The 133982-nt window shown below is 52.0% G+C and overlaps 11 protein-coding genes across 20 annotated transcripts; 6 read left to right on the top strand and 5 right to left on the bottom strand.

Annotated features, from left to right (window-relative positions):
* The first annotated feature begins 26039 nt into the window (after positions 1-26039).
* Positions 26040-31723, top strand: hsf2 (heat shock transcription factor 2). Of its 3 annotated transcripts, none has more exons than XM_086143195.1 (12): positions 26040-26239; positions 26592-26700; positions 27122-27249; positions 27418-27542; positions 27799-27874; positions 27950-28011; positions 28170-28233; positions 28325-28488; positions 28796-29059; positions 29691-29793; positions 29893-29956; positions 30069-31723. In XM_086143195.1, exons 1-12 carry the CDS (start codon positions 26147-26149, stop codon positions 30386-30388), a joined length of 1572 nt encoding a protein of 523 aa, XP_085999321.1. In that variant the 5' UTR covers positions 26040-26146; the 3' UTR covers positions 30389-31723. The 3 variants fall into 3 exon arrangements, with proteins under 3 accessions (XP_085999321.1, XP_085999320.1, XP_085999322.1); XM_086143194.1 differs by having other exon boundaries at positions 28170-28248; XM_086143196.1 differs by lacking the exon at positions 28796-29059 and having other exon boundaries at positions 28170-28248.
* Positions 31724-32628: 905 nt separating this feature from the next.
* On the bottom strand, positions 32629-37883 carry serinc1 (serine incorporator 1). The gene is made up of 10 exons (XM_086143197.1): positions 37677-37883; positions 36934-37095; positions 36295-36488; positions 35932-36011; positions 35706-35843; positions 35415-35584; positions 35245-35335; positions 34402-34543; positions 34100-34324; positions 32629-33769 (listed from the first exon to the last, which is right to left on the bottom strand). The coding sequence occupies exons 1-10, from the start codon at positions 37713-37715 to the stop codon at positions 33631-33633; spliced, it is 1380 nt and encodes a 459-aa protein (XP_085999323.1). The 5' UTR covers positions 37716-37883; the 3' UTR covers positions 32629-33630.
* A 307-nt stretch (positions 37884-38190) lies between these two features.
* On the bottom strand, positions 38191-44655 carry slc35f1 (solute carrier family 35 member F1). The gene is made up of 8 exons (XM_086143199.1): positions 44313-44655; positions 42019-42194; positions 41807-41934; positions 40536-40695; positions 40265-40421; positions 40044-40096; positions 39796-39950; positions 38191-39013 (listed from the first exon to the last, which is right to left on the bottom strand). Exons 1-8 carry the CDS (start codon positions 44408-44410, stop codon positions 38774-38776), a joined length of 1167 nt encoding a protein of 388 aa, XP_085999325.1. The 5' UTR covers positions 44411-44655; the 3' UTR covers positions 38191-38773.
* A 610-nt stretch (positions 44656-45265) lies between these two features.
* On the bottom strand, positions 45266-53672 carry nus1 (NUS1 dehydrodolichyl diphosphate synthase subunit). The gene is made up of 5 exons (XM_086143215.1): positions 53094-53672; positions 49617-49748; positions 48483-48635; positions 47451-47550; positions 45266-46927 (listed from the first exon to the last, which is right to left on the bottom strand). The coding sequence occupies exons 1-5, from the start codon at positions 53503-53505 to the stop codon at positions 46837-46839; spliced, it is 888 nt and encodes a 295-aa protein (XP_085999341.1). The 5' UTR covers positions 53506-53672; the 3' UTR covers positions 45266-46836.
* Positions 53673-57157: 3485 nt separating this feature from the next.
* Positions 57158-93038, top strand: rad51b (RAD51 paralog B). 2 transcript variants are annotated; one of them, XM_086143207.1, is made up of 11 exons: positions 57158-57318; positions 57919-58032; positions 58300-58404; positions 58476-58612; positions 58899-59018; positions 59083-59266; positions 59785-59827; positions 63123-63241; positions 65967-66045; positions 79755-79883; positions 91385-93038. In XM_086143207.1, the coding sequence occupies exons 1-10, from the start codon at positions 57235-57237 to the stop codon at positions 79859-79861; spliced, it is 1092 nt and encodes a 363-aa protein (XP_085999333.1). In that variant the 5' UTR covers positions 57158-57234; the 3' UTR covers positions 79862-79883; positions 91385-93038. The 2 variants fall into 2 exon arrangements, with proteins under 2 accessions (XP_085999333.1, XP_085999332.1); XM_086143206.1 differs by lacking the exon at positions 91385-93038 and having other exon boundaries at positions 79755-80202.
* Positions 83775-89578, bottom strand: zfp36l1b (ZFP36 like 1 zinc finger CCCH-type b). 3 transcript variants are annotated; one of them, XM_086143208.1, is made up of 2 exons: positions 89397-89578; positions 83775-87394 (listed from the first exon to the last, which is right to left on the bottom strand). In XM_086143208.1, the coding sequence occupies exons 1-2, from the start codon at positions 89448-89450 to the stop codon at positions 86408-86410; spliced, it is 1041 nt and encodes a 346-aa protein (XP_085999334.1). In that variant the 5' UTR covers positions 89451-89578; the 3' UTR covers positions 83775-86407. The 3 variants fall into 3 exon arrangements, with proteins under 3 accessions (XP_085999334.1, XP_085999335.1, XP_085999336.1); XM_086143209.1 differs by having other exon boundaries at positions 83775-87391; XM_086143210.1 differs by having other exon boundaries at positions 83775-87410; positions 89397-89504.
* A 2557-nt stretch (positions 93039-95595) lies between the features above and the next one.
* Positions 95596-100742, top strand: ptger2b (prostaglandin E receptor 2b (subtype EP2)). 4 transcript variants are annotated; one of them, XM_086143203.1, is made up of 3 exons: positions 95596-97116; positions 97560-97821; positions 99822-100742. In XM_086143203.1, exons 1-2 carry the CDS (start codon positions 96235-96237, stop codon positions 97815-97817), a joined length of 1140 nt encoding a protein of 379 aa, XP_085999329.1. In that variant the 5' UTR covers positions 95596-96234; the 3' UTR covers positions 97818-97821; positions 99822-100742. The 4 variants fall into 4 exon arrangements, with proteins under 4 accessions (XP_085999329.1, XP_085999328.1, XP_085999326.1 ...); XM_086143202.1 differs by having other exon boundaries at positions 97968-100742; XM_086143200.1 differs by having other exon boundaries at positions 97560-100742.
* Positions 100743-100845: 103 nt separating this feature from the next.
* psmc6 (proteasome 26S subunit, ATPase 6) lies at positions 100846-106760 on the top strand. The gene is made up of 14 exons (XM_086143198.1): positions 100846-100958; positions 101406-101485; positions 102076-102115; positions 102207-102259; positions 102783-102850; positions 103321-103435; positions 103527-103614; positions 103713-103774; positions 103856-103979; positions 104732-104793; positions 105540-105660; positions 105744-105824; positions 106176-106247; positions 106348-106760. Exons 1-14 carry the CDS (start codon positions 100874-100876, stop codon positions 106464-106466), a joined length of 1170 nt encoding a protein of 389 aa, XP_085999324.1. The 5' UTR covers positions 100846-100873; the 3' UTR covers positions 106467-106760.
* A 90-nt stretch (positions 106761-106850) lies between these two features.
* On the bottom strand, positions 106851-109997 carry cgrrf1 (cell growth regulator with ring finger domain 1). 2 transcript variants are annotated; one of them, XM_086143212.1, is made up of 6 exons: positions 109806-109997; positions 108725-108861; positions 108469-108652; positions 108028-108175; positions 107841-107948; positions 106851-107635 (listed from the first exon to the last, which is right to left on the bottom strand). In XM_086143212.1, the coding sequence occupies exons 1-6, from the start codon at positions 109829-109831 to the stop codon at positions 107324-107326; spliced, it is 915 nt and encodes a 304-aa protein (XP_085999338.1). In that variant the 5' UTR covers positions 109832-109997; the 3' UTR covers positions 106851-107323. The 2 variants fall into 2 exon arrangements, with proteins under 2 accessions (XP_085999338.1, XP_085999337.1); XM_086143211.1 differs by having other exon boundaries at positions 109728-109959.
* A 95-nt stretch (positions 109998-110092) lies between these two features.
* ddhd1b (DDHD domain containing 1b) lies at positions 110093-118194 on the top strand. The gene is made up of 13 exons (XM_086143193.1): positions 110093-111645; positions 111962-112141; positions 112252-112380; positions 112626-112773; positions 112866-112975; positions 113760-113866; positions 114312-114568; positions 114654-114729; positions 114906-115055; positions 115312-115376; positions 115459-115637; positions 116073-116309; positions 116510-118194. The coding sequence occupies exons 1-13, from the start codon at positions 110952-110954 to the stop codon at positions 116692-116694; spliced, it is 2517 nt and encodes an 838-aa protein (XP_085999319.1). The 5' UTR covers positions 110093-110951; the 3' UTR covers positions 116695-118194.
* A 1190-nt stretch (positions 118195-119384) lies between these two features.
* On the top strand, positions 119385-123641 carry stxbp6l (syntaxin binding protein 6 (amisyn), like). The gene is made up of 7 exons (XM_086143205.1): positions 119385-119584; positions 120183-120351; positions 121347-121477; positions 121555-121834; positions 121915-122013; positions 122913-123064; positions 123176-123641. Exons 2-7 carry the CDS (start codon positions 120198-120200, stop codon positions 123197-123199), a joined length of 840 nt encoding a protein of 279 aa, XP_085999331.1. The 5' UTR covers positions 119385-119584; positions 120183-120197; the 3' UTR covers positions 123200-123641.
* The last annotated feature ends 10341 nt before the right edge of the window (positions 123642-133982 follow it).

The following is a 133982-nucleotide window of genomic DNA, read 5'->3' as shown; positions in this document are numbered from 1 at the left end:
GACGTGGCGGACGTTAGCGCGACCCCGTCCAGACGTTTGTCCCGTCCGGCTTCTTCCGGACGCAGTTTTTGTCTCCTTGCAAAAATGCGGTGATGTAAATAATCAGAATCGGACCGAACCAACCGGAGCGGCGGCGGGGAGGGGAGGGGGGATTAATTTAGCGGACAACATTAGCGGTCATTTCGTGCGTCGCCTTGTGTTTTGATGCGTCGCAGCTGTTTCCTCTTTGGACGCCGCCGCCGACCAGGAACGAAAACAAAGCGATTCTCAGCTGGAACCCATCTGCCCGTTTCCAGATTTGTTTTAGCGACATTTGGAGAAGCTGGAAAAGGTTCCTCCGTCGGCAGAGGAGAAGAATAAAAGCTTGTGTTTGCTGTCACAAAGAATCGGCACGTATTCCGGGAGAAGTTCGCCGCCGCCAACGGCGGCTCACCGCATGTGCCGCGCCGAGTTAGCGGACGCCGAACATTTAGCTTGCAGCTAACGGAGGCGGCTTCCATGAAAGACGACCGGAGAGACGAAATTGCCGTGGGAACGAGGTCTGCGTTTGGATCTGGATCAAAAATTTCTCCGTCAGATCGGGTTCCACGGTTCCCGATCGCCTTCTCCTTCGTCCGGAACCTGAAGTCCAGAAGGTTCCGGCCTGAAGACGAAGGCGACCACCGTCGGTCCTGGAACCCTGCGGAGAACCAACACCTTTACCTGCCCGGAAACTAAGAATTCACCCTGGTGGCCACGTCGTAAGAACAACTTTTCAAATCCCCGTTTCTAGATCTTCTAGATCCAGGCCGGTCGCCACGGCGCCATGTTTGTCTCCACGCATTTGTTTGGATCTGCGTCGTGATTGGACGAGAGCGGGCGGCTAAGAAAGAAGGCATACAAGTGGAGAGCGGGGAGGGGTGAGGGTGCAGAGTGTGAACCTAAATGGTGACAAGCCCTTTCTTTGTGTGTGTGAAGTGTGTGTGTGTGTGTGTGTGTGTGTGTGTGTGTGATGTTAACCTCAGCCCTTAAGAGCCTTCATTAGCAAGAGAACAACAGGTGGATAAACTTAAAGGAAGTTAAAGTCATTGACTCCACCTTTTCAACTGACACACACACACACACACACACACACACACACACACACACACACACACACACACACACACACACACACACACACACACACACACACATCCTTTGTGTGTGTCTGGGGGGTGGGGATCTCTCTAATCCATATTCTAAAAAAAACCTTAAAAAACCATGAGATCCTGCTTACCCTTACCCCCTCCACACACACACACACACACACACACACACACACACACACATCTCACACACACACACACACACACACACACACACACACACACACACACACCCCTCAAAGAACCCATGTGATCACAAGAATGAAAAAAAAAGAAGGGAGTCATTGCATTAGCGTTAAAGGGCGTCTCTGGGTGGCAGCTTGTTTCCAATTTCCTCCATAATTGGGCTGCTGTGGCGCCCAATTATGCATGAACACACACACACACACACACACACACTGATGTGTGCTGAATATAGATCTTTATAACCACAGATATGCTCGGTTTTCCTTCCATTGATTCTTTTGTCTTTGTGCGAGAGCCAATCACAGCCAGCGCTGCTGCGATGGGGGCGGGGTTTAACCCGGCGACCTTTGACCTGTCAGAGCAGTTGACAGGTGCGACCGTTCACCCTCTCATCACACCTTCGGGTTCAAGTTCAAGCTCTGAAAGTGATGAAGACGCGTTCTTTACAGGTACTCATTTTGGGACGTACCATTTTTTTTTGGGGGGGGGGGGGGGGTCTTTGGAACCGCGGTTCTCCTCGACCCGTCCACCCCCCCGCCATCTTGGTTCCAACATGGACGGATGCACCGTCCAGTTCTCAGACGGGTTATGAAAAACTCATAAATCAGTGTAAATTCTCAGCCAGAACTTCTTTCCTAACCTGGCACCTGTACTGGCACACACACACACACACACACACACACACACACACACACACACACAATAAAAACATCACAAGAACCCCGAATTAACTGAGACCCGATGCTGATTCTAATGAATAATGGTTTGGTCCATTTTCACTTCCGAATGCCAGACGAGCAACGGATAAATCTTAAATCACTTGTTTTCCCAATGGAGTTCAGCCAAGAGGCTCAGAAACAAATAAAAAAAAATAGCGACTCGTCATTAAAAAAATTGATTGGAAATTAATTTGCGTACGCGAGCGGAGCGCCGCCGTCGGCACCCGCTCAGGGAAAACCACGGGACGCGACACCAAGGAAGAAGTCCTACTTTCCAAATTAGATTAGATTTCCCCAGAAGTGACAATTTCTGCTGAAAGACAAACGTCCTCGCAGAAGAATTAAGGATCTGGCGAAGAAACAAAGACCGGCCTCGGCGAGCGGAGGGGCGCTAACGCTAGCATTAGCACGCTAAGCACATGCAATGCTAATCGTCAGGTTGGTCGGACGCGGTGGGAAATGACCCCATTCCTGTGTCCCAGACCACCGGGATTAAGGACACACACACACACACACACACACCTCCTCTTAGTACCAGTGGTCTACATGACATTCCTGAGGTTTCCCAGGAAAGAGAAAAAAATCCAGACATGACCTCTAACCCCCCCTACACACACACACACACACACACACACACAGCAAACATCAACATGTATTCCACCATCTTCATCCAAAGTGGATTTAGTTCAGAGGTTCTCAGTTTCTAATGTTCTCCTGGTCCATGAAGCTCCACTGGTGTTGGACATGGAAACCATCCAAACTCTTCACCTGCAGGGTGACGGCAGCCAATCACAGCGGACGGTGGTGTGGGAGGCGGGGCTTAACCTGGACCGGTCAACTGTCAATCAAATCCAACCCTCTTATTCACACCCATGGACAGGCTGGACTGTGGGAGAACCAGGCAGGAGAACATGGGGAGAACTTTGGGAGGAGAACATGGAGAACATGGAGCTTCTCCTGCCTCCCTCCGGCCTCCTGGTGGGCTGAGAAGTTCTGTAAAGTTCTACAAGCATCGAGTTCCCGCCCGTTGCTTTTGAGGAGCACGCCGGCGGACGTTCCTCTCGAAGCGGAGAGGTTCTGGGAGCTCCTCTTTATGGTCTGCTAAAAAGCCGGGGTCCAACTTGGGCCGGCCCGCCGAGCCGGTTCCAGCCGGGGTTTAGTCATCGGCTCGGCCCGCGAGCATCTGCCGCCCAGAAGGATCCCATTATCGTGGACCGGCCCCCGCGAGCGGCTTCTCCAGCCATCTCCAGAACGCCGGCGAGAGCTTTCATCGCGAATACCAGGAGGACGGCGCCGTAAAAACCGCCGGGTGCAATAAAATCGATCCGGGGATTAATTACAGAGCGCCGCTCGGGCCGGGCCTGGAATACCTGCGCCTTTTTCTTTTTATTGGACCTCCAGAAGAAGAAATGCCGGTTCTGGTGGACACGCGTTCTCCACACGAGGCCCGGAGATCCAGCTGCAGCAGAAGCAGATAGCGGGCCGATCATGTGAGGGCTTGAAGGTGATGGAAGACGATGCGGTCCACAAAGGAGAACCCCTCCTCCCCACTAATGTAGCTCCATCTCGCTCGCATCACAGGTCATCTAGTAGCCGGCGGTGCTGACGTCACCTGTTACCTTCTCGCCCAGGAGAAGACTCTCTGGGAACTTCTTGCAGCTCCTAGAACCTTTCCAGGAACACTGGGACAGCAGAGAAACAAGCATGGACCCCAGCTCCTGGATCCATCTGAGCTTCTACTCACAGGCAGGGTCTTTTCACGCTTCCATAGGAACTCATTGGCGTTGGTAGAACTCCGAAGCCACGTCCACTAACAGGTACTTCTTGTCACCAAGGTAGGTTCAGAAGCAGCAAGAAATGGAGCGATCAAGAGGTCCAAGCTCTTCTGGCCTGCTAGGCCTTAGAGGGTTTCCAGGGCTCGCAGAGGCACGTCTACATTTTGGCCCAAAAAAGTGTGGAGTTAGCTAAGGGCTATGAAAACACCACAACCATCTGATAGACGTCGTTCCGGAGGCTTTGTCCTGGAACCAAACTGGAGCCCCACACTGCAGATGGTTTTCAAAGCGACCTCCGTGCACACCAGGTGGTAGAAAACACCAGGAATGCTGCAGTACACATGCCGGGCCAGTAGTTGGCGCTGTGATTTTGAGCTGACGTGAGACACTTCCTGTCTGGTTGCCATAACAACCATGGGAACTACAGCGAGAGAAAACATCAACGATGGCCCCGGAGGAGGTGGAGTTACTGCTCGGAGGCCCTGGACTACAAGGTGGGTCAGTGCCAAGAGGATGTAGTTTGGGAGTCATGCCAGTCCACATGCTCTGGAGTACCCCTCTGGAGTACCCCTCTTTAGTACCCCTCTTTAGTACCCCTCTGGAGTACCCCTCTTTAATACCCCTCTGGAGGCGCTGTGGTCTACCGACCCCGCACATGGAGACTGACTGCAACCTTAGCACGCAGGTCAGAAGGCCAGAAGGCAACTGAAGCATTGAGTTTTCACCCAAAAACAATGTTAGGTGTTCTCCTGGAGCCAGCAGTCCAGGGTTGGTCACAGGTCATGCTGGTGCAGAGGTCAAAGAGAAGGTTCCAAATGTGAATCCAAAAGGTTCCCTTCTCCTGCCCGGGTTCCCTCCAGGTTCCCCGTCTTGCTCCCTCGGTCCAAAATCGGCAGTGGGTTCATTGAAGACGTCCCTTAGGCGCAAACGAGAGGGTGAACGGTTAAGTGACAGGCAGGTGGCCGGTCCAGGTTAAACCCCGCCCCCATCGGCCCGAGGTCGCTGGGATTGGCTCCGCCCCCCTGACCTCCCCCGGCCCTGCTTCATCCCGGCTGATGGAGAACCGTTCCTGTCCACGGCGTTTGATGGAAAAGCCTCTAAAGACGCACAGGTGGGGAACTTGGAACGGCCGGGGCAATAACATTCTTCAGGGTGGGGGTGGAGCTCCAGGAGGCAAGATAAAACTTCTGTGCAACCCACGGCGCCGGCTTTGCGGTGAAAACATTTCATCAGCCCGGGAGCCGTAGGAGGATCTCATGGGTTCTCCTCCGCGGGTGGAGTCGGAGCGGCTGAATGGACCTTTGGAGCACCTGCACCGACGACTCGGGACCCTCTAAACCATCTTCCTCAAATCCTGTGCTTAAGTTTCACCCCGGAGTCCCGACAATGTGACCCCAGATCTGACCCTTGACCCCGTTCGCCCCTTCGTCGGCACATTTGGTCCATGTAGGGTCTTCAGAGAACCTCCCGCCTCTTCTTGTTCCTCAGAAACCCCGAGGAACCTCACGCAGACACAAGGAGAACATGGGAGCTCCAGACAGAAAGGCCTCCTGTGGGAAGCCAACCGGCGACCTTCTTGCTGCGCGGCTGTTTGGCGATTACGATGGTTGTTAAGGAACTTCTCCGACTCCGTGGGTTAGCACATGCTAACCTGTTTCCATGCTAATCCATCCCCTTGAATGGACCAGGAAGTGGAAAAGCCGCACGGGACGCCACGAGGTTCCGAGCCAAACCGCTCCTCATCCGTTGATATCTTCTCCTGTGGACCACCTGCCCGGTGGACGCTAGCGAAGCTAATTAGCGCCGTCGGCGTCCGTTCCCCGGATCCGATGTGTCGCTCGGGGCCGACCGAAAGTTAGCACATTAACATTTGAGTTTTTTTTTCCCCTTTTGTTTGACTTTCCACTCCCAATCAGCCTGGGCTGGGAATAAACATCTCCACACGTCCCTTCCTGCCAGTGGGAGTCGTTTTATAACGCGAGTTAAATGTTGACTCAGTCGTAAATTGTTTTTCGGGAGACGTTTCCAAGTCCAACGAAGCGCGTCGGCTCGTTCTCTCGTCACAAACAGTGTTAACTTTGGATGTTGTTCTGGATTTATCATTTTCATCCGCGGCGCTCGCGTCTGGTTTTAGTCAACAACCACCCGAGGAAAGAAGAAAAAAAAAAAAAAAAAACATTTCGGTTCTGCGGCATCGTTTGGCCTCCTGGCGAGCGCCGCTGCCGCCGCCGCCGCCGCCGCCACGGCCGGCGTGGGCCCGGCGCCAGTCGGATAGTAAGTAGTACAGTAAGAACTACAGAAGTGAAACCTGAAGTGGCGTCCAGGAGGTCCAGGACGTTCGGCCAACTGTGAGACAGTTCATTAAAGAGCTATGTTAGCATAGCACGGCGGGCGGCTACTGCAGCAGGAAGCTAAAAGGGGACCAATAAAGACCGTTAAACCACCGTTGGAGGTTTCACCATGAAAGAGCAGATGGTCTCCTCTTAGGTAGAACATTGATCATCTCCACCCAGTGGAAGCTTCCATCAGTGACACGGTCTGCTGACCTCTGACCTCTCAAGGCCAGGAAGAAGTGAACTCCACGATAGGAGAGCTCAGAGAAGGTTTCCGTCGGTCTGCTGGGTTCTCTCTATGGGTTCTCCATGTTCTCCTGAACCGTCCAAAGATAGTTTGCAGCTTCACTGAAGACCTGTCAGTAGGTGAGACCTCGCGGCCATCAGAGATGAAAAGTACCAGTGCGAGTGTCTGGAGCCCCGAGGCGGTAAGCATACATGTCAGCGCCACCTGGAAGAGCGGTACCGCAGAGATGCTAATGAAGCTAAGAGGCTAGCACACACAGGACAGCTTGAAAATGGTTCCCTTTCTATAGCGCTGTCCCGGGGGCGTGGCTAACCCCTCCAGGTGAAGCCCCGCCCCCTGCCCGAGGGTCAGCTGTGATTGGCTCCAAAGCCACGGCGATGAAGGAGTGAGCGACAAAAAGCTGCCGTGAGGAAGGATTAATTAATTCAGCTCAACTCTAATCCAACCCGTCCCCGAACTCGTTCAAAGAACGGAACATCGACAGAAACGCTTCCAGCCAATCAGGCGTCGCCCCTTAACTCAGAACACGTCCTCCGTCCGCCTTTTCTGCCGCCGGGACGCCGAACTCGGCCCGGCACGGCACTGTCGCAGGACCCGGAGCGCGAGTTCCCCCGGGAACCGAGTAATGAGAGAAAGCTGGGCGTGTTTACGCCTGGACCGGTTCTGAGGAGGCATCTTGACCGCATTTATCTTCAATCTCAAGCATGAAGTATTTACAGCGGAACATCAAACGCATCGCGGTGTTTATGAAACCATTGTTTTTTTTTGGGGTGGGGGTGCGTCGACAGGTGCGGGGGTGGCGCTGGAGACACTAAACATCTCCAATGTGCAACCAGACGGGAGGGAGCAGGAGACCGACCCGGGTCTGAACCCGCTGACACCAGTGTCCTCCTGTCAGAAGATACCAGCTTGGAGAATCAAAACAAGGAGCAGATTGTCAGCAACCTCACCCCAAGATGGGGGATGGCTAAACGCTACATGCTAACCAGCAACCTCACCCCAAGATGTCAGAGGGCTAAACGCTACATGCTAGCCTGCAATCTTACCCTATAATGTCGGAAGGCTAAACGCTACATGCTAGCCAGCAACATCACCCCAAGATGGAGGATGGCTTAAAGCAACATGCTAGCCAGCAACTTTGACCTAAAATGTCACTGGGCTAAATGCCACACGCTAGTTAGCAACCTCATCCCAAGATGTCGAAAGGCTAAATGGTACATGCTAGCCAGCAATTTCACTCGAAGAGGTGGGAAGGTTTAACCCTACATGCTAGCCAGGGACTTCACTCTAAGATATGATAAGGCTAAACGCTACATGCTAACCAGCGACTTCACTCCAAGATGTGGGACTGTGATGTCACTTGAAATTGTGGGAAGGCTAAATGCTACATGCTAGCCAGCAACCTCACCCAAAGATGTCGGAGGGCTAAAAGCTACATGCTAGCCTGCAACCTCACCCCATGATGTCGGAGGGCTAAACGCTACATGCTAGCCAGCAACTTTGATCTAAAATGTCGCTGGGCTAAATGCTTCACGCTAGTTAGCAACCTCATCCCAAGATGTCGAAAGGCTAAATGGTACATGCTAGCCAGTGACTTCACTCTGAGACGTGGGAAGGCTAAGTGCTACATGCTGACCAGTAACTTTTGGAGAATCAAAAAAAGGAACAGCTTTTCAGCAACCTCACCTGAGGGAGGGTTAAACACTACATGTCTGTCAGCGACTTCACGCTAAGATGTAGGAGGGGTAAATGCTACATGCTAACCAACAACTTTACTCGAAGAAGTGGGAAGGCTAAACGCTACATGCTAGCCAGCAATTTCACTCGAAGAGATGGGAGGGTTTAACCCTACATGCTAGCCAGGGACTTCGCGCTAAGATATGATAAGGCTAAACGCTACATGCTAGCCAGCGACTTCACTCCAAGATGTGGGACTGTGATGTCACTTGAAATTGTAGGAAGGCTAAATGCTACATGCTATCCGGCAACTTCACACCAAGATGTAAGAAGGCTAAATGCTACATGCTAACCAACAACTTCACTTGAAGAAGTGGGAAGGCTATACGATACATCATAGCCAGCAATTTCACTCTAAGAGGTGGTAAGGCTAAACGCTACATGCTAGCCAGCGAGTTCACTCTAAGATGTGGTAAGGCTAAACGCTAAACTGTGACGTCACTTGAAATCATAGGAAGGCTAAATGCTACATGCTATGCAGTAACTTCATCCCAAGAAGTGGGAAGGCTAAACACCACATGCTAGCCAGCGACTGCTGGAGAATCAAAACAAGGAGCCGCTTTCAGCAACGTCACCCCAAGATGTCGGAAGGCTAAACACCACATGCTAGCCAGCGACTTCACTCCTAGAAGCTGGAAGGCTAAACGCTAAATGTAACCGACCCGTGATGACGTGGGACCAGAAGAAGAAGGCTCTCCTCAGGTGTGATGTTTTGACAGGCCGTCCAGATGGAGGAGGTGCCGGTTGAAGTCCATCCAGGGTTCTTCAAAGCGCCGGGACGTGACGGGCGATGACAAAGTGTTCTTGGTGTAACGAGCAGCAGAACGTCGGGGGAGGAGGAGGAGGAACCCGCCTGGACGGGCCAACTGTGGCTTCATCGCTCTGCAGATCCAGAGCAGGTCCCAGACGGGCCGGCTTGCTTTTCTTTCCCTTCTTTTTGAACACTTTATTGATCCCTTGCAGGGAAACAGTTCCCGGCACTGAGCGCCTGGACAGCGGACATCCTGCGTTGCTATGGCGACACACGCCACAACGGTAGAAGGTCCGCGATGTGGAGTCTCCGTGTTCTCCTTACATCTCCGTGGGGTTCCTCAGAGTTCCTCCCGCGGTCCAAACACATGCAGGAGGTTCATTGGAGGCCCTGAATCTCCAGGCGTGTAGATGGTTGAAGGTCGATGACGGGATGAAGGTCAGGCGTAAGTTCATGCGTGGAATCGTGTGGTGGTGTGGAGCACCTGCTGGACCACGGCGTGGCTCACGCTGGAGGATGGAGGCCATCCAGCCCTTCCTTCCTTGTAGCTTCCAGGCTCATCTCCTGCACTTCAAGCTGGGTTGGAGACCAGCAACCAAGAACATGGTGAGCAGGTGTTCTGCATGATCAGTAGAGGAACCGTCAGGAACACAAAGCACCAAGCATGAAGATCAACACCTTCCGCTAGCGGCTCCGTTTTACCCCGAAGGCGGTTTTAGGGGAAACAGTGACTCCTGGTGGTTCTGCAGGTGAACGTCAGAAAACCAAATATTTAGAAAATTTTCAGCACATTTCTCGATTTTTTTTTTTTTTTTTTTTGGAGAACTTTTCCACAAATCTGTTTCTGGTTCATTTTTGAAATTGTTTCCGACTGTGGTGCGTCTATTTCTGGCAGCCCGACATATCTTCTCCTGATTTCTCCAAATATCTTCCAGGGTTTTTTTTTTTGTTTTGTTTTTCTTTTCCGAGTCACACTTTTCCAAAGCGCGCCAGGAGGACGCGGCGCTGGCGGCGCCGGCGGCGTCACCTGTCACCTGACCCAGACGCCGTCCCGTGACTCCGGGGTCGGGGTTTTATTCGGAGGCTGAGAATTCCCGTCCGTGACAGACGAGGGCAACGAGGCCGCCGTCGCCTCTCCTTTCGCAGCTGGGGATTAAGGTCGCAGGGTACCTGGCACCGCCCGGCGCCACTCCTGGTACCAGGGGACCGAGAACCGCCCAACCGGACCTCCACATTCAAGCGTCCTTCTGATTCCGTCGCTCCCACAGCTGTTCCGCGGCGCGGGCAGCAGGAAATTAGCTTTGAGCTAGTCTGCGCTAGCATGCAGATCACAAAGTAATCAAGAGGATAAAAAGGGTTACTTTACTTTTCATCCCCAAATTTCCACGGAAGCAGCAAAACTGTCTGGAAACGCTAAAGCTAATGGGTAACGCCCTAGCCCCGATAGCTAGCTGTGTGTGTGCTGGATCGTAGCGACACCATCAAAACATTAGCTTCCAAGGTTCTTTGTCTGCGTGACACAGAACCATCCTTCTCGGGAGCTGACGCCCCAGAAAAAACAATCCCTACAAGACCAGAGGGGGCGCTAATAGCGTAGTGTTAGCCAATAGCGTAGTGGTAGCCAATAGCGTAGTGGTAGCCAACAGCATGATGCAAATAGCATGCAGGTAGCAGGACAGATGGTCGGCGGTTCAATTAGCATCTCCTCCGGTCTGTGTCTTTGGACAAGACTCTTAACCCCCAGATGTTCCCGCTGATCCCGTTAGCGCCTTGCTTGGCAACACTGCTGTGATAGCATGAGTGTGAATGCTAATGGTTGAGACCATTTAGCATTATGCGGCTAGTAGAGGGTTGGTAGAAGCGCGCTGTTAGCAGGCTTTTATCACCGTGCTGCTAGTAATGTGTGACTAGAAGAATACCACTAGTTATATAGCATGTTGCAAGTAGCATGAGACAAAGAATTAGCAGCCAGTCGTGCGTGGGTTGCTAGCACAGTGTTGCTAATAAGATGTCACTAGTATACCACTAGCTATGTAGCGTGTGTCTAGTAGCACGCCACTACTGTGCTGCAATCAGGAATGAGCTACTGGTAGCAAGATGCTAGTGGTAGGCTGCAAGTAAAGCTAATAGTTATAGAAAGCTTTAAAATATGACAGATTTAAAGTTTGTTTTTTTTTTAAATTCAGGTTCCTCTGCGGCCCACAGGGGGCGCTAGAGATACGTCACCCTTCCATCTTTAATATTTGACCCCTGACCCCTGACCCCCCCGTCTGCAGGAGAGCACAGCTAACGGATGCTGTTAAAATCCCTCGCCGCTTTTCATTTCCGAGTCTGCGCCGTCACACGTGCACCCGCCGTGATTGCAGCCACCGCTGCAATCACATTACAACCGGCGCTGTAATCAGATTACAACCTCCGCTGTAATCAAATTACAACCTCCGATGTAATCAGATTACAAACACAGCTGCAATCAGATTACAACCGCTGTTGCTCCGTGGACAGCAAAGAAAAGGGTTCAAGATGTTTTCCCCGGTTCCCTCATGGTCAGTTTGTGCTGTGGAGTTTGATGGGGGGGTGTGCATGTGTGTGTGAGTGTGTGTGTGTGTGTGTGTGTGTGTGTGTGTGTGTGTGTGTGTGTGTGTCGCTATGGCTATATGTGCCCATGAATGCCCCTTTGTGCGAATGATGTAGTGTCCCATGGGTGCCAAGTATCTGCTGTGTGCTTCAGTAGCCTGGTCAGGGGGGCCTCCCAGCCTCATTCTGAGCATCAATGGCTTTATGCTCTGAATACACACACACACACACACACACACACACACACACACACACACCTCCAACCTGTCCTCAGATTGATCCTAATTGATATTCGGGGTTCGCAAAAACCCCAAACGCTGAAAAAAGCAGCTCCCCGGCGGAGGGATATCCTGGAAGCCCGGCTGCGCCGCGGCCAAGAAAGTAGTCCCGGCCCGGGGCGCCTGTGCCCGGGGGCATCGGCGGGGAGGTGGCACCCAATCAAACCGGCACAAACACCGCATTTCTTCGGCGGCGGCAGCGCCAGCTTAGCAACAGCTTTGTGCGCCCCGCTGGCCCACACACACACACACACACACACACACACACACACACACACACACAATCCATACGCTCAATGATAGGCTTCTCCTGTACGGATACCAGGAAATCAAGAAATCCAGGGGGGGTGGAGGTTACATAAGAGTGTTGTTAAAACAAATGGAAGCCCTTGAATACCTGCTGCAGGAGGAGGAGGAGCGAATGGTCTCCAGGGACGGACCTTCACAACACACACACACACACACACACACACACACACACACACACACACACACACACACATGCGCAAACAAAAAACAGAAAGCTGAGAATGTTTTCCTATCCTTGCTTCTGAGAACGTGGACCCCGTTGAGCGGCGAGGTGAGCTTCCAGCCTGCAGGTTCTCCTCTGAAGGCCTCCAGCATTCACTCATTCATGGTTTAAACCTCTCGTGGAGAAAACATCTAACCATCCAGGCTCTCCTACACAACCAGACAAGTCTGTCTGCAAGGGTTGTGGACTGTGGGGGGGGGACCTGTGGAGAACCCAGGGAGGAGATCATGGAGAGAAAGACCTCCTGGTGGAACCAAACCAGAGACCTTCTCCAACCACTGCTGGCCGTGTAGATCATGCAGCGGCATTTATCACACTCCACAATCAGTGTGTGTGTGTGTGTGTGTGTGTGTGCTCCTTCCGATTGACCTTGCATCTCCACACCTAAACCTCCCCACATCTCCACCTGGCTGATAACACACACACACACACACAGGTGTGTGTTCTGGGCCAAGGCCAGATAAGGACGGTTGTTCCCCCGCAGATGCTGCAGCTCCTCCTGGGATTTTTGGACCTGAACCTCCATCTGATCCGCCGGGCTCACGCTCGCCGCCGGCCTGGCGCGAGTAATGAATTCTGCTGCCGTGTGTGTGTGTGTGTGTGTGTGATTGTGTGTGTGTGTGTGTGTGTTTCTTCTCGGGGGGTGAAAATACTTCTTTCCGTCGAATCTTGTGGAGATTTGTCGGTTTTTGTTGTGCCCGTCGCTTTGAGGCCCCAGGAAATTAAAGAAGTTATAAAGGTATTATTTCCACGGGAGGCGGCGGCAGCGGCGGGGGGGGCGGGGGGGGGAGGGGTTGCATTCAAAGACAGGCTTTGAACCCCCCCCTCTTTTGGGGGGGTCGGAGGTCGGGGGTCTGCCGCCTTCACGGACTCAAAAAGCCGGACCTCCAAAACGTTGGATTCAAAGTGAAATATGCGGTCGCCTGCGGTGCTTTTCTTACGTAACGTTGGAGTGCCGTCGTAACCCGGAGCTGCGTTCAGGCGTCCTGCAGCCCAGCGGGAAATTACAGAACTGTGTTTGTGTGAGGAGGGAGGAGGAGGAGGAGAACATCCTCTGGCCTTCTTCTCGGAGGCTAACATGGACGGACGGGCCAATAGCAGGTCAGGCAGGTGTCTTACTGTTTGCAGATGATGCTGTGATCTATCAGGGGAGCAGGAGGAGGAACATCTGGAGAGGTGGAGGTGGGAGACGGTGATGGGTGGGTGAGAGGAACCCCAGAGGAACCCCAGAGGAACCCCAGAGGAACCCCAGAGGAACCCCAGAGGAACGTGAGGCTACCGGGGGTGAGGAAGTACCTGTCCAGAGCAATGGAGAAGGGTTGGAGGAAAGTGCCAGGGGTGGGAGATGTTCTGGAGATGAGAAGGTTTGGACCTGAACAGGAGGGATGGAGAAGGTGGAAGGACCAGAGGAGGTTTATGGGTGGAGGGAGGAGGACAGGAAGGTAGGAGGGGTCGGATGGAGACCCCTGAGGGGAGCAGCGATGGTTGTCCTTGACGCTGAGCTTCCACCTTGTGTTGCGAATCCGCCGCTCAGGTAACCATGGCGACACGGGGCGACGCCCCCTGCAGGTCATTGGTCGACATATCTGGATTATTACGGGATGCAAATGTTCTCCTGGTGCCGCTGGACGAGCGGAGAAGACGACAACAACGGGAGCTGCAGCCAGACCCGGGAGTTGGGGGGGGCAGGTTTGGGGTTCCAGCATCGGTTACCACGGCAACCATCCTGAAAGGCGCTGGCTGGAGATCCAGGGTCCGCGGACCGTCCCGGCCATGAATGCTCAGGGTTGTTCTTTTCAAACTCATCTATGTCCTAGTTTGGAGTCTTTGAAGGCTTCATTACTGACGGCCAATCGCGGCAGTCGGTTGGGGAGGAGGCGGGGCTTCACCCAGACGTGTCACGTATGGAGGCGTATAACCGCTCGCTCGTCTTCTATGGACCTGCTCTCTGATTTTTGGGTTCTCTCCATGTTCTCCGGCCTGAGCTCCTCTAGAACCCGGTTCTTCAAAAGGTCTAGAAGGATCCGCCTGGATCTGTGGATCAGGAGCCGGATCTCCTCTGCATGCTAGTAAACACTACCGAGGGGGCGAGGGCATATTTTTCTGATGGCTCTTCTTCACCGTTGAGATGTTTGCAAAGAACTAATCAAACTAGGGGGGCCGGATCACGTGCGCGGTTTCACGTGCGCGCACCAACCGTCCGGCGGCGCCAGCAGGACCCGGTGCTCCGCCGTGACCTTTGTGCTGAGCCACCGCAGAAAGATGACTGAAGAAGGCCCTCTGCTGGACACCATCTACTGCTGAATCATGGAGACCACACACACACACACACACACACACACACACACACACACACACACACACACACACACACACACACACTCTCTCATTCATCCCGATAGTTGGAGTGAAAGGATTAGCGAGCAGAGAATAAGCTTCTCCAGGACAACCCGGACTCCCCTCTGCAGAACCCAAACAGAGGCGTCCAGCAGGGGAAACAAACAGAACCCGAGGGGAACCGAGCTGCTTCTCTGATGGACCTTTGCTTCTGAAGCTCAGGAACACCAACATCTGGCCAGAAGACAAGTACTTTCAAGAACTTGCGCGGCTTTATTGGCCCGAGAAAACCGAGGAACCCTGTTGTTGAGGCAACAAGAACTTTCACTCTGGCAGCACCGCTTAGATATAGTAGCTTTTAGCACAGGGTAGCATGGCATAGCATGTAGCACATGATAACATAGAATAAAATAGTCATATTTACTAAATGGTAGCATGGCTTAGCACTTAGGGTACCTTTGAATAGATTTGATCAAATTTAGCACATGGTAGCGCTGCTTAGATCAAGTAGCCTCTAGCAAAGGCTACCATGGCATAACATTTAGCTCATGGTAGCATTGCTTATCTATGGTAGCGTTTCACAGTGGGTAGCATGGCATAGCATTTCAGACGTTATAGCATTGCTTGCATAGTAGCGTTTCATACAGTGTAGAATTGCAAAACATTTAGCACATGGTAGCATTGCTCAGACATAGTAGTATTTAGCACAGTTTAGCATGGCAGCACTGCTAAGACATAGTAGCATTAAGTACAAGGTAACATGGCATAACATTTAGCATATGGAGCATTGCTTTCATTTAGCACAGGTTAGCATGGTAGCATTGTCTGTATATAGTGGCGGTAAACACAAGGTAGCATGGCATAGCATTCAGCAAATGGTAGCCTTGCTCGCATATATATGCATTTTGCACAGGGATAGAAGTCAATAACATGTAGCACGTGGCAGCATTGCTTGGATATGGTAACATTTGGACAGGGTAGCATGGTATGGCATTTAGAGCATGATAGCATTGCTTCAATATAGTGGCATTTCATTCAAGGTAGCGATGAACAGCATTCAGCACATGGTAGCACTGCTTCAATAAGATAGCATTCAGCACTGGATAGCACAACAGAGCATTTAGCACAAGGTAGCATTGGTTAGTTACATCAGTATTTAGCACAGGTTAGCATGGCAGCACTTCTGAGATAGAGTGGCATTAAGCACAAGGTAGTATGGCAGAGCATTTACCAAATGGTAGCATTGCTTACATATGTTAGCATTTCACACAGGGATAGCAGGCAACAACATTTAGCACATAGTAGCTTTGCTTGGATATAGTAGCATGTATAATACGGTAGCATCACTTGGATACAGTTGGAACATTTTGTGAGGGGTAGAATTACTTGGATTTAGTACAGTTTAGTACATGGTAGCATAGCTTAGATATAGTTTTGTTCAAGTTAGCATGGAACAGCATTAAGCACACGGTAGCACTGCTTCAATAAAGTAGCATTCAGTACTGGGTCACATAGCATACCATATAGCACATAGTAGCATTGCTTAGTTTGAGTAGCATTCTACTCATGGTGGCTTTGCTTAAATTAGTAGCGTTTAGCATATGGTCGCCTGGCGTAGCATACAGCAGTGGTAGCACTGCTACATAGATTAACATTTAGTACATTGTAGAATTACTTATATATGTTAACATTTTGCACAGGGAAGCATGACATAGCAATTAGCGCATGGTAGCATTATTAAAACATAGTGCCATTTAAAACAGGGTAGCATGGAATTGCATTCAGCATTGCATAGCACAGTATGGCATTTAACACGTTAGCATTGCTTGGATACGGAATCATTTTGCACACGGCAGCATTGCTTGGATATAGAACAGTTTAAAACTAGGTAGCATTGTTCAGTTATAGTAGCATTTCACTCGTGATTGCATTGCTTAGATATAGTAGCCTTTAGCATATGGTAGCACCGCATAGATGTATTAGCATTTGCACAGAGTACCATCCAATAGCATTCCACACTGCGTAGCCCAGCATAGCATTTAACACATGGTAGCATTGCTTGTATACAGAATCATTGCTTGGATACAGTACAGTTTAGCATATGGTAGCATTTCTGAGTTACAGTAGGGTTTAGCGCATGGTAGCATTGCTTCGATATAGTAGCACTTAGCTCATGATAGCATTGTTTTGATGCGGTAGCGCTTAGCATGTGGTAGCGTGCCTTAGCACTCCTACGGTGTCACATGCACCAGTGTGGCGGGGTCACCAAAGATGGGAAACATTGCTAACTTTGTTTTGCAGAAAAACAACAAACTTCTTCCCGTCCCCGCTGAAGTATGGCCGAAGAGGCTGCAGCCTCTCCGAAGCACGCCGAGTGCTTCCCTCGGAGGAGACCACCGTGCAGCCGGAAACGTCAAAGTCCCCGCAACTTCCATCATTTTCTTTTTTTTTTTTTTGTCAAGGGGAGGGTAAGCACAAAAACACAAAGTGCGTGAGGTCCCCCCCCAACCACCACCTCCCCCACAACCCCATCCTCTCCTCACAGCACAAAATTACCCAGCGAATCTGGTTGTGTGAGAGGCTTAATTAACATTCCCTGAGTGTTTACAGTCAATTATTCAACACAGTGGTTTCTGTGTGGGAGCCACTCATTACTGTCCCGGGGGGGTCGCAGTCCCCAGGGAAAGGAGCTCTGCTTGGGGCCCCGGCTCCTTCACGGAGCCTCCGAGTTAAGTGCTCTCCTGCTTGATATCGGCTAATCCTGGATAACCCAGAAACAGATATACAGTGACCCCCCCCCCCCCCCACACACACACACACACACACACACACACACACACACCGCCTCCGGTTACAGCGGCGAGCTACGCCGTACGACATGTGGGACGGGATTTGAAATGTAAATATACAGGAAGCCTCGGAGACGTGATGTTTCCCACAACGACGGGAACCTTCGTCCTCCAACCTTCACCCCCATCTAGCTTGATAAGTGCAGGCTACGGGGTCATTGTGCATATCCGCTGGGCCAGATAGAAAACAAGCCAGCTGCAGCCCGAAATGTGCAACGTAGATATACCGGCCGCCAGCAAGGGCACGTGCACGCGCACCCTCCCACCATGCAAACATCTAATTACGTCCTCAAACCTTTTTTTTGTTCTCTTTTAGCACTCTTTTAGCACTCTTTTAGCGGCACGCTAACGCTCTTAACGGGGTTAACCGGTTGTAGCGAAAGGAGCTAATCAGGGTAGCGACTAAGTGTAGATACAGGTCGACACGCTGGGAGGTCCGGGACGCTTTTCCGGGCGCTCAGTCTGCGGCGGCGTCCCACACGGAGGAAATGTCCCTGCGTTCGAAGGACATGCTATCAGGGTTGTTTTTCAGTTTCTGCCATCAATCCAGCCGGCGTCGACAGCGGCAAAAAAAAAGAAAAATGGATTCCCCACCCCCGGTGTTCGTGCTGCGGTGCCCGGGTTGGAAATTGCGGGGGAGAGCTGGCGTCTTTAAGTTTGGGTTACAAACAGCGGGCCCAGAAAAGCTGTTCCCTCCCCCGAGGAGATGAACGGGTTTGGGATTCTCACGGCCACTAAAAAGGTACAAAAAGTCCAAATGATTTGTTCTGCGGCTGCTCAAAATTCCGCTTTGTGCCACTGGTGGGCAGGCGAGCCTCCGCCATGTCGCAACGCCGCCACTGACCGACATTAGGAGGAGGCGTTTACCTGTGAGGCTAGCAGAGCTAACAGAAGAGGGAAGCTAGCATCACCTCATGTACTGTGTTACCATGGTGAACGGTAGCACTTTCACGCTTTAGTGTTCCAAACCTCTTTTATACTAGATGCTACATAGCTAGTAGCATACAACTAGGGGCATATAACTAGCAGCACTATAATATCAGCTACCAACTCGCTACTAGCAGCATAATGCTAAGTGGTCTCAACTGAGGTAGCGCTTTCACACTTTCAAAGCTGGACACACTTGCCCATCGACCCCGTTAGGAGCAGAGGCGCCATGCAAGGCGCTAAGCATACACTCTGGAGCTACTTGGGGTTCAGCATCTTGCTCAAGGTCCCCTCAGCACGCTGACAGGAGGTGATCAAACCCACACCGTCTGGTCTAAAGGCTGCCTGCTCGCCTCCTCCTGACCCAGGTGCCTGGAAGTACCCGGCAGCTAGCTAGAAAGCTATCACACCTGGACCTCCGAACCTCCGCTACGTATCCAGCATGACCCCTCGGCTGTCGTTTCCCGGGCGACGCCATCAGACAGTGCCTCGTCCCTTCGCCCGAGGAAAACACAGAGGTTCGCCCGAAAGTTGAAAACATCTCACATCACGACAGAGCCAGGATCTTCTCATGGACTTGCACTTTGAGGCTTCTCTAATTACTCACTGCAGTCAAACTGTTGCTTTTGTGATTGTGTGTGTGTGTGTGCGCTCAAATTTTGAAAAAAATGTCAACATCACCACGGAGGCCCCCGAGGAGACATCTTGTTACCATTACACGTCTCCCGCTAGATTGTAAATCGTGAGAAAACAATGAAAATGACAAAGGGAGAAAAAAGAGAAAGCAAAGTGGTTTGATCCGGAGGGGGGGAGCGGGCCGGTCCATTCTGCCACAATGGCCGCGGTCAGACGGCGGTTGAGACAGGGTGTGTTTTGGTCTGAGCGTGAGGAACTCGTGAGAAGAACAGGGTGGAGGACTTGATGGATTTCTTCTTGGTGGCAACAAGGGATTTGGAGCTTTAGCACGGAGGTTACAGTCAAAGTGACCCCTGGTGCTGCTTTGGAGGGGCCGAGGGTGCTAGCTTTAGCATTTTAGCCTTTCCGCCTCACAGAGGGTCCCCTGGTTGGATTCCCATCTTTCTGTGTGGAGTCTTCATGTTCTCCCCGTGTCTGCGTGGGGTTTCTCAGGGTCCAGCATGGGTGAGAGGGCCTATACTTGTATGTCTGTACAGCACGTGAATGACAGGGTCCATACTTGTATGTCTCCACAGCAAGTGAATGAGAGGGTCCATACTTGTATGTCTCCACAGCAAGTGAATGAGAGGGTCCATACTTGTATGCCTCCGCAGCAAGTGAATGAGAGGGTCCATACTTGTATGTCTCTACAGCAAGTGAATGAGAGGGTCCATACTTGTATGCCTCCACAGTAAGTGAATGACAGGGTCCATACTTGTATGTCTCTGCAGCAAGTGAATGACAGGGTTCATACTTGTATGTCTCGGCAGCGTTGTAGATCATGAATGGATGTTACCACCACCAGTGAGGTGGTCACAACTGCTGCTACTTAGAAGGATGGTTCTAGGGTCAACGGTGGAATCTCTCCTGGCTTTTTGCACGTTCTCCTGTCCAAGTTCTCTGGGCGTTCTCTCCAGGTTCCCCATTCCCTTCCAACGGTCCGACTCCAGTCAGCAGGTTCATTGAATTGTCCTCAGGTGTGAATGACTGGCCGTTTCTCCACCCGCCCCCCCTTGATTGACAGCCGATCAGACCAGGTTAAGCCCCGCCTCCAGCGGCCCGCCCGAGGGGAGCGAGGAGCCGATGGGGGGCGGGACTCTTCCCGTCAGATTAACGCTGCGCCGCCGCAAAAAAAGAAACAAAAAACAAAAAAACAACTTCCTGCCAAAGCAGATCAGCAGAAGCGTGCGATCCGGCGGTGGAATTCGAGCTGAGCCCCGAGGAGCGGCTCTGGATGTGACATTCTTAGCGGTATTTGCAGCTCTAATTGGATTAACACCTCCGCACACATGCTGCCAATTAACAGCCGGCTAAATTGGGGGGCAATTACGTTCACTTAGGAATAGAAAAAACATTAACGCCGCGAAACAAAGCTGCCATTCCCTTTAATTGGTCCCCGTGAAGTTCTTGCTTCGTTTATGGACGCAGGTTTTAGCCACATTACACGTGTACTGCCGGTCCGGGGGCGCCGCCACTGCCAAAGCCGTAAACTCCATTTATGTGCCTCCGTCATCTAATCGCTGCTTGAGAGAATGGAACATTTGTGCGGCGGAGAGGCGGAGCGGGACGGACGCAACACGTGCACCGACGGACCCACGGACGCCAAGATGGCGCTCGCCGCTATGAACTGGGAGGGGAGGGAGGCGCCCGACCGATGGGGGGCGCAGAAACAACGCAGCATCCAAATGCCTTCTTGTGAAAATTCAACTGCAGGGTGGATGGATCGGGAGTCAGTGAACGCATCGGAAGAGTCCATGAACGCACCGGGGGGGTCGATGGTGGCTCAGAAGAGTCCATGAACGCACCAGAGGGGGGAGTGAACGCATTGGAAGAGTCCATGAACACACTGGAAGAGTCCATGAACACACTGGAAGAGTCCATGAACACACTGGAAGAGTCCATGAACACACTGGAGGGGTCAGTGAACGCATCGGAAGAGTCCATGAACGCACTGGAGGGGTCGATGATGGCTCAGAAGAGTCCATGAACGCACCAGAGGGGTCAGTGAACGCACTGGAAGTGTCCATGAACGCACCGGAGGGGTCGACGATGGATCAGAAGAGTTTGTGAACGAACCGGAGGGGTCAGTAAACGCACCGGCGGGGTGGACGATGATTTGGAGGAGTCAGTGAATGCACCAAACGGGTCAGTGAACGCCACAGAGGGGTTGATGATGACTCGGAGGCGTCCATGAACGCACCGTAGGGGTCCATGAATGCGCCAGAGAGCTCAGTGAACGCAGTGGAAGAGTCCGTGAACACACCAGAGGGCTCGGAGGAGTCATTGAATGCATAGGAGTCGTCGGTGAAAGCGCCAGGAGTCATTGAACGCACCGTAGGAGAGGTTCGATTGTCCGTCTGCACACGTGAAGAAGGAGACGGTACCAACAACATGGACGACCAGGAGTCATTGAAGGCACCGGAGGAGTCGTGACTCAACGGAGGCGAGGATTCCAGCATCCATCTGCACACAAGCCCTCTTGGCACACACACAGGATGGAGGACAACAAAGTAGCAACTGAGGCCTGAAACGACCCCCCCTCACACACACACACACACACACACACACACACAGCAGTGAACAGACCCTCTCTTATCCTCTGGCCAAACGTTAGCCCAGAGACACACTGCTTGTTTACGTCCTAAATAGCACCCTTCTGGGCCCCTGGTGCCGCCGGGGGCCCAGAAGGGTCCAGAACCCTCCGGGTCCGAGGGGAGGGTTCCATCCCCCGAGGAGGTGCTGGAGGAACGTTCCCCTCTGTTCTAAAACACTTCTCTCCATGTTCTTCTGCGAGCAGATCCCTGCTGTCACCGGCGTGAGGGGCGGGGCTTAAACTGACCGGTCGCCCGTCAATCAAATAGAAACATCCAATCGGTCGCGCCTTTGGACGGCCTTCCATGAAGGTGGCGAACACGAGATCCCCGGGTCAGAACCTTCCAGCTTCCCGACCAACAGAATCAGATCTTCTCCGTCATCTGACCTTCCAGAACCTGCAGAAGATCCTCCAGCGAGCTCCGGGTCCGATCCTGGATCCTGCACGTAAACCCGAGCAGACAGGTGAGCTCACATCTGGTGGACGCCGGATACCGAACCCGAGCCCTGATTCCAAACACCTTCTCTGAGGGAACGTCCAGGGTGACGTCAGCATCTTCTCAGAGCAAACCTGCCAGTGGAAAGCTTTTTTTTTTTTTATTTCCCTAATCTTTGATCTGCTTTGCATTTCCATTAAAACCCTTGTTTCCGCCAGCGAGGAATTTGGGGGCGCACACACACACACACACACACACACACACACACACACACACACACACACACACACAAACAATCAAAGCCACGTGCACCCACTACCATCACACCTCTGCGTCCGATGGTATCCTGTCCAGAAGGTGAGGTGTTCGTCTGGAAATGCTCCTGCATCTCCAGCACCTCCACCTCGGGACCACCTGCGTTTTTGCGTAGCGGCGAAAGAATTGGCGCCGGCGGAGCCAGCGGGGGGGCGGACGGCGGTCCAGAATCCACGCCATCCGTTAGCGCTGTTGCTAGCGGCAGAAAAGCTTTAAAACTCCTCGGTGGAGATGGAGGTTCAGGAGGAGGTTCTGGAGGAGCTCCCAGGGGGCGGGGCTTAATCTGCATGAGCTGTCAATCAAATAGATTGACACCTAGAAAATACAGGGGTACGTTTTGGAGAGGAAGCCCGTGGAGATGCTGGAAGAACATGGAGACCCCATGCATAGGAGGTCCCCGCCAATCAGGGAGCTTCTGGGTGCGAGGGGGCGGAGCTTACTAACCTCCGCAAACCCCGTGTTCCCGGCGAGTCTGAAGGACCTCCAGGATTCCACAGCACAAATGTTTGGGAGTGTGTGTGTGTGTGTGTGTGTGTGTGTGTGTGTGTACCTGAATGGCCGAATGAAGCTGCCGATGGCGGCGGCGTTTTGTTTTAGACTGGTTCAAGTAGCCGAGGAGAACAACGGCCATAAAACCAACGTCCAACTTCAACACCTAGTGGAAAAAGTCTGCTTCTTCCAAGTCTAGGTTGTGTGTGTGTGTGTGTGTGTGTGTGGAGGGGGTCATGATTGGTCAGGTCAGGAACAGTTCGACACACACCCCCGCAGCTCCTGGCATCATCTTGAACCGCCGCGGGAGATCCAGAAGGTTGGACTTATGAACGTGGAACCTGCATGAACCAGATCTCCTCCCTGAGGCGTCCACAGCCACCAGAAGACACACCTGTGGATGCAGGCGAAGGACGCCGGAGTGTCTGCGGGGGGGTGAGGTGGCAGGTGGACTCATGTTGAAGTTCTCCACCCCCTGACCTTCTCACACAGGTTTGACCCAAACCACCTGTCCAGCTGCAATGGCTTGGGAATGAGAAGGTGAATGGAAGTATCTCCACGTGGCTTGGGGACCAGAGGGTGAGGAGTTGTATGCCTAAAAATAACATGGATGAATGGGTCTTCTGGGCTCTTCATTACGTTTCTCCGTCTGAAGAACCCAATGGAAGACTACAGGAACTCTGACTTTTCAAGAGGAACCCCATGTTGGGAACCCTGCGGAGAACCTGGCAGAACCACACAAACACTAAGGGACCACGAAGCTCCTGTGGATCATCCACGCCGATCTCCCGATCTGGAAAGCGACCCTCTCGCAACTTGAGCGGTCGGTTTCGACGCCGACGACACCCCGAAGTCCAACGTTCGCTCGCAAAACGGCAAATTCCAGAATCAGACGGCGAACCCAAGCCATCGGTGGGCGACACACCGGCCGAAGACACCCGGGATCCGCAGGAGAACCTTGAGGTTCACGCCTCGGACCCCGCGGTGGACTGCGAAGGCCTCCAAGGAAGGGACGTGGCCCCTTCTTTCCAGATAACAAGCAGCTCCTTCACCGTAGAATTACTGTAAAAGGCGTTTAACTCGTGCAGCGTGACATCACCCCCCCGCCCCCTCGTGTCATGGCGGCCGGCGTAACGCGCTCTGACGCCCCCCCAGATCCATAATCTCCCAGGCGCTGAAAAAAAAGCCCTAATTATTGCCATTTTAAAGGCGCCGGTGACGCCTTTTGATGTAACGCGCCCCCCCGTCCAATTAGCTCCTGGCTTGTCAGCCTCGCTCCGCCGTGATGGCTGGCCGGCCGCGGACGCCCTGGACCGCCTGGACAGAACTATCTGCTCCCCGTCCACACACACACACACACACACACACACACACACACCATTGTACGCCCATTTCTAGGTCACTTGAGATGGTGCCGGCACGCGGGTGAGCGTCAACGCAAACGCAAAAACCGTTAGCGCTTCCGCCAGAAGGTACGCGGTTCCATCAGATATTGTGAGGAAAATCTGATGGCGGTTGAGAGAGGGTGCGCTTTGGTTTGAGGGTGAGGAACCCTGCGAGAAGAAAAGGGTGGAGGACAGGGTGGAGCTCTCCTCAGAGGAACCCGGCGCTTTAGCACGGAGGCTCCAGTCAAAGTGCCCCCTGAGGCTAAGGGTGCTAGCTTTAGCACGTTAGCCCTTCCTCCTCACAGCGAGAAGGTCCTTGGTTGGATTCCCACAGGGAGTCTTTGTGTGTGGAGTCTCCATGTTCTTCCAGTGTCTGCTAGGGTTCCTCAGGGTTCTTCCAGGGTTTTTGGAGAATCTCACGGCCTCTCCTTTAACATAATCATGAGGTTATTCTGAGCCTCCATTGGGTTCTCCGGAAGTAGGAGCCCAAAATGCGAGTGAGGTCCGACCATCTGGTCGCCGCTTCGGTATGAGCGGTCCATCAGACATGGACGTCACGCCGACAGACACATTGGAGACCTCGATGGTCCAAACGACTGCTTTTTAACAGAGGGAGAAGATGCAAAACCTCCAGAGAACCCAGCAAGAGTCCATACCTGAAGCCTCAGGAAGGTTCTCCTACGAGAACCTTCTGGCGGTAAACCAAAGACTTTCCAATGGGTTCCGTTCCGGACGGGATCACACAGAAGGACACGGACGCCTGGAACCCCCCTGAGATGTGGTCTCCATGTGACTCCCCGTGGTGAGGGATCTGCGAACGGCTCGTATGTGGGGCCTGGTCATGTGTCTGCCGGAGACAATCAAAGCTCGTCTCTGATCCGGGTTCAACTAATCCCCTGGACTTCAGCGGTTCCCCGATGGTCTGAGAAGGACCTTCCGCCGTGAGGAAAACCCTCAGATTAGCCGCCATGTGATCGGGACGGAAGCCGAGGTCAGACCTGAACCCGAGGCACCCGGGTCGGGTCGGTGCGCTTCCGCGGTGCACGGCTGACATCTAGTGGACACGTGATGGACGGACGCTTTCGGGAATGAGCGTTTCTGCATTTAAGACTGCACAAGAAACGAGAAGATCCTTCAAGAGAAGAACTCTGCATGCGAGGAGCTCACACCTGCTCCATCCTGAACCTCCTCTCGAGACCTCCAGCCATACAGCTCCAACCTCAGCATCCCCGTTCCTTCACCGTCCCTCTTCTGTTTCTCCACCCGTGGAAACACACCTTCTGCACCTCCAGCCACTGGAGCCTCACCGTTCCACTCAGGTCCTACTCAAACACACACACGTGCTTCTTAGCAGCAGCTAGCCTTCACTCCCATACTTTCCAGTGCATTTTTGTTGCTGTTGTACGACACAAACACACACACACACACACACCATTTCATAGCAATGCAGTCGTTGCTGCATTACCACTTTCCACCACTAGAGGGCGTCAGTAAACACTGAGCAACGCTGTGTTTACACTGCGACGCACACGTTGTGTTGTTGTTGTTGTGTTTCTTTATCGGTCAGTGAATCCGACTCGGTATTCTATTTAAACATTTTAAGGCGGGGTGACTTCACCTCCTTCCATCGGTGTGACGCGACCTTCTTCTTTTCCTCTTTTTTCCATGTGTTTGCATGGAAGCTCCATGTGAGCGACGTTACGTAAACTCACCTCTCGACCAATCAGCTGCCGTCCTTCGCTACCGGAAGTCGCCACAGCCAATGGTGTTTTTGCTCCGACGCTGCTGAGGCTCCGCTAGCTTCTGGTCCGAAGAGGGGGCTCCGGACGGCTAACCGCTGCGCACCGTCGACAAGTCGGAAAACCGGGTCGAGTCTCCGCGATGAAGCACAACTCGAACGTCCCGGCTTTCCTCACCAAGCTGTGGACGCTGGTGGAGGACGCGGACACCAACGAGTTCATCTGCTGGAGCCAGGTAGCGTCGACGGCGGCCGTTAGCATGGCAGTTGGCCGGGCTAGCGAATGCTAGCGGACGGCTTGTCGGATAGCTAGCTCACGACGTGACCCGGCGTGGCGTGGGGTGGGTGGGTAGCCGGGGGTTGGCTTCGCCCCACGGGGGGACGCGGGGGCTCCGCCGCCCGCTCCGCTCGAAGCGCTCCAGCGGACCGTTAGCTTATGCTAGCCGGAAGCTAATCCGGAACTCCCCCGTCCTTTCAGTGTGCATCCGCGGGTTAGCGTTGCACTCAGCGGGGGATGGAAGGGTGCGGGTTCTTCCACACGTCTTTAAGGTGTGTTTTCCATCTTCTCCCCCGCCGCCGCCTCTCCAGGAGGGTAACAGCTTCCTGGTGCTGGACGAGCAGCGCTTCGCCAAGGAGATCCTGCCAAAGTTCTTCAAGCACAACAACATGGCCAGCTTCATCCGGCAGCTCAACATGTGTAAGGAGCGCGTCCTGCAGAACTTCTGCTCGGCTGAGGAGCTCCAGCAGGTTCAGACGCCCCCAATCATCACACCTGGTGTCGGTGGTGGTTTGGTGATCGGGAGCGGTGACGGAGCTGCATCGTTCCAGAAGTGACACAAAAATCAAAATAAAGATAGGGTCAGATGTGGGCCCGTCTAGTGACTCGGAGGTTTGCCGGTTATCCCCATCCAGAAGATGTTTGTAAACATTTGAGCAAATCCGACAGAATGTTGGTTGTCATTTTTAAGCTTGAGGCAGATTGGATTCTATTTCCTCTATTGTAAGTCGCTTTGGATAAAAGCGTCTGCCAAATGCAATGTAATGTAATGGATTCATTGTCAGCGGTATGCTTAATCACCATGGCGATAGCAAGAGTAATAAAATGTGTGTGTGTCCAGATGGATTCCGCAAGGTGATGCACATCGACTCTGGCATCGTGAAGCAGGAGAGAGACGGCCCCGTGGAGTTCCAGCACGCGTACTTCAAACACGGCCAGGACGACCTGCTGGAGAACATCAAGAGGAAGGTGGGGGTCTCCTCCCTGGCGGCGCTGTTGTTGTCATGACGACTTCCGTCCGTGTCGCCGTGTCATTTCCTCCTTCAGTCCGTCTCACCACCGAGACACGCGTTCTCGGTTCCTCGTGGTTTACGAGTGCAGAAGTATCCCTGGCTCACGGCCGGGTCCGTCTTTCAGGTGTCCAACACTCGGCCCGAGGAGAGCAAGATCCGGCAGGAGGACCTGTCCAAGATCCTGGCCAGCGTGCAGAACGTCCACAGCAAGCAGGAGAACATCGACGTGCGGCTGGCCACCCTGAAGAGGTACTCACGCGCGGTCCCTGTACACACACACACACACACACACACACACACACACACACACACACACACACACACACACACACACACACACACACACACACACACACACACACACACACACACACACACACACACACACACACACACACAAACATGCACACGATGGAGCATTTGTGTGAGGACCGATGTCGGTGGCCTTTCGGGATCGACCGGGTGCCAGAGTTCAGGCTACCGAAGCTGACGCTTTGTGTTTCAGGGAGAACGAAGCCCTGTGGACGGAGATCTCCGACCTGAGGCAGAAGCACGCCCACCAGCAGCAGCTGGTCAAGAAGGTGAGGCAGTAACCATAGCGACGGCGAGTAGCACGACGGGAAAATGAACTTCTCCCTCCTTGTCCTGCCTCGCAGCTGATCCACTTCATCGTCACGCTGGTCCAGAACAACCACATCCTAAACCTCAAGCGCAAAAGGTGAGTCTGAGGTCATGGCTGGACCGGAGTTCTCCGAAGCGTCCGAGCGTCGCGGCGGCGCTCCGTCCCGGCAGCTCAGGCCCCGAAGGGCCGGGATCTGCTGGGGTTCGTCGCCGGGTTCCTTCTTCTGTCGCCGAATGTCCGTTTCTGCCCGCCAGGCCCATCCTGATGAACAGCAACGGGAAGAAGCCCAAGTACATCCACCAGATGTACGACGACAAGGTGTGTGTGGAGCAGGTGAGCGTCCCGCCGAGCTCCGCCCGCCGCTGGAGGCGGCTTGTGAAGACTTGACGGCGGGCTTCCTCTTCCTCAGTCGCCCGTGGGTAGCCTGCACGGCGTGAAGGGCTCCGAGATTTCGGAAGACGTCGTCATCTGCGACCTGACGGAGAACGAGGCGGAGGTGACGGCCGAGGTGGCCGAGGTGGCGGAAGTGACGGCGGAGGTCGGCGAGGGGTCGCCCAGGCCGTACGAGCAGGGGTGAGTCGGCCGCTCTCCTCTTCAAATACTCCCAACTGTTCCTTCGGACGACGGACGATGAGCTCCAGGAGGTCTGGATCCAACCGGGTTTTCTGCCGAACCTCCGCGTTCTCCGTCTTCCTCCCGCCGTCCAGACACGGTCGGCGGGTTCCCTGCAGACTAGATGTGCCGTGGGTGTGAATGAGAGGGTGAATGGCCGGTGCGTCCGTGCGGCCCTGTGACCGACGGCTGACTCGCCGAGTCGAGCCCCGCCTCTCGCCGAAGCGTGCGATACATCCTGTGTCTCCGTCTCCATGACTTCCCTCAGCGAGGTGGAAATTGTCGAGGTGGAACTAGACTCGTGCGGGCCGCCGCCGGAGAGCGAGCCGAGCGCCGCCTGCTCCGAGGACGACCGGCAGACGGAGGCGGCGCTTTGCACGGCGGGCGAGGCCGCGCGGGGCGGCGGCCCGGCCAGCGGCGCCCTGCGGCTCAACAAGCCCTCCGGACTGAGCGTGGAGGACCCCGTCAAGCTGATGGACTCCATCCTGAAAGAGAGCGGGGCCATATCGCAGAACATCAACCTGCTGGGCAAGTAAGTGCACCAGGTGGAGCGCGGCATCGGCCTCGTGCACACGTGCACACACACACCTCCAGAAGAGGCGACCCAAGACAGGAAGCACAGCTCAGAGAGCAGCTCTGAGCGAGCCGGCTTCCAGCCAGAGGCTTCCAGGGGGGCAGAACTTCTGCCTCCACCTCTTCCAAGATGCACCTCAGTCCTCCAGGCCGCAGGAAGCTAGCTAGCAAACATTGTTCGGTGCAGGGAGAACTAGAGGGTTGAAGAGGGGGAGGAGAATCCAGAGGCGAGGTAGCGTTGAAGGACGGGTGGATTTGATGACATCGTGCAGCGGAAAATGGTTCGGCCCATCGCGGGGGGGTCGGGGGGGCGCGACACCGATTTAGTTCTGTCTCTTGTCTTACTGCAAACATTAACCCTGAGGGGTTTCCTTGGCAACCGTTCACAACGCGCGCACACACACACACACACACACAACAGTCAGCCTGTACGATTGCTGAGCGCTTGTTTCCACGGTGACGCCCGAGCTCGCCCTTGATACGACACACAACGCGGCTGATATGTTTGTCCACGGGGGGGCGCTGCCATTGCAGGGGAAAGTATTTTCATGTGTGTGTGCTTGTGTGTGTGTGTGTGTGTGTGGGCGCAGGATGGAGCTGATGGACTACCTGGACAGCATCGACTGCAGCCTGGAGGACTTCCAGGCCATGCTCTGCGGGAAGCAGTTCAGCGCCGACTTCGGCAGCGTGGAGGTAAGGTGACCCTGCGGGACTCACGGGTGCACGTAGCGGTGAAGATGATGGTCGGTGTGAACACGGCGAGGAGATGTTTGACTCCTCCCTGTCCCGCAGGAGAACCTGTCCAAAGAGAACGCAGCGCAGCTGAGCCGAGGCAGGACGGAGGAGGCGCACACGGGTGAGAACACGGAGGAACGTCCTCGTCCTTCTGAAGGACCACATCTTCTTGTCCGGACCTCATGTATCATCCGTGTGTGTGTGTGTGTGTGTGTGTGTGTGTGTGCGCGCAGACAAGCAGCTGATCCAGTACACGTCCTGCCCGCTGCTGGCCTTCCTGGACGGCTGCGGCCCGTCTCCGGAGCTGGAGCTGGCCATGGGCGGCGTGGGCTCGTCCCACTCGCCGCCGCCGCTCCCGTCCGGCCCCTCGGTGGAGGCGGAGCCGCCGTCGGACCTCCTGGACTCGGGCCCGGAGGCCAAGCAGGCGGGCCGCAGCTCGCTCATCCGCCTGGAGCCGCTGACGGAGGCGGAGGCCAGCGAGGAGACCCTCTTCTACCTGTGCGAACTGAGCCCCGGAGCGCCGGACGCCGCCTGCGAGCTGGACCGGGTGTGAGCGGCGGGCCGAGCCGCCGGTTCTCCTCCGGGAAAACGGGACGGCCGCGCTTTGTGCCTTTCGCCGGTCGGTCCGAGGAAGAGTTTGGGTCGGGGTCGCTTCCCTCGTTTCCGTGCCCGACGGACGCAGAGCCGCAATCACGTGTCCGACGACGGGCCGCTATGAAATTTGCCGCTCGGCTCCAGAGGCGGCCGCAGAAGACGCTTCTGGAAGTCTCAAGAAGATCATGACTTCTTCACTCGAACGGTTGTTTGTAACGGGGATCCTCTTTAGAAGTGTGGCCTCGGCCGGCCCGTCCCCCCGAGCCGGCCTCGCTGCTGGATCCGACGCCGGGACGGGATCCGCCGTCCTGAAAGCCAGCAGTGTTTCCATCCAAACCGCGGTCCATCGGGTCTCGGGCCGTCCTGCCGAGAGACTCGTCTCCTCCGTCTTTTAACGCCGTTGAACGGAAAGGCACAAACTGCGGCCGACTCGCCCCGAACCCCCCAGAACGGACGGCGTCCTCAACGTCCACGCCACCGTCGTCATCAGGAAGCACCTGACCTGCGTTAACAGACTGAACGTTTTTGTTCGTTTTTCTTAAAAGTCTATTTATTCAAATGTTTTTTTTTTTTTTTTCCCCCGTTTGTCTGTTTTACTTTTGCTACGCTTGCGACCAAGCGACAGCGGCGTGTTTCTACGTGCGGATGTCGGGAGTCGGGCTGCGCGGGACGATTGACCGCCGAGCGAATGTGCAAAAAAAAGTGAGGTGAATGTAAAGAGACGGAGCTTGGTGCCGCAGCATGTTCCAGCGGAACTCACCAGGATCATGTGTTTGCATTTCCCGTCTCCGCAGAGCAGGTGGACTCGCCGCTCTCCGTATCTTCTGGCTCCAGATGTGCACGAGTGTGGATCACACGGGTGCGGCGGCTCAGTTGACGGTTTTTCTGCCAGCCTCTCACCCGCTCCCACAAATCGGTCCAATTTCGCTGACGAGACCTTTCCTCGTCCAGTTCATGGGTTATCAGAGGGAAGTCTGGGTTTGACGGCGCTCAGAATGGAAGCGGGTGTTCGGTCTGTCGGATCGCCTTCTGCAGGTCAAAGTCATGTCGTCGTTTACTGAACTGTCCTCTGCATCTCAGTGAGGTTATACTGCGTATATATTTTTTTTTGTAAAGTCACATTTCAAACATCTGCCACAAAACACGAAAGCTGACTTTGTCCGTCAGATACACTTTTGATTTGCTTCGGTTAAGCAATAATTTTGAAGTTTCTTGTGCTTTTTCATGCGTTCGGTTATTTGTCGTGTTTTCCCAAAATGGCTGTTCACAATAAATGTCTGAAACCAGGATGAAAGCAGGTGCAGGTCTTCTCTTGGAGTCAGGAGGTCCAGCACCAGGTCTGCACGGTGCTTTTATAAAGGCTCCTAACACCAAGTCTGCTGGATAAAGTTATATCAATAAAAGATCAAATAAAAGCAGATCTGGAGTGGATTCCAGCCAGGTAAGACAACGATAACCCAGACAGGGTGTGTGAGGCTAATACCAGCGCGAATGATAACGCGAAGCTAATGCTAACGCAAGTGGCTAACCCTCCGCCATGAGCACCCCGGTGTCTCCGGTGAGTTTTTTGATAAAGTAGTTTTAAAAACCAAGCGTGGACGTCCGGTTTTCACCCCGTGTGTAGTTAATCTGACCCGGGCGTCGGCGCGGGTCTCAGCGGCCATGCAGCAGCAGCCAATCGTGTTAGCCCGTGTTGAGTAGCATGCTAACTCTGCTAGCTGACCTGAATCCAAAGTTTTAATCGCACTGATATCAAACCTGTTGAAATGTTAAAATTTTAAGCCGTTTCGGTCGAATTTAACTCATCGCCAACAATTAAATCAGGCGTGTGCCGGACACTGCTGGCGCTTATACTTTAGCTTCCTCCGGCTAATGGACACTCAGGCTAATTAATTGCTATGTTAAGATTCCAATAGCAATTAATTTTGATGTTATTTTCTTTAAAAGAAAAGTTAAAAAAACAAAAGCGTTTGGCATCTCAAAATATCTCATAAACTGAACTTCTAGTTTGAATTACTTTGATGGACATACTTGATGTGACAGTGGTGCCTTCCTGGATTTTCTGATGTGACCTTTGACCCCCACAGGTGTAAACAATCTTACCTGCAGCAGAGATTAGGATTGAAAACACATCATTTGCTTGGAAGAAGTTCATGCCTCCGTCAGCCGGTCACGTCACTCATTGCAATCATCATCAAGTTTCTTTTGAGTAACCGCTGTTTATTTTTCCAAACAAAAGTCATCATAAATATAAAAACAAGCTACGACACAACATCACATTTAAACATTCGCTAAGAACATACCATTAATGGTTCGTATGTTTATATTAGGCATCAGGCCATGTCTAATATAATCCCCTCATTAAGTTCTACTTCCCTCTGTTTATGCAGTTTCAAGCCGAGTACACGCAACGTCCAAGTCTTTGGAGCAACTTTCCGACCAATCTATCATTTCGACGACTTCCTGAGAATCAACGTCCCACGCTCCTTCAGTCAAACGCGTAATGGTCTTCAAACAGCGATTAGAACCTCAGAGCAGCTGGCAATGTGCCTCATCTTGGATCCAGAGGTTCAGTGTCTCCTGAAGAAATGCGCAATTCCATTAGTCTGAATGTCTCTTACACAAATTTCTGTTCTCTCCGTTTTATTCAAACGACATACGTTTACACTGGCACATGTCAAAAGTAAAAACCCCACTCGGATCAACTCACCAGTGAGGGGAAGGAAAAAAACAAAACACAGTCACGATAGTGTTAAGTGGAAACTACATGCTAAACACCAAATGAGTTCCCCTGAACCCATCGGGGTCTCCATGATGATTCAAAACCGACGAAGCGACGAAAGCAGGAATGCCTCTGTGGTGATAACGTGCGAAGCCATGATGTCGCTAGTTAGCCTGCGATGGCGAAGTCTCCCCCGACCCCAGAGGTCGAACGCGGTCCACGTCGAGGCCGCGCCCCGTCCCGCCCTCCTAATACTGTCACTACCCCGCCGTCTCGAGGCGAGGGGCGGAAAGGCTCGGAAAAGGAAAAAAAGCATGCGGAGAAGAAAAAAAAAACACAGCGGGTATTTACAAGTGCGTGCGGCGGCCTGGACGTCACTTAGCTACTCTTGGTTTGCCGGGATGAAAACGAAACACGGGAAGCGGAGCACGAATGGAGCGGGGAGGGATGTAGAGGTGTGTGTGTGTGTGTGTGTGTTTTCAGTCAAAGTCTCTGTTGACCAGGACCAGGGGGGCCACCAGGGTCCACACGTACAGGGCGATGCAGATCCAACTGGAGCAAATCTTCACCCACACCGACGGCCACTTGCTGGTCATGGCCTCGTAGTTGGCGTCGGGGCTGCGGAGGCCAGAAGATCAGGGTAACTTCATGTGTTCATTTCATAACAGCTACACTACAATTTTTCCTTTTATCATACTATTGTGCACTCCTTACCTCACTTCTTACTAAGACACTTATAGTTTCACCACTTGTTTACTAAGACACTTTATAGTTTCACTGAGACACTTTATAGTTTATAGTTTATTTTTATTTCTAATTCTGCCTTTTCTTTTTATTATTTATTACTGTTATATTTTCTGTAACTCTGGCACAACAATTTCCTTCGGGATTAATAAAGTTGTTCTTATCTTATCCTATCTTATCTTATCATACTGCGCCAGAACCCACCTGTACCAGTTGGTGAGTGTCATCATGATGTACAGGGAGGCCAGGAAGAGCATGAAGTGGAAGAAGGAGTAGGAGTAGGTGACGCCGTCCTTCTCGTTGTCCACGGCGCGTGCCGGGCCGCCGCCCTCCTCCAGGCTCTCCGGCTGAGGCCCGTCATCGATCAGCGCCGACTCGTCCGAGGTCAGCGTCAGCTTGTTCACCTGCGCGTTGGAGGAGTTGCGGATGCTGGCGAGGAGATAGAGCGCCATCAGTATGACCAGCTGAGATAGGTGTGTGTGTGTGTGTGTGTGTGTGTGTCTCACCTGGAGTACAGGACACACATAAGGAAGAGGATCAATCCTACAATCCCCTGTGCGTCCCACCACTGGACCACATGGTCCTGGCCCGTGGGGGTGGTGCTGTTCAGCCCGATAATCCCCAGGAGGCTCGGGTTACACTTCCTGTCTGCGAGCCGAAGGCAGAGAGATATTGATGGACGGCGTTTTGAGGAAATTGACATCCAGACGCCGCCGATAGATACTTCAAATCTATTCGTCCTTTCCTAACAAGCCAGGCGCTATCCTGGACAGTCCTTCCCCCCTCCTGCACCACGAGCTCACTCTGTTGTCTATGTTTTTTACCTCCTTGGTCTCAGTCCACTTGCATCTGGCCTGTTTTTGTTTACGTATTTTATTCTTCTCATTGCTAATGTCACTCTGTTTATGTTGTTTAGTTTTGGTTGACTATTCTCATTCTTACTGTCCTTTTTCTTTCATTCTGTTCATTCTTATCCTTGCTGTTTTCTCTGCTGCCTACTTATTTGTGGATCTTTTGCTTTTTCAAATTGCCTTGTAATTATCTATTTATATTTATATTCATGTTTATTGAGACTTATAATTGTTACGCTACTATGACAAAAGACTTCCCCCTATGAGGATCAATAAAGTTTATCTTCTCCTATCTGGAGCCTCCGTCCTGCTCACAGGATCGGGGGCGGAGCTTCAACCGAAGGGTCAGCTGTCAATCACAGACCCTTCGCTTCTAATCGAAGAGTCTTACATGAACCTGCTGACGCACGGAAAACCTGCTCGCAAACAAAACATCTCTGAATCCAGATTAAACCTTGGTCTGGAATAGGGGAGCGTGACGCGGCGGCGGCGCCTCACCGGGCTCGTTGGTCATGGCGGACCAGGTGAGGTACATGGTGTAGAGGGTGACCAGCGAGGACTGCAGCAGGCCGGACCGCGGCTGGGACTCCTTCACACACAGCGCACACAGACGTAAGAAGGTGGCCTAGCGGGACGAGGACACGGCGGCGCGTTGCAGCCAACGCTACCTGGATCTGCGGCAGGACGGACATGACGGAGGCGCCGAGGCAGAGGAGCATGTTGATGCTGATGAAGGCCTTATTCTCGGTGCAGCCGTCGGCGCGGGTGTAGTAGACGTAGAAGAGGACCAGGGACACCAGGGACAGAAGGTAGTTGAGGGTGGTGACGGACAGCAGGGCTGCGGAGGGAAAACACACTTTCCGTTTCCTGTCGTATCACCGCATCGTGTGGAGGATCCCCTTCGCTTCCTGGCTTGGAGGTGCGGTTTTCAAACGCGGACCTCCTTTGGTCGGCCGTACCTGCATACCAGCAGCGGGAGTTGCCCTCCTCCATCTTCTCCACCCACGACTCGTTCCAGGAGTGGGCGAAGTCGATGAGCAGGACCAGCTGGATGAGGATGAAGCAGAAGGCGCCGGCCATGCCGATGTAGAACCACACTGTGAGGAGCAGAAGGAGGGCTGGTCAGCGCGTTCCTCACCGCCTCCGGGGAACATCTCGCACTAGAAGCCGGACCGCAGGCCTTACCTGTGGTGAAGGGCCCTTCGGATATGAAGAAGGAGCCGATGGTGATGGCAGCCGCCGCCGCAAACTTGAAAAACCAGAACCTGAAAAAAAAAGGGAATCAGACCGAGGACCCACCTCAGGATGGATGGATGGATGGGTGGATGGATGGAGCGACACATGGGTGATGGATGAAGCAATGGATGTCTGTATGGAGGTGTGGATGCATGCATGGGTGGATGCAGATGTATGGACAGATGTAGCTATGGAGGTATGTATTGGCGGAACGATGAAAGTATGGACAGATGTAGGTTCGGTCGTGCAGATGGATGGATGGATGGATGGATGGATGGATGGACGGATGGATGGAGGTGCGGAGGTCCCCACCCGTTGTGCAGGGCGGCCCGAGGGTCCTGGCTGCTGCGGACTTTGATCATGAGCAGGGAGAAGAGCAGGAAGAACATGGCCATGCCGAAGCAGACGCGGTACACCGCCTTGTAGCCCACCAGCACGTCGCAGTTCACATGGCCTTCCACGCCGGGGATGGACGACCCGGCGCCGCCCTCACAGAAGCCTGGGATCTACACACACACACACACACACACACACACACACACACACACACACACTGATCAGCTGCTGCACTTGACAGGGGGATCTTTGGAGGATCTTTAGAAATATTTGGATGGAGATCACACAGGTGGTGTTCAGAAGAGGACAGGAACTTTGGGGAGAGAAAGGATTTCAGCTCTCGTGGGGAAAGCAAAGATTACAAGATTGGAAAACAAAGTCGTCAATACACCGATCACTGGCAGGACATGCCGTTCAAGACTTCTTCTGATGGCAACCTCCACTCTATCTGCTGTCTACTTGTTTGTGGGTTTTTTTGTCTTGGTATCTTGGACCATTCTTTTCTTTCACTGTTACTATAGCAACCATACGAGAACACACACACACACACACACACACACACACACACACACACACACACACACACACACACACACACACACAGAGGAGCTGTACCTTTTTCAGCTGTCCCTCCATGCCAGGCATCAGCATGATGCAGGCGATGCCCACCCCCAGCAGCAGGAAGAAGGCGTAGATCAGCCGGGTCACCGTCGAGTTGTTCCCGCTGGGGCAGCAGCGGCACAACAGGCAGGGGGCGCTGCCGCACAGGCACGGGATCTGCGTAAACACACACACACACACACACACACACACACACACACACACACACACACACACACACAGTGACGTTAGTGTTTTCCCCGGAGGAGAGGAGGGCTTCCCGGGGAAGGAAGGGTTATTTGGGTCGCCGGATGCGATTACCGACACCTGACACTGTTTACACGCCGCGGTGTCGCCACAGCTGGACATCCGACGCTGTGTTGACATCGCGGGTAGTCGAGACTCACCACGCCGGTGGAAATAACACGGAATATTAGTAAATAAGAGGGAAAACAGTGCAATGGCGCAGGACGCCTTCCTGTTAGCTTGCTAACATGACCGCAGCGCCGGGCCGTCGTCTCGCTCCGCGCCCGGTTCTCCAGATTTGACACCTCGAACACAACATTTAAATGACTAATATTTAACAAATAAATCGCCATATTAGTCGAATAAGTGACGGCGTCTGTTTAGTTCGCGTCCCTCAACGGGCAAAGTAGCCCGGCTGTATCCGCGGATGCTAGCTGTTATTGCGCAGTCACGAAGCGGCGTCACCGCCAACGGCCGGCCGAGCGGAGCTTCTCCGCGGCCGCGGTTCTTACCCAGCTCGCCATCGAGCACAAGCCCAGCACGGCTCCCATGATGCACGCCTTCTCTCTTGTTTAGCCTGTTTTTTTGTGCGCGTCTGTTGGTTTGTTTTGTCCCGGCGGTCGGGATCAGAGATGGCTGCGTCCGACCACAACAGAAGATGGAGAACGTCTGCCTCGCTCTTCTTCTTCGCCGTTGTTTTGATGGCGCAGCGCTGAATCAGCTCACAGCGCCACCTAGTCGCGGGAGGTGTGAATTACACCCTGTTCTACTTTATGACATCAAATCTCACATTTTCACCCTTTTTTTCCCTTTATAGATCATTTTGCTGTGTAGAAACAGACAAATACAGACAACACAGAAGCAGTAATGCCATTACAAGAAAAGATTTCGTGGTTTTATGTCACAATCGTACTAATTTATGAGCCTTAATAGCTTGTTTTCCACCCATCTTCAGCAGGTGCATGAATACATCAACAGGATTGGTTGGATTCCTGTAGGAATCAAAATAAAGCCTTCTGATTGGAGGATTGTTCACTTCCTGTTTATTGATGAAGAAGAAGGCCTGGCCAGAAGTCTTTTTTTTTTTTCTTTTAGGCCCGAAACATTAAAACATATAATATTTAGTAGAAAAAACAACAACAACAACAAAGGGTTTTCTCTTTAAGAAAGATACATTCTCTGAGAAACAATAAACCACCACAAGCCTCCCGTCCTCCGGGGGGCGCTGTGGAGCACGTATCTACACACAGACGCAGGCTACCTTCGTACAGTCGCTACGGTGTGTGTGCGAGTGTGTGTTTGTGTGTGTGTGTGTATGTGTGTGTGCGGGATAACAGTCGATCAATACGAGCTGGACGCCGATCGGAGATTGATCCAGCGCTGAGCTGACCGATCTGTCGATGCGGGCGCGGGAGAGCGAGGATTACGGTGATATAAAAAGAAATGAGTACTTCATAAGTCGCAGTAGTTGTGTGTACACGAGCGAGTATTTACAGTCACTACCGGCTAGCTGAGATGTTTTTGTACATTCTGGTCCTCTGGGTGGAGGAGGGTGAAGATGTCGGCGGTCACTCGTCCTCCGAGGGGTGGTGGAGCTCGGTTTGATGCCTCACGCCGCCACCCGCAGCGGGGGCTCGTCCGGCGGCTCGGGGCCCAGGCTGGTGTAGGTGACGGCGGGCTCCGGGGCGCCGGGGCCGGGCCGGGCCGGAGGCTCCGGGGCCGGGTGGCCGGACGTGTTCCTGAACTGCTTGTAGACCCGCGGGTCCTGGACGGTGTAGGTGGAGGAGGAGGAGTACAGGACCAGACCCAGGAGGATGATGAAGAACGACAGCAGGTACAGGCTGGAGAACTGCAACACAGAGGACGGGCGGCTGTCAATCAAAGCTGAAGGACAATAACATCCAACCTGTATGCATGTTCTGTCTGGTTCTCCTCCATGTTCTGCTACTCCTACTTCTCCTGCCTGAGTTTCCCTCCACGTTCTCCTGCCTGGGTTCTCTCTAGATCTTCTCTCCATGTTCTCCTGCCTGGGTTCCCTCAAGGTTCTTCGACTTCCACCCACAGTCCAGACACACCCAGAAGGTGTGAATCAGAGGCTGAATGGCTGGAAGTCACGAAATGAGGACCTTATGACTGACAGGTAACCCCAATGATTGAGAGGCGACCCTATGATTGACAGGTGACTCTGTGATTGACAGGTGACCCTGTGATTGACAGGTGACCCTGTGATTGACAGGTGACTCTGTGATTGACAGGTGACCCTATGATTGACAGGCGGCCCTATGACTGACAGGTGACTCTGTGATTGACAGGTGACTCTGTGATTGACAGGTGACCCTGTGATTGACAGGTGACCCTGTGATTGACAGGTGACCTAAATGATTGAAAGGTAACCACAGTGGTTGACAGGTGACTCTGATTGACAAGTGACTGATTGACAGGTGACCCCAATGATTGACAGGCAACTCTATGAGTGACAGGTGACCACAATGAGTGACAGGTGACTCTGTGATTGACAGGTGACCCTGTTATTGACGGGTGCCCCGTCCAGGCTAAGCCCCGCCCCCTCGGGCAGCAGGCCACAGGTCAGGTGGACCTGCTCGAGGCCAGCAGAGGTCCGTGAGGAGCCACCTTGTAGTGGAAGAGGAAGAGTCCGCAGAAGAGGCTGTAGAGGTCGGCGGTGAGCAGGGAGAGGTTGACCGAGGTGGCGCTCGTCCTCTTCATCACCAGCGGCGTCAGGCTGTACAGGCCGAACATGAAGGCGCTGAAGCCCACGTAGAGAAGACCTACGAGGAGACCGGGGTTTACCTTCACACACACCTACAGCCCACACCTGATCCTCCGTGCGTGTGTGTGTGTGTGTGTGTGTGCGTTCTCACCGATCTGCCAGTCCCATGGAACCCTCAGCAGCTCCTTGTGCTCCACGATGGCCCTGCAACACACAGCGAACACCAGCTGAAGCTCCAAGCGTGTTCCCCATCTTGGGAGGAACTCCACGGTGAAGGTGTTTGCTGGCGTCCACAGATGGACCTCCAGACCGACGGGCTGGAGATTTAGCGGATGTGTTTGACCTCCTGGAAAGGAAGGCGAGCAGACTCACAGCTGGATGCCGCTGAAGAAGGAGCCGAAGAGGCCCATCATGCCCAGGAACTCTGCGCGGCTCAGGTTCTTCACGATGAACTCCTGGCAGACGTTGGAGATGCCGAACAGGGCGGCGCCTCCCAGAACCAGGAGATCCCCAAACAGCTTCTGGTCTCCTGGGAGGAGGAGGAGAACCAGGATCAGCATCATCCTGCTATGGTGGACACACACTGTGCTGAGGTGTGTGTGTGTGTGTGTGTGTGTGTGTGTGTGTGTGTGTGTGCGCCCACCGAGGCCCTGCTGGCGACCCAGGAGGATGTCGGCGCCCACCATGCAGCCGGTGCCCAGCAGGCACAGCCCGGCCCCGACCACGTGCACCGCCTTGTACCTCACCAGGAGGAAGAACCAGGAGAGGAGCAGGACCACGGGGATGATGAAGCAGTCCAGAAGCTGGAGAGGCAGAGGGGGAGGAGATGATGTGGACCTCACAACTCACCAGGTGTGTTTACATCCAACAACAACAACAAGCTCTGCTCTTGTCACCTTCTGCCTGCATCAATTGGAGACCTTGTTGTCCAAGGTGTGCGGTGATGGTTCCTCCACCCTCACCAACCATCTCCTGCTGCTAACCCCCCCACCCCCTGACCTGCTTCTAGGTTCTTCTCAATGAAGGACCTGGTCTTAGGATACATCTGGAGAGAAGGTCCTACGGGAGCCTGCAGGTTCAGCTGTCTTCTCAGAAAGGCTTCAGATACCTCTGATTTCCACGAGCGAGCAGCTCCAGGACGTCTCTGTTCCTGTTTTTTTTTTTTTCTCCTCATCATTTTTCTGAAGGAGCTGGAACACCAATAGCCTTTGGAACTCCATGTTTCTGGAGATGTTCTTGGAGACGGTTCAGTCGCTCCTTGCTTGAAACGTGAAGGTTTCTTCCACGTTAGTGAAGGTCTGGACCTCAGAGAACCTGCATGACCGACGGCATGACTCCGCCCCCCCTTGTTCTTCCACGAGGTCCTACCTCAAACTGTTTTGGACTTCGGATACATCTGGAGAAAAGAGTGTTCCTGTTATTAAGATCCTACGGGACCCTGCGGGTTCAGCGGTCTTCTCAGAAAAGGGCGACCCAAAGTAGGCCAGATGTTTCTGAGGACCTCAGTTAGATCACACCTGAAGCGTGGGAGCGACGGGGAACCTCCAGATCCAGTGATCTCACAGGTGAGATGTTCTGGTACCTCAAACAGAACTCCGCCTAGAGTGCCCAGTGTTCTCTCTTTGGAGAGTTCTGGTCCTGATCTGGACTTTGATTTACTGCAGGGGTTCCGGAGCTTCTCACCTCCACTCCGTCTGGAAGCCTCCTGATGTGAGGAGGTCCTCCTGGTGAAGTTCTGCAACCATCTCACCTGATGAGAGTCTGCTCTCAGAACACCTGGAGAACACATTCCCGGTTCTACCGCTGGCTCAGGAGCTTCTTGGGAATATTACTGGAGTCAAATCCCGAGCCCATCCGGGTCACCACACACGCACACACACACACACACACACATACACACACACACACACGGACCTGTACGCTGGAGAGGGTGGTGTACTGGTAGGCCTTCAGGAGAAGGTAGTTGGCCTCGATGTCGATCAGACCCAGGATCATGTACTTCCACCAGCGCTGCTTCAGGATGGCCAGCAGGTTGCCTTCACCTGGTCACACACACACACACACAAAGAAAGCTTCGTCAGAATCTGCAACATTCACGTGCGTTCACACACACACACATGTCCTACCTTGCCTGACGGCCAGCGTGGTGGTGTAGACCAGGAAGAGCAGGATGTAGTTGAGAAAGCTCTGGAAGACGGGCGTGTTGGCGTGGAAGTCATCGGCCAGGTACTTGCTGGTCAGGCCCACGGCGCAGACCAGCAGGGCCAGGACCTGCCCCAGGGCCAGGGTCACCAGCAGGTCCCTGCAGGGCAGAACACCGGGTCAGTCCAGGAACACAGAAGACGGCAGGAACGCAGGAACCCAGGGTTGTGGAAACCTTCTGGAGTTGGCTTCATAGACTTCCGATTTCTACAAGGGAGCAGCTTGAAGGACGTTTCTGTTCCCGTTTCCTTTTTATTTTGATTGTTTGTCCTGAAGGACCTGGAACACGAGTGTCCTTTGGAGGTCCCAGTTTGTTTGGAATTGTTTAGTAGCTCCTTGTTTGAAAGGTGCACGTTCCTTCCAGGTTAGCAAAGGTTTAGACAAGTAGAGATCTACCTCAAACCACTTTGGACTTAGGCTACATCTGGAGAAAAGAGTGTTCCTGTTAGTAAGATCCTACGGGAGCCTGCAGGTTCAGCGGTCTTCTCAGAAAGGGGCGACCCAAAGTGGGCCAGATGTTTCTAAGGACCTCAGGTAGATCACCTGAGCAACAGGGAACCTCCAGACCAAGTGATCTCAAAGCTGAGGTGGTCCGGTACCCCTTGCTTGGGTTCACCGCTCCACCTTGAAGGCCAGAGTCTTCCCGGTTTGGACTTCGATACACCCCTGGTTCAGATCCCCCTCACATCACTGCATCATCTGCGTACATGGATAGCCGGGGACGGAAGGAGGAGCAGGGTGCCGTCCAATTCAGCCAGAACAAGACCATGGAGACGTGAGGAACATGTTTGACTGACTGAGGACATCAGAACGTCATCGATGCTAGCAGATGTTCATGTGGTTCCGTGTTTGCGTCCAACTAGTTGTAGAACCGACTAGTCTTGGCAGTAACCGTCGCCTCCTAGTTGGTCAGTCGAGGTAACGCTCGCCGCCTTTTGGTGAGCAGTTGTGGGAGGGTGTGCGGAAAAGGACCGTTAGCTTGCAGGTGTCGAATTAGCTTCCTTAGCGATCCGGGAAAAAATACACGACCGGGCCTCGGGTTGCCACGGCAACCCGAGGCCGTCAACGACCGGACAGCAACCATGCGGACGCTAGAGGGCGCCGGCGAGCTGATCCCAGACCAGGAAACCAAGCCTGGCGACCCCGACTGAGGCTTACTGGAATTCCAGTCATTAAGATAACGAACACACACACACACACACACACACACACACACACACACACACACACACACACACAGGGCCACGAGTCTGAGATGGTGGTCACAGATTTCTGCAGCCTGTCCAACTGCCCCGGGGCAAAGAAGAGGGGCAGCATGGAGCAACAAACAGATGGCAAGGAAGGGTGCAGGACACTGTATGTGTGTGTGTGTGTGTGTGTGTGTGTGTGTGTTCCTCAGTGCCAGGGAAACATGAAAACATTTGACATGAAGACTGTGTGTGTGTGTGTGTGTGTGCATTTACAGTATGTATGTGCATATGTGTGCATGTGAGAATGCATGTGTGTGTGCTTGCACATGCACTCCCGCGTGCCGGGGAGACATGAAAAAATATACATGAGAAGGAGCAGTGTGTGTGTGTGTGTGTGTGTGTGTGCGTATGTGTATGTTTTCCTCAGTGCCAGGGAAACATGAAACATTTGACATGAGCACTGTGTGTGTGTGTGTGTGTGTGTGTGTGTGTGTGTGTGTTCCCGGTGCCAGAAAGACATAAAAATATACATGAAAAGGAGCAGTGTGTGTGTGTGTGTGTGTGTGTGTATGTGTGTGTGAGGAGTGGTTGAGGTGCATGTAAGCCATTGTGGGGGCTGGTGACCCTCCTAGCCCCCCACCACACACACACACACACACACACACACACACACACACACACACACCTCACCAGCACGCGCTCGTGCACGCGCACCTGAACGTATAACCGGAGCCTGGTACATGGGTGCAGGTGGACCGACCCCCCCCCCCCCCCCCCCCCCACACACACACACCTATCTCCACAACCACTTCGTGCATGGACACACACTAGCTCATTTTCTCACACACGCATGCACGGTGTGACACACACGCACACGCTTGACATCTGTTGCACGGACGGTCCCCTGCGGCGGCCGGACGGCGGAGGGACACAAAAGGCTCCCCGTGGCCCGCAGTGCGCGGGGCGGGGAGCCGCCGGGGGCCGCCGGGGCCCCGCCGGGAGCCCCGCCGGGTCCCCGGCCGCCTTACCTGGTGACGACCCTCCGGACCCGCTGGTAGAGGCTCGGCGGCGCCGGCGTGCCGGTCCCCCGGGGAGCGCTCTCCACCGTGGACACGACCGAGATCATCCTTCCACGGGCGCAGCGGGAATCAGCGCATTCTGCTCCGAAGAGCAGCGAGACACGGAGAGGAGGAGGAGGAGGAGGAGGAGGAGGAGGAGGAGGAGGAGGAGGATGGAGGGAGGAAGAAGAGGAGGATGGAGGAGGAGGTGGAGGAGGAGCGGAGGCTCACGGTTCCCGGTGCCGCCGCCGGTGTGCAGGGAGCGGCGAACGCACGGAGGCGGAACCGTCCGGCGGCGTCCGAGCTGCACGTCCCCGCTCGGCTTTGCAGAACCGGGTCCGGAACCGGATCCAGAACCGGGTCCTGCACGGAGGGAGGCGGCCGCACCGCCGCCAGGGGGCGCTGTTTCACCCGCTCACCCTCGTGGGAGAGACACGTAACGGGCGACGTCACGTCAACGCCTAATAACAATAACAATAATAATAATAACCATTATAATAATAGCAATCATACCCAGAATAATATGAATTTCTATCGTGCAGTTTTTATACAACAATAATACTTTATTATAACTGATCACTGATAGTGAAGGTGCGTGGATTGCAATGACAGCGAGGTGTTTTCACTGTGGGAGGAAGGAACCCCACGCAGACACGGGGAGAACACCGGGAAGCTCCTCTGGTTCCGGGTGTTCGGAAGGTCCGGTTGTCGGTGTCCGACCGGCCCGGCGGAGGCAGAGCGGGGGTCAAACGGCCCCATTCTGGACATTCCTCTGCTTTCCCGCCGTTCTTTCCCCGAACAACGACCCCCTTTGAGGGATCCGTGGGCCGGTTGCCATGGAGACCGGAGCGACCCCGCCGGGGTCAGGCGGGCCCGGGACGAGGAGTCGGGATCGCGGAGGCGCGTCAAGACTCCACGCAGAGTTTTTCTTTTTTTGATTATTTTTAATTTCCATATTTTCACTTCCTGTTTGCGTCTGGCTTTGACTTCCTGCAGACGTGAACAAACAGATCCAAATTCCACGCGTTTATTTTGAAAGAGCACTTCCTGCACTTCCGGCTTCTGAGGGAAAAACTTGTTTTGAGTGTTTTCTTGAATTTTAGAAAAACCTGCTGCTGCTTCCACGTACATCCGACCGACTTCCGGTGACAAATTACTATCTTTAATAAAACGGATGTGATTTGACATTGAGACATTTTTTGTCTGGATGAATTAAAAAAAAAAAAAACTGGTTGGTTTACAAATGGTGTATTTTCGTGATTTTCGGAGGACCCACTCTCACACCCACGTCACAGAATCACAACAGGCATTTAATTGAGAACAGCGCCCCCTTGCGGACACGCGTGGAATCGACACGAATTCCTCAACGTTTGACTCCATTTCTCTGCAAACCTGATTTTCAAAATTAAATCATTTTCAGTCACATTTATAACATTTCTGTCGAAATTATTTTTTTTATCCAAAAAAAAAAAAAAAAAATTACTCTGCAGGTTCCAAATTGTCAGTCAGAAGACACGCCCCATATCTTCTCAAAGTTGCTCTCTGGAGGAGAGCAATCCAGAACACCCTGGGGTCGCCATGGTAACAGATCTACACGCGGTTAATGGAAACCAAAAAAGGCTGAGGTTCAGAAGTTCGGGGTCAGGTTTCAGTGCGAGGCTTTTAATCCAGGACCTCCTGGGATGAGTCCAGCATTAATCCACAGTCTTACAGAGAGCTTCCTCCAGATGTGGAGTGCAAGGCTGAACATCTGGATCCCAGCTCCAGGAGACCTCCAGAGTTCCACCGCCACCCTCTCCATCCATCACTGATCTGCCTCCGCTGGTCCTTCTGACCCTTGTGGACCTGGACCGCTTGCCTTTCTAGATCTGACTTTGTTTTTTTCTCTCTTTTCCTGCATCAAACAAAAGGTGTGATGAAGGTGGACGTGGTTCTCAGCTCCAAATAAAAGCTTTTATTTAACGGGGCTCGGCTGCCTGGCACACACACACACACACACACACACACACATTTCCATGCTCTCACACACAGACACACACACGTAGAGTGCATATCCTGGAATTAAACCCCCGTCCGAAGCAGCCGCCGCAGATCACATGGCTGAAAGAGCGATGCTGGCCGTCGTACTGACGCCGCCGCAGGAAGTCCCCGCCGGGAGCGTCCGCTTCCCAGGACGCCGCACAAAGCCCGGCTTCTTCTCGTCCGGGCGGTAAACAGCAGCTGGAGGGTGGGGGGACCCCCGGACCCCCCGGACCCCCCCGAAGGACAGACGCCGGGCTCTTCTCTCCACGAGTCCTGGAATGTGCCTTCTCAGAGTGGGCGGGGCCGCTGGCAGGAAGTGGGCGTGGCCTCTTCTGGTGTCAGAGTCTGTTAGATGTGGTGACATCATGGAGGGGGGGGCCCTCGCCACACGCGCACACACACACACACACACACACACACACACACACAAACACGCACACATAAACACACAATATCTTCTGTCGTGAGGAGGTCACTGGCCGAGTCGCTGCTGACACTCGCCGTATCGCCGCAGGACGCCGAGCAGGTCGTCGTAGGACACACTCCTGTGGGACGGCAGGGAGCTGACGAGACACACACACACACACACACACACACACACACACACACACACACACACACACACACACACACACACACACACACACACACACACACACACACACACACACACACACACACACTCAGCATGTCTCCATTTGATCCTGGCTGGGGTCTCCACACGTCTGGAGAACCCGGTCCACCTCCGTAGAGGCTTGAACCTTCTCGCTCTGGATATAAATCCACATACTGGATCCAAGATGTCGCCCTTTAAAACGTGCCATCCTGATTGGCTGCAGCGCCGTGTCCCGGCCTGCAGTACAGTATGTGTCCACTAGGGGGCAGCATTAGAGGAGCATCTGCTGCATGCTAACACCGTTAGCCACCCGCAGGTTTATTTACTAACGCTAACGCTGGCATCCACTTCCTGTTTGTGTTCAATACTAGCTAAACGCCGTGTAGATTTCAATGTAACTTTTTGTAAGCAGTGAGCAGCCGCCAGGTGTGTGTGTGTGTGTGTGTGTGTGTGTGTGTGTGTTCTCTTACATGAACTCGGTGAGGCGGATGTGCCAGGGGAGGAAGCCCAGCGTGCTGTCCACCGGACCGAACTTCACCACCAGCTCCGGGTCGGGGACGTTGGTGGACGCTGAGGAGGACAAAACCATGGAGAAGCTCACTGGACGGGTTCCACACCTGTGTTTGTGTGTGTGTGCGCATGTGTGTGTGTGTGTGTGTGGCTGTAGCCAGGATGATGTAACAAAACACAACCGTGTGTAAGGAGAAGCGCTGGAGGACACACACACACACACAACTCCTGCAGAGGCAAGCATTTTCTCACGCAGTGGTTAAAAGCAGCTCCAGATGGAGGTTAATTAGTCACACACACACACACACACACACACACACACACACACACACACACACACACACACACACACACACACACACACACACACACACACACACACACACACACACACACACACACACACACACACACACACACACACACACACACACACACACACACACACACACACACACACTTCCTCCAGTGCTAAATGAATCAGACCCGTGTGTCGATGCAACAGAGGGGCAATCTGAGATCTTCTCAGGAGGTCCACCAGAATCCACCGGTGAGGTTTGAGGTTTTGTCACGTCCGACTCCACGTCCATGCGGCTCGGGCTTCTTCTCGACAGCAGCGAGAGGAGACCAGACCCTGCGAGGGTTGGTCTGGCACGCTCCACAGACCAGGAGGAGGAGGAGGAGGAGGTCGCCGCAGCTGAAGACCTCAGATGGTTATCTGGTTTCTATTTGAAGTCGAAAAATCACACCCAAGGCTGAGGAGCAAACGCCTCCTTCTCGTCATCATCGAGTCAAATAAACGCCCCCAAAGTTTTGCAAGAGTTTGACCAACTGTCGCACAGGAGTGTGTGTGCGTGTGTGTGTGTGTTGGTGTTATCTCCATGTTATTTAAGGGTCTGGTTTGAGAATCATCTCAGGGACGGTGTTTTCAGTGAGTCCCCACCCAGAACTTTGGACCACACGTACACACACACGTACACACACACACACACCTCTGAGCAGCGTGTCCAGCATGGAGACGCTGATGTCCTTGGAGCTCCTCTCCTTCTTCTCCACCGAGCGACAGAGCTGCTGCGCCGCCTCCACGATGCTCTGCTTCCCGTCTGCTGGAGACAGGACCTTCACTGTGGGCCTGCAGGACAACACTGACACACACACACACACACACACACACACACACACACACACACACACACACACACACACACACACACACACACACACACACACACACACACACACACACACACACACACACACACACACACACTTAACTTCAGAGTTCTATGAAGGTAGACAAATCATTTCCTGCTGCGTATCTGTCTGATCGGTCTGATCAGCCATGAGAAAAGAGGCGGGGCTTAACCCGGACCTGTCAATCACCCGCCCCGTCTTCCACGCCCGGTGATGTTCTGCTCACGTTCTCCTGCCTGGGTTCTCTGGTTCTCTCCGGCGTCAAACCGCCAGCAGGCTCACAGAGGTTGGTGTGAATCAGAGGGTGAAAGTCGGCGGTCTCTGTGATTGACAGCTGACATGTGCGGGTTAAGCCCCGCCCCTCCGTCGGCCAGGATGGAGCAGGATTTGCAGAAACCCTTCGCAGCGTTCCGGAAGAACCGTCCTGTTGCTGACACGGTCTTGTTTATTTTATAGTTTGGAACTTCTCCGATTAGAGTTTCACAACAAAGATGGCCGACGCGGCCTCTTCCTGCACGTTAGGACTACAGTTGTAGTTCCCGAGGGACGGACGGACCCTCGTCTTCCTCCCGTTCATAGACAACCAACATCAGGCAACATGAGCGTCTCCTTCAGCGGCCGGTCCTTCGCCAGAGAACACTTTCGAGGAGGAAGTATCACGAGCGGGCGGAGCCTCGACACGCTTGCCGAGGCGTGGCGGCGTCAGTTTCAGCTCCTTGTTTTGGATGAATGGACTGAAAGCACAAGTGTCGGCGTAAAGAAACCGAACCCCGGTCTCCCGGTTTCTCTCCGGATGTGGCGGACGAGAAACCAAAACCTCTCGTTTTCTCTGCCGACTCCTTACGCTACTTCTACACCTTCGCTCGTCGCGTGCGGCGCTCGGCCCGGGGAGGCGGGGCTTAACCCGGGCGGTGCCCCGTCGCTATGGTTACCGTGCTGCCGGCTCTTGTCGGCGCCGTCGCTCAGGAACGCCACGCTGTACTTGGAGCCCTCCACGCCCAGCAGGTCCTGCTGCTGCCTCCCGATCTCCTCCAGCAGCCGGGGGTTGTTTTTACGGAAGATACCTGCGGAGCGGAGAGGAGAGGACCGGCGTCACATACTTTTTATGTTTTTTCTAGTTTGCTTTCATGCCACTACCAAAAAACATATATATAAAAATACAGTATTTTGCAGACCATAAGGTGCATGGCATTCTAAAGGAACAGGTCTATTTTCACACATAAGGCGCACCGCGTTATAAGGAGCGTGATAAAACATACAGGATATAAAGCAAAACAAGTTAAATCCAACTTTATTCATCTTTGTTCCCTCGGGAACAGTTTCTTCTTCTTTACTCGGCACAGTTCATCTGCTCGCTTCATGTTGAATTCTTTCTCGGCTGCTTTTTATTCCCGTCATCTCCGGCGTGAGTTTGAATTCCGCATCGTAAGCGTGTCTCTTACAATGTGCCATTTTTAAGTAACCTCGGTAACATTCGAGAAAAGACTAATCTAAGAAAGTCACACATTTTGAAATAAATGTTAAGCAACTTATTCGACGTGAGCGGTGAGAAATTTCAAACTGCAAAACAGTAAAATTTTTAGAATCCTATACAGTTATTAATAAAGCATATTAAACATATGAATAGGTTTGTGAAAATATATTCAAAATTTTGTATTAAATTGCTTTTATGAAATCTGCAGCTCAATTAATATTATTATTATTATCATAATTTAAAAAAATTAAACAGCTCATATGCTAAAATTGACATGTGCGCACACACAACACACAGACACACACACTCATTGGGCACAGAAAGTAATAAATATCAATTTTCACAGCAGAAAGATCAACAGACAGGGAATATAGAATATCTAAGATATATAGATTACATCCACACGAGAAACACCTTTTACTGTCTGGAACAAACATCTGGAACGGGACTTTTTAAAAGACGAAGAAGAAGCGAGAGCTCTACTCGCTTCTACACACAAACCCCAACAACAACAAGGTTGTATAAAACAAATAGAAACAGAACACGATGATTTGCAAATCCCTTTCACTCTGAAGATGAGATATTTCATGTTTCATAACTGATAAAACATGTTTTTGGGGGAACTATTCACTCATTTTGAGTTTGATGCCTGCAACACTTTTACCACGGTGTTACATCACCTTTCCATATAACGCCGTTCTAGTAGTTTCAGCTTCGGACGTGGAATTCCTTCCTATTCTTGCTTCCTTCACACAAGGATGTCGGTTTTTAATGGGGACCGTCTGGCGGATCGAAGGTAACGGGCATTCAGGGCTGGTTTTAGACCTCCAGATTCTCTGCATCTTTTGTAGATATGATGGCCCTTGGATGATGAAATCCCTAAATTCATTGCTATTGCATGTTTGGAAATGTTCTGAGAGCGGTGGACTCTCGCGCACTTGTCCACAAAGCAGTGAACCTCGGCCCGTCCTTGCTTTCAGGGATGTTCCTTTTATACACGATTCACCTGTGGAATATTCCAAAGAAGCGTTTTTTTTGAGCATTCCTCCACTTCCCCAGTTTTCTGTCGCCTCTTCCCAGCTCTTTGGGAATGGATTGCAGGCGTCGCATTCAAAATGAGTGAATATTTCCCCAAAACATGAAAGTTCAGCTGTCTGAACATCAAACATCTTGTCTTTGGAGTGAATTCAGCCAAATAGTGGTTGAAAGTGATTCGCAAATCATTGTATTCTGTTTTTATATACGTTTTACTCGGTATTGGAACTTGATTGGAATCGGGGGTTTTACCTCATCAGCGAAAGGCCACATCTGTGTTAAACCTACATATGAAACCTGAGCGACCGGCAGCCGGGGAGCAGGTGGGGGTTCAGCATCTTGTTCAACGGCTCTTCCAACATGAGCTAGGGTTAGGCTCAGGAATCAAACCGGAGACAGACGGGACCCTTCACTCTTGGCTCTTACATCCAAGGACATGCGTCGGTTTCACTGGAAAAGCACCGTTACAGTAAAACCCATCTACTTTAAATCCACTTCTCTTTCTCACCTGCTACTGTATGCTATTACTTACCGGTAGACTGTATCTGCATGCACTTTATACTCCGTAGTTTATACTCATGTTTGTTTATTGTGCACTGTCCTGTTAATGCACACTCTTATTATTGTTAATCTCATGTCACTCTGGGAAAGTGAGAAAGGCGTTCTCCATTCTCCGTTCTTCTTCTCCTTTTGTGACACATAAGATAAATATGCTCCGAAAATTCACATCTACGCTTTTCTGAACTTGAACTTTGAAGCAAAGTACCTATGTTTATGAGCAAAATTGTAAAAACCAAAGACCAAAAGTCCCATTTCAGTTTCCTTTCACACAGAGATGAGTCTCCGTCATGTGACGCAAACTAATGTAACCCTCAGCCACATGACTGCGGAAACTGAAATAAACCGCAGCGGGAAGCGGGGGGGGGGGGTCGAATTACACTCATATTAGACCCACTCAGGGAAGCCGCCGGCGTCTAAATTGTCGAGTTAGAAGATTAGAAACTTGTCCAAACACAAACAGGGCTTCTTTCTCGTGGGCAGGGAGGGTCGGGGTCGGGGTCGGGCTGGGAGGGGGTCAGCGCTCAGCTGGATTAGTGTGAACTTAGCTGGGAAAGCTGATCGCCATGGCAGCAGCTGATTACTGCGTCCAACTGAAAGCGGGGCGCAAGAACCACACTTCAAAACATGTCTGCAGAGGTCCTCCGTCATCCAAGTCACAGTGAATTCTTGTCCAATTCTCGTCCTGGCAACCGGACTTGAATTTCTTCACTTGAAGACGTTTCACTCCTCGTCCGGGAAGCTTCTTGTCTTGGCGACTTCAGTTCTGGCTCTTCAGAACTGAAGCTGCCAAGACAAGAAGGTTTGACAAGAACACACTTAGAGGCCATTCTGTCAGAGTTTGGGGTGCGTACCTGCAAGCAGAGGGCCGGCACCCTTGAGCAAGACACTGGCACACCCCGCTTGCTCATTTTTACTGTTGCACTGCTGCAACAAAGTATTATCTTCTCTCAATCCTCTTGCCTAAAATTGCTGAGGTGTCCTTGAGCAACACACTCAGCATCCAAGTTTTTCCAGCTAGCATCTTACATGCTAATTAGTGTGTACAAGGGTGAACGTGGATACACTCATTTTAACTGTTTCACCCCCGGTTTGAGCATTTTAGAAATGAACCTTAGCTCCCAAGACATTACAAACATGTAAAATTTGACATTTTTTTTCCTCGTTTTCATCCGGATGAAAACAAGGTAATTTCGAGCGGTAGTTACAGGTGCTAGCTTGACTGTTATGCTAATTCCCGGCGGATTTAAACAGAACATCAGGACTAGTTTGTGAGGAAATAAAACCTGAAAAACGCGCTTTAAAACAGATAAACGAGAAAATCCTTGGTGAAAGTGTTTACCGTGGTTGTCGTAGACGCTGACGTAGGAGATCCCGACGGCCATACACCAGACGACCAGGTTGGCGATGTCCGTGTAGCTCGGCTCCTCCTCGGCCACCAGGAGGCCGATGTGAACCGGCAGCTTCTCCAGGGAGCGGCCGTCGGTGAGCCACCGCGGCCGGCGGCCGGCGGCGGCGGAAGAGGGGCGGCCGCCGTTCGAGTTCGCATCACCGGCGTCGAGGTTGTGGCTCAGCTTCCTGCGGTGCTCCGGGGATCCGGCCAGCGCCACCGGCAGCAGCAGCGCGGCCACAGCCCGCTCCCACAGCCGGCCCTTCCAGCTCCGCAGCCGGACGCGCAGCCAGGCGACCAGAGCCCGGTTGACGTGAACGAGAACCAGCAGGAGCCGCCACAGCAAACCGTAGAGCAGCGCCATGGACGTCCTTCCTCCGCCCGGGGCGGAACCGCGGTTCGCAACGGGCGCCTCACGACGGCTTGAACTGGCCGTTAAATCCCGCTACCGACAGCAGAGCGCGCCCGCCGCCATCTTCCTCTCTCCCCTGGCAACCCCCGACCTTTGAACCCGCGACCTACGTATGCAACACGGAGCTCTCTGATTGGCTGACGAGAAAGGTGACGCAGCGCCATGTCTTGTGTCAAACCGGGGCACGCTCTGGCCACGCCCCCTCCGCATTGGCCCCGCCTCCTCCCACGGACTGCCGAATAAATCACAACATCGTTTGAATATTTATTGTTGTATTTATTGTTAGAAAAGAAAAGAAAAGAAAAGAAAAGAAAAGAAAAGAAAAGAAAAGAAAAGAAAAGAAAAGAAAAGAAAAGAAACAGAAAGTTGATACAATTAAATAATTCTGAGAAAGACATGTGATTGGAAATTGTTTTTCCATTTGAAGGGATGCAACTTTTACCTTGACCAAAAATAATTAGATTCATATTTTTTCCCCACACATTTAACCAAACTTTTTGTTGCATACAATTCCAGAATTTAGTTCATTGGCACACACAAGGAACTTGGCTCTGGTTTACGGCTTCACCTTGTGCCGACGGGACGTTAAGCAACCGAGTGGAGACATAATACTAAATACAAAGTGCAGAGTGCAATAAAGTTAAGTCAATTAAACAGTATTGCACATGAGTTAAGCGGTCAGAGAGCGGTATGCAATGACATAAATACTGGATAATGACTGTATATAATATTTGCAGCATGCACAGTGAATATATACAGTGAATATTACTTAATTGATGATATTCATCTTATTACTTCACTATTACACTACCTCACTGACCACTTACACACTTTGGATTTTGCATTGTTTACCATGTCCACTGTCCACCAGAGCCAAACACCTTGAACATGTGAACACCTTGATTCTGATGATCACAGGATGCACAGTGTATATTTAGGTGACGCCCATTCTCTATAGCAGGGATGTGTATCGCAGTATGTGCGGAGTATGGTTAAAAAGTCTACATTTTGATGGAGATGCTCTCCGTAGTGAGGAAGTGACGATCAGTTACAGGCCTGATTGACAGTGTCTGACAACGATACCAAAACTACAGTGCAGTTGCCATGGCTCGCTTGAAAAATGCAAAAGTGGCTGCAAAAATCTGCATTTTCTCCTCGTGGGACTGCATTTTTCCGTCATTTGTTCAAGCACGCTTTACAACCTGGGGCGTTCAGAGACGGAGCGGTTTCATCCACGCATCGTCCAAATCGTGCAATGCATTCAAATAATGCTCTGGACTTCAGCCCGAAGGCAGCATCACCTCAGCTTCTACACAACCGCGGAAAGACGTGATAGCCGCAGTCAATATGAGATAGAGTAATGTCCTTGTGTGAAGGATGCGACACACACTCTGGGAGCAGCCAGACACGGAGGAATTAAGCATGCAGAGCACATCATGCAATAAGTCAGCACTTAGGAGATAGTGATGACGTCCGGAATTGAAATCCCTTTGGGAGAAAGTTTGTTGGTGAAAACATTGAAAACATTTGTGTTTATTATCAATAAAATGCACCTACAATGGAGGCGGTGCATTTTATCATCAAATACAGGCCCGTTGTCGACAAAGGATGCTGACGGACAATAACAACAAAAGTCTCCATCTGTTTATATGATATTTAGCAGAGTTATTCATACACCCTTATTGTATATTTACTGGATACCTTTCATTGTGTTGAGAAGCCTTTCATATCATTTATCAAAACAGAATCTAACATTACGTATTAAAAAAAGCGAGCACATTTGCCCCAAATTGGTATTATTAAATAACTTCTTTTAAACTTGATAAGATATTTGTCACGCGATGTGCATTTCATTTTATGGTAATTATCCAGGTCCTTTTTTAAATATCAAACTGAGGCGAAAAGTATCGTCATCTGCCTTACTGTCTTAAAATGATTGTCAAATACATTGTTAATTTCTATTATTCAGGTATTTTGGGGGTGATTTTCTGGCTAACATCAGGTGTTTCTCTTTCTTTTTTTACATAGTATTTTAATATGAGTGTTTATATTGTAAACATTTATAACTACCCCCCCCAAACTGTAACTGCAACTAAGTTAAATCATTCCATTTTATGTCAAATTTTTGTAAAAACACAGTTTGAGGCATTAATTTTATTCAGTGATTTTTGTTTATGCTTCTATTTCACAACTTTAATTTTCTTGCTAAATGTGCACACAGTCCCTGTCGGTTACCTGCAGATTCTGGGGATTTTTCCTAGTTTGTTGAACATTTTCTGTTTTTTCTTTCTGTCTTTAATTGTCCGATGTCCTTACTGCACGTACAACGATAAACACTTTGAATACATGGATCCTTGAATGTGTCAGAAGTTTGACATTAAAATCAGTTTGCGCTCTTTTATGCCCACGGCCATCAGACTGTACACAACTCCGACCGGCCTGAGCGCACCTGTGCCGCTTCCACAAACTCACTTCCTCACCCATCCACATGTCGTGCCCTCACTCTGCTGTCTGTCTTATCCTTGTTTGTCCCAGCCCACACACGACCTCCCTATTTTTACTGATTTATGTTTTTCAATGCTAGTGTTGTTTAATTCCGGAGGTGTATTTTTCACCCTCACTGTTCCTTGATGTTGTCCATTGTTATCCCTGATGTTGTTGCTGTTGTTGTTGTCCGCTGTCTATTTATTCATGGATGTCTTGCTATCTTTATCTTCATATTTATTTCACTTTTTTTGTATTTTTTTTATATTATAACCGTTATGCTGCTGTGACAAAGGAATATCCCCAGATGAAGATCTGTTGCGTATAAGTTTGCAGCTTCTTTGTTTTCCATGTTTCAGAAGGAATTCATAAGTTTGCGTTGTTTGAATCGTCTTTTATTTTCTTCTTCACAGCTCCAGGAATCAACATCGGTTAGCCATGGGACATATACAATACAGAGAGAGGGAAAAATCCCAGCGGCACCGCTATACCAAAAAGACTGATGTGAAAACTGACGTCAAATTAGCTGAACAGTTGCGAAAAACTAAAACAAGTCTCAAACCTTGTCATAAAGTGTCATACATCTCCTGAGAGAGAATAAAAAAATATGACATATGCATGTATGTATGTATATATATATATATATATATATATATATATACAACATATGTAAACTAGAATGTAAACTCAAATAAAACTAGGATCAATAAAGTTGATCTTATCTTGATTGTTGTGGAGCTTGTACTCAAGACCTTAAAACATTTGATAGCCTTAACCTTGACAATTTATATTTCATTGTATTTCTTATTCTTCCTCCTTCCTAATATTATCTATTACTGTTATGTTTTTGCTTGAAACTCTGGCACAACAATTTCCTTCGGGTTAAATAAAATTGTTCTCATCTCTCAGCTCAGACAGACACGATGCAATACCACTATCAGCCACTAGGGGCGCAACCGAGGCGCCCCCACTGGTGTTTTCGATGACGTTGTCAGTCTGTGGGTGCAGTTCCTCCTCCTCGCCGCTAGATGGCGACATCATCGCCCGCAACGCCATCGCATTAGACGAAGAAGAAAATGAACCCTAAGCGGGAACCGGCAGCCTCCGCTACCCCGAACCGATGGACCGACTACCGGTTCCGTCTTCTCCTTTTTTGTAATTATTTTGATTAAAACCCGACCGAGAAAAGAGGCCGACATGGCGGCCAGGTCCCTGCGGCGGAGCGGCGTCCCTCCCGAGACCTGTGAGCGGCTGAGGCGGGGTCAGATAGAGACCTGTAAGGTACGGAAGCCGGCGCGGTCGCTCCCAGGTCCGGCCGGCTCTTCACCCGGGTTCCCGTCCCGGTTTTGGACCCCGGTTCCTGTCCCGGTATCCGGTTCGGTTTACATCAACGGACGTAGAGATTATTTGTGTGAACACACCCGGCGGTGATAACGGGACTGTCATTTTATTTGTCAAGCTAATTGTTTGTTTATTTGTTAAGCTAACTATTTGTCTGCCTCTATCAAGCTAAATAGCTTCCCGCCATTATCAAGCTAACTTTTTCTTCTTCTTTTGAATACATTTACATCTTTCCTTTAATTATCTCTGATACTCGACAATGCCACCTCATCTGTCAGCCCCACCAGTCAAACAGTCTCACTTTATATGCCTATTTGTCCGTCAAGTTAAAGATTTCCATCTATTTATTACTTTGTCTCTATCTGTCAAGCTAACTGTCTGTATCTCTATCTAAATGACCTTTATGAGCTCAGCTGATGTTCCTCATGATGGATCCCTTTCCATGGGCTCTGTTTGGAGCTAATAGCACTTGCACACACACACCTAAATGAAGAATGTGTGTGTGTGTGTGTGTGTGTGTGTGTGTGTGTGTGTGTCCAGGACCTGCTGTCCCTGACCCCTGTTGAGGTGATGCAGGCTGCAGGCCTGAGCTTCAGCGGGGCCTCCGATCTGCTGCGCTCCGTCAGCAAAGCCGTGGCGCCGCCGCCCACGACGGTTGGTACCGGGGGTCCTGGAAATTGACGGGGGTCTGCAGGGGAAGCCATGGTGGCAGAGAACTGGGGGATTGGTGGAGGTGTAGATGAACGAGGACGATGATGGAGCTTAGTGGTAGGAAGCTCAGGAACAGGAAGGTCTACACACACGTTTCTTTTAATGTTGGTATCTTTGTGCGTGTGTGATGCACCAATGAGCAGTGCGTGTATGAACGATGTCAATGAGTTAGTGAATATAGCAATGAATATTAATATTACTTCATGCCAGGCTCTGGACCTGTGGAAGCGAAGGTCCAGCTCCTGCCTCTCCACGTCGCTGCCGGCCCTGGACAAACTTCTGCGAGGAGGCCTGCCCTGCGGGACCATCACCGAGGTACCGACGGGGAGTACGAACCCTCGTTTGGGAAACGCACAGCGGTGTTTCACACGCTCTTCCCCCGGCAGGTGACGGGTCCCTCCGGCTGTGGGAAGACCCAGCTGTGTTTGATGCTGAGTGTGTTGGCCACCCTGCCGCGGGAGCTGGGCGGCGTGGACGGCGGCGTGATCTACATCGACACAGAGTCGGCCTTCTCCGCCGAGAGGTGAGACTCCCATATCCGCCTCCACCAAGGCCATGCGAGTAGATTGTTGTCAAACACATACGGCGTTGCCTTAAAAACAGCACAGTAAAGTGCGGTAGCTGTATGATTGACGGCTGACCCGTCCCGGTTAAACCCCGCCTCCAAACAGGAAGCGCCCTACCAAACAGGAAGTCAGACGATAAACTAGAGCATCAACAGAAGTGGTGCTCGTTTAAAAGTTCTGCTCAGCGCGTGTTCACTCGTCCGGACGGCCGGGTCGATCTTAAATGGCTGCCGCGTCCTGCAGGTTGGTGGAGATCGCGCGCAGCCGGTTTCCGGACGTCTTCTCCAGCAGGGAGAGGGTTCTTCAGATGGCGGCGAGGGTCCACCCCTTCAGGGAGCTCAGCTGTCAGGACGTCCTCAACAGGTACTCCGCTGATGTCCTGAAAGAGGAGACCCTCAAAGAATGAGCCGGTGTCGTCCCCCGTCAGACTCCAACGGCTGGAGGAGGACGTCATCTCCACCGGGGCGGGCCTGATCGTCCTGGACTCGGTGGCCTCGGTGGTGAGGAAAGAGTTTGACCCCACGCTACCCGGCAACCTGGTGCAGCGCAGCAACCTGCTGGGCCACGAGGCCACCACCCTCAAGTACCTGGCTCACCAGTTCAACGTGCCTGTAAGTGGGTTCTCCGTTCGCCGTCAGAAGGTTGGAGTTTACTGCTGACTTGAGATGATTACAGAGGGAGAGAAACTAGCTGTAGGTCACACAGACAGAGAGGCGCCGGCCTCCCAGCAGAATGGAGATGCTCTTCCAAAGAGGACCAGGACACCGTTCCTGACTTGGTCTCCAAACAACCAAGGTCAGGGATCTGTGAGGCCCCGCGTGGACCTGCTGCTGACCCGTTGGCCTCTAGACACCGCCAGAGTCCTGGTGGAGTCCATGCCTCAACCATCTCAGCACCAAAGAGCCTCCTCATCTGCATGGCTTGTGCTCCTCGTCATGGTGTTTAATGGCCACTAGGTGGAAATGGTGTTTCAGCCTTGAAGCTTTCAAGAATCCTGAGAGAAACATCTCCAAGCATCTTTGTGTGAAGTAATTGTTGTGGATGCTCAGATGTTTCGCAGGGCGGTAAATAGCGAGGAACTCTGCAGGATCACTGATCCGGATGTGTTTCTCTTCTCGTCTTCCTCCAGGTGGTCCTGACAAACCAGATCACCACACACATGGCGGATGAAGGTGAGCGCCGCTTTCCATCCACGCCAACACCGTTCTTGTTCAAACCGCAGGATCGTGCAACGAGGACTCTGTCCAGATGAGCTTCTCCAAGCGTGGTTTTCAAGATGACACCTCGGACAGCAGCTTGATGGCCAATGTTAGCATGGAAAGATGCTAGAATGTTTGCTAGCATGGCTGCGTGTGAGTGAAACCTGACGCCCTGAGGCGACATCTCCGCGCCCCGGCTCTTCTCATGCTTCGTAGTCCTGCTCGTAAGAGAGTCCTGAGGGGAACATCACCCCACCGCTAGCGGGCGCAGAACGGCTCACCAACAGAATAACAAACCGGAGGCAGGAGGGAGCTCAGGCCGGAGAAGGAGATGCCGCGGAAGAAGACGGACAGATATTTCCTCACCAGAGTTAACCAGAAGCAGCTGCCGGGTGTCTGCCCTGCCCCGAGGTGCGGTTAGCTTCCCCGGGAGGTGCACGTGAATGACCCGACTCGGGGCCCAGTCCGGTCCGAGCCGGGCAAAGAGAGAGGCCAGATATTTTCTCCCGACCGAGGCCTTCGAGGGGCTGGTAGCCAAAGGTCTGTGACTCAGAACATCTGCGGTGCAAATGTGGCGCTGCCAGGGTTCGGAGAACATCCTCCGGGTGTTTCGCCGGAAGATTCGCCTCGCGGGGTGACGAAGTAGCTCGTGGGAGGTCAAGGGCCGGTCGGCGTTTGCCTGAGCTTGGCTGCCAAACAGACCCGCTTCTTGAGGTGGTACGGTCCAACATGTGCAGACCTACTGGAAGCTCTCCAGAGTCCAAACATGTGATTAAAAACGTAGCGAAAGAAATATATCCGCTTATTTTCCATCCTGCGTCGAGAGGCAGGGCTTTACCTGCATGGGTCAGCTGTCAATCACAGCCCAACCGTTCACACCGACGGACAATTGAGAGCCTTCAGTGGACCTGCTGACTGTTTTTGGGCGGTGGACCTGCAGAGAACACGCCGTGAACCCGGACCTGAGATCATGGATGCTCCACATGGAGACCCTGGAGGGAACCCAGTCTGACCGGACTCGAACGGGGAGCCGACCGCCCGCCTTTGGGTTGCTGTCGAAGATCTAGTCTCTTTGATCAGGGGTTTATTTCTCCAAGCCCTGTCTCATATTGTTTAAGACCAGATGAGCTTCTCTTTGAGGGAACGATCAAACCGCAAAACCTGGCCGTCCCGAGTCTGCGCTGTGGAGCGGAGAGACTTCTGTTTAATCCGCCGTGGCCGCGTTTGTCCAAACTGAAGCTGCCGCTGACCTCATTTTGGTGAAGACTCAATAGTCCTGCGAGCGCCAGGGGTTTGCCTCCTGCCAACGGGACACGGGGGGACGCCAACCCAGGCTGGTGCCGCTCCATCTGGAACCAAAGGAGACGACCAGCGGGACTGAACTCTGGAAAAATTTGCTCCTCGCCACAACAGAAAGCTTAAATTGACCGAGTCTTCACGCACTTGTCGGCACTTCAGCTGGCATCTCGGCGGTCGGACGCTGAGGGAGCAGAAGCCCCTGGAAACAACCCGAGGGGCCGGCGTTGGCCTGTTCTGCGGTTCCGTTCACGGCGGAAGTCACCGCCAGATGTTTGCGATCCAGACGGCAGGAGGTTCTGTTTACTCCGGTGTACGGATGGGAGACGAGGCCGTGCTAGCTTACAGCGACCACGCAAGCGGGATCTCCACCATCTCGCCCGATCTGGCATCGTCGTTCAGGCCTCCACGTCTCCAGCTCCTACGGGTCCGATCACGGCCAGGTTCCGGTTTCCAGAAGTCATTTATTTATTTGTGTCCCCCCTCGCCTTATGCCGGGATGAGCTCTACGCCAGGAATTGAACTCTTGGTGTTCCTTTGACTTCCTCCCCCTCGCCTGGCTCTGTCCTTCGCTGACTCGAGCCCTGCGGGGATCATATGGTGGTTGGAGATCAGCCGCCGGCCCTTTGGACAGCCTCTCTTTTGTCTGCAGGCCTGCCTTATTGACCGCGCTCCACAAAGGCCCCAGTGATTGCAGCCATTTACTGTGGCTCCGTCAAACTGCTCCTGATAAGGAGTCCCACTGTGTTTTCAGACACACAGACACCAAAACAAGACTCATGACCTTTTACTGCCATGTACGCACTCACAGATCGGGCCCTCACGCTCTTGATAGCATATTTATTTAGCCCGTCTTTTCTCTTGAGGAATCGTGAGTTGCCGATTGGACGTCGGTGACGCGGGTATGTCAGTAGTGACGTCCTGGAGATGATCGGAGCAGGTGTTTTGATAGCATCTTCTTGGCTCCAGCAGGTGATGGTGCCGTTGGTACCACAGGCTACCTCGAGGGGTCATTTAAAAGGCTGGCTCTTCGAAGAGAAACTGACGCTGAGATCATGACGGTCCTCCGAAGAGCTTTGGCACGTGGTTCGAATGCACCTTCTCAATGTTCTGCCCAACATTCTAGCGGCAGCCAGACCCTGAGGTCGTGATCGGGACTCGCTGACTAGATGGCTGGTGCTGCATCGGGTCGGGTGTGAAGAGGCGTGCAGGAGGCGGGTGGTCCTCCCATCCTATGAAGCCTTCTCCACGGTGTGCGATCACAAATTGTGGAATGAGGTCCATAAACCGGGGAAACCCAAGGCTCTTCTTATGTCTCACGTTGACCTCAACCACTTGCACATTTGTCTTCTCTGTCTGTCCGAACTTGATTGATTTGGTTTGATTACAAAGATGATGCAGAAGAATTTCATGGGATTTGTGACGAACCCCCCTTGAACATCTAGATTTTGGGACCGACGGTCTTTATGGATGTTTTATGTGACCGATGCTGGTGGACCAAAACACCTGAAGCACCTGAGTGCTGTGCACAGGTGGCCACAGAAATGGCGGCTACCTCTGGAACTAACTTCTGTAGACCATCTGAAGGCTCTTCTTTGGAGACGTCAATGATGTCATCTGAAGACCGCAGCACTTTAATCACTGAAGTGACTTCCTGAAACCAAGGCTGAGTCAGCAAGTTAACATTTGCCCCTTAGATATACTGATTTACTCAAACAGCCTGCAGAGGAGATTGTAGTTTTCCGAGAAAAAGTTGTCCGTCGGGGGAAGGGGTTTTTACCTACAACCCAACGAAACCCAGTCTGGTCCAAACCATGGAGTGAAGTTTTATTCTGTAGAACTTGAGGATGGAACCAAGAACAATCTTACCGCAGGAGCAGCTTCAAGCGCGAAAACCAATGTTTCATTCGGGTTTTTGCCAAGTCGGTCCTGATCGGGCTCCTCTGAGTCTTGCCTGCTATTTGTTTTTCAGGGTCTTCCCTGCCCGCTGAGGTGGACTCGGGCTTTGTGACGGCAGCTCTGGGAAACACCTGGAGTCACAGCGTCAACACCCGTCTCATTGTTCAGTACGTGGACGGACGGCAGAGACAGGTGAGCTACATCATCCCCTCTCTATCCATGTCCAAAGCGTCTCACACTGTCCAGGACATCCATCATGTGCTGGCCTTCTGATGGACTCATTCCAACTCCACCCTCTCCATTGCTCTGCACTGTTGACCCCCTGTACCTAAAAATCCTCCACCTTCTTTATCTCCATTCCCCGAAGCCTCCCTTGGAGCTCCACTCCGTTCCCTCTCATTCCCACAGATTTATTCCTTCTTGCTGTGGCTAATCTTCATTCCCGTCTTCTTGCGAGCATACCTTCATCTGCTCCCTGCTCTCACTGCAGATCGTAATATCATCTGCAAACATAATTATTCCCAGGAGATTCCTATCGAACCTCATTTGCAAACCGGAAGGTGCTCAGAGGTGCTCTGTCTTACAACAGCATACATGTCCTGCACCGCCATAACACACCTCCTCATACAACCACAGCTAGACATCAAAACTTAAACTACTGCACCAAAAAAATATCTCATCGTAAATGCTCAAAGCAGATGTAAGGATGTGCTGCACGTTGTCGTCATGGAGACGTGTCTGTCAAGCTAACGGCGCATCACCCCGCCTGCAGTTCACCACTCAGACCATATGTGGGCTTGTGAAATCCACCGCCGCCTGTTTCACGGCTTCAGCCGAAAAAACTGATTACCGGTAATCCGATCGGGGGGTTGGTGTGTGTGTGTGTGGGGGGGGTGAGTGCTGGAAGTTTATTTTTAACTACAGTCATGGAGAATTAGCAGGCATCTGCTGCTGGTTAGGTCCGGGTGCTCCAAGCGGGTCCAGACCTCCTGCACGTGGGGGCCCCTGTGTTTTTCTGGCTCCCACCTCTGGATCCCAGACGGGACAGTCAGCAGTCTTTGGGAGCAGAATATCTCCCGGTCTTTTAGGTGGTGTATTTCAATACTACATGTGCCTCACAGCAAGAAGGTCCCTGGTTGGATTCCCACAGGTTGGCCTTCCTGTGTGGAGTCCATGTTCTCCCTGTATCTGCTTGGGGTTCCTCTGGGTTCCTCTTGAATGGTTGTGTGTCGTCATATGAAGTGTAAATGAGAGGGTGAATGGTTGGATGTCTCTATGTGGCCCTGTGATGGACTGGTCTGGGGAGAACCCTGCCTCCTACCTCTAGCAACACCTGTAGATACTGAAGAGATGGATGGAGATACGGAGTGCACAATCACATTGCCATCATATGTCTACTGTCTTGCTCACCTCCTTGGTGGAGTTTTAATTCCCTCCCCGGTTATGTTTCATGGTATTTTTAAAGGGAACTGACATTTCAGAAGGTGTGATGGAGGTAAAAAGAGGATGGATGACACTTTGACCTCTGATATGAAGAATAATGGTCACCTGGTCAACTTGTTATACATCTCGTCGGTCATCGATCGTGTACAAGTAGGAAGACCTTGACCACATCCGTCGGTCTCATGTTATGGAGCTCTCAGCTGACTTCTCTGCTGTGAAGAGCAACCGCTGACAAATCCAGTCCAGTTGCCCGATGGCCCTTTCCATCTAGAGCGGGTGGTGACCATCACGCTTTAAGATGATCTACAGAAACTCAACTTTCCCCTTCTGCTCGGGAGCAGGCGCTTGAAGACCGCCGCAGGGAAACACTTCCTTTTGCCGGAGCCCAGCTCGATGCAGGTGGCCTTCTGTCTGGACCTGTCGGGGTAGGAAGAGAGAGAGCGAGGCCGAGATGTGTGTTTATCAGCGCACTCTTGTGGAAATCTTCGTTTCAGCCCTCATCCCAGAGGCTTCTTCTAGTCTAATGACCTGCGGGGAGTTTCTGAATAGAACTGCCAGGTTTTTGGGCGGGTCAGAGTTATGGAGGTTTGTTGTGGAAGTGGAAGAGTTGATGAGCAGCAACTAGGTATGGGGGGTTGTTATGCTAATGCATGTCGTTTGTTGGAACTAAAGAGCAACTTAGTGGGATTACCTGGATTGGAACGGGAAAAGGTAAAGCGAAACAAGAGGGTGAAACCTGTTGGATCACATGAACTGAGGCTCATGTGGACGTTGCCAAGGGCTGCTTCTGGTGCTGGGTCTCTCCTGGTTGTTTGGAGGGTGTAGACGGTTCTAGTCCATGTGTGCAAATCTGTCTTGGTATCGATCTCCACACCGCGTTGTACGTTTGTGAAAGGTCGCCTCTGTTCAGAGAGGTTTTTCCTGTTTTGACAAAAATGGCTTCTTTGACTCCTCTCTCTTGTCTTCAAACGAATGTCCCTTGTCCTCCAGGTGCAGGTGGACCGTGAAGTCCTGTCCTGAAGCAGTGGCTCTCCTATGTTGGGCCATTCGTTTGTGCAGAGCTCGTTTGGTCTCCCCGATGTAGACGTCATCATCATTTTGTGAATCACGCCTGAATTCACCGCACTGTATGTTTTCATGGTTATGAAAGTGGACGGGGCCTAATATCTGCGAGGAGCCGTCTCTTTGTTTTTCATTAGCGTTTGTTTTTTTGGCTGCTCGTGCTGTTTAAATGCTGAATAAGCTAAAATGTGATATTAATGCAATAGTCGTTGGACGGGAATGTTTTGGCAGCAAGTGCAAGAACAGACCCCTTCGCCTAAAGAGGCCAGGGTAGCTGAGCTCCGGAGGTTGTGATTCCCACGGCCGGGGGGAAAAAGAAGGAAAGATTCTTCTTTCGCACGGCCTGGACGTTTGGGTTTTTGCCGATCCGCAGATTTATTTATTTATCTCGTCACTCTCCCTGTGCTTGCAGATACTGATCGCCAAGTCGCCCGTGGCCCCGTTCGCCGTGCTGAACTACACCATTCAGAAGGAAGGCATCTGCATGAACGGTGAGCTGGGGCGTACGCCGTATGCCGGTGAAAGCGCTCCGGGCGCCGATCGCCTTGTTTACATCGTCGCGCCCCTCGTTGTCCAATTACGTGCCATCACTTTGGGCCAAGTGGCCCAAATCCACATTGTGTAACAGCCTTACAAGTTCACCCGCAGTGCATGTTCCCCTCCTCATGACAAAGGTAGGTCACAGATGGCCGGCACGCCGAGCCAACTCTCATTAGCATATCCAAATAAATACAATCATTTCAAAAATCGGCATTCGGAGCGGCTAATTGCCTGGAACAAGACGCTATTGTTTGAGGCTCTCGTGTCTCTCCGGGGTTTGTTATTGCCTCCGCCGCCGCCGGGGCCACGTTTTTCACCCGTGTCTGCCTGTTAGCGTCGCTACACAAAACATACCAGGATGATTTTCACCCGCTCTGGCGGAGGAGGCTGGGGGGGAGCCTGAGACCAAGGACGAACCCATTAAACTCTGCGGCAAATCTGTTTCACATCGTGAAAGCCTTTTTTTTTTTTTTTTTTCATAAAGTACACTGGTGTTGGCGGAGGTCTGTGCTTTTCAAGTCCTCTTCTGTCAGCGGGATTAGGCAAAAACGACCCAGCTGAGTTTCATAAAAACTTGGTGGAGGCGTGTGGAAGGGCTCGTGAGGAACCTATTAGGATTTTGGCCATCGGTTAAACACAAAAAAACCTTTCTTCTTTTCTCCCTTGGCCTGGTTGGAGGTGTTTGGTAATGATCACATTTTCAGGCTAAATTTCAAGTCGCTTCACACAAATAAATAGTTTTGGTGGAGTCGCTGCCTCGGGCTGTGTAAAGTGGGCTGGATTTATCAACTTTTTTTCCTTATATGGAAATCGATGGGCATACAATAGAACCTCACAAAACATCACGAACAGATCGGCCTACGAACGGACTTTTCGATCGCATTTTGATTCGACCCACAAACGAACCCACAGGCTCTCCACAGTCGTACCTGCAACTCCACATTGTTCATGTAAGCGGCGTTGCTTTTTTTTTTTTTTTTAGTCGGTTAGCCCTCATGGTGGCTCCTGGGAAAAGTGATAGCGGTGTTAAGAATTACAGTCAGAAGAAGGAAACCATAGCTAAACGTGAGTGTTAAAGATCTCGCCAAAAACAAAAAAAAATGCCAAAGATGGCTGACGTGGCCAAAGGGGTGACTACATGAACGAAACAAAGGTCTCAAGTCTTAGAAGAAGCACAAAAGTTGTTGTTAGTTTGGATTAATGACAGCTTGGTGGAGATACTGTTAGCAGGGGTTTTACTTTTGCATGCTGATCTAGTGAAGGAAAGGCAGAGTACAGGTGCTGGCAAGAAGAGAGAGAACACCAGAAGCACTGTAAGAATTTAGCTTATCATTGATTCCTTTCTATGTATTCTGCAACAGATGAACCCATAAAAACATTTCAGAAGAGTGCAGTCAGTTTTTTGGTGCTTGAGAACCGATCGATGGGGTTTACATTGATTCCGATGGGGAAAATTGATAGAAAGAAGAGTCAAAGAACAAATTAAATTCATAAGCTGAGGTTCTATTGCGTGTATATATATATATATCCAATTTAGCTGCATCTTGTGGTTTTAGACACTCATCAAGAAATTACCGCTGCAATGTTGTCGGTTATCTTTTTATTTTGTACTTGAATATTAACTAATAAAGGTCTTACAGCTGCGTGGGGTTCCTTCCGCAGTCCAAAAGCATGCAGTCGGTGGATTGGGGACCCTAAGATGCCCTTTAATTCAGGTTGTGGTAGCACATGCAGCGGGTCCATGTAAACATGGCTCATGTTGCACAAGGGATGCCCAGTGCTTGTGCCGGAGTTGTAGCATGTACTATCTCTTAGGATCTCTGCAAGGGAGCAGCAAGGCGACGCCAGCTGCCAGAAGGAGTTCCGCGCGAGATCCAGTCAATGAGTGTGGACTGAAAGAATGGGAGCCTTCTTTCTGGAACCGGGGCCTGTGGTCTACTCCTTATCCACCGTAGCACAATTTCTCTCAGGGCTTTTCGGCGCGCTTGTGACACTTGGCTCGATGGAAGCCCGGCTCTTTGTCCAGGCTCTTTGAATCCTCCCTTCATCAATGCCGTCCGAACACACGTTCGCTTCTTTCAGGGAGCTCCCGGCGGTCGACATAAAGTTTTTCAATTATTTTCGATCACCAGACAAGATGACTATTTAGCTTATGACTCGGACACTTCTACTATGCCGCCTTCCGTTCTCAAACACATGCAGTGTGTGGTTGGTCGTATGTGAAATATATATATTGTGTGAGTGTAGAAATGGACTCCTGATGGTTGAGGAGCTCCATCCTGAAGCTACTGGTCTATTTGCACGCGCATCTTCCACAAAGTACTGAATAGCTTTGTGCTTCCAGGTGAATAATTAGTATTCTTTGGAGGACCTCTCCTCTGCCGTGACCCTCCACCTGTTTCCGCTGGCCTTCTTTACCTGCTGAAGATTCCAGTCAGGTGTTTTTACCGTATCGGGAGGTTTTTAGGCTCTTCCTTTCCACGGTTTTAGGAATGTGCTGCTTGCATAAAACGAAGAATAATCACATTTTTACGCAAAATGTGAAGTCGATTCAAGGATGCTTTGAATATTTCATCTTTGTTGGAATTTTTCTCTCTCGTAGCATCGTGATCGGGTTGGGAAACAGTGTGTCAGGGTATTTCACAGGATGTTAGCTGCGCCCGCTGTTGACGCCTCGACCGTCACCGCTCACGTGAAAATGTCCGACATGTAAAAATCTGAGGAAATGTGACACGAATGCCACCGTCCAGCCCGCATTTTCAAACCTCCCAGCCTGCATCAAATCCACGACCGGACCGTCATCACGCCGCAACCACCAAACCGATCTCTAATCAGAGCCACATATGAACTTTCAGCGGACTGAGCGCAGGGCCTCCGCTCCCACCGAAGAAAATCTCCATGGTCTCTTTTGCATCCAGGCATCATGGCCTGGGCAAACTTTATGAAACATCGTGAGCCATCAAAACGGCCCCTCTGAGGCCAGAGTAAGCTTCACCTTGTCTTTGGTCAAGTGTGGGACGTAGCCTACGTTTCGACGTCCCTCCCGGCTTACAGAGGAGCTTCTACGTGATTGGTGGATTCAGCAGTTCGCCGGACACATTTGTGTTGCTTTAAAGGCTGCGTGGATGTCGGGCAGCAATAAAAGATACCAGGAAAGCGAGAGGGGAGAAGCCGCCGCGAACCCTCCTCTGTCCGTCGGCCAAGGCGGGCAGGAGGGGAATAATGGTGCCCCTGTGTGTTTGAGTGAGGCTTAAAAGTGGTGAGAAACATTGATCGGCGGGGCGGTAGTGCGAAGGAAGCGGGGGGCCGGAAACCGAGGAAGCCTCCGGGAGCGCGGGTATCCTTTCAGAATCCAACGTCCAGTTTGAGCTTTGATCACTTTGAAAGGGTTTCATTCTGACCGTTCTCCTCCAACACACCCGCAAAACGTCAACGCTCCCACAGCTGCACCTCCTTCCACCCTGGCGGCCGGGCAGCTGAGGCTGCAGCGGGTTGAGGAGCAGCATGAGGGCAGCGTAGGATGATGCCCGGTGGTTCGCTTGTGGTCGGGTTTTGGCTGAGAACATACCCCCGCTTCCCCGCCACTACCACAGCGGTTCCACCCGGGCTCTGCGGAATGGGATCCACGGGCCGATTATTCAAAGCGAGTCCAAGTCAAACTCAAACGGGACTCAAGGGATTATGGCGGCACGGCATCGCTGATGTACCACCGAGCCCCCATATCGCAATGCTCGTACTCCTTATTTGGAATAAGAGTTCAGCGTCCCAGCCTGGCTGCTGAAACGCCGACATCACGGCAAACCTGCACAGTCCTAGAATAAGCGATGTATTCGTTATCGATGAATTGCGCGGTCGCCGCGTCTCGGCCATCCAGGTTCGCTGTACTGCATCGAGGTGTTGTCACGGTTATCGTAGTGGTCCAGAGCTCTGCTGTAATGATTAGAAGATGACCCCCAACTCCACTTTCCTGTTCATTTTTGAAGACCCAGAATGTTCAGTTGCACAAGGAATGAAAGTCCAACGTAGCGGATTGTTCTTCAGAACCACGTCGGTTGTTTTGTATCAGTATCGCTGTATGCAGAGCGGTTCCAGTTGCCGGAGGCCTTAGTTACGACCAAAAAGGCTAAGTTTTTTTTATCCAAAGCAGGCGCTTTGGATAAAAGCGTGTGCCAAATGACTGGCATGTAATGTTATTTAGTTGTTATGATGTGAAGATACACGTGTATCCAGACCTTTATGGTTTCCGCCACCCGCACACCCATCCAGACCCGGCTAAGTCCCAGGATTCACCGGTCGGTATTAGAACCGAACAAGATCTAGTGCTTTAAACCTTGTGTCCAGAATGTGGGGGAAGAGACCCGGTCGTAATTAGCTTGCGAACCGCATCATGCAAGAAGCAGAATGACGCTCTGGGAGCCGTCCACCATGATGAATATGGATGCCCTGCACCTGCTTGCGGGCACTTCCTTCCTCTCCTGCCCTTGCAGAAGATGAGAAGCCCTTTCTGTGCGTCTGCAGCGGCCAACCTGGTTCCATGTTGTGGTACTGGCTTTTGCATTCTTGACGTTTTCTTGCGTAAACCCTGTCGGTGATGTCACCGCCGGGTGACGCACTGGACCGTTCGCCTGATCGAGAGTTTATACCGAAAAGGCCCTCCGGTCCTATTTGACTCGTATGCTCTGAAGGGGCGGAAAAATGAAGTGTTTTTGGAAGAAGGCGCGTCAGACCGGATGAGACGGTCGCTCCGAAGGAATAAATAAAATGTTCAAAGGGGCCAGATTTTGTCTCCGGGAGAGAAGCCCGAACACACCGGCAGTTTTATCTCGAAGCGTCAGATCCTCCGTCTGGTCGCCTTGTGAGTTTTACTGCCGAGAAGGAACCCGAGACATTCCGACCGTCCCGGAGAGGAAATGAAGGCGGCTCGGTAAGCATGTAGGACTGTGTAAACACCGGGACTTCCTCTGCCAGATTGACTTCTGTTTCCCACCGCGCACTCTGGAGCCGGGTATTTGTTTTCCCTGCCAGCAGCTCATTACACCCTGGTTAAACAGCGCCTTCCACAATAAACCACTTCATTAAACTGCAGTGCCTGCTGACATGTTCGCCAACCTCCAGATGACTCAGCTTCTTCTGGAAGGTCCAGGTCCAGAGCCGCCGCCTTCCTCGCAGCGTCGCAGCCCCGGGTCTTAATCGGCTCACGTTGCGAGAAACCGTCGATTTGTATCTTCTGGGGTCATGGGGACACTTCTGGTTCCAGGGTGGGTTTGATTCCAACCTCCTGTCTGGCTCCCGGTGGCCCATTTAGCGCCTGGCATCGCTAAACGTGCTATCCAGGGGAAAAGCGCCCCGAAATTGAAACGCGCGAAAGCAGCCAGACCTTCGCTTACGAGACGAGCGAGTTGAGTTTACGAGCTCGCAACTCCGTTTGCTTGTATATGAACTTAAATTCAAACGCTATTAATCCGTTCCGGCCCCCTGCTTTTGTGACATGTCTTTAAATGAGAAATGTGAACTTTCTAAATAACAAATAACGTGTAAAAAAAAAATAAATAATGAGACACAGTAAAAGAGAGTGTAAAGGGATAAAGTGGTTTTATTAAGTGTGTTTACCTTGAAGATTGGACGAAGATGCTGGCGGACGAGACGGGGGAGTTTTTCATTTGTTGCTCCATCTTTAACCTCACACTTAATGCTACAATGCTATGCTAAATGTAACTTTGCTCCACTTTATGCCTAAACTCAAAACTAGACCTTTATGTCGAATTTAGACCGGCTTTGAGCGGTTGAGTTTAACCTCACATTTTAACCTCACCTTTAACCTCACGCTTAATGCTACAATGCTATGCTAAATGTAACTTTGCTCCACTTCATGCCTAAACTCGACAGGCTTTGAGCGACTCCTCCCGCGTCTCGTTCTCACAGACGATACTCTCCGTCACCGTAACCACTAGTTCATGTCTTCACCGACGATTCCACCACACACACACACACACACACACACACACACACACACACACACACACACACACACACACCTCGCTTGTGTTCCTTCTTGATTTTTTTCGGGTCAACCTAGCGGCAGGCGGCTCCCCACAGCGCCAAACACTCGTCCCGCTGATCCGAATCTCAAATCGCAAAGAGATAAATCTACTGAGCTCGGAAGTTGAGGTTCCTCTGAACGGAAGACTTCTCGCAGGTGTTCCAGGTGCTCGCCTACAAACGGTGAAGGCTCTCGCTAGCTTTTGAAGACCCGTGCAGATGGACAGACCTGCTGCAGGCTAGCAGCTAGCTGTTAGCCTGTGTAACTTTGTTGTGGATCATGAAAGCGAAGCTGCAGACTTTCGTCCTTCATAAAGAGTTAATCCTAAGTATCTGTGGTTTGGTTGTACTTTACTGCTTCACCTTCTCTTCTGTCTCCAAACCACTGGATAGTTCTGGCTCAAAAGAAGGCCCCGATCCTCCTCGGGAGTCGGTTTTCTGCTTCGTTCAGGAGAGGATTTACTGCAGTGGAGAAAACTGAAGCAACCCCTCGTTGACTGATCTGTTTGTAAAGAGGGTTTACTGTGTGTGTGTGTGTGTGTGTGTGTGTGTGTGTGTGTGTGTGTGTGTGTGGAGGCGGGCTGTTCATGGAATCCTTGAAAAGTGTTTGCTGAGCTTGAATCTTGAATTTGTTTTGTTTTTGGTAAATAACTCTGCATGACTGGACTCGTAAAAAGGACGTGGGTCCGTAAATGGAGGCGTGGGTTTATTTGCGACACCAGGACACTGACGCACGTATCGTTTCTGTCTGCTTCCCGGCTGCTTTGGGGTCCGACGTGTTCACGGCGGGGTCATTCAAGGCCGATCTGGAATGTGCGGAGCTCCGATAGTCCGGTCAGATCTTTGAAACCTTCTTCTGTCTTCTCCAAATCCCTAATGAAGTTCCCGTTACTGTTTCCCTCTTGTGCGAGAAGCCGATCTTCTGCAGGGTGCAGATGTGTGAAGAAGAAGCGGGTCAGTGAAGAGTTAAGTCTTGAGGGGTGAATAAATTAAAAGTGGCGCGTAATCACACGGCAGGAATGCAGCCGCTCTTAAACGCTCCCTAAGCTCCGGCCCGGCTTCGCTCCCTCAGCTCCCACACAAAGCCCTCTTTGTTCTGCTGCTCTTGTAAAGAAACGCTGCCCTCCCCTGCTGTTTCCCCTCAATCATTCCCCGCAAACCCCCTTTTTTTTTTTTTTTTTTTTTTTTAAACGTTACCTTTATTTAATCAGGAAGCCTCTTGGGGTCCGCCATCTGTGTTCGGGAAGGGAGAGCGAGGCAAATTAGCTTCAGCTCGCCACCTCCGTCACGGACGACACACCCACCCACCCAACCGCCCTCCGTTCCATGGCGCCCCTCCTCTGGTGGGTTCTGGACCAGCTGATGGGGGGGGAGGGGGTCCCTGTAAACCACAACAGAGCAGCCGCTGGACGGGGATTGATTTCATGAGCGGCCACCCTGTCTCACTGCAGTGTGTGTGTGTGTGTGTGTGTGTGTGTGTTCTCCGGCCGAGCTGAGTGACCTCTCACGGCCGGCTGTCTGCGGAGTGTTACTGTGGTATGAAAGTGTTGCTCCTGCAGCTCCAGCTGCTGCTCAGTATTCCCGACACACACCCCTGCTGAAGCTCTCCGTGTGTGTGTAAGTAAACAACATGACAAATAAGGGAGTACCCACAATTTTGCAAGTATGGTTAAAGTATTTTTGCCTGCTTCCAAGCGATACGAAGCAGTAGTGTTGTTGAAGGAGGGTCAGGGTGTCATCGGAGGTCTTAGGAGACGACTGAAAGGTTTCACCATGCAGATCTCATGTCGGTGTTCGAGCTCCCGCAAGAAGTAGCCCTCACGGCGGCAGAAGTCTGCTTCCAGTCGTCCAGGCGGAGGGACGTGAGCTTCAGGAGAGTGTGGAGGGGTTTATCGCTGCCCTTCCTCCTCTCGCCCAACCTGCCATGTTATTTAGAGTTATAGAGCGGAGGGGAATCGCTGCGTCGCAAACATTCATTACAGTCAAACGCTCGGTCTCAACTTTGACCCCGTCCACACACACGTTGGTTTCCCGGACACAGAAACAGGATTATCCCCCACATCGGATCCAGTCGGAAGTCCGGTGGCTCCTCCCGTCTGCATTTCCACGTGTCCTCGGGCAAGATACCCAACCTGAAGTTGTTCCGGATGGCCTGTTGAGAGCCTTGGGTGTCAGCTCTGCTGCTATCAGTGTGTGTGTGTGTGTCAATGAGCAAATGCTTTGGAGTGTAAAGCAGCCGTAAAGCGCTCTATAAGGTGAAACATTTATAATTTGTCCCAGAGCCGGCATCGCTTTAACTGCAGGCGGTGGCGAGTTTCCGTTGGTGTCCAGAGAGAGATTTAGAACAATCCCAAAGCTCAGCCGCACGGATGGTCCTGAGGACGCTATCGAGCCTTTTCCACCTAGAACTTTCTGTGTTTCCTGCTGTGGGCCGGATGGCGACGACAGTTTCTGAGACGTCTTTAAAAATACATCGGCGTAAATCACATGGTGACCTCCGGCCCAAGGGGTCAACATCTTGATCTTCACGCAGCTTCCGGTCGACTCCTGATACCATCGGCATTTTATTCTAAAGGTCGCTCCGATGATTAAATAAAAGCCCATTACTTCAGATTCCATCTGCAGATAGAATCTGAAGTAATGATGTTATTCGCGACGTTAATCTCGCCGGCTAACTCGATTAGCAAGATCGCAAACTGGATTTTTCTGTTTCCCAGTTCAGGCTCCGACTCCGGTCATGCAGTGAGCTTTTCATACGAGACCGTTAGGAGGCCATTTTCCATTCCTAGCGGGACGTTTGTGAAGAGCGGCACTTGGACCGAAAGTAAACGGTATGCCGCTGTCAGCGGAACCTTGTTTATTCCAGGGAAATATTTGGGCCCTTTGTTGTTTTTGTCCTTCGGTGCCCCTCTGCGGGTCGACGTCTGGAAACAGTCGGCGCTCCGACCCGCCTCACAAACACACTTATTACCGCGCTGTCAAACAAAGGCCTACCGCCGGTGTCTTCTCTCCCCCGTTATATAAGAAGGAGCATTGCACAACATCCCGTTTAATCCCCTCCATATTTAAAGGGGTGGGGAGGCAGCTTCGCCCTCTCTGCAGTCTGAGCCCTTATCGAAATCAGATGGAGGCGTGTCGCCGGCGCAGAACACCAACGCTTTGCTCATCGCCGCGGTGACCCCGGACACGGCGCTCGTGCCAAGCCTCCGAGCTCACGTTCACCAAACCCATTTATCAGACGGCCTCACTTGACACTTCGGGACGGGTTTTCTTATCCGGCGCCGAGCCCCGAGGGCCGCGCCCTTCAGACTCCCGCTGTGAAGACTGCCAAGGGCTTCCAGCTAACCCTCGACACGTCCCTGTTTACCGCCTTACCATTAGCGTGTTTCATTGCTTTGGAATGGACTGCTTCTCTCGTAGAAACTCGAGGTTCGTTTTGGAAGCCGTGCTGGAAGGCAGCCTCGGGTTCAGAGCTGTGCGAAGATGAGGGCAAATTTGTCTTTTAACCACATCGGAGAATCTGAGTTCAGGATCGCATAAAACGGGTCTTTGCTCGTCATGAACATTAGCTTTCGTAGCCACGGCTCTCAGGCTCCCTCTCCGGGGGTTCAAGTCTTCCATAAGTGACGGATTAGTGGAGGATACGTCAAAATACGCCAGGACTACAGATGGAAATTAGCTATGAGCTGTAATCTGGTACAAACATCTCTGCCTCTGTGCTTAATGTACTTGTACACTGTCCTAATAAACTTCTAAACAAACAAACAAAATCATTTACAAAGCAGTAGAGGTGGACTTGTGTCATTCGCTGCAGTCCACCTTGCAACTACTCAGGGGTCCTCCATCTAAATTCCTCCATCTAACACCAGCTAACTTCCGTGACCTCTTTCCCGACATCCATAAATCTTCTCTGAAGTCATCGCTCAGGCCTGCTGCCTGTTCCAACCTCAGCATCCTTCTAACCCATCTTTATCTTCAGATCATCTATGCTGTCTCTGATGGACTCCTTCCCTTCCCAAAGAGAACCTCAACATTTTCATCCGCGCTACCTCTAGCTCTGCTCTTCTTACCCTGAAGGCCACTGTCTCTAAACCGAACCGCACCGCTGGTTGCAGTCCAGCCTGCAACATAACGTGGGAATTCTCCCCCCGAAACAACATTGGCAGCGTTTGAAAAGTTCCACCATGGTCTTGTAGATAGAAGCCGTACATATGCGCATATCAAGATCAACCAGATCTAGAGCGGGAAGGTGCACTAACATGTCCCGTGGCTGACATTCTCAGCTCCCGCGTCGTGCGGCATGAAATCGGCAAGTCCGTTTCCCCTCTTGACTGGTAAGATTAGTTTGCAAACCAAGAAGAACGGTGCAGATCGTGCCCGTGAGAGCCGCGAGTGCACGTCGGGCTGCGCTCCCATGATCAGACTGCAGTGTTGCAAGGGGTCTCCTCTGTAATTTCACATTGTTTGGGATGATTGGTGGGTTTGAGTTGGGTCCCCGCCGATGAGTTTGGGGGCTAATTAGGTGGGTTATGTAAGACTTCAAACAGGAAAAGGCACAGTGGCGGTCAGCGGTGGGTAATTTCAGGCGCTCTCACCCCGCAATCCACCCCCGACTCGAAATCGTTCCCACGCAATCTTGCAAGACTCGCTGGACGGGAGATTTCATTTACGCGCAAATAATGATTAGCAGACCAAAATAAAATTGCTCGCAAGAGTCAGAGTTTACTTTTGACCACTAGAAAGAACAACTCGCTTTATGCCCTTTATCTGTACAAACAAGGGTATTATTCATCCCCCGCTCGCCCTGAACCGTCACTTCTCCATCCATTAAAAACAAGCTCTTAAGAAATGCACCGTCTCACGCTAGGCTGGAGAGAAAACAGCTTCTCTAAGAAGCCTGACGCGTGACTGTAAAATTTCACAGGCTGAATTGCAATGCTGTTGGGACGTCGGCCCGTCACCTCACACCTTCTGCCTGTTGTGGAGTTGGTTTGTCAGTCAACCGGGCACACAGTGCGCCTCTTGTTCCTGGACACATTTTAGTGCTTTCAGTCAACATACTGTGAGCCGGGGAAAGTGCTGGATCATTGTTAGCGACGATGCTCGACAGTAGTAGCAGAAAAGTAAACGCAGCACGTCAACCGGAGCGTATATTTTACTGGGGGGGGGGAGAGGACAGGAAGTTGGTGAGTTGGAGAAAGATGATTTACTGTGGTGACCCCCTGAGCCCAAAGGGACAGAAGATTTATGGGTTTGCTATAAGTTGTAACAATGCAGGAGGTGTGTGTCCAAAGATGCTAGGCTAACAGGCTAGTCGCTGGAGGATGGTTCACAAAAAGAACCACTTATTAGAGAAGGCCATCTTCTCTGCGGAGGACCTCCAGGGACTACGGTGCCATGGCAATGACTGACGTTTGAGAAGAAGTCTTTGGATGTCGTACGGTCGGAACGGGAACGTTAGCGACCGTAACCTGGCCGATCGGTGAGTTAGTATCGTGAGGATGCAGTGGTTGCTACCTAAGACCGGGCCTCCTCTGAGAACCAGAGGTCTTTTAGGGCGGAAACCGTCCGCCCGTTTCAGTTTGACGTCATCCATATTATTTTTGGTCGCACGCTTCACTGCAGCTCGTGTGCAGTCGTGAGAAACCATCCGAAATCCACCTGTGAAGCCGTTGTTGGCGTGTCCCGACTGTCCGATGCGCCGCGTGCACTAAAAGGAATATCCGGGAAGCAGAAATATTCCTCAGTACAGTCTGAAAGAGGACAAGGGAGTCATTTGTGTCTATCAAAAAGAAAAAAAAGACCATTCAAGGCCTTTTTTCCTTGGAGCCTTTGACCGCATCTCGGGCTTTCATCGGCGTTAACAAGCCAGCCCTTTATCAGAGATTCACTCATTTCCTTTATTCCCGACCGATTCCAAACCTAACATGACTACCAGTGATTTCTGGCGTTGCAATGCAGACACATAAATATACAACACGCACTATTTAGGCCCCCGAGGCAGCGGCACGTCTGCAGTCAGGCTTTTGATCAGCCTGGAACCACGGAAAAAATAAACGGCCTCTCAGCCTGTAAGTGTTCCCGGCAGCGGCGTGGGCTCCATCTCCAGCTCCACGGCCACCAAACCAGATCCTTAGAAGGTTTACCTTTGAAAGCCGCTCGGTGAGATGTTGTGTGTTTAAGGTACCGAAGGACAAATGGGCTGAATTATAACCTCTCGGGGTCAAATCTGAAAGCGCCCAAAACAAGGGTGTTGTTTTCCAGGGTTGCTTTCTGGGTCATTTATTCTCGGGTGCAGACTGGTGATTGGCTGCTTTTCTGTTGCCAGGGAAACCAGATTTAAAGTAAGAAAAAAAAATCAGTGGTTTAAAGGAGTTCCCGTTGACGAGCAGCCGGAAGTCTCCTGATGATGAACTCACCTGTAGGGGGCGCTGCACTTCCCAGGAAGGTTTATTTCTTTTCCTTTACCGCACCGCTGTCACGAGATCGAGAAGCTGGAGGATCTCAGGTACTTTGGGTCAACAGTCCAGAGCGTAGGAGAGTGTGGAAAAGAGGTGAAGAGACGGGTTCGAGAAGGTTGGAACGGGTGGAGAAAAGTGTCCAAGAGATAGAAGAACATCAGCCAGAATAAAAGGAAAGGTGTGCAAGACAGCGATGATGTTTGGACTAGAAACTGTCTCAATGACCAAAAGACAGCAGGCAGAACTAGAGGTTGCAGAGATGAAGATGTTGAGGTTCTCTTTGGGAGTGACCAGGATGGAGAGGATCAGGAATGAGTCCATCAGAGGAACAACATGTTAGATGTTTTGGAGAGAAGGTCAGAGAAGCCAGACTGAGATGGTCGGGTCATGGACAGAGGAGGGATAGACGGATGCTGGAAGTGGAGTTCCCAGGCAGGAGGTCCAGAGAAGTTCCAAGGAGAAGGTTGATTCTCTGTGGCGACACCTGAAGGGAAGAAGTTTGCTGGTTTGAGTCCGAAGGTCGGACCTGGAGGTCCTCGCTCAGGGAGTAGACGCTGGAAGAGCGAGTAAGGGTCGGGGTCTACAGGGGCCGGGTGAGAACATTCCTGATGGAAAGAGGAAGGAAGTGTCTCCGGAGGTTGCAGTCTGAGCCGACTCTTCCATTTTGGTTTTATTGCGGAAAAAGCAAACAATCATGGATGTCTTCTAGGACAACTCCTCCCAGAGGCTGCTTCTCTTTGGGACGACCGGGAAAATGAAACCAACCGAACAGCAAGATGAACCCATCAAGTCTCCCTGTGTTTGTCTTTTGTTTCTTTGTCTTGCCTCTCTGTCTCTTCTCCTTCTTTTCCTTTGGGTCTCCTTCTTCTTCATGAGTCTCCATCTCCATCCAACCCTCTTCTCTGCATCCTCTTCTCTCACCCCTGTCCATAAACCTCCTCTCTGGTCCTCCTCCAGACCTCCTCCAACCTCAGCATCCTTCTAGCCTGATCTTCACCATCCCTCCTCCGTCTCGGTCTGACTTGTACCTCTGAACATCTACCGCGAGTCTGATGGACTCATTCCTGATCCTCTCCATCCTCCTGGAATGTTCTATGAATCCAGAATGGACGTGGAAGTTAAGTGATTGCTGTGTGTGTCGGTCTGTTCTTCCTTTCCAGAGGAGGAGGGTCAGGAGACCTTGTATGAAGGCACAGATCCAGGCCTGCAGCCAATCAGGGTCCGGAGTGGATTCACCCTGGATGGGAGTCGACGGGATCCCGGCTGACCAGGAGCGTCCAAAGTACCAGGTCGGTGTCCGGGTTCCGGTCCCCGCGTCGTCGTCGCCGTGGCGAGCTGTGGTCTGGCCGCACTCATCTCCACCAAGATACAGACCAGGTCCCACAGAAGTCCCAGAACTTCTGGTCCGAGCGTGTGGAGGGGTTGAGTTTGCTCTTGATGGAGGATCCCAAAGCGGGGCGGAGGATTTTCCCGAAGGGTCACTTTGATTGACGTTTCTTAGGTTCTTCAACTCTTTCATTTGTCAAGACATTGTTTTGTTTTCCCAATGATGTGGAACTGAGCTTCTCAGCCTTTTTATGTCTCCTCTGCTCAAATAAAATCCCCCGAGACGCCTCCCTCCGGTGTGTTGAGGTGAACGGGGGTCCCTGCGAGTCCGAAGGGCCGATCCGGTCCCAGCTTTTCTATTTCTTTCAGAACTCCTGCGCTGCAAGATTGTGAAGGTTCTCAGGGTTTCCGTTTCCTTTCATGCCCGAGGGGCTGATGGGAGCGTACAGCCGTTCCCCATTAACTTGCCATCAGCTGATCTCCCCCAACACACACACACACACACACACACACACACACACACACACACACACACACACACACACGACACACTTAATTATCTAAACATTGTGGGGGGAAAAATGCAGTTATCTAGATTTTTTTTAAAAAAACCCTGTCTGTTTTCCATCTAAAAGAGCAAACCGCACTCTGGATTCATTTGGCGCACAAAGAGATGCTTCGGTTTGGGCTATTATGGGATGGTTGTTGCCGAGGAAGTCGTAGGAGTTTTGTTTTTATGATATTTCATTTTATTATAATACAGGAGGCAGCAAGAAAGGTTCCCAAAGTCACCTCGTCGGTTCTCACAACGTTTCTTCCTTCCAAGTGAAACAAACCTCCACGTATCCTTGTGACCTTTAATGGCTTTATCTTGCCATTGCGTACAATTCCCCTTTTAAAATGAGTCCAGAAGTACCTTTCATTAGCGTGCAAACATTCCCACTGATCTTCAGAGGGAGGAAAACCTGATCCCAAACCTCAGCCATCTGCTCTTTGAGGCTAAAGCGAGAACCCTTGAGGTCGAGATGTTTCCACGTTCCTGCAGGGCCGACTGCCGCACCTTCGACCTCCTCCTGATCATCATCATCATCATCATCATCATCATCATCATCATCCTTGCGTTTTACCCACTTGTTCTACGGATTGATCTCCACTTCTTTCTGTCACGTGGGCTTCATCGTATCTGTGCTTCTCCCATGGCTTCCTGCACATCTTCACTGCAGGCGTGATCCAAAAAGAAGGGGCGGCGCCCAGAGCGGTGGCTCGGCCGCAACACGGATCAGATGAACCTTCCTTCGACCGCGAGCCAAAGGAAACAAAAACTCAAGCGCAACCCATTTCTTGCGTGTCACGGTGGAGTCGCGTCATCTGGGGTTCGCTTCATTTCACCAACTGTCAAACCGTTGGGGTAAATCGGATCCCGGCGTTCGAGCTTTTGATCCGGAGCCGGTCGGAGCTCCACCGGGGGCTCGCGTCGCCCAGATCCAGGCCGCAAACATCTCCCGCGGCTGCCGGGTGAACATCGGCCGCTCCGTCTGCCATGCAACCTTCTGTTTTGAATGAAGACGTGCTGAAAACTCACGTTCCTAGAAGTCATCTGTGAACCTGAAACTTTGCTTGAGTCGCGCACTGAGTACCACGAGATAGTTTGTCTCCAGTTCAGGTACTGGCCTTTAACTGGTCACCCAACCTCTACAGTGATTTTAGCCCCGGCTGACTTGATGCCTGTCAGTCAAACGTGGCCACAAAGACCAGCTCCAAGGCGGACGGACGCCAGATGATTCCACGTGCTACGTCGGTTTAATGCTAAACCAAGCTAACCAACAGCACCTCACTTGTCAACGAGGACAGCTTTAGCTTTAGCATCTAATGTGCGACTGTGTGGTTGCTTGTTGAGTCCCTGCAGAGCTCCTTGTTCGCTGCGCTGTCACGTCACCCTGAAGATCATCTCGCTCTCCTGCAGGGCAGCTACCAGCTAGCTTGTTGTTGACAGCTTGGTGGTTAGCGGATGACAGGTGTCTTCTGGGTGTTTGTGTCGACACGACATCCATCAGTGGAGGCAAAAAAACACGGGCGCAATGAAAGGGTGTGACTTGAGACAGAAGCTAAGCCGCCATTGGTCCGGGTCACGGCTGAGTGTATCTCAGGTCATTGACGGGTCCTGACATGCGGTCGCCATGGCGCCCGTTCCCATGACTCTTCTTCCCAGGGCGGGTAGCCTCGGGCGAGGCGGGTCCAATTAGCCAACAATGGTCCCATTTGTAGTAGCTCCTGACACGTCTTCTGACCAGTGGTCAGGCAGCGTGTTGTTTGCTTGGATCATGGGAAGTCCCACCACCACCACCACCACCATGCTGACCTTTGACCTCTTAACTAGCTGCATGTTCTACCTATCAAGCTGTCAGCAGCCACAGTCTCCTTTCATTACCTCCAGGGTTTCTTTGTCTCTCACACAGACTAATGTTTTGACTGGTCCTTTACGACCTGTGACCTTTGTTGGGGGAAAACTCAGGATCTTTCCCGGGAACCAGATCACTAGAGCTGTTGTCTATGGAGAATCGGCATCTTCATCGTGGACTTAACAAGTCGGGGGCTGGTTCTTTTGCAACTGATGGGCCAATGGCCAGGATGGAGACAGAGGCGTCTCCTGGGGTCTTCAACATGGGCATCGCTTGAATCGGTCTCAGCTGAAGAGGCATCTAATACAGGACCTACTGTACTCCCAGGTATGAAGGAGACCAGATCTCGTAGTCCTTGAAGACGTTCTAAGTCAGATACAGAAGCTTACAGGGTCATAGGGAGGTTTGTCGCAGCCGTGATGGTGGAACTCACTGCCGATCCCCCCAAGTTCCTTCAGACCACCGGTGAAGGTGGCTCAGACAGCCTAGGGAAGCCAAACTCTTGGACTGGAATGGGTCCATCTTTGGGAACAAATTGAAAGGAACCAAATTGTTTGTGGTTGCGAATGAATGAAAACCCATCCAAAAACTGAGATTAAAGGGTTTAAAAGGTGAAAGTGAGAAGGTGAACTAACACGGTCGGTTTTACCGTGTTGAGTCAATGATTTCAGCAAACTGGATGATTGTATTGACCCTGCCAGAGTTGCCACTGGAGATTAGATTAGCAGGGAAAGTTGCAGCAGGTCGGGGCAAAGTCCACACACACACACACACACACACCTCCGCCAGCGGTCAGTAGCTGTCCTGCTGAGCAAACAGATGCTTCTACAAACAGCGGCAGCTCTTTGACGTCCCCTGCTCTGCTTCCACCTGCTCCAGACGGGACCAGTGGTCTCAAGGTCACCTGCAGGGAACGCTGTCGCTGGAGGGTCTGCTGTTTGAGGACGTTGAGAAGGTTGTCCTAGAAATATAACTGTCTGAGGCATCCGGTTCTCCTGTCACATGGTTCTTCTTAAACAAGAGGTCACCAGTGTAGCCAGAAAGTGCACCACGGCTGGATCAGATGTTTTGTTTCTCTTGGTCTGGTCCTTGTGGTTCTCAGCTGTTCGGGTCCTCCATGTTTCTTTGACCCAAAAAGTCTGCGGAGGTTGATGGAGGCGACTCAAGTCCTGGTCTCACATTCTCTACGTGGAGTTCAGGGAGGATTGATACGAGTCAGGGTAGTCCAGTTCCAGGAGTCCGTAGTTGGTTCCCCAGGGTTCTTAGTGCATGATGGGCTTCATGATGTTAGCGGTGGCTGAGCTCTGGTTGACAGATTCGATCTCCAAGCTTCTGACTCAGGTTCTCACCACGTTCCTCCACTTGCTGCTCCTTGTGTTTTTTAAGGAGGTCAGTGAGGAGCACAAACACAGCCGGAGGTGGAGTTCACCACCTCCAGAAACAGGAAGTCACGTGTTCCATATAAATACATGTTTTATTGGTTTTAACTGCAATCTGTCATTACAAAATAAACCCTTAATTACTGTAGTGAACAGCGCCTGCTGCTGGAGGAAAGGTTCTCCTGCCGCTCCTCCCGCGTGGAACCTCACAGCCGCAGGAACATTTGACTTCTACTTAGAGACAAATATCAAGGCACAACATTTGGGAAACCTGGAATGTATTTTTAGGCACTTCATGTTTGGGTTGGGTGTGTGTGTGTGTGTGTGTGTGTGTGTTGGGGGGGGAGTGGTCAAAAAAATAACCTTTACATCATCATCGTGACTAAAAGTGCTAGTTCAGTCTGTGCGTGATACTGTGGGAACGGCGAGCTTCAATATTTCAAATCAGCCGAGTGACCCCTCGACTCATCGGGGAAGCGGATCCACCGAGAGCCGCTTTACATTCTGCCGGGCCGAGCCGGGCCCCGACACACCGGAGGCTTTCTGATCCGCTCTCCGCTGATTGTCTTCGACGTGGTTTGGAGGGGAAGAAAAAAAAAAAATAAAGGGTTCTGTCCGACCCTGGTTGGAGACGTTCCCGTCCTGGCGTCCATCGAACAAGAAGCAACCCCTTCGCTCGCATCGGTTTCGCCCGTCCGGTCGATCGGAGACGTATCGAGACGGACGAGGAACCCTCCCGAATCCGACGCTTATCAACGTCTCACAACTTCAGCTGCTGCTTTGGGTGCGGCCGGGAGGGCGTGACCCCGAGCGTGGCGCTCGGCCACGACTCCTCGTCACGGCCCGACGCCGCCGGGATCGCAAACGGCGGTTTTAAAATAACAGATACTCGCCACTCCTCCGTGGCGAGGCCGGATCTGGACGCCAGTATGGGAACGTCTCCACCCTCCAGGTTATTTCCAACATTATATTTTCCCCCTCCGGTGTGTCTGCGCCCCGGACGGCCCGCCGCTCCGACCCTGGGAGGAGCAATAAATAACGCTACCACTTTTTGTGCATTTCCTTTCAGAGATTAACTTGCAAGAACAACTCCTGTTACTTAAAAAAAAAAAAAAAAAAAAAAAAAGTCATTGCAGTATAATATATTAACTGTGAATAAAATAACAAAAACAAGGTTCACAATCTTGTGATTAATAAGGAAGATCATAATTTAACGTAAAAGAAAATATATATTCTATTGTTTCATTAACCAGATAAATACAAAATAAAAATGCTTCGGATCAGCAATAAATACAATTTTTTTTTGATAAATAAGCAGTGACGACCGGAGCGCCGACGCTCCGCGGAATAAACTAGAAAAACGACATCATATCGAACATCGTGGAATCAACGGGAACCGATTTGTGACCGATCGCCTCTCGGCCTCCGCCCCTCAGTGGCTTCCTGAAGCCGCGACCCGCCTGCGACACGGGCTTTTCCTAAAGAAGCGCCGTCGCTACGAGGCCAGAGATCCTGGTCCAGAGCCAGGTACTGCGGCGCTGCCTCCAAAGCAGCAGAGGAAAGATCTGCAGGAGGCCACTGGGGGAGCCGCGGAGGCGCAGGAGTCTTTCAGTGTCCGACAGCTTTGACGCGTCTTTGCGGTGCAATGGAACGGGCCGTGACCCAGAAACATCTAGCCTCCTGACCACATCGGCGACTTGTGGAAACTAAACCGGGCCTCGTCGGTTCCGAACGAACCCCCGGGGTTCTCCGACCGCCGGCCGGACGAGAACGTCCTGACAATAATGTAAAGGTGGACGAGGGGGTGAAGTCCTCCGCAGATGTTTTCTGGAAGCTACAACACAATCTAATGCCGCAGCTCCTCAGCTCACATCGCCGTCCCCGACGACACATCGGATGCTAGTTTGGAGACGCCGCTCCGACACCGACATCTGCGGAGGGACCGACCTCCGACGTGAAAGACTAGAAAAGGAAAGGAGATCCTGCCCGTTCGACTGCACCTCAAAGACACGGCTGCTTCTGAAGGCCTGCTGGTGACGCCACCAACAGCCGGGGGAAACAAGGCACGCGGCGCCAGAGGAGGCCGGCCAAGACACACAACTCGGGTTTCAGAAGGTTAAAGGTCATCCGGGCGGAGGCGGGGGGGCTTCTGTTGGCTTCACATCCACCTCAGACCTCCTCCTTGTTAGCTTGATCGAGGTGATTCGTGGGAAAACACTGACTTGTCTCAGGCCTCTGGAGGTGTAAAGGTTGCTGCTCGGGCAATTAATGGCTGTCTGGAGATAAACACGGCAACACACACACACACACTGCAGGACAGACATGCTGCGCTGCAACACACACACACACACACACACACACACACACACACACACACACACACACACACACACACACACACACACACACACACACACACACACACACACACACACGCGCACTGACCTGGCTGTCGCTGCTACTGCCCATGAGGAGTCACACTGACTTATTAGAAGCTACATTAGACGGTCGTTCACATTCATGGCACCGCGTGACGATCCAAACTGTCCATCGCTGAAGACACTTAGCTGACGGGGTGGGGGGTGTCGGGTCGGGGTCGTCCTCCAAGGAGAGAAGGCCTCTGATACGCTGACGTGAGTCTTCTCCTGTAAACGGGGGCGGAGGGGAGGAGTCCGTCCTCGTCCTCCGCCTCCCCGGGGACGCGCCCCCTCAGTCGTCGGAGATGGAGAGCCTGCTGAAGATGGGGAGGCGGCGGGAGGCGTCCAGGAGGGGCGACTCGGAGCCGCTCTGGCTGCCCACGCTGCTCTGGTAGCCCTCCTGGTCGGAGAGCGAGTCGGGGGGGCTCTCGGACGCCGGCTGGTAGAAGCAGGAGGCGGTCGGGGAGGGCGGGTGCGGACCCTGAGACTCGGACCCGGGCAGGGGCCCCGGGCCGGGGCCGAACAGGCGGGCCAGCTCCTGGCCGGGGACGGCGAAGGGGCCGCCCCGCCACTCGGGCGGGTCTTCGCCGGGGAAGATGGGGGGCGGGGTGACAGAGGTGGGGCTGTCCCGCAGGCCGGAGCTGGGGAAGCCGGCGAAGCTGAAGCTGTGCTGCAGCCGGGGGCGCTCCGGCTTGTTGAAGGCGGAGAGCGGCGGGGGCCCGCGGCGCTCCTCGGCGTTGTGGATGAAGTGGCAGCGGGGGCCGTAGGGGCAGAAGCCGATGGTGTGGAAGGTGCGGCACAGCTCCGTCTTGTATTTCGGGTGGCGGCTCAGGCTCCGCAGCTCCTGCAGCCCGTGGGCGAACTGGCACTTGTCTCCGTACTTGCAGGCGCCGTTCTCCTCGAAGGGCCGGCACAGCTCCGTCTTGTAGCGGCTGGAGTTGACCTGGCCGCTCCCCCCGGCGCCGAGCTGCACGCGCTCCCCGAGCTCCGAGTAGGAGCGCTCGCGGAAACGGTTCTCCTTGTTGTTGCCGCCGCCGCCCGACAGCGGCGAGGGCTCCGGTTTCAGGCCGTCGGCGAAGTGGCCGTGGGACAGTTTAGCGCCCGGTAGGCTGACCGAGTGGCGGCGCTGCAGCAGGCCGCCTGCGGAGGGGGCCCCCACCACCTTCCTGTCCAGCAGGGACCCGGTGGGGGAGCGGGGGGAGGGGCTGCCGCCGGAGCACGGGGCCGACGTCAGCTGGGATCCACCCAGGCTGCTGCCGTAGTTCAGCATCTTGTTCTGCTGAGGAACAAATATTCTGTGAAGAAAATCCTCCGTGCAGTATTTAACTCAGTATCTCATTCAACTCAAGACGATCCGGTCCGCGCTGGATCATCTCCAGGGCGTTTGACCGTCCGAACATTTGCCGTGTCACAAACCCTTTCTCCTAGTCCTGCTCACTAAGAACCGAGGCATTTCGGCGAGCTCGGCTAAATACCCACATTATCTGCTGTCCCGACGATAACAGTCCAACAGCTGTCCGGAGGAAATTGACAGGCCTCTGTAACAGCAGCTCAGGTTGTGTGTGTGTGTGTGTGTGTGTGTGTGTGTGTGTGTGTGTGTGTGTTCCCCCATCTTCCCCTGCGGTGATGTCACCCTGCATAATGATTAGCCATGTGGCTCCTGGGGAAACATCTTTTGCAGGACCAAGCAGAAGAAACAAGGCCCTTCTGAGAAGAACCAGGACCAGTCAGCGTGCTCTTCTTTCCCGCCGTGTTAAAGCCTTCCAGGCCAGGGATGCCGAGGCGTTATATAACCCACACACACACTGACCACTGCTGTCACCCGGCGTCCCTTTATTACTGGATATCAGCTGATAAAGTGTCACAAGGCGGCTGTGTTCAATACAAGGTAACTCTGATAAGACGCTTCGTTTTGTGTTTCACGAAGCGGAGGCTCGGCGTCTTGCCCGCATCTGATCCCTTCCATCGAAATGACCGATTTCCTCAGAGTTTATTGACGCATGTATTGAGAAATGTTTAGAAGTCCCCGTCCGATAGCGGAGCGGAGGGTGGAGCGTCCGGCCTGCATCACGTGACAAATACTCTTTAACAATAGACTCTGGAAGCCGTGTTATAACTTCGTCCGTCGGATCTATCCCACATCCGGCCCGTTCCGACGACAACGTCATGTGGACTCTTCTTCTGACACCGTGTCTCCGATTTGGCCCGATAATTGGGATGTCAGTGACGAAACCGTCCCCGGAGAGTGTTTACCAAACACTTTCGAGAGGCAGAAGCCAAGTTTGGAGTTCTTTACGCCCCGTTTCGTCTTCAGAAGACAAATTAGTGTCCGCGCGGATCCAATCAGTGAAGAATCCGCATGCAAAATGTCAGAAGGCGTGGAAACAGATCAGCGTTCAGAACCAAACCCGGTTCTCCAGATCAGGGATGGATCACCCATCTCCCTGGAAAGAGATGCTGCAGCTCTTTCACGTACTTTTACAAACTTTTACACCGGGGTTGCCCGTTTCTCTGAGGCTTCGTTGCATTTTGAAAAAGAAGATAATCGTGACTGTGATTGTTTCCAGTGTAAAAAGACGCAGTCAGCCTTGTTTGTCAGGCGTTGGAAACGCCTGCCTTTCAAAATAAAAGCACGGCGCTTTTCCTCACCTGCGGCCCGGCAGCTCAGCGACACTTTAGCCGGGGCAGGCATAGATTTAGTCGATTTAGAAGCAAACCCGGGCATTTATCAGACCCCCGGGGAAGCATTAGGGGGTGTAAACAGTATTTTGCATCCCGGCTGTGCGCTTTTATTGCTTTACGAGCGCGGCGCTGAACTTTAAGCTAGCCGGGCAAAGTTCAGGCGCTCGGAGCTAACGCTAACAGGGGGGAGGCGTTGAATGATTAACGCCGGTTAAACACGGTTAACCAGCCTGTGGAGGGAGGAGGGGGGTTAAATTAAATAAAAAGGTCACATATGCAAGCGTTTCGATCGAAAGTGGGACGTTACAGCGGGTTTTGATGAAGTTGTGTGACTCGGCTAGGATGTTCAACAGGTTAGCTAGCAGCGTGCCGCCGCTCGATCGCCCGTTCCTCGGGGAGGGAGGGGGGAGGGAGGACCGCCACACGGCCGGAGAACACGGCGCTTCTCCGGGGGGGTCAATCCGCACCAAACACCCGCAAAAAAACAAATAAAACTCGCAATCAGAAGCGCGGTGAAGCTACCGTTAGCACCCCCTCACTCCCTCACTCCTCCCCCGCGCAGAACACCGTGTTCGTCGGGCGGTTCGACAGCAACTCACCTTGCCGGAGACGTCGCTGAACTCGAAGAAGGGAGAGATGATGGTCGCTGTCATGGTTCCGGGCGGAGTTCCGGAGGAAAAAGTCTGTGGTGTGTGAGAGTGTGTGTGTGTTAGTCCGGGGTTTGCGTGCTTCCTGCCCCGCTGAGAGCCCCCCTCTGCCGCGCCGCGGTGCTGCGCAGTTGCTTTTCAGCGGCGGTCGGCGGGCGCCGCGGCGACTTCCGGCCGGAGGCTGCGCTGCTGCCGCGGGGAAACAGCGCCCCCTCCGGTCAAAGCGCGGTACTGCAGGTCGCTCGGGAGCGGGGGTCGCCCGGATGGACGCGGGCCGGCAGGGGCGGAGCGGCCCGCCGCAGGGGCCCGGGGCGCCGCAGGGGCCCTCAGGGGCCCAACGACACAGAATGGAAAGATACGAGAAAAGTTTATTAACCCCCATGGATACTGTTGTTCCAAAGTGGCAAGAGGTATTGCACATTGTATGAAAATGTGACATGAGCTGACGTGATTTTGCATGATAGTGAATTCAGAGACAGAAAGGGTAGCAGAGATGAAGATGTTGAGGTTCTTTTTGTGTGGATAGGATCAGAAATGAGGGACAGAGAAGGTCCGGTCATGTATAGTCTTAATCTATGGCTGAAGGTGCTCTTGTAGGAATCCGGACCATCACAGAGGAAGCTACCAGGCAGCAAACATCACAGATGGGAGGGTTTCATTGCAGGGGTGAGAGGTCACTTTGTGCTGTCGCACCCACCGCCATGATGTCACCGTGACATCACCCCGGGAGACGCCGGCGGGCTGAGCAGAAGGACCCTTTCCACCGAATTCGATTTGGAGAAATGGTCCCGGAATTCATGGCGAACGCCTTCCGGTTGCTCACCGTTCCTCTCCGAGCTCATATTTCATCATCATTTTCACAGTCTTACACTTCTCGCTGTCGGCGGGGCTCTGCTTTGCGACATCAGCGCTTCCCCTTTCTGACGTAGTCCCCTCCCCCAACCCCTCTGCCCCCCCGTCTGTGTCTGCACGTCACACACACACACACACACACACACACACACACATCCAGATTCTTCAGTTTGTGGTCAGATGCAGGTCTGGAAACCATCGTTACCCTTTTTGGCAGACACCCAGATCAGATCACGTCAAAGGAGGTAGCAGCTCATTTCACTTGTAAACACTTTTTTTTTTGCAACGGCCAAAAACTACACACACACACACACACACACACACACACACACACACATTGTGTCCCAACTTTATGCTAGATGTGGACCCTGGGGCAAGAGTTGTATGCTTTGACGGGGCAGGGGGCGATGGCTTCTGTTGGTCAGACTATGAGGGGATGGTGGACGTGACTGACGTCCAGGAAGCAGGAGCGAGGTGTTTGGGGGGCTCTGATTGGTTGACGTGGTCGGACTGCCCTGCTAACGGCTAGCTAGCGAACGGCCTCGACGGGCGATCCAGGACGAGACCTTCGGGCCGAGTCTTGAAACAGGCGGTTGATGTTTAAATAGCCACCGCAGTGCTAGTGGAGCGCTACTAGCATGGAACCCGCCTGAGTACTTCATCTGTCCTGCGGTGAAAAGTCCTTTAGCGATTCTTCCGAGGCTGCACATACTCGCTGTGTCCAGGGCGCTGGAGATAATCCACACAAGTATTTTTCAATTTCCTCCTCCTCGGGATGAAAAGGCTTGGCGGCTGCCTCTCCTGGGGGGCCGGGCACATCATTTGTCTCCGAGATGAGACCATGCTAGCAGAACGACTCTGCTTCGCCGAGGCTTTACCGCGGCGGGGGCAGGAAACCGGCAGATATGTATCTCCCAAACCTGGACAAACAACACCGTGACGCTGGAGAAAACACCAGCCACCGGAAATCCAAGATTAGACCTTTGGGGGCGGAGCCAGACGGTGATCGGTCACTCGCCTTTACCGTGGGATTTTAATTGGATGGAGTTCATTCATTCATTCATTCATACCTCTTCTACTGCTTGCAGGGTCGGGGAGCTGCAGCCAATCCCCAGCTGACCCTGAGGCCGGGGGCGGGGCTTCACCCGCATGGGTCAGCCGACAATCACAGGGCAACCAACCAAGAGTTGGAGATACCAACTCCTCACCCTCTCATCCACACCCATGGACCACCTCAGGTCTTCTGCCAACCTGCTGACTGGTTTTGGACTGCAGGAGGAAGATGAAGAACCAGGAGAACATGGAGAACCCACGGAGGCAGGGGGTGGAGATTGATGGCTGAAGTAAACCTTCTCCAGATGTTCTTGTGGGCCTCTTTGACGGTGTGGATGGAAAGTGAAGTTCTTCCCAGTAGAACTGTCGACGTGGAGGACACGTTCATGTTGGTTTAAAGTACAAGACGTCCCGTTGGTGTCGAGGACGTCGCCGTAGATCCGTCATCCGTCGAGCTCTTCCATCCCCGCTGAAGTCCAACCTGTTTTCCATTTCCACCGCGCTCTGGTCCAGTCACATCTCCACCTCCGGCAGGCTCCACTGGGGTTTTAGCTTTGAAACATCTCTGCACTTTGATGGATGTACGAGAAAGGCCGCGTTTGAGGAGCTCATATCTGGTTCATCTGGTTTCACCCTGGAAGGTATGATGTTCCACCGGCGGCCAAACGCCGCCCCTTAAAAGGCCGGAGGAACTGACGGGGTCCAGAACATCTCCCCGGGGTTTAGTCCAAGTTGTGTTTGACGTTTAAGACCTTCTCCTGACAGGGACGCAGCAGTGTGTGCCGTTTGAGAAGGTCCACACGGGATGATAAGTACATCCATTAAAATGAGATTTATGGAAGCGGCGACCCCGACGACTGTTTTCGGCCTCGGTTGGAAGATGGAGAACCCAGGCAGGAGAACACGGAGAGAACCCAGGCCGACACAGGAGAAGGTCCGCCATGTGGATGGTCCACACTGAGACCTCCAGCAGAATCGTCCTGTTGATGAAAATCCTCAGCCTGGCGTCTCCTCAGGCCCTCCAGACCAAACAAAGTCAGCGAGGAGCAGACCGGGCCTCCTGTGGCTTCACCGGCTTCCAGCCAGAGCCGGAGGAGACCCGAGGAGACCTCAGGAGGAAACCTCAGTCCAAACGCCTCTTTGAGGAACCCGACACCTCGGAGGAGACCTCCTGGCCGCGAGGAGCTGATGAAAGACCTTCCTGTTCTAGCATCGAACCCGGGGCTTGTTTGGAAACAGTGCGGCTCCACGCGGCCGCTCGGGTCGAGGAGGTCCATCCATCAGCTGCGGTCTGGAGAAGACCTCAGACCAGGTTCCTGAGGGCGGTGCCATCCAGATCCAGAAGGCGCCAGGAGATATTTACCACCAGGGGCAAATAAGAGCCTGAAGCCACAGCCTGGAGTTGGGTCACTCTGGTCTGAGAGGTTCTAGAAGAACCCGACGAGGAACCGCTCTTTTTTAATGAGATGAGATGGTGATGGTCCTCATCCTGGTTCTCCTGGGCTCTCTGTCCATGCTCTCTCATGTTCTCCAGCCTGGGTTCTCTCCATGTTCTCCCTCGGTCCCAAACCAGCGAGGGTGAGTGACAGGGTGAATGTTTGGATGTCTTCTTGATTGACCCGTCCCGTGTAGCCCCGCCCCCAACCCCGTATCCAGCTGTGATTGGCTGCTTCAGGAGCTGGCTCGGCGTTGCAGACAATGAACGTGTGAATGATTAGATTCCCCTCCTGCTGCTCCAAACATCCTGGGGAGCTGCTTCTCGGAGCTCTTCCTGTCGGCGCCCGCTGACGTCACCCGGCACAATGGACCCGCAAACCTTTGTCCACAGTGGAGGTCCATGAGAACCTCCTCCGGCAGGAAGTCCGGGCCCCGGGTCCCGCCGGTGGGCGGGGCTCCCGGATCACTGGGAGAACTTTCACCCGGATTTCGAGGTCGTTCAGTCGTCATCTATTCATGGTATGCGTTCGCAGGGCCGCGGGGGCGCAGCCAATCGCGGGGGAGATTGGGCCGAGGGGCGGGGTTTAACGTAAACATCAGCTGTCAATCACAGGCGCCACCGTTCAGACTCTACAATGAACCTGCTGACTGCTTCTGGACTGCGGGAGGCAGACGGAGAACATGGAGCACCTCCAACCTGGGACGACATAGGGTTCTTCAAGGCGACCCGTCCAGGTTACACCCCGCCCCTCCCCCAGCTGGCGGCCAGGATTAGCTCCGCCCCCTCCGCGACCCCTGAGCCCAAGAATGACGCTCACCTCCTGGAGACGGAGGACTCTTTTCTGTGGCAGATGAACACATTGGCATTTCCAGTGTTTCTGTCTGCGGATCCAAATCCAAATAAATGTCCCGGCGAGGTGTTTTTAATGGTTGGAGGAGGTCGGGGTGCGGCCGCCTTGGACACGGCGAGGAGGGCGGACGGCTGGCCGGGTCCAGAGATGTTTCTTCACATCTTATCTGCATGAACATCCACGCCGTGCAGCACGGACACGAAAACCGCACCCGTCCAATCAAAACAAGAGGAAATATCGGTTCCTGACCTGGACCGGGGTTCAAACCTGTGTGTGTGTGTGTGTGTGTGTGTGTGTGTGTGTGTGTGTGTGGCTGCCCTGTGGTCGCAGGTGGGCGGCGGGCGACCAACAGAGGCTGGGAGGTCTGGTCTCCTCTGCACCCTCAGGGGCAAACCTCTGGGTTTCCATGGCGACAGGCCGGTCTCCAGAGGAGCCCACGCCGTTTGTTCACGCATGTGGACCTGCTCATCTGCAGGGAGGAGCTCCACGTCAGACAAGGCAGGACCACCACCTTCAGCGCCGCCGTCGATGCTGTTCTTGCTATTGTCGTCGTCGTTATTGTCGCCAACGTCTTTATTGATGCCGTTTTTGATCGTCACCGTTGCCGTTATCGTGATCTTCCATGTCGTTGTTGCCGTTGTTGTTGTTATCTTTCTTATTATCTTTCTGTCGTTGCCGTCATTATTGTCATTCCAACGTTGTTATTTTCATTGTTATTGTCATAGCCATCGTTGTTGTGTTTGTTTTCATTACCATTGTTATTTGTGCTATTTTTGTTTTCATTGTCATTTCATTTATTTGTATGTCATTGACTGTCTTGATGTTTGTCTTCATTGTTGTCACTGTTTTTGCAATTGTCGTCATTTTTGTCATTTCGGTCGTCATTGCCGTACTTGTTTTTGCGGTTATTTCGTTGCCGTTGTCATTGTTGTTTTCATCGTCCTTGTAGTCATCTGCTATTTCACTCCCAAAAACAACCCCAATGATGTCCTGCGTTTTCAATCCAACCCCAAATATAACCAGCCAGCTATTTCGAGGGAACGAAATGTCCCCTAGCTCCAGGAAGGGGGGGGACAGGTGGGTTAAAATGTGTGGCGGTGGCGCCCTCTAGTGGACACTCTGGGTAGAGCCGTGCGATGTCAGCAAGAACTGGGATTAAAATCCCTTAGAAAAACCATAATGTAACAAAAACTAATTCTTTTCATTATAGAAACCATCCATTTTTATTTTATTTATATCGCAGAAAAAAATGGAGGAGCCGGCCCGACCCTGGATAAGAGATAGATGGTGGATTCATGGAAACAATAGCGTGGCTGACCTTCTGAGCGGCTCCAGGAACCGAAACCGAAGGCAAACTTCACCACGTCGAGGGGGCGGAGCCTATCACAGCCAGGGGGCGGGGTTTAACCCGGAAGACCAGCTGTCAATCATCATCCGCACCCACGACTCTACAATGCAGCCGTGTGGGGAACCGTGGGGAGGAACATGGAGACCGAACCCGCGATGGTCGTGGACTCTGATTTCCATGACAACAGGCCCACACTCACACCCGCTGACCGCGAGAAGTCGGAAGTCACTCCAGCATCACAAGCAGAAGGTGTGAAGAACATCAGATGTTATCTGTGGAGATCAGACCAAGTTCAAAACGTTTGCTGACGTGAGCTTCTGTTGCCATGGTGACGACTTTCACTTCTGTCAAAAGGTTGCGAATCATGTGACGGGCGAGGACCTTCTCTAGGTTCTCTGCATGTTCTCCTGCCTGGGTTCTCCATATCTTCATCCAAGGGTTCTCCTTCCAACGCCTCGTGTCTGAGGAGCTTTAAAGAAAAGTCGACTGTAAATACATCAAAAACAAAATGAACCGGGTTCTCGGACGAGGCTACTTTCCCTGAACAAACATCTGGGAGCGCTGACACGGCCGTGCGTAATAACGTGCGAGAGAGAGAGAGAGAGAGAGAGAATGTGTGTGTGAGAGAGAGAGTAGAGAGAGTGTGTGTGACGCACCGCCATTCGTCCTCTGACGCGCGTCCCTAAGCCCGGCCATCACGTCTCCAGCCCCGGATCCTGCGCCTCCTGCCCCGGGCGCCGGTCCCCAACCACCGGACTCCACGCCTCCAGCCCCGGGTGTCCAGCTCCGGACCCCGGATCTCCTGCCGCGGGCGCCGCGACACAAGTCCCGGACTTGCTTCCAGCGCCGGAGCCTGCGGATCCAGGACCGAACCCCGCGCTTCCACTCCTCCTTCCCCGGACTTCACATCTCCGAACCCGGACCTCCTATCTCAATCTCTGGACATCCCATCTCAATTTCTGGACCTCACATATCCATCCCTGGACCTCCTATCTCCATCCCTAGACTTCATATCTCCATCTCTGGACATCACATCTCCATTCCTGGACCTTATACTCCCATCCCTGGACCTCAAACCTCCATCCCTGGACCTCACATCTCCATCCCTGGACCTCACATCTCCATCCCTGGACCTCACATCTCCATCACTGGACCTCCCAGCTCCATCCCTGGACCTCCTATCTCAATCTCTGGACATCCCATCTCCATTTCTGGACCTCACACATCCATCCCTAGACTTAATATCTCCATGCCTGGACCTCCTATCTCCATCCCTGACCTCAAACCTCCATCTCTGGACCTCCTATCTCCATCCCTGGACCTCACCTCTGCCCCCCGTCCTCCCCTGATGTTCAACACCTCCGACCACTTCCGGTGCCACAACAGCTCCCACCCGGAGTCGGCCCACCCCGCGCCGGCGGCGCTGATGTTCTCCATGGCCGTGGTGGGGAACCTGGCGGCGCTGGCGCTGCTGCGCGTCCGGCGCCCGTCTCACGGCCCGTCGCCGTACCGCGTGCTGGTGACGGCGCTGCTGCTCACCGACCTCGCGGGCAGCGTGAGCGTGAGCCCGGTGGTGCTGGTGGCGTACGCCCGCCGCCAGACGCTGGTGGAGCTGGGCTTGTGCTCCTACTTCGCCTTCAGCATGACTTTCTTCATCCTGTCCACGCTGGCCGTGCTGTGCGCCGTGGCGCTGGAGCGCGTCCTCTCCATCGGGACGCCGTACTTCTACGAGCGCCACCTGAGCGGCCGGTGCGTGCACGCCGCCCTGGGGGGCATCTACGTGGCGAGCGGCGTGTTCTGCGTGGGGCCCTTCGTGGGCCTGGGGGACTACGTGCAGTACTGCCCCGGGACCTGGTGCTTCCTGGAGCTGAAGTACGTCAAAGGTCGCGACCGCATGCACATCGCCTTCTACGCCTCCTTCCTCCTCCTCATGATGGCGTGCACGGTGGCGTGCAACGTGGCCGTCATCTACCTGCTGGTCCACATGTACCGCAAGCGCAAGTCCAGCCGGTGCCGGGCGGCCGCGGCGGGTCGGCTCCGCCGCTCCATGTCCGTGGCGGAGGAGGTGGAATATCTGCTGCCGCTGGGCGTCATCACGGTGGTCTACATCTGCTGCACCCTGCCCCTCACGGTCAGCTCCTCCACAGGTTCTCCACATGCTCTCCTGCCTGGCTTTTCACCAGGATCTCCAATCTGGGCCTCCTCAGGTTCTTCAGGCCTGGTTCTTCCTGCATGGTCTCTGCCTGGGTTCTGTTCTCTCCAGCCTGGCTTTTCTCCTTCCCAGGTGTTCTCTGCATGTTCTCCCCATGTTCTCCTGCCTAGGTTCTCTCTCTGTTCTCCAGGCTGGGTTCTCTCTGAATGTTCTCTCCTACCTGAGTTCATAATCAGAAGCAGAAAAACTTTATTTGTCCCCAAGGGACAGTAGGGGAGATTTTTCCAGGTTCTCCTGCCTGGGTTCTCCATGTTCTCCATGTTCTCCATGTTCTCCATGTTCTCTATCTCAGACTAAATGGAATTGATTGACTGGTCGAACCAATGATGAATTATCTTCTCCTCCTACCATCCGCCCATCAGATGAGGGTCTACATCAACTACACCCGGCAGGAGCAGACGGAGCATCACAAGCTGGACCTGGACGCCGTACGCCTGCTGTCCTTCCACTCCATCATCAACCCCTGGGTCTTCATCCTGCTGAGCCCTCAGCTCCTCAAGAACATCTGCAGGAGGCTGAGGAGACCTCCACCGGCCTCCTTCTGCATGGGAACCAGGCTGAAGGTGGAGCAGGGAGAGGAGAAGGCTGTCTCTCCAGCTCTGGAGGTGACCCCGGGATGACACGGTGTGTGTGTGTGTGCGTGCCTGTGTGTGTGTGTGTGTGTGTGTGTGTGTGTGTGTGTGTGTGTGTGTGTGTGTGTGTGTGTGTGTGACCCGGGTGTTGTCGGGTCTCCGAGGCCTGAAGATCAGGTCGCTGTTATTCTCCTCCAGTCGCGTCTCACATCCTGGTTGGAAAACAGGAAGTGGACCAGAGTTTGCGGGGCCGGAGGTCACGCGGAGGAGCTCGCTGCTCGGAGGAGGCGGAGCTTCCGGGGGCTCAGCCAATCCGGAGCCTCCTTACTGACTAGTGCAATCTCAGGATTTGAACCAAAGCACAGATGCATGTCTTCAGCTGAGTGAATGGTTGTGTGTTTGGACCTCCGGCCACTAGGGGGTGCCACCTTTCCTCCTCCCTGTCACTCCGGCCACAAAACAATAAACTATCTCTTGTGATTATTCGTACGATTATCTTAAGTCTGTTGATTTGCGTGAAAGGAGGCGCAAAGTGTTTGTGCTGAAACGATCCGTCTTCAAAATGAACGAGCTTCATTTATTTTTGCAGCTCAGCCAAGATTTTATTTCGGTAATGAAAGGTTTAATTCGTGACGGGACGGCTGTTTCTTTGCATCCATTTCTGACATAAATGTTTTCCGTTTTGCACGTGTGTCGTGCCTGGGATCACACATGTGCACGTGCATGTTGCCTTCTACCCTGTCATCACACAGCAGGTAGCTTAGCATTTGAAACTCCCTGCTAGCTTATAGAGGAAGTTATAGAGGAATGAATCCGGCGGTGTCGCGCTCCCAGCGCTTACGTTAGCAGCTCGTACATGTAGCACGTTAGCTCGAGTTCAATGCTGGAGGACACTCAATCCGGTGGGATTAGCGGCGGGGTGAATAATCCATGAACTGTTCCCGGCTATAAACAGGCTGCTTTCACTCAAACACCATGTAAGGGTGAGGAATGACTCTGGCAAAGGTGCAGCCTGGTCTCTGGTGATCCCCAAACATCTCCATCCCAGATGGAGATGTTTGCGGTGCGGCAACAGGCTGACGGATGAGCGAAAAAATGGAGTGTGATGGTCGATTGTCTCGGGTTGGAAGTTTGATGTTTCACCGCAGGGGAGGTTTGGGATGGTAATGATGGTGGCAGGACGTCTCTGGGTTATAAGATCAATACATGTTCATAATGACTGCTTTCCATCATTTCCTTTTTTCAATCCTGATTAAAACCCCAAACCCGAAGTCCATCTCAGGAACATCTCTCCCGGTTGCCATGGTGACCCCTATCCCAGCTGTTTTTAGCCTCTGGTGTCACCGGGGCGGCCTTTCGGTTCCCAGGCTCTGCTGCCCGGAGTTTTTACCCCGCGCTCTGACTCAGAGGATCACAAGTTCAAATCCCATCTGCCGAGGACCGGGGGGGGGTTGGGGGGGGGGTTCCAGGGCCGGAGGAAGGAATTGCAAACTTCCGGTGTGACAACTTCATCCTGGGTTGATGTGGAGGCGCACACATCACGCGTCTCCTCAGGGGTCCGCCGGACGCAACGGACACCTATCCCTCCCCAAGGCTGAGCAGATGGTGGTCAGCCCCCGGAAGGATTGCAAAAGAGAGGGATAAACGCTTGCATAACAGAGGAATGAAGCTCCGCACTCACTGTGGAGGAGGACGAGGAAGGGGGGCAGATCGCTCAGAAATGTCATATTAATACTATTTGCAATTTACAAACAGTGGGGCAAAAAAGTATTTAGTCAGCCACCAACTGTGTAAGTTCTCCCACTTAAAAAGATGAGAGAGTCTGTCATTTTCATCATAGCTGCACTTCCACTATGAGAGACATAATGCAAAAAAAACAAAAAAAAAAAAACAGAAAATCGCATTGTCTGATTTTTAAAGACATTTTGCAAATGATGGTGGAAAATAAGTGTTTGGTCACCTTCAAGCAAGCAAGATTTCTGTCTCACAGACCTGGACTTCTTTTGGTGGCTGACTGAATCCTTTTTCACCCCGGTGTATGTGCATGTTTAGGGACCCGGAGAACCCAAGGAACCCCCTGCAGGCACGGGGGAACATGGAGGAAGAGGCTCCAACCACCACAAGCCACACTCATTTCCTGTCTTTTAAATGTATTTCTTGTCATTGTTTACTTTAGATTTTTAGTCAACCAGAGAACAAAACAATGTCACAGAATTATAAAACAGCAAACAATTTATCACTATACATTTATTTTCCAATCACATGATCAGTATAGAAAATCTTGAATCTGATGGCTAGCCTGAGCTTTGCGAATGACTTCTCATCATATTCTGACTGAAATGGACTATTTCTAATCATTTAAAATTGAACTAAGTGTTCATTAGAAGCGCAATGACTGAGTAACCTCGCAGGCCGAACGTTATTTCTTTCACGAATATGAACGCTATTATGGTATCGTTTCAGCTATTAGCATGTAGCTTTTAGCACACTTTGTACAGTAGATTTTCTGGTCCCGTGCTTCCATCCCCCGTATCTCCTCTTTCCCAATCACGCTCTCTTCTATCCCTCTGTCTTTCTCCCTCTTCGGTTGAGGCAGAAGGCCGCCCGAGGAAAAATTACCCGAATTTTCGCCGATATTATCACATCTTAAAAGGCAGTGTTTTCTGTCCGCTGCCGGGTGGGATGTTTGGTTTCTGGTGATCTTCTGAAAGTGTGTGATCCAGACCGGACGTGTCCTCGGACGACGCCATTGGGGATTTGGCGCTGTATAAATAAAATGTAACTTAGAGCTAAAACACATAGCATCTGCTCCAAATCACATTCGTTAAACATTAATTCTCAAGTGAGATTAATGGACTTTCTCATCCTTGTTAACCAGAACGCAGATTAAAGGTCATTCTTTGTTAAAATAACTCACAACGTCTAATTGGATGTATTGTTTAATATGAACCAAATAAAGTCCGTCTTTATAAATACTTTTCTTGAATATAAAATGATGTCATGTCATGTAAACAAAGTTCCTTACGCGTGCGTATGCGCGTCCACCGGAGATCGATACAATCACGTGACACGTTTTTTTTCCCCCCAGCATTCAGCGGGGCATCATGGCGGACAACAGGGAGAAGGCGCTGCAGGACTACAGGAAGAAATTGCTTGAACACAAAGAAGTGGACGGGCGGTTAAAAGAACGTAAGCGGCGGTTTTCGCTGTGCCCCACGCGTGTCTGTGGAAAACATACGTGTTTTGATTAAATTCCACGCGCTTTACCTCCGCACTGTCAGCGTTAGCTAGCTCGCCGGCTAGCTAGGTGCTTTGTCATGCAGTTAGCTTTGCCGTACAAATGAATGGAAGCAAGCTAGCTCATCGGGAGATGCTACGTTCGCTAGCAAGAAACGGACGCTCAAACACCGAGCGAGATTGTTAAAATACGTTTTGTGTGTGTCCCCAACACTAAGCTTTAATCGCGACTTAAAGCTGGTCGGTTATTTTACTTTTCAATTGTTTATCGAGTAGCGTTCCACCCTAAGTTAACAGACAGGTAGCGCTAGCATCGAGCTAACTCTTGTCACGGAGTTGACCAGAGTTAGCTTGTCTTGTTGACAGCTTGTCGTGTTTTCCTCCCTGCTTCTCCTCCAGTCAGAGAACAACTCCGGGAACAAACCAAACAGTACGAGAAGTCAGAGAACGACCTGAAGGCTCTCCAGAGCGTCGGACAGGTGAGATGGTTGATTCCCCCTTCACAGGACTTTTCCAGATACTCATCCGGGTCAACTGTAACTGCTCCAGGAGCTAACACTGGTAACATTGTTTTGATAGTGTTCGTCAAAAGAGTGTTTTAAATGTTGTTAAATATTCATTTTGATAACCCGTGTGGATTTTCAATCAATAACAAGGCCCGTCCATAGATTTACTGTAGTCAGACACAAAGTTGTTCCTCAATTTATTGTATAATTGACATTGTTGACATCTTCGAGACACTCTCATTGCAGACTTAATAAGACAGTATCGCAAGAAGCATGTCCTTTTGATAAGTCTTAGTGCTATATTATAAGCACATTTTTTAAAATAAAAGATGATAGAGCCACGTAACTCAAATACTAATAAATTCAAATCGTGACTACAGGGTACGAGACGTCCACCTTTCCTGTTTCGATGTCTGTATAGGAATGATAGGAATTGAAACCCTAATTTCCCTCTGCGGGGCTTTAGATCAAGTTAAAAACGCTTTAGCATTAAATGTGAGTTGATGATGGAAAAGGGGAGATCGGTTTTACGCTGTCCTCACCTTTGTGTTGTTCCCCTGCAGATCGTAGGTGAAGTGCTCAAACAGCTGACGGAGGAGAAATGTGAGTTCATATTGCATAAAGTTCTCTTTTCTACATACAAGAAAGGTGTCCCTTCTTCGGAGCTCACGTGACATTTTTCATTTGATTCCAGTCATAGTCAAGGCCACCAATGGACCCCGATATGTGGTTGGGTGCCGCCGACAGGTAGGCGCTGCTTGTGTGTAATCATTGACAGCTCAAAGGTCAGAAGAAATGAGCAAAATCCATTTCAAACATCTTGGATTTACCAGTTTTGTCAGCTTTGTGAATCTGAAGTGTTTTATCATCTAAATTGCTGTTATCCAGGGCTAAGTGATCATAAAACCATCTAAAATGTCTACTGGTTTCATTAATTGTATTGATTTAATTTCATAAAGCAATAATGCATCAATATTTTCTACTTTGATGCAAAGGAATGCAGAAATCATCCAAAGCAGCTTTATTAGTTTAGCTGACAACCGTGATGCAAACTGCATTTTTCAAAAGTCCAAGTCATCAGCTTCTCAGAGTCAAAGGTCATCCAATCTGAATTTTTCACAACAGTTTGTCTAAATATGGGAAATCCAGGGACTGCCGGGAAGCCGGTATGGAAGGGATCAGTGGGTTTGCTCGCGTCCAAGTGACAGTTTCTGGTCTCCTTAAGTTTGTTTCAAAACCACTCCTAAGCTGTGATATCTTCTCACACCAGTTGGACAAGTCCCAGCTGAAGCCCGGCACCAGGGTGGCTCTGGACATGACCACGCTCACCATCATGAGGTAGGGGCGGCGTGGCGCTACAGTCAATGCTTGTATCGTGTCTATTGTTTTTTTTTTTTTTTTTAAGAGCTGCAACCACTCGTTGACGGAAATAATTCCATGACTGGTTTAGTAGTCAACGGGTTGTTAGTGATGCCACTGCTTCACCGCGGCCAATAGAAGTACCTCAGCGTGAGACGTCTCACTTTTCCAAGATCTTGAAAGCACTGACAGCACATGCTTGGCGAAGGGAGGTCAAAGTTTGGGAACGTTTCCTCTGAGACACAACCAACATTTATTTATATTATTCTTTCACAAATATTACCCTTTTTTTTTGTACATTTCATAATCAGCCTAGGTGACTGGTGGTCACAGTTATAATAGTTATTTGTTGTTTCTTTGTCCCGAGTCCTTTCTCAACGTGCAGTTTGACCCGGATGAACACCTGCGTCTTGTATCGAGCCGTATTAACGTCTGCCGCTCTTCCAAAGGTACCTGCCCAGAGAGGTGGACCCTCTGGTCTACAACATGTCCCACGAGGACCCCGGCAGCGTCTCCTACTCTGAAATCGGAGGCTTGTCCGAGCAGATCCGCGAGCTGAGAGAGGTACGAACCCCCCTTCCCGTGTGTCTGTTTTAGCCTAGCATTTCATTAAGCAACGAAAGTGGGAACTCTTAACACTGTGATTTGGCGCCAGGTGATCGAGCTGCCCCTGACCAACCCAGAGCTCTTCCAGAGAGTGGGGATCATCCCCCCTAAGGGCTGCCTGCTGTACGGGCCCCCAGGTAAGGGACCCCTCATGTTCAGTTCTCACACTCTTGGCTCCAAAAAGCCTCACCCGAGTACCAGGATGTTGTTGCTTAGGAGGCTGTGTGTGTTTCAGGCACGGGGAAGACTCTTCTGGCCCGAGCCGTCGCCAGTCAGCTGGACTGTAACTTCCTCAAGGTGAGCATAGCAGTCAATCCCAGGAGGCCAGGTGTCCGAGCCCCTCGGCCAACTTATTTGACGTGTGTGTGTTGGCCGCAGGTGGTGTCCAGCTCTATCGTAGACAAGTACATCGGCGAGAGTGCCAGGCTGATCAGGGAGATGTTCAACTACGCCCGGGACCACCAGCCGTGCATCATCTTCATGGACGAGATCGACGCCATCGGTGCGTGACGTTTCTTTTTTTCCATTCCGACCGCCGCTGTCCTGAGGCTTTGTTGACGTGAAGCCCTTTGAGTCAGCGGGCGGTGGAAGGCGAGCGGGCGGGAGCAGCTGCTGCAGGGGTCTGCGAGGGATCCTCTCCGGGAAGCCCCCTTCCTGCTTTCACTTACTTTCCCGCCATTGATTCTTCTCTAGCGCTTTAAACTCAATATTTACCCCCGTGCACACCGAGTCAAAACACACTCCAGCCTCTCCGGCATGTTGCTACGGCAACCTCACAACTTGAGAGCTAAATGCGGCCGCTTCCTTGACGAAGCTCTCCGAGATTAATGGAGGGGACAGTGTGTGTGTAAACACGCTCTCACACACACATACTTGATTAATGTAGACATTTTTCGCTGTCTGAGGCTGAAAGCAGCACGTGCACGGCCAATATGAAGATACAAAATGTTGTTAGAGGTGAAGATCACCAGATATGAGATGACGGAGATGAATGGCTTATGCCCTTGAACCCGAGGTTCCCGCAGACCTCTTGCTCTGCTGGCGCGGTGAGGGGGCGGAGCCTGACCTGACATAAACTGACTGATGCCATTTCCTTTTTGTACAACATTTTCCAAATGGAAGCACCAATGAGGTGAAATAATCAGTGTCGGTGCTAATTTCCTCCGATGAGGAAGACGGGAGGCCTCCCACGTATCCAGATTTTAAAGGGTGAGTGAAGCCTCTGAGATCCACCTTTTTTTTGTTCCCCTGCAGGTGGCCGGCGGTTCTCTGAGGGAACGTCGGCAGACAGGGAGATCCAGAGGACGCTGATGGAGGTAAAGACGGCGCCGCCGTGGAAAAACACAAGCGTGTTTTGTTTGTGGACTCGACCGTGAAGAGATGGAGGGATTGTTGTGGGTGAGATACGGTGACGGAGAACATTGTCTGATGCTCTCGGCGGTTGTGGAGCCAGTACGAGATATCGTATACATTATTTAGAAAGTAAATTAAATGTCGTTCTGATACACGGGCAGCTACCGGCTTGGCCACAGAAGCGATTTAACTCTCCCGTCCAGATATCGCTCTGCTGTATTTCAACACCAAGCACCACCTTTTGGCCCTTCAGTGCCGCAACACTTGAATGGTATACTGTTTGTGAGACCTTCGGGTCACACCGCCCACACACTCCTGTTTGAAGGCCAGAACGTTGTGTCAGAAAAATATCCGATGACGTAGTCAGAAGCCCTGCAGGCGAGTGGGGGAAGGAGGGAGGTAGTGTGTGTGTTTGTGCCTGTGTGTGTGGCCTGTCTGTTTACAAGGCTGTTGAACTGCATGCTGCACCAAGGTGGCCGGGGATAACAGCGCCACCCTGTGGTGGAATTGAGTAACAAGCATTTGAGAAATCCTAGCACCGAAAAGTTTCCCCAAATGGTGTTCCTGACCAATGCCCCAAGCAGCCTGTCCTACAAGGGACCCTGGTGTGAGAGAAAGATTCTCCTGCCGAAGCTGCTTAAGAGACTCCTCTGCTCTGGTGGCTGGGTGGAGTAGAATCCACGCTGATCTCCCGCCTCTGTCCCGCCAGCTGCTCAACCAGATGGACGGCTTCGACACGCTGCACAGAGTCAAGATGATCATGGCCACCAACCGGCCCGACACCCTGGACCCGGCCCTGCTGCGGCCCGGAAGACTGGACCGCAAGATCCGTAAGACCCCAAACCCACTCTCTACGATCCCCGTCGTAATCCTAGGGCCCAGACTAACACCTGCAATGACCTCTGCCCTGCAGACATCGAGCTGCCCAATGAGCAGGCCCGCCTGGACATCCTCAAGATCCACTCCAGCCCCATCACCAAGCACGGAGAAATAGGTGAGCAACCCTATCTACCCATCCACCCATCCATCCATCCATCCATCCATCCATCCATCCATCCATCCATCCATCCACCCACCCATCCACGCATCCACCCATCCACGCATCCACGCATCCATCCATCCATCCACCCATCCACCCATCCATCCACCCACCCATCCATCCACCCATCCATCCATCCATCCATCCATCCACCCATCCATCCATCCACCCATCCATCCATCCATCCACCCATCTACCCACCCATCCATCCATCCATCCATCCATCCATCCATCCATCCATCCATCCATCCATCCGGCTGTTCTCTGAAAACGTCCCGTGACGCCTTACTGTTTGTGTTCTTGCAGACTTTGAGGCGATCGTCAAGCTGTCAGATGGATTCAACGGAGCCGACCTGAGGAACGTGTGCACGGAAGCAGGTGGGACATCAGTACGGGGCGGCTGCAGGCGTCCTGCCCACGCCGAGCCTCCTTTCACGTAGATCTGATCGTGTGTGTATGTGTGTGTATGTGTGTGTAGGTCTGTTTGCCATCCGTTCAGACCGGGAATACGTCACCCAAGAAGACTTCATGAAGGCCGTACGGAAGGTGGCTGATTCCAAGAAGCTGGAGTCCAAGCTGGACTACAAACCTGTATAAATCCCTTTCTCCTCTTTCTCTACTCGACATTTTCCATTTTATTTTTAAGGATTTGGTGTGTTTTCCTTTTGTTTTTTGTTTTTTGTTGCTGCCGGAAGCGGCCGGAGCAACAGCACTTCTTCACGTCTGTGGGAAGCAATATTAAGGAAGCATCGTGCTATGAATGGACTTTTCGCTCTCGATTCCTCCTGTAAGTCCGACCCGCCTACGTATTCAGAGCGGGTCACCTCTGTAAATGTGGGAAAAAAAAAAAAAAAAAAAAAAGCCTTTACTGATTAAAACCGTTACGTCACAGACTTCTGTTGCTCTGATGCATCTCTCCCGCAGCGAGGGCTTCCAACCTCCACAGATTCAAAGCCGAGGACCGTCCCGCCAAACATCCGAGATGCTGAGAAGTCTTTTTATTGAGCTCGGCAGCCCCGCTTTTCCTTCACATGCCTCCAAATGGGAGGTCAGGTCCACAAATACATTCACAGCACCACAGGAACATAAATATGGATTTAAAGCCTTAAGGACTCCTTTACAGATATTAAACCTCACCTCTGCCTCCAGGGCCTCCGCTCGATAATCCGACCTGTGAAAGGGAAAACGGCCGTGCCAGAACGATTTAGACTTTTTAGTTTTTAAGTTAGTAACGTGCTAAAATTAGGAATGATGGCCAAGCCACAGTCTTGTTTGACTCGGTTCCCTGGTTGGTGTAGAACCGACCCCCTCCTCCTCCGCTCGCAGATCCATCTTGGAATTCCAAAGCGATGATCCATCTGGACGGTGCGAGGAAGGAGCTTAAATAGTTTTAAAATAAGCAACACGGGAATGATCCAGCAGGAAGCCAGCGCAAAGAGAGTTGTGCAGCGAGTTTAGGATGGAGGTCCTGCGGGCGGGTCCGTGCCGGAGGGAGGGTTCAGGCTGAAGGACTCCAGGACGAAGGCCCTGCAGATGGGGCAGTGGTGGAATCGGGACACGCAGCCGTCGCAGACGCAGGCGTGCCTGCAGGGCAGCAGCGCCCGGTTCACGGCGGCGTTCTGGCAGACCACGCAGTCTCTGCCCCGGCCCTCCGATGGCCTCTCCTCCTCTTCCTCCTCTTCTTCTTCATCCCTTCCTTCAGGCACTGCCTCGCCCTCCTCGGGACTCCCTGCTTCCTCACCGCTGTTTGCGGACATGAAGAGAGGCTGCAAGAAATGGATTTCAAAGAGGATAATGTTGGAGTTCGCCGTGTGATTGGAACCTCCGTCCCTGCCACCTTAATACCCTGGTCTCCCTGAAGGCGTCCAAGCTTTAGAACGTCTATTCAGTCCAGACAAAAACCTCAACGCCAGCTCCTCCACCCTGGACCGTCCATAAACGCCTGACGTGTCTGCTTCAGATGCGACTGACCTTTAGCTCGTACATGTTCCCCTGCGAGGTGAGAAGGTACCAGAAGAGGACGCGGGCGGAGAGGTTGTACTTGTCGTCGGGCACGTGAACCACCGTCACGCTGGCGACCTGGAAGAAAGGAGCGATGCGGAGGTGAGAGGGGCGCCGTGTGATGGGAGGTCATCTGGAGAGGTTGGCGTGAACCCACGATGCTGTACGAGTCCCTGGCCTCCGGCTCCGCCAGCGTCAGCACCGCCACCAGAGGGTAGCGTTCCCTCGGCAACGGGCCGAAATCTGCGATCCCGTGATCATCCGGAATCTGCGTGAGTCGCTCCTCTCTGTCGTCGCTTTGGATACTGGAGGGAGGGCAGGGTCAAAGAGCCAACCTTCACGATGGCAACACCTGATGAGCTAAAACCCCAAATATTGGCCTGAAATACAAGCAACTCCTACTAAAGACATGACCCTACCAAAAATTATTTAAATATTATTTAAAAATAATCCTCAGAATAGACTGAATGTGTTGCATGCTCCCCCCAATTTATAAAATTCACTGCTTAAAATATAAATGCCTGATTAATCAACCATTAATCCAAGTTTCTGCTTCACTCGTCTGGGTCCTGGTGTATTTGGTGACGGTATAGGATACTAGAAGCTCTGGCTGTGGTGGCAGAGGAGCTGCAAAGCCTCCTGGAAGTCCTGTGCCGTGCTGAGTCCGGGTCCAGACCCGGCCCGGTGGGCCTGCAGCGCCGCCTGCAGGGCGCTGACCTCGCAGCCCCAGAAGCAGCTGAGGACGCAGGGCTCCAGACAGCAGGGTTTCACATGCACTCCTTCTGCAAGAGGGGAGGAGGAAGGGGGTTCACATCACACCTGGACCCCATGATGACCCCGTGACCCGCCCTCACCTGCCACGGACTGCGGCCCCGAGGCGATCTCCAGGGCGAAGGGGTTGGTCACCTGGACCATCCGCCTCTCGGGGGTGGGCAGCACGACCTCGGCCTCGTCGGAGCTGCGGAGGATCACCGGCACGTCGAAGCCAAACCTGCAGGAAAGGAAACCGCTCTCAGACTGAGAACAAGTTTGAGCTAGATGTAAATGTGACGTGGAAGTATTGGTTTAAAGGAGTTGTGCAGAGGATAGAATCAGTGATAAACAAGTGAGCTGTGAACAACTAGCTGCATTATTTCCCACCCTTTCGCTTGTGTGCTATTAATACAATACGACTACAAATATGGATTCATGCAATCATTATCTACACTGCTTGTCATAGGGCTGCTGGACAATTTAGTGTCTCCAATGAACCTCCTCCATGTGTCTCGGACTGAGGGAGGAACCTTGAGGAACCCCACGCAGACACAGGGAAGCCTCCTGTGGAAATCCAACCGGGGACAAACTTCTTGCGGCAAGCAACTGCACCACACACACAAAAAGACATGTATATGATCTCTGGTCTACTGATTTTGAAGCACATTTTGCCTAGAACTATTCTGTAGTGATTGTGTCTTGTGTTGTTCCTCATGGTAAGACTTACATGGATCACTCTATAGTGGTCTTAGAAATAAGAAAACGACCATTTTAGCAAATCAAATGTATCTCATTGATATTGCGTGTGTGTGTGGAAGGATTATTTAAGAGGTGGATATAATCTTATATCCGGAGGAGCGGAAACACACGTCAATTAATCCCTATTTAGCCGCAAGTTACCATTTTTATTTTATTAAAAAAGCGCATCACGTTTAGTGTTTGTAGGTTCAACACTGCACAAGTCTCAGGGATATTTCATTGTGCTAATAAAGTCCGTGTACAAAGTTTTGAAAGGTAAAAGAATTTAAGCGTTAAGAAGACAGGAGAGCGTAGCTCAAACATGTAGCCGCAGCGGCTAAGCTAACCCGGCTAAATGTCACTCACCAGCCGAGCACCATGGCGGCGGTGACGACGAAGCACAAAGACACCACGCTAATGTAGAAAAGTGGGGAGTATTCGTACAGGGTCACAAGGAAAACTGCTGCCATGTCCGACGATTTACAACACGGATAAGCCCCGGTGTTTTCATAGCACTAGCGTAAACACTCAACTGACAGCCATGACAGTCCACCGATACAACTACGGTCGCCCGAGAGGGACATACAGTACAAAAGGCGCATTCGGTCACCAATAATAACAATAATAAATTATACTAATGTAGCTTCAGTCAAGACCGGAAGATGTGTGTTTTATCTAAAAGTGCCGTTTAAAATGTATAAACGTATTATTTGGCACACGATTCAATTTTGGCGTTCGTAAAATGTATTGTAGCAAGTCACGGACGTTGGGATTTATGTTGATGCTTGTTTTCTGTGTGACTTTGGGGATGCTTGGAATTTTGTGGGTCTGCATGGTTTGGGTTGCAAGGAATTCTGGGTTGTTATTTTGTTTTTATTTTACCAGAAATTGAGCGGGAACAGTTAGTTGTATTGCAGGGTTGTGTGGCCAAAAACAGCTATTGCTTATTAAACGGACGTTTTACCGTCAACCAGGTGTTTTCCCTGACGAAAACGCTACAGCGTGTTAAAGGAGGTGTAAACTCCGCGGGGACGTGGTGCGGATATAACGATTTTAACGAGCGCGATTTGTCCGTTTGTTTGTCCGACCCGAAGGGAAACGTTTCTCTCAGCTTTAAATATTTTGACTTGACGCCGACGCAGGGTTTTATTTTGAAGGCACCAACCGGAAGTAGAATCAATCACCGGAAGCTTGACGAGGCGCTCGGCACATCACCCTAAGCTAGCATCTCCCACTAATCGGACCCGGCAGGGACCCGGCGGGGCACCGGGACGGGAGAATGACTGAGCGGGGAAGCCGCGGGATTCCTCTATCATTTGAAAATCTTTTTTTATATTATTTTACCACCGACAGGCGGGATGTTCCCGAAGCCGCATCCGTGATGTGAAGGGACGGCTGCGGTTGAAAAGAGGGCTCGGCGGGCAGATGTGTCCGGCGGGGGTGAGAGGAGCCGTTAACCCGGTGTTTGGCTAGGTGGGACGTCCAAGCTAACGTTATGCTCATTTTAAGCTACTTTAAAAATGTATTGAGTTACAATAATAATAATAATATATATAATAATAATAATAAAATAATACAAATAAAAGAACCATGAGTGACCCGGCGGCCGAGCCGCCCTTCCGCCAGCCCAGCTCGGACAATAACTCGGTTAGCAGCGGGGAGTGGGACCTGGCGAACGATGTGTTTGTGTCCGGCTACGACGACGAGAGTCCGGGGCCGTCGCTCCCCGTCGCCGGGGACCCGGAGCCGGCGCCCCCCGGCCGGGACAGACACCTGCCGCTGCTGCCCCAGGACGGCATGATGCTGGGCCTCACCGCGGAGGAGTTCTCGGACCCGTCCTTCTTGGACATGGATCCGAACTACGCCGAGAGTGACGGCGGCGTCGCGGCCAAGAAGCGGATCCGCTCCAACAGCTCCAGGCACCGGGGCGAGATCGTGACGGAGCTCGGGCCGGAGGAGGTCCGCTGGTTCTACCGGGAGGACAAGCGGGCGTGGAAGCCCTTCATCGGGCACGACTCGTTGAAAATAGAGACCGCCTACCGGAGGTCGTGCGAGCAGAACCCGGAGAGGGTCAAGCGGCCCGCAGACCCCCCCGAGGCCGAGGGTCCGGAGGCGGGTAGAGCCGGGGAGACCCCGCCGGAGGACGGAGCCTCCGCCCGGGCAGAGCCGCCGCAGGACGAGGCGAGGGAGCCGGAGGGCGCCGGCGGGGAGGCGGTGTGCGTCCGCGGGGGGCTGTACGAGGTGGACATCCGGGAGAAGGAGTGCTACCCGGTCTACTGGAACCGTGAGGACCACACCACATAGGATTATCAACAATATTAATAACCGAACCTGTATTTTTAGTTGTAACCATTTTTTACTCACATATAGTAAGTAGAATACAGTGTCAGACACAAGGCGGCACAGATCTGACCTTTACACACACATATACACACATTTAAATAGATACACTCCACTTGTACATGTATAATTTCAACACTTCTTTGGTTCTGATTCTCTGACACTGTTGACGTTAATACTCTTGCATGCATATATAAACACACACACACTTGTGACTTGAGTGAAAGGATTGTAGCTTACCCCCCTCCTCCCCCACACAGAGCAGGACCGGATCCCAGTGATGAGGGGCCAGTGGTTCGTGGACGGCACTTGGCTGCCGCTGGAGGAAGACGAGAGCGACCTGATCGAGCTGGAACACCTTGCCCGTTTCCGGGGGCAACAGATGAGGGACTCGTACGAGACGGAGGCGATGGCGGCGGCGGCGCTGGAGAGCAAGGACGGTGGGAGAGCGAAAGTGAATTGGAGAAATGTTGAATCGTAATCGGATTGGAAATCTTTGTACCTGGAGATGATCAGCCCCCCCCACTGAAAGATAACCGTGCCCCCCCAGCCATCCACAGCCTGAAGCTGAGCCGCAGCCACGTGGACTGGCACAGCGTGGACGAGGTCTACCTGTACAGCGACGCCACCACCTCAAAGATCGCCCGCACCGTCACACAGAAGCTGGGCTTCTCCAAAGGTAACCACGGTGACCAGGCCTGTGACCAGGGCTACCTGGACGTCTTCTAACTCAGAAAGCGTGATGGGGAACCCAGAAAGGAGAGGGGGTGATGGGGAGGAAGTGTTTGCAGTTACGGCCTGGCCCACTAGGGGGTTCTCTGAGCAGAACCAGATCTTCTGATCTTCTTCACGGTCAAACGGCCGTCGGTGCCTTCACCCTGCCGAGTGTCAGCGATACAGACGCGTGTCTTCTTGCGTCTCCAGCCTCCAGGAGCGGGACGCGCCTCCACCGGGGTTACGTGGAGGAGGCGGCCCCGGAGGACACACACCCCGAGACCACACACATCGTGTTTGTGGTGCACAGCATCGGCCAGAAGATGGACCAGGGCCGCATCATCAGGAACACCAGCATGTGAGACCACTGGGGGGCTCAGCAGTATCTGGGCACTGAGTGTACTGTGTGTACTGTGTGTACTGAGTGTACTATGTGTACTCTGCTGGTAGGATGAGGGACACGGCCCGGAAGATGGAGGAGAAGCACTTCCCCGATCGCGCCACGGAGCATGTGGAGTTCCTTCCGGTGGAATGGAGGTCCAAGCTGGTCCTGGATGGAGGTTAGATGCACCTCAAGGTGCCATCAGACAGTTTGAGCCTCCAAAGCATCCCATAATGCTCTGGGACTAGCAGTCTGGTCATGTGACCTATCACATTTTATGCTGCGTTCACGGACCGTCAGGATGATTGAAAATCATGATTTTCAGGCTTGTAAAATCAGGTTGTTGTTTTTTTTTTAACATGCTGACCTGGAAAAACATGAAATCTGCGTAAACATGATAAAGTACTCGAGCAGACCGCAGTCAGTAGGATGACTTCTCAGCCTGGGGTTGGAATAATCGCAGGGTCCCCGAAGGCATCACAGCTGTTGAACATCAACAGCGTTAACGGCCCAGAGGCTCGTCCCTGACAGTGTTTGAATGAGGCCTCTGCTCCGCATGTAGCTCAGTAACCATGGAAAGAAGCAGGATTCTGACTCTGCAGGGCAGATCTCAATCAAATGGAGTTTCTAACGCTATCAAACTCCTGAGGAGCAGCTACCATCCCTGAGCTGATTCTTCTTCATTTGCTTCTAATTTCCCATCATTTTTTCCAGAATGTGGGGAAAGGAATGGTTTAAACACGTGTTTCTTAGATTTTCTCCAAGTGTCGGAGCGTGAAGTAGACATTTGATTGAGGCATGCGATCACTCAGCCGTTGTGCTAAGCTAACCGGCAGCCATCAAAACAAGTTTATTTTCCGCGATGCTCTCGTTACGATACTTCAAATTAATTTCAGAAGAAGTAGAGCCGGACATACTAGTTACCATGTTACCAGCCTGCGGCGTGCTCTCCTGTCCCTCAGACACAGTGGACTCCATCACGCCGGATAAGGTGCGGGGCCTCAGGGACATGCTGAACAGCCGGGCCATGGACATCATGTACTACACCAGCCCCCTCTACCGGGATGAGGTGACGGACAGCACGTCTTCGGGCTCACCGTCCGACCTTTCCAGATGTGTTGCTGCTGGTTTGGTCCAGATCTCTGTTGTTGTTTACAGTTTTATGTGTGAAAATAGTTTCACAAATCACTGCTGGTACATTGTATCTGCGTGCACGTTGTACTCGATAGTTTAATGTGTGTTTGTTTATTGCACACTTATTTTGTTAATCTCAGCGTGGGAAAGTGACAAACATCTCCATTTCTGTGTGTGTGTGTGTGTGTGTGTGTGTGTGTGTGTGTGTGTGTGGTACTGGCAGAGAAATGGAATAAACAAACAAATAAATAAAGCTGACTTTAACTTCGACCATCAGCTAACTGATGCTACATCATCATGCTAACCGTCTGGAGAGTCTGTTCACACAGGATGTTTGTTTCTTAGCAAATTGTGAGGAATGTGTGTGTGTGTGTGTTTAGATCACACGGGGCCTGACCCTGGAGCTGAACCGACTCTACTCGCTCTTCTGCTCGAGGAATCCCGACTTCGAGCGTAGCGGCAAGGTGTCCATCGTGTCCCACTCGCTGGGCTGCGTCATCACCTTCGACATCCTGACGGGCTGGAACCTGGTGCGCTTCCACCACCAGGAGGCGTCCGACCCCGAGGACGACGCCGCCGTCTGGCCCGACTCGGAGGAGCGCCGCCTGCAGGAGCAGCTGAGGCTGACGAGGCTCAGGTACTTTACGGAGGAGGAGAACCAGGGAAGGGGAGGTCCTCCGTCCTGTCCCACACTCCCTAAGCTCTCTGTGTGTGTCCACCAGGCTCAGGGACCTGGAGGACCAGGTCCAGGGTCTCTGGAGTTTGTCCTGCGTCGCAGCGCCGGCCTTGAAGTTCAAGGTCATCCCTCATTCTCTCTCTCTGTGACCTCCACTTGTTTCTCCCCGCAAAATAAAAGCTCCTCCCAGTTATCCAAGGAATACTGTCGTTTTCTCTGGTGGAGAAATTGATGGAGTGTGGAGTCACGTTCCCTGATCTTAGGTCTCCTCTTCTTCCTGGTCCTCCTCCACCTCCAGGTGGAGAACTTCTTCTGCATGGGTTCCCCCCTGTCTGTCTTCCTGGCGCTGCGGGGAATCCGCCCGGGGAGCTCCGGGACGCAGGACCACATCCTCCCCACCTCCGTCTGCAAACGCCTCTTCAACATCTTCCACCCCACCGACCCCGTGGTGAGCCGCGGCCACACACACACACACACTGCCACCTTCATGGTGTGGGTTGAGGGTGGAGAACCTGCTCCTCTGATGGATGGAGAGCTGGATGAAGGTAGAAGGTGTCCTCCCATTCAGAGCCGCTCAGGCAGGAAGATGGCATTTAGTGGAGAAAAAAATGTAGAAGATCAGGAGGACGTCTTGCAACTCCAGCTGAGGTCCAGTAAGGAGGAGATCAACTGTTTTTGTATGTGTATGTGTGTGTGTGGTCCAGGCCTACAGACTGGAGCCTCTCATCCTGAAGCACTACAGCAACATCGCCCCGGTCCAGATCCACTGGTGAGTCTGGACGTCCGTGGTGTTAAATGGCGATCAGATATCTCAGACCTCCACGCAGCGACGCATCTGCCGCGCCCTGCAGGTACAACACCAGCAGCCCCACGCCGTACGATCAGATCCGCCCCACCCTCCTCAACGCCCCCAAGGAGCCGGCGTCGGTGTCGGACATGGAGAGCCCGCCCAGCCCCTGCACCTCCCCGCCCCCGGCCCGACGCCACTACGGGGAGTCCATCACCAACCTGGGCAAGGCCAGCATCATGGGTGGGTTCTCCTGCAGAGCCCACGGGCTCAAAGGTTCCTTACCTATTTGAGGGCAGCGCGGCGGTTAGCGCTTCCGCCTCGCAGCCAGAAGGTCCCTGGTTGGATTCCCAACCTTTCTGTGTGGAGTCTCCATGTTCTCTGGGTTCCTCCCACAGTCCAAACACATGTGAGTGCAGGATGAACGGTGTAGAAAATACTGCAGCTGCTTGAAGCTAATGCTAACGCTAACTCATTTAGAATTAGTACTAAACGTGTGGCGACCGTAAGTGGCTTTGGATAAAAGGGTCTGCCGAATGACTGCACTCTGTGTGCTAGAGAAGATTGATGGACTTCTCTGTGCATCAGGCTGATGGTGGAGCTCCACCCTTTCACTTCCTGTCGCCCGCTCTTGTGTCGGTGATCGTGCGAACCTACCGGCCCTTCTCCCTCCCCCAGGCGCCGCCAGCATCGGGAAGGGCATCGGAGGAATCCTGTTCTCCCGCTTCTCCAGGTCCAGCGGGCAGCCGGGCGGCGTGGAGGAGGAGCCGCCGGAGGACGAGGCGTGCGAGGAAGGGCCCGCGGAGGCCGAGGGGTCGGAGGGCGACGACAAGGACAAGGAGGTAGATGAGGAGACCACGGAGGCCGAGCCGGGCGTGTCCCAGACCACCGCTGCCAGCTTGGACCACACTTCCTGTAAGAAGCACTTCCTGTGCCGATCACACTTCCTGTGGACACCTGGGCGTAAAACTGGAGTGTCTGGAGGACCACCTTGGTGAGCACCTTAAAGAGGCCTGCTGCCATGTGACCATCATTCTGGTGTGTGTGTGTGTGTGTGTGTGTGTGTGTGTGTGTGTGTGTGTGTGTGTGTGTGTGTGTGTGTGTGTTCCCTCCAGTGGCACTAGACCGGCGCATCGACTTCGAGCTGCGTGAGGGCTTCGTGGAGAGCCGCTACCTGTCTGCGGTGACGTCGCACACGGCCTACTGGTGCTCCTACGACGTGGCCCTGTTCCTGCTCACCTTCATGTACCGGCCGCAGGAGGCCGCCGAGCCTGCAGAAGGCAGTGCGGATGCCTCCTGACACGGACACACACACACACACACACTTCTTCCTGACATCCAATCTCCATGTTTACTGTCACCTCCATGTGACCTCTGACCTTTGCCTGAACCCCAAGTGTCCTGCTTCTTCCTTCCAGAGAGGAGAGAACTTTCCTGTCGGTTGATGCGTCCATGATGTGCCATGTGATCTGAGAAGTGTGTGTGTGTGTGTGTTTGTGTGTGTTTTAACATGATTGACACTCAATGATCTCCAGCCTCTAACCTCATCAGTGTCTGTAGACCAACATCTTGACAGATCAGTTTCCATCCAGGTGTTTGTTTGAAAACATCCCCGCTGGAGACGTGATCATTCGAAGGCTTGCTGCAGCACGAGAGGCGTCCACATTGTCTTACATGAACTGAGAGCCGGAGGTCCTTCGGCGAGAAGGTCCCGGAGGAAATGCGACTCATGTCTCCATCTACGGATCTGTGCCAAAAGGATCATGTTTACATCGACGGACGAGCGGGTGATCTGGAAAACAAAACGGAGCCCAGACGTTTGCGACTCTGTCCTCGACCATGTGACCTTTCCCTGTCAGACGGGGGCTGAGCCAGGAACTCATGATATCGTCAGCCGTCCGGCGGCTCCGAGGGACCAACGGAGGAGCGAGGACAAAGGGAGAACCTGGTGAACGTGTGACGTCCTGGTCCTCAGCAGGGCAGCTCGGACTGTTTACTGTTCAGAGTGAAACCTCGGATTCATGTTCTCGCCTGACCTATAAAGTCTTTGTGTAGATGTTTGACTGGAGCTTCATTTAGCCCGGCATGGGACGACCGCACTATATCCACCTAGAGACCCAGCCCGTGGTCGCCGTGGCGACCCAGACCCTCGGCGGTGACCCCGCGTGCAGTCCAGCCCCTCCCCGCCCCGGAGCTCCAGGTGGTCTTGAAGACCAGGCATGGTATGTCCTCAGACGGGGACGGATGTCCTCGGCCCGTCAAGTTTAATTCATATCGTATTCTATCATCTAGAAAGAAATGAGCGTGACGGCGGCCACGTCGGGCTGAAATGTGCTCTGTCGTCACAGGTCTGTCAGATAATGTCAGCTTATGACGGCCGGGAAATGGAATTTAAAAATAGAAGTAATGTAAAGGGGCAGGACGTGGATTGTTGGGTGAGGAGGAGGTCAGCAGGGAGGAGCAGCGAATTTGTGGGACAATGGAGGAGACAAAACTCAGTATGGGGTTTAAGCACAAACACTCAGGGTGAAGAAAACATGGCGAGATATGGAGATGAAGTCCATTCATTCAAGAGAATAGTCCAAACACACAGAGCCGTCCCTGCAGGTTCACATCTCCTCAAAACCCCTTCAGCTCCGATGCTAACCGCTAACCAGCTAAGCGAGGTCCAGTGCACGGACGGGCGGTGCCACTAGAGGGCGCCGAGGAGGTGGTGAGAGCTAAAAAAAAGGATTTTTCATTTAATAGCGTTCCTTATTTTGATCAGGTTGCATCTAATGAAGTATCTGAACTAATCTCACACACACAGACTTTTCTGTCTTTCTCCTTGGTTTGTCCAAAAGCACTTTTGACACGTAGCTATGATTACACCACATTTTCTCGGCTGGATAAAGGAGAGCCGTCCTGCCCGAAGGAGCGTTTGCGGGCGGACACGCCATGGACTCCGTGCAGGATCGTGTGCATCCTCTCCGTGGAGGGCGCTGAAGACCTCTAGATCATGGGAATCATGTTAATAGGTACACTGCTGCTGGGAGCCAGCGCTTCCCTGATTTATCGCAACATGCGGGTTGTGATAAATCAGAACAACGGTGACCTTCTTCAGCGTCCCAACACCAGCCTCGGATGGACGCCATCTCCGCTCGTCCGCTCCCTCCTCCTCCGTCTCATTCGGGAGTGGCTTCTTTCCTCAGGGGTCAGTAAAGGTAAGATAAGATAAACTTTATTATTTATTCCCCGTGGGGGAAATTCTTTTGTCACAGCCGTGTAACAGTGATAGTATCAGTTAGACAATGGCCGTGAGAAGATAGCAAAAGACCTCTACAAATGAATAGACAGCAGAGAGAACAACAATAAAATGACAACAAGGGTAGGAACATAAACAGAGTGATGATAGCAATAACAAAAATAAACAAAAATAAGTGGGATGTGAATGGGTTGAGACCAACAAGGAGAAAAACAGGGCGTTCATACAGATATACACTGCTCCAAAAAATAAAGGGAACATTTCAATAACACATCCTAGATCTGAATGAATGAAATATTCTTGTTAAATACTTTGTTCTTGACCTAGTTGAATGTGCCGGCAACAAAATCACAACAAAATCATCCATAGAAACCAATCATATGGACCCATGGAGGTCTGGGCTCCAAATGAAAGAGGAAAAACACACTCCAGGCTGATCCAGCGTTGATGTAACGTCCTTAAAACAAGTCCAAATGGATCCGTGTTTCTTCCTAAATGGACAGTTTGTGTGATTGACCCGATAGACTTTTGAACAGTATATATGTATGTATGTATGTATGTATGTGTTTCAGGGTTGGTTCTGCGGCCTCGGAGAAGGAGGTCCGTCGACGCCGTGGCTGTTTCCGCCCCAAAAACACAAAGCGGTGTTGATGGCTCAAGCTAATCCCAGATGCGTGGCCCCCCCGGACTGAAAGCAGATTGTGTCGGTGTCATTTCCCCCCTTGATTTGTCGTCCCAGCGCGGCGGCCGGACCCGGCGGGACGCAAACAGAAGGTCACTGTTCTCCGGCCTCCACGTGAGCGCCCGACCTCCTTCAAAAGGGACGGCCGGACGGCGCCGCTCCAGAGCGAGGCGCGCCGCTCGGCCTCGGTGTGCCGCCGCGGAGATCCGCCCGACCTCGGGGAGTTACAGCCTGAGCCGACCGGAGGCAAGAGGACCAGCCGAGGTAACGTCCTTGGCGGTGGGGAGCGGGAGGATTTAGCACCGGAGGGGGGTTAATGTCACGACAACAGGTCAGTCGCACGGACGTGACCATCGGTGGAATGACTACGTCCTGTATTTGTTATCCTCGCTTCCTGTTAGTCGTCTCGTTATGTTTTGCTAAACTGTGACAAATCTCTCTACATTTCCAACCACGACCACTGGGGGCGCCGTCGAGCTCCTCACCCCAAGATCCTCACGGTCTCCATTTAATTCTTTTGAACAACGCTAGCTAGTGCCTGTAGTACCATGCCTGTTGTCATGGAAACACACTGTTACCGCGGAGAATACGGCTATACCGAGTATCGAGTGTGTATTTCCAGCCACATCCAAGGACATTACGTACAGATGAAGCCGTCCGACCATCTCATCCATCCATGTGTCCAACCATCCATTCATCCATTCATCCATCTGTCTGTTTGTCCATCTTTCCATCCATCTGACCATCCACACATCTGTCTGTCCATCATCCGTCCATCTGTACGTCCTTCTGTCCATCCATCCATCCATGCATCTATGCATCCATCCATCCATCTGTCCATGCATCCGTCCATCCCCTGCAGGTTGCCAGGACTACCATGAACATTCAGTCTGCCATCAGCAAAGATGTCTTTGTCCCGAGTGATGAGCGGCTGCTGGCGGCGGTGGAGGTGCGGAGGAGGAAGAGGAAGAGGATGTCCTTCCTGCCGGGCGGAGCCAAGGGGGACTACGACACCTTCATCTGTCTCTCAGGTCAGATCTTCTCTGTGGGGTTGTTTTTTATTTGCTAAGGGTGATGAAGATCCAACGTGTAGACACTCCAACCGACTAACCCGCAGAGATGTTTAGTAAGTGGCCGAGTGGCCGATCAACTAAACACCTCAGCGACCAAATGTCTGACCAGAACTGATCGGACAGGAGACGTTTTCAAAGAGCTTCACCAAATCAAGCTGCTCCAATGGAGCCGCAACTGGTGATTAGCCTAGCGGTGGCGCTAGTGGTTTTTGAGGGACCTCGATCGGGCTTTAATTTGGAAACAGCGCTGGGGTCATCTTCGGTTTCTAATTGGATGTTTTTGTCTTGGTGTGACGCTGCGGGTTAGAGAACCGGTACAAACCGGAACCAGGTCAAGACGCTATTATGGTTTTTAGTGTTTCCAGGCGTTTGTCAGCCGAAATCCTGGAGAAACGGTCTTATCAAGTGCTAGCTTGTTGTACCAGAAACTCTGCATCACTCTGAAGGTGTGAGGACCCACACGAGCTCCAGGTCGTGATCTTCTCCCGCTGGCCTCGGCCACGTTTGACACCGAAGCTTTAGTTTTTGGCCGTCCTCGCGCCGTTGTCGGCGCCCAGAATGGACTCTTTGTGTGGACGGAGCATCACAGCGGCCATTGTTTGGGAGGACGGCGAGGTGGCGGCGCTGCCAGGAGAGCCGGCGGTGGAGATGTTTGGAGGAGGGGTGGCTAGCGGGACTGGATTCGTACATCAAAACACACAACCTGACAGACGGGCCGATGAGGAAACATCCTTATAAGATGCGTCTCACCACGTTCTCTCCAGGTTCTTCTCCACACCATCTAAACACAGTCAGCTGAAGGCTTTAGATGTTCTCCAGGTGTGAATGAGAGTTGGGGTGTCTCCGCAGGCGCCCCTGTGATTGACAGTTGACGGATTAAACCCCGCCCCTCGCAGGCACGGGTGACGTCACGAGCGCTCTGACCAATCACGTGCCGTTCCCTCCTCGTGCAGTGACCAACACCAGGCCTCCGCAGCTTCTCATCACCAAGGTGAAGAAGTTCAGGGGCTCGTCCTCGTTCACCAGGAGGACCCGGCGGCCCGTGGACCAGCTGAGGCAGGTCAACGGCATCAACCCCAGCAAGGTGGGCCTCCTCAAACGTCCCGCTGGAGATCTTTGGAAGCCCCGTGTGACCGACCGGAAGCCGCTTGTGACCTCCAGGACAGCCCAGAGTTCGACCTGGTGTTCGACGGCGCCGCGGACCAGTGGACGGCGAGCTCCGCCGCCGAGAAGTGCATCTTCGTCCAGATCCTCTACCGCGCCTGCCAGACCTACCGGCAGGGGAAGGGAGGCGGCCCGGGAAGGGCGGAGCTTGTCGGCGTGGCGACGGCGAGTCCGGTCGACCTCCCGCCGCGCTCCGGATCCCTGCCGACGCGCCGCAAGAGCTGCGTTCCTCCCCGACAGACGGAGTTCGTCAACTGCCAGGCCAAACTCACCAGAGGTATCCCGCCGCCCTCGCGCCCGTCGGTTCGATTGACGGAGGGGCGCGTGACTCCGCCCCCTCACGCCACCTTCTTCCAGATGCCTCCGCCGTCAACCTGGTGATCTACCGCTTGAAAGCCTTCTGGACCCGCCTGAGGAGCCGGATGGTCGCCTACCGCCGGGCCTCGCTGGCTGGAGGTGAGGAAAAGGGGCTTATTTGGGTCCAGACATGCTTCGACTGAAGAGCGTCAGAATGGATTGGGTTTCGTTCAAGTCAGGCGGGGAAGATCTAAATAGAACAATAAAGAATAAAGTAGCCAAAAATACATTTAAAATAAAAGGAATGGTAAAGATCACAATGAAATATCTAAAGTGCCACACTTAATGCTACAATGCTATGCTAAGTGTAACGTCGCTCCACTTTTTGTCTAAACTCTATCGATGGACGGAGTGAAGCCGCCCCTCTTTGTGAAACCATCACCCTTCACGGGTGTGTGTGTGTGTGTGTGTGTGTGTGTGTGTGTGTGTGAGTGAGTGACCCGTCACCCCAAAACCCCCCCCGACTCCTTTGTGTGGGTCCATTGTCACCTCGTGGTGGCAGAAAGGCCTCTGTGTGTGTGTGTGTTTGTGTGTGTGTGATGTCAGCCTGATGAGAGGATACTTTGTTTATTTCGGGAGGAGGTGGGAGGGTTGGACCATTGTGAGGTGTGTGTGTGTGTGTGTGTGTGTGTGTGTGTGTGTGTGTGTGTGTGTGTGTGTGTGTGTGTGTGTGTGTGTGTGTGTGTGTGTGTGTGTGTGTGTGTGTGTGTGTGTGCGTGTGTGTGTGTGTGTGTGTCACCTCAGATGCACCTCTCCAGATACCCAACATGCAAATCTGTGCTGCTTCCTGCTGGACTGGCCAGATCCAGAGGTGTAGGAATCACACACACACACACACACACACAGATGACTACCTCAGAAGGGGGTAGTTTTTGTCATCAAAACCCTTACCTGTGTGTGTGTGTGTGTGTGTGTGTTTGTGTCTCTCTCTGTGTCTCCCTGTTATTCTGTGTGTGTGTGTGTGTGTGTGTGTGTGTGTGTGTGTGTGTGTGTGTCAGGGTCCCAGTCCACGCGCCGCCACCCGGTGTCGGAGGCGTTGCATCGCGTGCCGCTGCTGGTGGGTGAGCGTGGGGTCGGCCTGAGCCGGGTGGAGGATTCCACGGTGGAGCTGCTCCACAGGGCTCAGCGGCTCGCCGACACGGCCCACCAGGTGCACGTCTTAGCCCCGCCCACTCCCGTAGCCCCGCCCACACCCAATCCACACGTACTCAAGCCCTCCCGCGGTGTGTGTGTGTGTGTTTGTGTGTGTGTGTGCCCGCAGATGGCGCTGAAACACACCAAGTAGAGCCCGCCGAGCGTCCGGAGGAGGAAGATGAAGACGAGGCCTTCTGACCTGCAGAGGGGGACGACACACACACACGCCCCTGGTGACGTGGGTCGCCCCCGGCAACGAACCCTCGTGATTTTCAACGTGAAATTTCCATGTTACTTTAAATGTGTGTGTGTGTGTGTCCGTGTGGACATCTGTCTGCGTCCAGTCTGCAGTATCGTTCAGTCTGTGTGTGCGTGTGTGTGTGTGTGTGTGCGTGCGCCTATGTTTCGTTCAGTCTGTGTTGTGTGTGTGTGTTTGTGTTCAGTCTGTGTGTGTGTTGTTCATGTCGATCGTTTCCCTGTATTGCGCCCCCTAGTGGTCACAACTGGAATGACACCATGTTCAAACTAACAGGCAGTTTTGAACTTCTAACCCTTTGCTGTCATTTATGTCCATTAAAAGTCTAATTAGGAAACGTTGTTTTCATTCATTCATGAAAAATACCAATATTATATACGTTCACGTTTTTTTAAATAGAAAAAATATATTTTCCTTTTTAATGGAGGAGTGAATTTTCGTGTTATTTGAGCCTCCGGATCAGAAAACGCATAAAAATCACCCAAATATCACCCATAATCACACAAAAATAAACCCTTTGTGGATGTAGATCTATGAGATGTGTGATGACGCCTCACAGCTGGTGGGCTCTCTGACTCCTCGGTCCTACAGCCAGGTGGCAGTCAAACACCAGGCAGGACCTCCTCGGGCTCCTCAAGACTCTCCCATCAGGAGGGAAAAAGAAGAATTGATTTGTGATAAATTAGATTTTAAACGCACGGACTGACGTTGAAAACCACGAGATTTTCCACCCTTTCGTTCTTAGAGCCGAGACCTCCACGAGCCTCTCAGAGAGGCGGACACCCAGAAGGTCTACTCAGAGGAACCGCAGACCTTCAGAAGACGGGAGCTACAAATGAGACGGATGCCTTCGATCGGACCAAACCACGATCAATAACCTCGTGGGTCAGGCATCTGGAATGGAACTTCAGGAGAACCAACTCCAGTAGATACATGGCCTCAGTGTGTGTGTGTGTGTGTGTGTGTGTGTGTACAAAAAAAATTCTCTTCATTCATTCATTCATTCATGCAGGGTCACATGTTGGATGTGTGGAGCCAATCCACGCTGTCGGTGGGAAGGAGGCGGGGCTTAAATGCCTTCATTTTCAAACTTTTTCACTGAACCATCTGATGGAGACCACAACGTTGGTGACCGCCATGTTGTGTTAGATGGTCGTGTCCACCGCTGAAGGTCAGAAAGTCTTGCTCCTGACACGAATGAATGAATGAATGAAACGTGACCTCCAGATCTTTCCCTTCTGTCACGGAGGATCGTTTGTTTTCGTTGGCTTCCTGTTTGACTGACACACACTGAGGATACATCTTAGCCTTTGTGGCCACGGCGGCTAGCAGTTAAAGGAGCGTCTGCATTTCCTGGATGGCTGGAAGGCGGCAAGAAGCCGAGGTCATGCGGGCCACCGCCATCGTCCCTGCGGATCAGGGCGGAGGAGGGTGCAAGGAGTTATGCTAGGAGTTATACTGGGGCTTTGCTCGGCATTAAGCTAGGAGTTACGCTAGGAGTTTTGGTAGAGGTGATGCTAGAAGTTATGCCGGAGGCTGGGAATTATGCTAAGAGTTATGCTAGGAGTTATGTTAGGAGTTTTACTAGGGGTCATCTCGGAGTTATGCCAGTGGCTCTGCTAGGAGTGATGCTAGGGGTTATGTTCGCAGCGATGCCGGGAGTTTTGGCGGGTGTTATGCTAGGGGTCATGCTAAGAGTTATACCAGGAGTTATGCTAGGAGTTGTGTTAGGAGTTATGCTGGAGGCCATGCTGGGAGTTATGGCTAGGAGTCATGTTAGGAGTTTTACTCAGTGTTATGGTGAGTGTCATGCTAGGAGTTATGGTGGGTGTTGTGCTAGGGGTTCTGCTGGGAGTTATGGCTAGGAGTTCTGTTTGGAGCTATGCTAGAGGTTATGCTAGGTGTTATAGTAGGGGCTTTGCTGGGAGATATGGTAGGAAATATGCTAACCGGCTGTAAAAATTCAGAAAAGACATCTGCTGAGGAAGAATTGACGTTGAGGGCGGGGCTTATTACATCATCGCTAGCAAGAGAGCTAGCATTAGCATCCAGAAATGGCCACCAAATATGTCATAGTTTGTTTTTAAAAGTCCATCCAAGACATGTTCTGCTCTTGTAACTGTGGAACCCCATGTCCTGGTCCTTCTTCACGCCCAGTATAAGTGGAAATATAGAGAATTCTGGATGATACGGCGGTGTATTTCTTTCTGCGCTTCCCACCTTCTTTCTGCTTTGAATTTGTTTTTCTCCCCCCTGAGCGTCTGTTACTCGGGAGATAAACGGCACAGCCCTCAAAGTACGAGGCCGTTAGTCCGTCATGGCCGACGGCGTGCCAGCGGTCGCACGACAGCCACATCTGTCACCCACATCTGGAGCCCGGCGCCGTCGGACCGCGTTCATTCAGAAATCGGAGGAAGGGGTCTGCGCGGCGGGAGGATGCGGAGGCCGCGGGCCACGTGACGGCGGCGCCGGCGGCGGCGGCGGTGGGTAGGGGGATTAGGGTCGCATGTTCGGTGCAAACCATTGGGGGGCTGCTGAAAGTGGAGCAGAAGGGTGTGTCTGCGTGTCCCTGGCAACTGTGACGATGGGATTGTTATCGTTATTGTAATTATAAGAATATGAGGGTTTGCAGAATTATGGTCATGAGAAAAACTGATTTGTTTTGGTCTTTTTTTTCATTATTATGAATTTTCTTAAAAAGCTAAAGATAATTTTCTTCCCTAAATGTATTTCATATATTTCATATATATTGTATTTTTTTAATTTAGTTTAACTTCATCTAATCACATTTTATTTATACTATTAAAACAATGGAAACAATGACTAAATAACAATAAGTTGAAATAGTAATGATAATAACGATAATAAGAGAAGTAGAAGAATAACAACGACAATAATAATCATAATAAAAATAATAGAATTATGATAACAACAATGATAAAATTTTAACAAAAAGATGATAAAACAACAGTAACAATAATATGATATGAGATAAAATTGTTGTGGAGGTTGTGTGAATGTGTTTAATAAGATAAACTATTGATGATCATAGTAGTGATAATTATAAAATAACAATTATAAAATGGAAATAACAATCAGGCTGATATTGATATTAATAATGATAAACTAATGTCTATGATAGAATGAATAATGATAATGTTGCCTTACTATTTAAAAAAAACTAAAACTAAAAAATAAATAGCGGCTCCGGCTCCTTTGTGCCTGTCCAGGCAGGATAGACACCGCAGATAATATATGAGTAATAATACAATATTTAAATTTACATTTTGAATTTCAATTTCTTTTGTGGTCACCACTGAAAGTATTTCTTCTGATTATTTTTTCTTGTTTTTATTGTTCTATTCATTGTGTTGTCTGTGTTGAAGCCCCCACATGCAGTTCCAGTTGTGGCCACTAGAGGGCCGAGAGATTTGCTGGTCCAGACCTTCACCTTCTCCTCCAGCAGGACCTGATGTCTTCTGAGCCGAGACTCCCAGGCGAGACGAACGGGTTTTAGTTTTCCACCGATGGTGGAAGTGGGCGAAGGTCATCCTGGTCCAGGCTGGAGGTGACGGAGGTGTGGAGCTCAGACCTACAGGAGATCCTCCCAGCAGTTTGAACAAACATCCTCAGATGAGATGAAACCAAGAAGAATCCAGATTCTACATCTGAATCCACAGGGTGAACACAGTCAGCCTGAAGGGCTCGTGAGAGGTGGATGATGGATGGATGGATGGATGGATGGATGGATGGATGGATGGATGGATGGAGGAGTAGACGAGTCTACCAGAGACCATTGTGTTTTAAATCTGACTTGACTTTGCAGCTCCCCTGCTGGGGGAGCAGGGGTGTGTGTGTGTGTGTGTGTGTGTGTGTGATTATGTAATGTATTTTGGTGAATGGGTGTGTTTTACCAGCGGTGGCCCATCTGTGTGTCAGAGACCAGGACGCCGCCGCCGCCGTCCTCGCCTCTCCGCCATTTCACCTCCGGCTGCCATTTTATCCTCGGCCGTCTCACCTTGCAGGAGACACCTGGACCAGGTTCTTCCAGGAACCTTCAGGAGAAACTCTGAACCGACCCTGAACCGTCCAGACGTGCCCCTGTGATTGGTCAAGGGTGAACCCCCTCACGACTCTCGTCCAATGGCGGCAGGAATTGGCTGCAGCACCCTGCAGGCAGGAGAAGCAGTGTATCATGAATGAATGAATGACCACACACACACACACACACACACACACACACACACACACACACACACGCACTTGTATTGAAACCTGAACCTTTCTTCCCCAGAAATGGAGCTCCAGGAGCAGGAACCCATGGAGACCTTCACCTCTGGAGCAGAACCTCCTCCAGGAGGACAAGTACTGTGAAACCTTATTCACTAGATTGTTTAAACAGTATTTAATTTAATTGATTTTCTGATTTAAAATAAAACAAAATCAAATCAAATCAAATCAAATAAATTAAATTGAATTAAATTAAATTAAAATAAATTAAAATAAATTAAAATAAATTAGAATAAAATAAAATAAAGTAAGTTTAATTAAATAAAATTTCATGTAATTTAATTTTATTTGTCTTGTGAACTGGTCATGAAAGTGCCGCTTGGAGCTTCGCTCGCCGCCGTCACCTGTTGTTTTTGTCGCCGCGGTGACATCTCAGGAGGACGGGCGCGTCGCTCGGGGTGAAGCCCCGCCCCCGGCGCGGCCCCGGCGGGCCAACGGCGGCCGGCTTTAGCCCCGAACCGCTGTCCTACTTCACCTGAAAAAAACAATGAGCCTGAGCGGCAGCTGCTAATCCCATAATCCACACATGATTAAAGAGGCCAGACACAATCAGGCTGCGGCGCAGGGGAACGCCCTCCCAGAGGCACCTGGCCGCCGCCGCGGGACGCTCAGGCCGACGGGTACGACACCTGGACCTGCACAACCTCATTCCTTTTTGAGGAAAGTCGCAGTGTCACGCAAACATGTGCAAACTCAGATTTTCCAAAATATGCACGTCTCTTGATGAATTTTATCTTTTCCCCCTTTTTTTTTAATCCCATTTTCACATCCAGACTTTCAGATCGTGAGCCGAGTGTTTCCACTTTTGTTTTGGTAAACCCTGCAGTGATTTGAGCGGGACGTCGCTGATTTATATTTATACTTATATTTATCTGAAAATGTTCAAAGCCCCATTGGTGGTGTCCATAATGAACAGATTCAAAAAAAGCTTTTATTGTGAAACCCCAAAGGGACATTCTTCCCATTTCAACGCTGCTAATTAGCTTAGCTAATGGTTAGCTTATGAATGGTTGTCTATGGTAAGTGTTAGCCTGCGTCTGACAGTCTCTCTCACACGTGCTGAAGTAATAAGTTTGCAAATTAGATCTACGAGGAAACACTGTGGAGACACACACACACACACACACACAGTGCATGCTGATGCCCCTGCAGGTGGAGCTAAGGTCAAAGGAGGGTTCAAGCCGAACTTTTTCTGGCCAACCTGTTAATCCCGGACCTGTGGGAGCCAGGAAAGGTCACACACACACACACACACACACACACACACACACACACACACACACACAAAAAAATGGGCCATTCTCCATCCCAAATGGCCGCTGCCCTCCAGGTGTCGGCACTTTGCATCCTGGGACGTCGCCGCCGATTATTCACAGAGCGACGGTCTGTCGCCGCCGGCAACCAGCCGTCAGCGGGACCTCCGGTCATGTCGCGCGGGAGAGGGGGCGGAGCTACAACTGCACACATCTGTTCTTGTGTGTGTGTGTGTGTGTGCGTGCCATAATTTCAGAATCATAATTATATCTAATATCTGATAAACCTTCAAGTCATTTGTTTTCAAAATTATTTTGAATTTTGTTATTGCAGATTTTTTTGTACAACAACAACAAGGCGGAGGAGGGGATGGAGAACATCGGCGTTGACCTTTGACCTCTGACGCTCATTAGCTGATTCTAGGAGGGCCAAAGCATCATTGGAGATTGGTGAGTCCTGGGAGAAGCTTCTCTTGCTACTTCCTGGATGGAGGTGTTTCGGGTTTTAGAAGCTAGCAAGCTAACAGCAACCCATCGCTTAGCGTGGGCAACACTAGCAACATTAGCATGGGCGCTACGCTAACACAGATAACTCGTGTTCGCACGTAAATGTGCAACGTAAATGTGCAACGTTACCGTCATTGTGTCTCCCCGGCTCTCTGCTTGGACGTCGGCCGCACCTTGCACTCCTCCCTGGAGACGTTTCCATGGTAACCTGTTCTGTTTGTTTTTTTTTTCCATCAATTTTCATCAGCACAACCCAGGCGGCTTCCAGAAATCAGCCATAAATCTCCGGGACAAGTGGACTCCAGGTAATCAGGCCTCAAGGACCTCCGACCCGGCGCACCACACCCCATGCATGGAGATCCAGGGCCGCTTCTGAAAGTTCTGGTGCGGCCACCATCCAGAAGAGGTGAACATTCTCGGGGGGGGATCTGTTTGTCATGCTAGCTGCTAGCAATGCTAGTTGTGTTATATCCCATAAAACACCCTGTAAACAGATGGATTTCATCCTCCACCCTTCTTCTTCGGCCCTGAGAGCTGGTCCAGGAAGATGGCCGCCGCCTAAAAGTGTTGTTTGTGTGTGTGTGTGTTTGTGTGTGTGTGTGTGTGTGTGTGTGTGTGTGTGTGTGTGTGTGTGTGTGTGTGTGCTGAGGGCAGCACAGGTTTTTGATTCATTTGACAGCCGTCACAATCTTATAGCGAAGAATGGAAGCATCCATCCGGCTCAGATGAAAATCCCCCTCCTCCGTCACACTCGGACGGCCGCCGCCTGAAGAAGGTGTTTTATGGACATTATAACTTTATGTCCGAACTCCACATTCAGCAGAAGTGCGACGGAGCAGGCTGGTCTGGAGCTCCTCCTCACCGGGAGCGCAGGTCAGCCAACGCAACCGGCTCACCTGGCCTGACCTTCAACTGTCCCACGGGTGCACAGACTCACGCTGAGAGAACATGGTGAGAACATTGACACACACACACACACACACACACTGAGGCTCCTCGCTACAATGTAATTAATCCCAAGAACACACACCGAAAATATTCAGTATGTTTTCCCGCCCTGTTGCTAAGGCTGGTGGTTACTGGTTGCTGGAACGAGCTCACACACTCACACACACACACACACACACACACACACATGCAGAGGGTGAGTGATGGGATTAGTAGTAGAGTGCACGGCTGCCTGCTATATGTAGTGATGATGATGATGGGCTGCTTGCTAATCTACTTAAAGTGTATCCCAGTGAGGATTAGGCTCCCTGAATGGCCCGGACCTTCTCAGGATCTTACTGTCAGCCGGCTTTTACACACACACACACACACACACACACACACACACACAGACACACACACGCACACCAGTTTCATAACCCAGAGGCTTGCACCTAAAATCCAGTGTGAAGTGCATACATTTCACCCTTTTATTTTGAAGTTCTCCTCAGGGCTGCCGCCATGTTTGTAGTCTTTTGGACAAATGGTGTTTCAAATTCAATTGATTTTTTTTCCCCCCGATCAGAAGGGAAAAAGGGAAGGTCAGAGTCTTTCCAATGATATATATGACTAACATTTATATGTCACCTACTTTGCTGTGCGGAGCCTGGTTGCTATGGTTATCACGTACGCCTGTGCATCCACAGGTTTTGGGGTAATTCCTCAAAATCCCTTCATTACCAGGGCAGCACCTCTGACTGACAGCTAATCCAACGGGGGTTCGAAAAGGAAAAGTAGCACTGAAAGCGATGCCGCTCCGCTGAACTGGAAGCTAACTGTAGCTAGCTGCTAGGTTGCTAGCAACTTTGGTAGCGCGATAATCTGGGTGGATTCTGTAGACGCTCTCCAGGTTCTCCATCATCTTCCCACAATCAGTGCAGAACGGTCAGATGTGCCCACATGGTTGACGGACGGTCGGTTCCGGTTAAGCCCCGCCTCCCGGCCCGGTGTCCCCCTGCGATTGGCTCCTGCGTGCAGGACAAGCGATCCAGGCAATGAATGGATGAATGAAAGATGAGCTCCCGCTATCGATGTCTTCCAGGATCCAGGACGTGATAAGACCTCAGGTCCCAAGAGGAGATGTCGCTGGGTGCCGCAGTGTCTCTGGACAGGAGGTCTGGAGCTGCATCTCCATTAGCTTCAGACCAGGTGTTTGGGACAGGGGTGGGGACGTGACCTGAAGGAGGGTCCTTCTGGGCGGAGACACTCCCAGGATGGAGGAACCCACTGCCCCAGAGTTTGGAGCTACGTTAATGCTATTAGCTCGAGCTAGCTGCGTACATCCAGGTACCACAAGGAAGCAGCATCTCCGGTGCGACCCATCAACTAAAGTCCCGAGCTGCAGCTCTTGTGGGTTACTTAGAAGGTCAGAGAGGTGACCCAACCTCAAAGATACAGTGAGGAAGAGCTCTGAGGGAATATGTAGCCTGTAGCGTTTGTGCCCTTCCTCTGAAGGATATGCTCTCCTTACTGGGTACCACACTTCTCTGGACTGCACCTTATTAGAAAAAATATCATCCGACTGAATTAGCCTCTTGCCTGTTGCATGTGTGCAGCAAGAGCCGCCGTCTCGTTCCACGGCAGAAGGTAAAGAACCTCTGTCCTGGGCGCAGACAGGATACTGAAGAGTGGAGTTCACCTCAAACCCAGGCGGGTCAGCAGCCCCTGTCAGAACGGGGTGTCGGAAACCCTCCCGAGGCCCGGACACAAACACGAAAACAGGCCGAGCGGGGAAATGGCATCCGGCGGGCGGCAGGTGCTTTTGAATTTTTAAAATGTGATGGGTTTTCAGAGCTAAAAGTGGACATGAGCCGTCTGGGACGGGAGGAGTGACGGGTCTGCAGGAACAGAGAAGGAACGGGAAGTAAAACACGGCAATGCGGGGAATGAGAGTGGAAAGTTAGGAAGGCACAAAGGCGTTCTATAGCGTATCTATAGCTGTCACTGGACCGGTCCACTGCAGGGCTACATGCAACCATTCACCCTTTTGTTCACACCTTTGGGTAATTTTGGGTTCCCCCGTGAACCTCCTGCATTTATTTGGACAGGTTCTCAGCCAGGAACCTGGAGAACTCCCCACAGAAAAGCTCCCTTTTACACAAAAACAAACGCAGAAAGCTCTGTGAGCCAAGAGGTGACATCAGCTTGTTCGAGGACTGATCTTAGTTATGCTAATGGAGGCTATTGTTAGCTGGTGTTGAAAATAGCAGCGTTATGAACATATTAAAATACATCCAAGGGAAAGATTTGTGAGTGTCACACCGGTTCTTTCATTCCAGAGCGACGGACAGTCGGGCGTGGCGTTTCGGACGTTAGCAAAGCAGGCTAACCGACTCTGGCTAACCGGTAAGTGGTTCCCAAAAAAATCCAAACATTCATTGACATATTATTTTTGCTGGTCAGGAAGTGGTTAAAAAACAGGCGTAAACATTGTTAGAGCATTGTTTCCACACCAAATGTAAACGTACATGATGCTAGTATTAGCTACTTAGCTAACTACACTACACCACTGGTTCTGTAGCATTCAAACAGCACAGAAATGGACACCGGAAGGTTCCGGTTACTTCGGATACAGGCTACTGGAGGTCGGTATCAGTGTCCGATCACCTCTAGGGTCACGTCGAAGCTTGCGTCTTCGGGCAACTTGACTCTTTCCGACCGCTGGTGAAGGGAGGAGTTTGGGTTTTTATGAACCGCCATGACTGCATCTTCTGGGTTTCTTAGGTACCATCTGGTCGAGGTTCAGACGACCCTCTGAGAAGAGCAGCAGAAGCAGAACAACGTGGGCGAAACGCAGGCCGATGGTTCCTTCACACCCCAACCAGAACGGAACCCTCCGCCCCGCTTCCCGCTGCCTTCTGCTTCTCAAAGCGAAATCACGGTGACGGCATGGCGTGGAAATCAGAAGCCCAGTCTCAGCGGGTCACCGCTCGCCGCCGCCAAAACTTCCCCTCTCGGTCCTCTGGATGAAAAGATGCGCAGCGGGTGGTGGGGGGAGGTAAGGAAACACACCGGGTGTGTGTTGCTCAGGATAAGGCTATTTTTAGCAGTAGCGCTGTAATGATCGGCGCAGCCTCGCCAGCGTGTTATCGTCAGGAAGGTAATCCAAGGCTCTGAGACCATCCGTCTTTCCGGATGCTTCTGCATCCTTCTTATTTATCTCTGATGTTATTTAATCACCAACCTCCTCCTCCTTTTCGCTGCTCGGACCCCTCAGGAGAAGTAGCTTCTCCATTGTTTCCGCGGTGGTCAGCAAGATAGCGTGACAAATATGAGCTGAATGTCAGGGTGACGTGAAGGGTCCATTCAGAGAAGATACCTTCGGTGGCCAACAGAGAAGGTCAAAGGGAGCCGCACTCTGCCTTGGTAGATCTGGAAGAAGCATACGACAGGGTGTCCAGAGAGGAACTGTGGTTGTATGAAGCAGTCTGGAGTTGCAGAGAAGTATGTGAGACTGGTGCAGGACATGTATGCTGGCTGTGAGACAGCGGTGAGGTGTGCTGCAGGTGTGGTGACAGAGAAGGTGGAGGTGGAGGTGGAACAACATCAGCCCTCAGCCCCTTCTTGTTTACTTTGGCGATTGACAGGCCGACAGATGAGATTAGACCGAGATTTCCGTGGACCGTGACGTCTGCAGAAGA

This window comes from Fistularia commersonii, chromosome 36 (genome assembly GCF_037954325.1).
Source record: "Fistularia commersonii isolate RoL2024-O1a breed Wild chromosome 36, RoL_Fcom_v1.0, whole genome shotgun sequence".
NCBI classification, from domain to species: Eukaryota; Metazoa; Chordata; class Actinopteri; order Syngnathiformes; family Fistulariidae; genus Fistularia; species Fistularia commersonii.
The sequence above is the reverse complement of the archived record's forward strand: the minus strand, read 5'-3'. Positions and strand labels throughout refer to the sequence as shown.

What these genes read in the sequence shown, in the direction of transcription:
- hsf2 (XM_086143194.1), top strand. Translation starts at nt 26,147, where the DNA reads ATGAAGCACAACTCGAACGTCCCGGCTTTCCTCACCAAGCTGTGGACG. An exon ending in AGCAGCAGCTGGTCAAGAAG is followed by an intron (nt 27,875 to 27,949) that starts GTGAGGCAGTAA and finishes CCTGCCTCGCAG; the next exon opens with CTGATCCACTTCATCGTCAC. An exon ending in ACAAGGTGTGTGTGGAGCAG is followed by an intron (nt 28,249 to 28,324) that starts GTGAGCGTCCCG and finishes CCTCTTCCTCAG; the next exon opens with TCGCCCGTGGGTAGCCTGCA.
- serinc1 (XM_086143197.1), bottom strand. Translation starts at nt 37,715, where the DNA reads ATGGGAGCCGTGCTGGGCTTGTGCTCGATGGCGAGCTGG. An exon ending in CGGGCCGCCCTGCACAACGG is followed by an intron (nt 36,012 to 36,294) that starts GTGGGGACCTCC and finishes TTTTTTTTTCAG; the next exon opens with GTTCTGGTTTTTCAAGTTTG. An exon ending in CGCCATGACCAACGAGCCCG is followed by an intron (nt 34,544 to 35,244) that starts GTGAGGCGCCGC and finishes TTCGGCTCGCAG; the next exon opens with ACAGGAAGTGTAACCCGAGC.
- slc35f1 (XM_086143199.1), bottom strand. Translation starts at nt 44,410, where the DNA reads ATGATCTCGGTCGTGTCCACGGTGGAGAGCGCTCCCCGGGGGACCGGC. An exon ending in CCACCCTCTCCAGCGTACAG is followed by an intron (nt 40,696 to 41,806) that starts GTCCGTGTGTGT and finishes CTGCCTCTCCAG; the next exon opens with CTTCTGGACTGCTTCATCAT. An exon ending in TTCTTCAGCGGCATCCAGCT is followed by an intron (nt 40,097 to 40,264) that starts GTGAGTCTGCTC and finishes TGTGTGTTGCAG; the next exon opens with GGCCATCGTGGAGCACAAGG.
- nus1 (XM_086143215.1), bottom strand. Translation starts at nt 53,505, where the DNA reads ATGGCGCTGCTCTACGGTTTGCTGTGGCGGCTCCTGCTGGTTCTCGTT. An exon ending in CGACAAGAGCCGGCAGCACG is followed by an intron (nt 48,636 to 49,616) that starts GTAACCATAGCG and finishes TGTGTGTGTCAG; the next exon opens with TGTTGTCCTGCAGGCCCACA. An exon ending in GCTGGACACGCTGCTCAGAG is followed by an intron (nt 47,551 to 48,482) that starts GTGTGTGTGTGT and finishes TGTCCTCCTCAG; the next exon opens with CGTCCACCAACGTCCCCGAC.
- rad51b (XM_086143207.1), top strand. Translation starts at nt 57,235, where the DNA reads ATGGCGGCCAGGTCCCTGCGGCGGAGCGGCGTCCCTCCCGAGACCTGT. An exon ending in GTCAGATAGAGACCTGTAAG is followed by an intron (nt 57,319 to 57,918) that starts GTACGGAAGCCG and finishes GTGTGTGTCCAG; the next exon opens with GACCTGCTGTCCCTGACCCC. An exon ending in TCGGCCTTCTCCGCCGAGAG is followed by an intron (nt 58,613 to 58,898) that starts GTGAGACTCCCA and finishes CGCGTCCTGCAG; the next exon opens with GTTGGTGGAGATCGCGCGCA.
- zfp36l1b (XM_086143208.1), bottom strand. Translation starts at nt 89,450, where the DNA reads ATGACAGCGACCATCATCTCTCCCTTCTTCGAGTTCAGCGACGTCTCC. An exon ending in TCAGCGACGTCTCCGGCAAG is followed by an intron (nt 87,395 to 89,396) that starts GTGAGTTGCTGT and finishes TTTGTTCCTCAG; the next exon opens with CAGAACAAGATGCTGAACTA.
- ptger2b (XM_086143203.1), top strand. Translation starts at nt 96,235, where the DNA reads ATGCCTGGACCTCCTATCTCCATCCCTGACCTCAAACCTCCATCTCTG. An exon ending in GCTGCACCCTGCCCCTCACG is followed by an intron (nt 97,117 to 97,559) that starts GTCAGCTCCTCC and finishes TCCGCCCATCAG; the next exon opens with ATGAGGGTCTACATCAACTA.
- psmc6 (XM_086143198.1), top strand. Translation starts at nt 100,874, where the DNA reads ATGGCGGACAACAGGGAGAAGGCGCTGCAGGACTACAGGAAGAAATTG. An exon ending in ACCACGCTCACCATCATGAG is followed by an intron (nt 102,851 to 103,320) that starts GTAGGGGCGGCG and finishes GCTCTTCCAAAG; the next exon opens with GTACCTGCCCAGAGAGGTGG. An exon ending in GAACGTGTGCACGGAAGCAG is followed by an intron (nt 106,248 to 106,347) that starts GTGGGACATCAG and finishes ATGTGTGTGTAG; the next exon opens with GTCTGTTTGCCATCCGTTCA.
- cgrrf1 (XM_086143211.1), bottom strand. Translation starts at nt 109,831, where the DNA reads ATGGCAGCAGTTTTCCTTGTGACCCTGTACGAATACTCCCCACTTTTC. An exon ending in GGGGCCGCAGTCCGTGGCAG is followed by an intron (nt 108,653 to 108,724) that starts GTGAGGGCGGGT and finishes CCCCTCTTGCAG; the next exon opens with AAGGAGTGCATGTGAAACCC. An exon ending in CACCACAGCCAGAGCTTCTA is followed by an intron (nt 108,176 to 108,468) that starts GTATCCTATACC and finishes CCCTCCCTCCAG; the next exon opens with TATCCAAAGCGACGACAGAG.
- ddhd1b (XM_086143193.1), top strand. Translation starts at nt 110,952, where the DNA reads ATGAGTGACCCGGCGGCCGAGCCGCCCTTCCGCCAGCCCAGCTCGGAC. An exon ending in ATCATCAGGAACACCAGCAT is followed by an intron (nt 112,774 to 112,865) that starts GTGAGACCACTG and finishes CTCTGCTGGTAG; the next exon opens with GATGAGGGACACGGCCCGGA. An exon ending in GCCCCGGTCCAGATCCACTG is followed by an intron (nt 115,377 to 115,458) that starts GTGAGTCTGGAC and finishes CGCGCCCTGCAG; the next exon opens with GTACAACACCAGCAGCCCCA.
- stxbp6l (XM_086143205.1), top strand. Translation starts at nt 120,198, where the DNA reads ATGAACATTCAGTCTGCCATCAGCAAAGATGTCTTTGTCCCGAGTGAT. An exon ending in CCGGGCCTCGCTGGCTGGAG is followed by an intron (nt 122,014 to 122,912) that starts GTGAGGAAAAGG and finishes TGTGTGTGTCAG; the next exon opens with GGTCCCAGTCCACGCGCCGC. An exon ending in TCGCCGACACGGCCCACCAG is followed by an intron (nt 123,065 to 123,175) that starts GTGCACGTCTTA and finishes GTGTGCCCGCAG; the next exon opens with ATGGCGCTGAAACACACCAA.